The sequence below is a fragment of the Argiope bruennichi genome, chromosome 2 (genome assembly GCF_947563725.1).
Source record: "Argiope bruennichi chromosome 2, qqArgBrue1.1, whole genome shotgun sequence".
NCBI classification, from domain to species: Eukaryota; Metazoa; Arthropoda; class Arachnida; order Araneae; family Araneidae; genus Argiope; species Argiope bruennichi.
In genome coordinates this window covers 78,300,489-78,402,757 of record NC_079152.1, presented here as the reverse complement: position 1 = coordinate 78,402,757, position 102,269 = coordinate 78,300,489, and the positions used below count along the sequence as shown (strand labels likewise).

The 102,269-nt window shown below is 27.0% G+C and overlaps 6 protein-coding genes across 8 annotated transcripts; 4 read left to right on the top strand and 2 right to left on the bottom strand.

Moving 5' to 3' along the window:
- Window positions 1-2,300: 2,300 nt before the first annotated feature.
- Window positions 2,301-14,675, top strand: LOC129960230 (hypoxanthine-guanine phosphoribosyltransferase-like). Its single transcript, XM_056073489.1, has 8 exons — window positions 2,301-2,479; window positions 5,030-5,136; window positions 6,540-6,726; window positions 8,455-8,520; window positions 8,697-8,797; window positions 11,272-11,318; window positions 13,065-13,141; window positions 14,399-14,675. The coding sequence occupies exons 1-8, from the start codon at window positions 2,453-2,455 to the stop codon at window positions 14,450-14,452; spliced, it is 666 nt and encodes a 221-aa protein (XP_055929464.1). The 5' UTR covers window positions 2,301-2,452; the 3' UTR covers window positions 14,453-14,675.
- Window positions 14,676-24,548: 9,873 nt separating this feature from the next.
- Window positions 24,549-30,269, top strand: LOC129962229 (UPF0235 protein HY04AAS1_1378-like). The gene is made up of 4 exons (XM_056075969.1): window positions 24,549-24,593; window positions 27,425-27,533; window positions 27,631-27,758; window positions 30,174-30,269. Exons 1-4 carry the CDS (start codon window positions 24,549-24,551, stop codon window positions 30,267-30,269), a joined length of 378 nt encoding a protein of 125 aa, XP_055931944.1.
- On the top strand, window positions 30,269-45,150 carry LOC129961588 (internalin I-like). The gene is made up of 4 exons (XM_056075089.1): window positions 30,269-30,288; window positions 30,453-30,561; window positions 35,712-36,840; window positions 42,777-45,150. The coding sequence occupies exons 3-4, from the start codon at window positions 35,721-35,723 to the stop codon at window positions 44,816-44,818; spliced, it is 3,162 nt and encodes a 1,053-aa protein (XP_055931064.1). The 5' UTR covers window positions 30,269-30,288; window positions 30,453-30,561; window positions 35,712-35,720; the 3' UTR covers window positions 44,819-45,150.
- A 95-nt stretch (window positions 45,151-45,245) lies between these two features.
- Window positions 45,246-70,096, bottom strand: LOC129961590 (diphosphomevalonate decarboxylase-like). The gene is made up of 12 exons (XM_056075094.1): window positions 69,738-70,096; window positions 65,472-65,542; window positions 60,984-61,051; window positions 60,398-60,444; window positions 57,716-57,832; window positions 56,492-56,546; window positions 55,883-56,027; window positions 54,211-54,381; window positions 51,866-51,988; window positions 50,955-51,113; window positions 46,352-46,417; window positions 45,246-45,400 (listed from the first exon to the last, which is right to left on the bottom strand). Exons 1-12 carry the CDS (start codon window positions 69,793-69,795, stop codon window positions 45,323-45,325), a joined length of 1,158 nt encoding a protein of 385 aa, XP_055931069.1. The 5' UTR covers window positions 69,796-70,096; the 3' UTR covers window positions 45,246-45,322.
- Window positions 70,014-75,395, top strand: LOC129961589 (histone acetyltransferase KAT7-like). Of its 3 annotated transcripts, none has more exons than XM_056075092.1 (2): window positions 70,014-70,108; window positions 72,773-75,395. In XM_056075092.1, exon 2 carries the CDS (start codon window positions 72,797-72,799, stop codon window positions 74,660-74,662), a length of 1,866 nt encoding a protein of 621 aa, XP_055931067.1. In that variant the 5' UTR covers window positions 70,014-70,108; window positions 72,773-72,796; the 3' UTR covers window positions 74,663-75,395. The 3 variants fall into 3 exon arrangements, with proteins under 3 accessions (XP_055931067.1, XP_055931066.1, XP_055931068.1); XM_056075091.1 differs by lacking the exon at window positions 70,014-70,108 and adding an exon at window positions 70,345-70,540; XM_056075093.1 differs by lacking the exon at window positions 70,014-70,108 and adding an exon at window positions 70,710-70,748.
- Window positions 75,396-81,164: 5,769 nt separating this feature from the next.
- On the bottom strand, window positions 81,165-82,139 carry LOC129962228 (uncharacterized). Its single transcript, XM_056075968.1, has one exon. It carries the CDS (start codon window positions 82,137-82,139, stop codon window positions 81,165-81,167), a length of 975 nt encoding a protein of 324 aa, XP_055931943.1.
- Between the last annotated feature and the right edge of the window lie 20,130 nt (window positions 82,140-102,269).

The window sequence follows — 102,269 nt, the reverse complement described above, 5'->3', positions numbered from 1 at the left end:
TAGAAAATCTTGTAAAAACATATTAACCAAAGTGTAGGAGAATGATATTTAACTCAGTGCCATAAGAAAAGGAACTTTTTTTATTGCAGCTGGTTTTGTATAAGAAATTTCTAAGGAAATAATTCGTTTCCTTAAACCAAATCAGCTATGTTATTGGATTTTAGAGCCTTTTACCCATGCACGAAAAATTAACTGTTACTTAATATAAATAACTAAGGTAAATAGAAAAAAAAACCCACCGAATGTTGTTTTATGGTAAAGCTATCTGGTAAAGACAGAAACATTCCAAATTATCCTACAGGTCTTAAAATGTATTTATAATATTTCTAAAGAAGTTTTTATCTCCCCTAGTAAAAATGAATATTATTGTGAAACAACTTAAATAAAAGATATTAGAGATTAAAGTAATTTTGGTTTAGATTTTTGTTATGAGCGTGCATTTTTTAGCACATTGTAGGCAATTTGAAAATTACATGCATATTTACATTTTTTAAACAATATAACTTTTATGTCACCTTTAAGTAGAAAAAAAATTATATGTAATTTTGTAGTAAGAAAAAATTATATGTATAATTTGCAGTAAGAAAATGATGAAAATCTTGATATATATATTTCTGTATATCAAAATTTCCGAATGTCAAAGTATTTGTAATGTATTGTCACTGCTTATATTACATTCTGCATAGTAAGATATGAACTGTGGATAATAAAATTGGCTATCGATTTTTATTGCAAAAATTAGCCGAGAAATAAATGTTTGAAAACTTATTCATATTTATCTGTTTTAGAAATAACGATTTCCAAACATGGATTTTCTTATTTTAATATTATATATTTCATTATATAGGGTAGAAATTAGATGGCATTTTCAGAAAAATTATTCAACTAAATTTTTTAAAGTTTAGAAAAATCCATAAATTAGATTAAAAAAAATGACTGCTTAAAATCAGAAAGTGTCCGAAATTTTATGTTTTGAACATTTAAAATTTTCTGAAGAACTTTTCATTTGAATTCATTTTTGTTATTGTTGTTAACTACATTTATTTTATTTACTTTAGATGCAAAATGCTGCAGAGAAAAGAGTTTTTAAATATAAAGAACGTCACCTTTTTCTTTCCTTTTTTTTATCATCAATTTTAATATCCAGCATGACAAGAATAAAGGCTTTTGGTTTAGTATACAGTAGACTCCCAATTATCCGCGGGCGGGTTATCCGCGCCTGCCGCACTGTTTTTTTTTTTTTTTTTTTTTGCTTCCAAGCAAAGAGAATGCTTCCAAAGCAAGAAGCAAACACAAATGACTGATTTCTTCAAAAAGGTGTAGTTTTACAGTTATGCTTTTGTAATTACATAATACATTACAGTATTAAGACAGTACATATGTATTAATTTTTCTCTGTATCCTTGACGCCTCTCGTAAGTACAAAGCACTTTTCTGTTTTCATTAACAAAATGCATTTTAGGCTAGTTTTGAATGATATACTAAAATATTAAGCGTTAGTTAAACATTTCCTGCTGTTTATTTTACTTTTTATTGTATATAAAACAATTTTTCAAAGTTGGAATGACTGTTTTCTCTTTTGCTATACCCGTTTTTAGCTTTTTTCGGATTATCCGCAATTTTTGTTATCCGCGGCGGCCGCGCCACCCAATTCCGCGGATAATCGGGAGTGTACTGTAGTTATATTAACGTGCCGTTGTAAAACAACACTAGGGCTATTTTGGGACGGACCTCTTAATTTTGAACCACGGTCAGATGACGAGGACGGCATCTGAGCTGGCAGCCCCCCTCTCTCCACACCACACCAGCGGGAGGACGTTTGGTCTGACGGATTTAACGTGTAATAGACCCCTTTACACGCTGGTTCTTCGGTGGAATCGGGTCACAAACCTGAAACCTTACGGATCACAAGCCGAGACCTTACCACCAGGTCACCACGCCCATAAAGGCTTTTGGAAGGTGAGAGGAATAACATTTTTATTTTTAAAATTGAATCAGGATATCGGCAATTTTAGTGAGTAATCTGAAAAATTAAAACCTACGACTTTAAAATATTCTGTTTCCAGGTCATAAATATAAAATGTAGGATAAATAAATCCCGACAAAGGTCAAAAATGAGATTGAAAAGTATAATTTTTAAAAAAAATATTATCTCAGTGCGTTTGTTTATTTCTTAAGAATTGTACTTCGGAAATAGCAAACAGAAAATTACTGGACAAAAATCGAAAGATAAATATGTTTCAAAAATTAATGAATATTTTGAAGAAGAAGAGCACTGAAAGGTCTGAAGAAGAGAAAGTCGCCTGCCGAATTCAGAGTGGCGCAAATATAAGATTTTATAAACAAACATTTCAAGTATTGTAGTAAAACTACGCCAACCGGCCTGTCATTCTTGTAGTGTTTGTAAAAAAAGAAAACTTTTATTTATTAGAATATATTTATCGATCCCAAAATGTGCCCTTGTAAAAAATACATTGTTGTAAGTTATTTACCTAATTACTATTTTTTTAATTTACTGTAATAGTATATATTTGTTCTTTTTGAATAATTCTTTTGTAATAATGATTGGTTACTCTATAAAAATGTTTTATTGAATTTAGGGTATTAATTTGTTATAGTAAGACTGATGGCTGGAATTTTAATTTCAGAAATTTTTTCAACGATTAATTTCTGCATCTTGATTTAAATTTTTTTAAGAAATGTGTTTATATGATAAAAAAAATATTAATTTTATAATAACCAATCATTTTGTTTAAGACGTAAATAAAGTTCGATATGAGATCTGTACTGCTGGGTAGACCTGACATTTTTTGCATTTAAAAAGGAAAAGTTAAAACTGAAATTTGACATTATCTAATTAGATATTATTTACCATATTCATTTTATAATTTATATGTGACGTTTTATAATGCCCTCATTACATTTATTATTAAGTATTAGTATGACTTTTTTATTTATACTAAAAAAAAGAATTTTCTGTAAAGACTTATTTTTCATGAATATTTAAATATGATGATTCCCTTGTATTTTGTTACTCTTGCTGATCCTGATGTTTAAAAAAAAATGATGCCCTTTAATTATTGTTTTAGCTAATAATCTGAATTTTAAATTTATATAATAAGTATAAAATTCACCTTTGTCTTGAGCTTTAACAATCTATTTAGTATCATTTTAAATTACCGAGTATCATTACTTCTAATAAATTCTAAGTATTTCAGCTAGAGTTAACCATGTTCCTTGGATTTTGATTTTTATCATCTGGTTATTAATTTAGCTGATTGAGACTAAAAATATATTGTTGCATCTGACTTGAAAGTTTAAAAAAATAATCCTAATGTGCAAATAACAAAATTGCTGACATTTTCTTCTAAAATGTAAATAATTATATGTTTAAAAGGTTCAAAAGAGTAAAATTTAGAAAATTTATTCTAAAGATGGAAAACTTATGGATAATAATATCATTGTATTTATTGCAAAATCATACATGCATCTGAGTAAAGATGAATTTTTTAATACTTTTTTCTTAAGTAAGTGACTTTTGATCCCATATATAATGTTAGTGCATAATATTTTTCTTGTCTTTGTTATTATCATGGCAGTCACGAAAATATGTACAGATATACTCAGTATAGTACTTTATCGCTTTGTATTATTTGATTTTTGTTTTTATCATTTACTATGTATTTTAGCTGATGTGGAAAAACTCTTTTCTTTTCAAAGTAGACAGTCCATTAGCTTCAAACCAGAATTCACATCTGTGTCTACTCTTTACTTTCGTGTTTTTTCATTTTGATCATTAATCTCCTATTCCTTTTTCTTTGATCATAAAATTCAGCTATGTAAAAATATCATATTCTTAATATTCTGTTACTGTGTGTAGTGGAAGACCATGTTATATTTTTTGACATTTCCATCCCTAAAAATGTAAAATAATCAGTATTATTCCTATCACTTATAGAAATCAGTTAGCCAAGATCACATATCCAGTTTCCATCTTTTAGTGCTATAAGTTTCTATATATTTCATTTTAAAATGACTTGAAAGGCTGCTTGCAGTATGCATGTCAGGTGCATATTTTTAAAATTAAATTAAATGAATGAAATAAGACAGTCTATGAGACTTCTTACATAACATTTCTCACAGCAATTAAAGGTTAATATAGAAATTTTTATCTTTTTTCTTTAAAAAAAAGCATGTTAAGCTGCAAACTTACTCATAAGTAGTTGAATATCGACTGGATTAGTAATTTTGTTCCATTACAAAACCAATATAATCTGAATTAAAGGTATATGATCATGAGTATTCCAATATTGAACTGAAATATGTTTTATTGTTAAAAAACTAATAGTAACATAATTTCAACTATTATCAATTAGTTAAATTATCACTTGTTTAATTTTTGGTGGTTTTTAAGAAATTTTTATATTTTCATTGAGTTTTAAAAGTTAAAAAATACATATATGCACATCATTATATTTAAATTCAATCACTGCTAATGAGCATATCTGCCATTACTAATCAAAGTATTAATATGATTGTTGGTAAAATATCCACTAATTTATCAAAGAAAAAGTTTAAAATCTTTCAAATTTTTCAATATAATTATTTTGTATAAATATTCTTGTTAAATATGGAAACTATACAAGTTATCATAAACTGTTTTTATTGTTTCAGTTAGTGAATATTTTAAGAAGTAAGTAAAATATCATGCTTTCCATTAACGTGAAAGTCTGGATAATTTTTCTTTCATAAAATTTTTGCATGTAAAATATTTTGATTTATTTAAGAAATATTTATGAATAGAGGGAAGAGTTTTTTTATAATTAGTTTTAATCAAAATATAGAACATACTTTTTTTCTTTATACATTTTACTCATGACAAAAGATTCTGTTAGATTTTATCCTAGCTTAAGAGGGCAAAAATATCTAAAATGGAATAATTTTTTTATATGCTATTTTTAACTTCTTTTAAATGTCTTTAAATATCTTATTTTGCATTTAAATATTTTTTTAATAATGGTTTATGTAGATTTCAGATGAAGATAATGGATATCCTTTGGAAACATTTTGTATTCCTCGCCATTATACAGATGATTTGGATAGAGTTCTTGTACCATGTGGACTTATTCATGATAGGTAGATTTTTTTTTTTTTTTCATCCCTTGTATAATGCTTGAAAAATTTTGTCATATTTTGTCTCTTATTATTTATTATTCAAGATTAATTTTGTATACATATTACATGTTTATTTTCTAATAGTGTTAATATTTTGTGTAACAGACTATATTCAAGATGTATTATTTAGATTTTAAATAATAGGACAGACAAAATGTCAAAATCCATCTTTGAAATAAAAATATAACAGATAAATGGGAAAAGTATTTGACTGTTGATTTTTTTTTTTTTTCATTGGAATTTTTTCTGTCTTTTAACTGAAATTATGTCATTGTACTTCTCTTTGCATTCACTTGATAAATTCTGTAACATGCCAAAATTTATGAATTATTGCTTCTCTCTTTTCATTCAGAAACCAAGTTATTAAAATCTGATTCCTGTATTATATTTTTGACATAAGATAAATTTTATCTGAATATATATATGATTTCAAGAATCTTGACTTTTTATTGCTTTTTGTTGTTGTTCTTATCTATTATTTTCTCTTTCAACTTAACTTAAATTCTACATTCAATATTATATTAATAACTCAATACATCACCACTCAACGCCATATCATTCGTCTCCCCTTCGACTCACTGGAGGGAGAGTACTGTGGTGAATAGCATATAAGCCAGTAACAGCGCTTCTACTCGAACAGCTGTTTTGGTAAAATGGTTTAGTTACTGAACTGCTAACCAAGAGGTTGCAGGTTCTATCCTCGCGCATTCACCCACCGCTAAATTGGTGAGTTCGGACAATGAACCTACAACCTTCGTACAGCTGTTGTGGCGCCATCTACCCACAACCAAAGTCATCAGACTCACTTGACGCAACAAACTAAAGTCGTCAAACTCACTTGACATAGCAAACTAAAGTCGTTAGACTCACTTGACGTAGCAAACTAAAGTCGTCAGGCTCATGTGACGCAGCAACCCAAAGCCGTCAGACACACTTGGCGCATCAGCACCCACACATGCTTACCATATTACTTGGCACTAATCAACTGGGTAGGCCCATTAAAACTACAGCTACTAATAACTTAATACATCACCAATCAACATCCATATCGTTCGTCTCACCTCCGACTCACTGGAGAGAGAGTACTGTGTTGAATAGCATATAAGCCAGTAACAGCGCTTCTACCCGAACAGCTGTTTTGGTAAAATGGTTTAGTTACTGGACTGCTAACCAAAAGGTCCCAGGTTCTATCCTTACGCATATCTCACCGCTAAAATATAAAATAAATGCTAAATTATACTGGGGCTTATGTTTAGAAATATCTCATTATATATAGGTATTTTATTTATTATATAAAATTGAGGAATTAGTAAGAGTTATCGCAAATTTTAATCACTACTTATTTTCTATTTTATTTTTTACAGAATTGAGCGTTTAGCTAGAGATATTGCTCAGGATTATAATGATCAGCCCTTTACAGCTTTATGTGTTCTTAAAGGGGGCTACAAATTTTTTGCTGATCTCCTTGATAAAATAAAACAGTATGTCCGTAATAGCAGTGCTCCAACTGGTGTTATTTCTGTAGATTTTATTCGACTTAAAAGTTATGAGGTAAGTTCATTAATAAGTAATTAGTAAGTTTCAAATCCTTTAAATTAAAGGAAATGTATTGTTTTTTAATCATTAGCATTTTTTAATTTTTTTTTTTTGTGTGTGTGTGTGTTTCTTATTTATGCAAGATTAGTTGAATTGAAAGACATTTTGGTATTTAATAACTGCTTTGTTTCATTAAATATTCAATACTTGAAGCAGGATCCAAACTATTCTCATTTTTCTTCAAATACTTATTGCATGATTTTCTTTTATTATTGAAAGGTGAAAAATAAAGATTGTGTTTATTAGCTGTGCTGTTATATTATAGTGAAAGACAGTATGCAGTTAGAAAATAAATCACTCAGTTATGCCTTTAATGGTACTATAATGTCAGGGAACTCAATTCCATTAATATTCATATACATAATAACAGAAGTAACAGTCTATTGAAAGAACATGATTCTGGTGTTTATCATAGTTTGTTTATCAAATATATTATTATTTCAATCATAAACATACTTTGTATAAGAGATTTGACTGAAAGTAAACACAACAAGGATTCACTGTAAACCGATTAGTTTTGGCATCTAAGCATCTGGTTTGAAAACTGTTGATTAAGGTATATAGTTTTGGATAAGATATAAAGTCGTTTAGTTTTTAATGAAATTCAGCCAATTTTCAGTGCTTCTTTAGATTATCATATTCATTATATTATAGATTCACTTACTCTTTCTTAGATAAATTTGGAAACTTAGATGGTTTTTCCTTTTTAATAATTGCTTGTTTATTCCTTTGAAGTATTATGGTTATTACTGTTTGTTTGATTTAATGTCATTTTTAATTTGCAAATAAAAAGCAAACCTATTATTTAGTATATAATATATGAAAATTGGTGGAAATATTTTGCCTTGCCTGATTTTGGCTCTTAATTGATTTTGCTGTTGAAATTACTTCATACATTAAACTCAAATAGCTATTAAAATATCACTCTATTCATAGAATTAACTAATTATCAACTTAGCTATAAAATTATTATCATTATCATAATTTTGATTTTCAGTGCATCCAGTTTTCTAAAAACTACAAATTAAGAGTTTTGTTCATGCAAAATTAATAAATTGTGATCTTTTGATCTCTTAAATATGATTATTTACTTTTGTTTTATATTTGACTATTTTTTCTCTTTTGTTTTGTATATATATATATAGAGAGAGAGCAAGTAGTTTTATGAAATAAATTATTCCAGAGTTCTGGTTACTGCATCCTCCTGTTAAATTGGATATTTTTATTCAAAAGTTCATTAATTGGAAATCTTCCCGACTCTGATAAAGAATTAATAAAATTAATAACTGTGTTGTATTGAAAATAATATCTGCATTGTCCATTTAATGGGGTTTTTTTTAATATCTTAGATAAAACAATGATGCTGTTTTTGACATTTGAATGATTGCTACACTGTAAAGATTTAACACAAGTGTTAAAATGAGATAAGGTATAAATTAATTGCTGGTGCTTTCTAATTAATATAAATGTTGAATATAATATTTGTTTCATGTATGATATAGGGGATTCATGTAAAGATTTTATAAATGAAGGCAAAAATAATATATTATATGCAGTATTAATTATTTGATATTTTTTGTAATGTGACCTCCAATTCCAAGACTAGTTGTATTCTAATTTTTATACTTTCTGCAAGATTTTTTTTTATCCATATTTTAAAGTTCAACTTGCTATTAATTTTAGGGTGCAGATTCTTCTGGACAACTGAAGGTTATGGGAATTGATAATCTGATGACTTTAGAAGGAAGGGTATGTATGTTATATCTCAAACATTAAATAGTATATATATTTTAAGAATTTGAGTATTGCAATTAAAAAACATTTTACAACATAAAAATTATTGTATTATAAAGTTTTTAAAAATTTAATTGCTTAGTGACTTTATTTTTGTGAAAATAGAATTGACTTGTTCATTGCTTTAACAGAATTTATTGATCGTGGAAGATATAATTGATACTGGTTTAACAATGAACAATTTGTTAAAATTACTTCAGCAGTTCAATCCAAAGTCTGTTAAGGTTGTAAGGCAAGTATTTTATATTATTTCTGACTTATCTTGTATTTTTTAAATGCATTTGTGTTATATAGAATAGTGTTAACTGTAATTCTTATCATTTTTTTCATAATGGTATACAAGTGCTGTGCACTTCCATAATTTTTTAAAATAATCCCAAATATAATTATCTCACTAGGAAAAGGAATTAGAATACTTTAATTTTACTTTTAAAATATTAATATTTTCAGTAATGTAATTAATTATTTTTTAATATTTCATTGTTAAATTAATTCTTTAATTCATTAATTTTTTTTTTCTTAAAGGAAAATGAAATTTTGTGAATGCCTTTTGAATACATACTGCATAGAATAATAATAACATTAATATTTTCAGTAATATAACTCATTATTTTTTCATACTTCTTCATTAAATTTGCTCCATTTTTTTCCCCTTAAGGAAAATAAAATTTTGTGAATGCCTTTTGAATTCATACTACATTTATTATTTATCAACTATGTGTTTTTACATTCATTGAGGGACAAAAACCTAGAATTTTTTTAGTAAGCAATATCCTAAAAATTTAAAACAAGTTGGAATTTGCATGAAAATGCAATACAATAGAAGTAGGGAGTTTCTCTTGTATTACATTTTGATTTCATATTTTTGATTACAGCCTGTATATATTACATGTTGGGATGGAAACCAATTTATAATCATTAAGCCATTGAATGTTTGAACAGGTCAGAAGAATATAACACTACTCTTTTGGTTTTATTTTGAGCACAAAAAAATAAATAATAATTATAAACTTTTTCTTAATAGTTGTTTGATTCTCAAATTACACAAAGAGGCATATGATTGCTTTGTTGGTGAATGTTATATAATATTTGATACATGTGCACAATTTAGGTGTTGAAATTTCTTACTTAATTTTATTCCTCAGGCTTGTTCTGTTAATTTATTATCATGTGCACATAGATAAGGACAAATTCTTTTCTCTTTGGATGAAAGAATCCAGTCATTCTAAAACATAAAAGTTCCAAAAAAATGTTGATATCAAGCATCGATAATTACAATGCTATTTACATATGTGTACAGTAGTGCTTGTTGATGCGAATGCTTTTACTGATTCTCTTTAAAAGCTGGATTCTTTCAAACTTTGTGTGTTTTATTCTAAATTGGTGAAACTATATGTGGCAACACAATTTATACTCTTTAAAAATCTTCCTTAGTTTTATTTCTCTCTCTCTCTTTCTCAAATCAATATTTTCTTCTTGCCCTTATTAGACAATATAAATTTTATAAACTCGTAATTTTTGACATTTCCAAATTAAAACTATTGAAGAAAAATCATTTTAGTGCAAAATAAAATCAAATTTTTTAGACAAAATTCTTTATTTAACTAAATAATCCTTTATTACTCATTTTCAGTTTTCATCTTGTGAAAAAAAAAATTCTTCAATGAAAAAAAAAAGACACATTACCCTCTATAATCAGACTATCTTACTGTAATTATTTAAATGTGTTATTGAGGGGGAAAAAAAAGGGCCTGAATCTGAATTGTTAATGTAAATGTTCAATCAGAAAAAAACTGTGACAAAGGGAAATTTTGATATGCAAAGAGATAAAGCTTCTCAATGGCAGCAGGAAAAGAAAATTCCTTCAAGTAACCTTGGTTCTCTTCTTTACCCCCTTTGCTTGTTTCTTAGCTGAAGATGGATAGATAGAATGATTAGATTGTTGATAGATTTGAATATTGCTGAAAAAACTAAAACATGCAAAAAATCTATGCACTAAAAATATTGGGTTTGCTACAATTTTGTAATTCATGTACATAAACCATCTTTTAAGTATGTCATTTCCGCAATACCATGAGAGCAGTGCATTTAATCAAATGGCAAGTCAGTTTTATGCAACAACAGAAATTTGGATATTCCAGAAAATTGTTGCATGATATTTGCTATACATAAGACAATGCTTCCTAAGATCTGTTTGTATCCCATCTGTAGTATGCATTTTCATTGATCTTGTCTGCATCTTCATTAAAGAAACGATGGTTGAACCTATGTTTTCTGTTGAGATGAGAGTCACTATTTCTCCTAATAGAAAACAATAACTAACCTGATGTGAAGATGCTAATGTTTATCTAAAAATAAACCTGAAAATAGACTATTAGTATTTGAAGCATCTTTTGTATAGGCAGGTATCATGGTCAATGGTTATGCACCCAAAACAGGAACTGTGTTTTCTGTATGATACATTGCTACTGTTCTGATGTTTCAAGTTTGCATTGTCTGTACTGCTGTCAATTATATTTCTCTGTTCATTGATAATAATATATTCTGTTACAACTCCAGAATTGTCTAGATAGGAACATATTCACTGTAATATGTAGCCAGCACATGCATTAATCTAATTTGTTTAAAATGCTTAAACATTTTAAATATTATATCATGAATATGATTACTTTTAGAATACTTTATATCTTTATTAATTTATTGCAGTCTTTTTGTGAAAAGAACCCCGAAAAGCAGTGGTTATAGACCTGATTGTAAGTAATTTCATGTTTCAGTTACATTATACATGAGGAATTATTGATCCAGATATAAAGATATTTTTTATTACTATTCATATTTTTAGTTTAGATCACAAATATGAATAATTCTTTTAAATTCAATGATTGTTATTTGTAAACTGCATTTTAAAATTCAATATTTCCATATAGAAAATTATTGTATGTATAAGTTATTGGTAATTATTGCTTTAGAATTTTCCAAGATTAAATTGTGTTTCAATACTCATATAAAATGTCAATCTTCCATTGATGCAACTAATATCAAAATGTATTAAAGTGTTCTATGAAGCAAAATTTAATTTAACTTTTCTGTTGGTGAATGTGGTTATTTAAATTACCACTGTGCTTAGTAAAAAAAAAAAAAAAAAAAAAAAAAAAGTTGCATACATTTTGGGTAGATGCCAAACAATTTGTAGTTTGAAACTACAAATAAAATCTTCCAAAAAATATGAATTATACTTGCTCTTGGTAAAAATTGAATTAGTTATATAATATCTAAAGATTTAAATTGATTTCTGTCCAAATTGCCTTGCACATTTTGTTCTTGACATTTAACTCTTTAAAGGGCCATTTTTTTCTAGTCATATTATGTTAAAATATATTTAGGCTTGAAATTAGAATAAGAGAAGGGATTCATTTAGCTTATTAGATAAATTTAATTTGATTAATTAATTAATTTGGTTAATTAATAATTAAATAGCAAATCAAGACACATCATTTTGTCTGAGATAAAGAACTAAAGCATCTAAGTTTCTGACTTGTTATAAAAATTTGTCAGAACTTATGCCAACCTACATAATTTCATACAAAGATTGATAAATTTGGTGGGAAGCATACTTCCCACGGCCCTAGAAAGGGTTAATTTATGCACTTTTGATTCTTTTTCATTTTTATTTATTAAATTGAATTTATTGATTTTTATGTAATGGCAGTTCTAAAAAAATATGTATTTGCATTTTATCTTTGAAAAAGTTTTATTTATTTTCTGTTGGAGATTTTGGAATAAATTATAAAGTTTGCTATCTTAAAGATTTTTCTCAGTGTAACAGTTTAAAAAATGTTTAAATAGTACTAAAATAAAAAGCATTCACTACTTCATAAAACTGATTTTTTTTCTGCTCTTTTATTTGCATATTTCCTTTGAAACCTCCTTACTATGTTATCTTTCTTCTCTTTCTACTTTATCGCCAGAAACTTATTTGATGCAATAAACGCTCAATTTAATAGTCTTCAGACCAACTAACTTCAGATTTAAAATAGAATTGGACAAATTCTTTTTATCTCCATGATGACGATTTTTTTTTTTTTGTTGTTGTTGTAACTGATATGGCAATGTATATATACAAAACTATTTTACATCATACTCCATAATTTCAAATGGAATATCCTATTTTAATTATTATTCATAATGCAACACTGATGGACTTTTTACATTATAGACGCTTTTCTGTATTAAATAGCTGCTAAATCAAGAGTTTATATTTTTAGATTATAGTATAGCAAAATAGATTACATCTTAAAAAATGTTTTCTCAACTTTTTAAAAATATTTACATACATTTAAATGCATCATAAAATATTTTTTGATCTTTGAAGAATATAACTGTTATCTTTTATTTCTTCAATTTTTATATTGAAGATGAGCAGAAAACTTCTTATAGATTTTGTTTTATATGTTTATCTGCTGTTTAATGTAGCAAAAATCAATTACTTTGATTTTCAGATACTGGATTTGAAGTTCCCAACAAATTCATTGTAGGATATGCACTTGACTACAATGAATTTTTCCGTGATTTAAATGTAAGTATTAAAATTGTTTTAAAATTGCAGATAATAAGCTTAAGTTTTACTTTATAAAGATTTTAAAATTTTTAAAATTTGTTTTCTAGTAAGGAATTTATTTCTTAGTATGATTTAATTATAAATTCATATTCAGAAATTAGAATTGAACCTGTATAATTGGAATTATAATATCTACAAAGTTCTAAATAAAAATCTTATGAAAACCCTCTTTCTTTATAGATTAAATATTTAAATTATCATTAAAAAAATTCTTTAGTATTTGTAATCAAAATTTGAAGTGTTCATAGCATTAAAAAATATTAATAGTAAATATTAAAAATAGGATATATCAAATCAAATATTGAAATTTATTCTAGCATGAACATCTAATGTGAGAAAGTAAAAATATATTTAATATTAGCATATAACTAAATTCCAATACAATATTTTTTGCAAGTTTATCTTTAATTAAATGATATTACTGATTGTGTCTAAGAATTTTCTAAAAAACTGTAGATTTTTCTAAACATTTTTAAAACAATGTTGAAAGCTAGTTTCTTCATAAATTATTAATTGTTTTTCATGAATAATACAACATTTAATTTAACATTGTGAGTGACAATTTAAACAAATGATTGCAACATGAATATAAAAATAGCCATTTACATCAGTGAGTTTCAGTGTCCAACCATCATTAAAAGCAAGCAAACATGTTTTGAATCAACTTTCAAGTATTTTTCAATCAAGTATCAGGAATCCCCGAAACAGCTTTCTAAAAAAATTATTCAATAACTGTAAGAGAAAATAAACTATACTTTAATATATCTCTTTTCCATGTTTTGACTATTCTAATTTCCAATTGCTAAACAAATTTTAGGTGTTGTTAATGTAAGGTAATATAATACTGTGTATATGCAAAAAAAAAAAAAAAAAAAAAAAAAAAAAAAAAAAAATTGATTTTTAATCAATTAAAAAGTATATTTAATTGCTCTTACACATTCTTCATTTGTACTTATAAAAAAAATGTGAAGAATATTGGTTCAGTCGATTAAATTTCTATAGTGAATAGAGAAATTAATATTTGTGTTCGTTTATATAGATTTTAAAGGTGTCATTTAACTATATACTATGTTTTGTTTTTTTTATTTATTAGTATGCTCTTAATTCAGTTCTAAATGTTGATTTTTTTTAAAAAAACTTTTCTCCATTGATTTTTCTATTCTAAAGCAATTTGTGTATCTGAATTTACTGATTATTTATTATTTCTCATTTCAGCATGTCTGCATTATCAGTGAAACTGGTAGGTTAAAATATGCAAAAAAATCTTAGGAAAGATTATGCTTTGCTTAAAAGAATCTCTGACCGTGTGATAAACTATCTCTAACTATAATTCTCAAATCTGTATATTAAAGAAGTTTGTAAATTTTTTTTCATAGATTTTTTCCTTTTTATTTATTTTTTTATGATTATAATTAGAGAACTTTTACATTGTTATTCTGAAATATTTAATTCTCATCTTGTGTCTTCAAGCTTATATGGAAAAAGGTATATTATCTGCATTTATATTTTTGTTTACTTTTTCTCATTTTTGGTTTATCAGTTACATAAATGTTTTGTTCTTTTCTTTATGTCAATGAATTGCAGTAGTAATTAATACTCTGATTATTTGTTTTGTTCTAAATCAAAGTCATTTTATATTTGCACAAATCAATGTGCATTTTGGAGAATTTAACTACTTTTTAAAAATAATTTTAATGCTTTCAAAATAGAAAAAAAAAGTTCAATATAGATTAGATATGTTAATATAACATATAATAAAGCCCTGTTAAAAAATTAATTAACGAGTACTTGTCAATAATTCATGTCTTGCTCGGTTAAATATTTATAATGCAATGCTTATTTGGATTATTTTATTTTAATCTAATGAATTTAGATAAATTTTTTTGATATTTCATGTAAACTGTTCTTTCCAGATTTAAACTATCTCTCAATCCTTGTTGTTCATTTTCAGATAGAAGTATATTTTTAAACAGAAAGTTATATAATTTGTATGTATACAAATGGTATTTAATAGAAATATTTACCATTTGTATTTTAAATATATGTAATGAATTGGCTACATATTAATAAATTAAATTTTATGGTTCTTCTTATGGGGAGAAAAATATTTCTTATAATTTACTTATGCTTTAAAGATATATTTCAAACTATATTTCCATAAAGTTTGAAAATAAAATATGGAGTTTTTGTTTCACATCTGGACATACTAATTTCTTATACGTTATCGGTATATTAATAATAATCACTTTACATTAATGATATTTATATAAGTGTTTAAATTGAAATTCTTTTCTATAAAATTCTAGTGAAAACACTATTTTTAATACTCCAATTCAGTGTTTGTTCACTATTTATATTCATATTTACTGTAATTTATGCTTAATGAAAATGGGATGAGTAAAAATGATGGGAAAATGGGATTGCATAGGAATCATTAAAGAATAATATGTGCCAAAACGTTTCTCAATTTATTATTATTATTATTACTTCATATCGTTACTTGCTAACTTTTTATCTTAACAATTGTTTCTGAGAAGCCTATTTCCTACAAAAAAGAAGTTGATCTTCTTAGTAAATTTAATAATAAAGAATTTGATTGCAGTAGTTTCCTTATTTGACACCCAATTTTGTCTAGTATTAATTGCCAGTTAAGAACTCCAAATTGTAATGCTACTTTACTTTTCAGTAAGCTATATCTTTAGATGGTTAGTTTATCAGTTGTATAACTTTTCTTTTTATTACAAAATTCAGTATAAATAGAAAAATTTCAAATTTAATAAACATTTTTTTTAAATTCAGCTATATTGGCAGTAAAATTATATATATTCTGTTAATCTGGGACTTTTAAATAATTATTCAATAATAGTCTCATTTTTATGATTTCTATGTGGCTTTTTTATTCATATTCTTGCTATAATGAAGATTTGCACAAGCTTTCCTTTCAATACCATTTTCGCTTCTCTTTTAGCAAAAATCATCTTTACTGAGCTAGTTTGGATACATTCATTTATTAATTTTTTTCTCTCACAACTTTCGTAATTTTATTATTATCTTCAGAACATTAAAAAAAAAAAAAATTGTTTAAATAGGTAGTACTAAAAGTTTTATAAATATGCAAGTTTACATAATGTGTGTGTGTTTTTCTGTAATCATTAGCTTATCTGTGAGGGAAATTTATAATTTTCTTTGTTGATAATTTGTACATGTGTTTGTCTACATTTGTGTTTAAATATTTATATTAGTTGCTTCTATTCTATTGGTTTGTTCACTTTTTACAGCTATTTCAGCAGGTGGTATTTTTTACTCATTGTTCTATTTTTGATTTGTTATTTCTTTACATTTGAATGATATCACTTTATCTATGACTTATCAAAGATGGAGAACATTTTTCCAATCGTATTTATTAACTCCATGTATGGAATACTTAGTATCGTGTTCATTAGTAACATGGCACTAAAATAGAGTATGTCAAAATGTGTAGAATGCTTTTCATCAAGATTTTGTTTTGTTTAGTTCAAGTTGTATAAATGTAAATCTTGATTTAGTTCATTTCTACTCGGTAATGATCTTAGTAAAAAAAAAAAAGTTGTTGACTTGTTATTTGTTTCTGATAAGTATCTGTTTAAGTGCTGATAAAAACTTTCATTTTATGCCCATTTTTAAACATAATATACAAGGGAACTTTAATTTATATGATTTGCATTAACATTTCAAAGTTTAATTTTAAGTGTTTGCACCTGATATGCATTTCAAAATTCTTAATTTCCCTTCCTCCTGAGAAAAATTCAGTTCAGAAAAGTTTTGTTCAACATTTTGTTTAAGAATACCGCATTCGTTTTTAGTAAGTATATCAAATAAAATTATTGTAAATAAACCTCATGATTTTGAACCTCTGTTAAGATCCTGAGCTTGTACATTCTATTATTTAAACATCAGTGTCAATATGATGTTTGTTGTCAAGGAATGGATTTTATATTCATCGACTTGCATACATTATGTGTCTTCAATGGGATCAGGTATCAAAACCGTGAATGATCTCTCAACTTCAGTGACAGTTGAGGTATAGGGATCAATAAGAGTTAGTATAGTAATAAAATCATACTGTGAAATACATTGCTATTTTATTAATTATTATACTAGGAAATATATTTTTTAAAAAACTGAACTTTCATTTTTTTTGTTTTATGATTTCTGTTTGTTTAAGCATTTATTCTGAAAAATAACAATGAATCTCATTTACAGTAATATGTTAAAATGTATTTTTCAGATAAATGAATTTTTTCTGAATTTTATATAAATATATATGCTAAATGTTGCATTTATGTTAATAAAATATATTTAAATATCATTGTCTTGTTGCTTTTTTTAATTCACTATCTTTTTCTCATTCTGTTTTTTTCTGGTATCTAAAAAATTATTACTATCCCCATTTGTTAATTTCCTATCTAATAATGTAACATTTAATGGTCTAGTGCATTTTCTGGAAATATTGTACTGCAACAGTCTATGAAGTTATCTCATATTTAAAGAAGGGTGATTATATCTGAATTTGAAAATTAAAATATATACATATGTAGAGTCGTTATTTTAATAAACGAACACAGGACTACACGAACAGTAAGCAAAAGAACAAAAGTATAGGGTTGGTTGCAGTTTAGGCGAACATAGAATGGCTGTTATCCTTCAAATTGGACGCTCATACACTCTCGCTCAAAGTGTCTCTCTTCTGCCGTTTGCCTCGCTTCTCTGTCTAGTAGGAACACTACTGCCATCTGCCGGCGAGGGAGGGGGAGTAGCATAGGGGCTCATACTACACATATATATAATTTGAATGGTAAAGTGTTCCTTCGCTTTTACATTATTTCTCTTTCTCTCTTTTGGTATTCATGAAATAAACATTTTGACTCTCATGAAAAGCAAATATATTCACAAAGTGTTTTCTATAAAAAAGGTAGTATCATGAAAGTACAATTTTTTAAAATTTAAATTTCGAGATGCCAACTCTTTAATCGGCTCTTTCCATAGCTTGTGAATAAGAAACTTTTAAAAGATTTTGCTGCAGCTGCATCGAAGCAAAATTCTTCAACGTTTTGCAAATTGTTGTATGCTGTAATTTTAACATCTCACCTTTCTTAAACTAAAAGAATATTTTTTAAAAATTTCAAGATTTAAGAATTGCCTTTTTTAAATCTTAAAAGCTAAATAAATATAAAGATGCATGCACATGCAACGAGAAGATGAATGGTTAATAATTCTTCTACCAATTCAAATTGGCGCCAATAATGAAATAGTCCCGATATCCGTTGGATTCTATCTTTTTGAAAATGATCTTCTCGAATAAAACTTACTCCTAAAGTGACTATCATCAATCTTCTGACGGATGGACAACATTAAATTATTTCTTTTAAATTAATGATTGTATATTTTTCTTTGTAATATTCCTTTTATGTTTTACATACAGCTTTTAAAAAAGTTTGTGAAATCTGGTGGAATAATCATGATCAAATATCTTTATTTTCAAAGGCTAAGGAGTTAAGGAACATATTTCTTTTTATTTTCTGAATGTTACGATTTGTTTATTTTTTAATTGATTAGAAAATAATTCAGAGATTTATTTTATGTAACAACAATTATAAGCAAATGGCTTTCAATTTATTTATTTTTAATCTTTCAGATGAAGGAAGTGAATTTCGATAGAATTTTGTATATTTCAAAATTTAAAGCACGTTTTTTTTCTTCTTTTATTATTACTTTGTTTGCCACAAAAAATGATACACGAATAAATGATTTATATAAAATATGAGAAATAATTAGTAAAATTTAAATGAAAAAAAATCTTATTTTTTAAAAAGGATTTCCGTTTATATGGCAGTCAGAGGTAGCTATGAATACCGGACTTCTAAATTTCTTAAGGCCCTTAATTTTGTAAGCATTTATATGGATACAAAATTAATATTGCATTTGAACCCAATCAAATTAAAGAAGGCTGTAAAGGTACCAAAAAATTGTAAGTTAGAATTTCAAGATATGTAAAGAGAATCCTATAGAAAATTACGTAGCTTTATTAATGGCTAGACTTTATTGTCCGGTATGATACAGTAACAAAAATTGAATTTTTCTTTGGTAATAACTTGCCAAATGTGATAACCTAAATAATGATAATAGAAGGGCGCTCATAAAGTTTTTAAATTTGGGGTAATTGGTGAAAAACTAGAAAATTGATTTCTTTTTTATGCTTTCACTTTAATCAACATGGAATAAAATTTGTTAAACCTGGAAATGGCTTTTTCTTTAACTTTTTTCATACAAAAAAAAAAAAAAAAAACAGTATTAAAATCGCAAAAAGATTACGGGACTTTAATAAAAATCTGCGTTGCAAACCTATTTGTCTAAAAAATATTTTTAAAAAATTAGTTATGTGAACAAGATAACTCGAAAGTGGTATATTTCTTTCTAATTTCGAACGAAATCCGTCCAGAAGGAATTTTTCCATACAAGTAGACACAATAAATTAAAAACTTGATTAACTACATAAATAAAATTTAGTGTATAGTTTTGTCATCTGTAGTGTAGATTTGTATGAAATTTTTGATTAAATCCGTGAAAATTTGATGTTTTTTGATCTATATATTCGAATATACACTTAATAACTCAAAAGCTCCCTTTGATAAATGAAATTTATGGAAATGATTTTGTTTCTAAAATTGCACTCATTTATCAACTTTTACCTTCAGTCAGTTGAAAAAATAACAAACAAAAAGCGTCTAAAATACATACTTTTTTTTTTCTTCACTATGTTACAAAGTTTATGCAACAATCTCTGTAACTCTAAGCGTGAATCAGAATGGGGTGAGGGATACCTAGATTGTTTTTCCACTCTTCCTTTTTATGTGTGTGAGATTTTCAGGATGATAAAAACCTGAATAATCTTGACGCTCACCGCCTTGCCCAAGTCTCACAATATTCATGCGAAGTGGAGGGAGGGGAACGCTTTCATGGAATATTTGAGAAAATTTCTGAAGAACAAATAAATCTCCAAGGAAATGAAACAATGAAAATATACTCAGTAGTAAAATAAAATTTAGGTAATTATAAAAATAATGGTTGTAAATATGAAATTTTACGATAAACTTTATTGCAACTATATAATTGATACTCGCTATATATATATATATATATATATATATATGATAGGCTCAGGCAAGTTTCGATTAAGTATATTTCATAAGAATCATCGAGGAAAAGTTTGGGAAATAATGAAACATTCGGTATTAGAAAATGGGTCATTTTAATATATCTTTTTGGTTGGTAAAATTGTGGAAAGGTTGAATTTTATTAATGATTAAATAATACATTAGTAAAAAAAAAAATACTTCAATCAACTTCATTCTTTATTTGCTCATTATAAATAAGTGCAAAAAAAAAAAAAAAAAAAAAAAAAAATCAAACTCAGCATAACTGATCAAAAGGAAAAAATATCGGAGAAATTGATGGAGTAATTCAAATTTGTGGTGTACTGCTGATTCACTGAGAAATTTTGCTCTTTCACATAATAATTAGATTAATGTAGAAAAAAAATTTAAATTTTACTTATGAAAGAAGTTTTTTAAAATTCAGAAAAAAGAAGGGATCCATGCCAAAAAGAAAGCGTTTCTTTTCTTCGAGAAAAAAGTTGATGTCAAAAAGCTAATGCAAATAAATGATCGTGAACCTCACAATGCAGCTCATTTTTGGACATAATGAAAATAATTCAGAAAAAAAAAATGATCCATGCATCTCTTCCATGCAGTATCGAAGAGCAGTAATCCAGCTAACATGCAGAAGGGACAACAACAACAACAACAAAAAAAAGAAGCATAGTCAGCCATTGCATTAAAATTGTCATATGTCTATAGCATCACATCTATAAAACTTTATTATAATATTTTTTAACACAAATCTATTTTCCTCCTCTAAAATATATATATGTATATTATAAAATTTCTAAGTCATTTGCGACAAAACCATCACGCAAAAGTGCACCTGCCAAATTCTCCTAGCCGAGGTATACAGAAATGAATTGAATTGAACTACTCAATTATATTTCGAGTTAATTTTAAAAATTTTATTTATTTTTTGCACTTTAACTGGTGCAAATGTTTAGTATTGGTTTGGATATCCTGGATTGCAGAGTTATCCATAAGTTCTGAAAATTATTAATTGCTGAAGAGCAGAGTACGTGTATACTTTTGTTTCTTAAGTTATGTGGTATGTCTCATTTTGAATCGGATGAAATAATAATTTGATTTATTAAAATTTGAGAAAAATGTGTTGTTTTATTGTTGCATATTAAAAATCAATCTCATCATTAACCATCGTTCATCTGACATTGCTTCCCCCTCATCTTTTTTCTTCTGTGCGAAATTCATTATTCTTTAATAATTTTCTTGCAACAAAAAATGTTATCTAAATAAAGCACATTTTTTCTTTCTATATTCAACATTTTTTTTTGTTTCTATTGTTTTGTTTATTTTTTGCCATATTTTTTAAATTCAAATTCTTAATTATACCATTTTTATTTCAAAAAATTAGTTGATATACTTGTTCAAATTATGTGAATTGAAAATTGGTTTTCTTCTGTATCTTCTGGAAAACAATACAGATAAGCATTGTTTATGAAGTTCTATGTCTCTGTGATTCAGCTATACAAGATAGGAGCTTTCTTGAGAAAAAAAAAAAAAAAAAAATCCATATTTATAAAATTTGGTAGAAATAAAAGCATAAGACTTCTAAGTATTCTATTAAACAAATTATTAATAAAATATAATTTAAATTTTACTTAATTAGAAATTATTCACATTAAACTGAAACAGATTAAATTTGGCAGTTGTCTACAGTAATGCCAGCTTCCTGTTATGTGCATTTCTTAAAATCACAAAACTCTTCTTCTATAAATCTTCGTAAATTTTTTGGATGGATGTTTTATTTAAATAATAATTCTTAGAGGAGAAATAAAAAAAACAATCAAGATAAACTTTTTATCGAAATGTGTCCAATATTTAAATTTTTCTACTTTTCCTTTAATAATTGTTATCAGTTTCAATGCTGTCCTATTTATGTTAACATTCATAGCTAAGAATTATTCATGAAAGTTTTTTCCTAAGATTTGGCACATTTTTATCCAGGTTCTTAATAATAGAACAAATATTAGATTTTTTTTTACTGAATAAAAAAATCATGTTCATTCATGTTATATTATTTGAATTGTGATATAAATATTAATAAACTTTTATATTGAGTTGAAATGAAAATCGCAATTAATATTTTATGAAATGTACCAAATTATAAAAAAACATCATCATGTGATTTGAAATTTAATAATTATGTTACAATATTGAATATAAATGAAAACATAAATATTTATGATGATAAATAGAATTTTTAAAGAAACTTTTTGTATATCAACATGCTGTTATAAAGATATTAATGAAAGAAAGCTGTATTCAAAATTGGTTATTGCTCTAAAAGTCCTCATAAAATTTATGTTGATAACAAGATTCTTTTTAACAATTTTGTTCAAACTTTCAAGAATGGTGAAATACACTAGACAAGATACAAACTACAATATAATGCATAAGACTAACTGAACCAGTAAAATGTTTGGGACAGTAGTTTTTGTACCTTAAGATAAAGCACATTATACTTTAAATTTTAAATTGAAACAAAAAAAGTTGTAGGTAACATATTTAGACCTGAAGGAATACACCAATTAAATTTTGTAAAGATTGTACTCATCATTTTGATTTTGTGGGAATTCCATCAACTGGAATATTGTGCCATTAGAGCTCTAAGAAGTGCAACTAGGCAATTGGTGCATTGAAGTGCCAAACTGAGTAAAATCTCTTGCATATCAGTAAAAAGAATAATAATAAATAAATAAACTGCTTTAATACTACATAGCAGGTTTAACAAGACTGAATATACACCACAAGGAGGCATGCTCAGATTTGTAGTTAGAGGGCTGTACTTGAAGCAGTACTTAAATATTTTATTTCATTACAATTTAGATGCAATTAATTAACAATAAAATAACTATAATTACATTAAAATATCTATAATATATATAGATAATGATATATATTTACACAATTCTATAAAACGAATGTTTGTAAAACTCAAAGAGTGAAAACTCCATGCTAAGTAAAGATGAGCAAAGATACTGATAAAACACAAAACTTCAAAGACGCAGATTAAAAGCTAGTCACTTCCAAGAACTCTAACCATCCTAAGTAATATTTTTCAAAATTAGTTATTTTCCATGAAGAAGGGAGAATAACAGGAAACAAAGACACAGGTGTAGTTTCTCTGTCGCAGTATTCAGCTGTGTAATATAATTAGTGTAATGTCCCAGTTACCAGCTGATGAAATACGTAATTCTATCAAACAATGATCCATATGCATTCCCTTAAAAAATGTGTATACATATATATAGTTTAAAAGACAGGCAACAAAATAACATAAAATTTTTTTTCCAACAATTATTTTTTTTACTACCAAAAAAAAAAAAAAAATTCTCAACATGCATGCAAAAAATATCCTTTTACATACATGCTATAAATGAAGATTATGGATCTACTTGATTTAAACTATCATTTATATTTAAAAAAAAGTTAAAAGTGAATTCTAAACCTATTTTTTTCAATGTGTAATTGAATTTAACGATTTTAGAAGTGAACAAATTTAAGTATTCCCCACAATGGAATATTGCATAGCAAAGGGTTAATGATTGAAAAGAAATAAAGAAAACCTATGAATTTAAAGAAAATCGCAGATATTTCCCCATAATGGGCATACTAACATTGATACAAATTTCATTCCATTCCATAATCCTTGCTAACCACAAGATCCTTATGAAATTTGATGATATTATCCTATAGATAGAGTAGATCATATGGAGAACTTGGAAGAAACTGTATAACCCTGAAAAAGTTTTAAGTGTGAGAAATCTGATAATTACATTATCTGCTTAATGGGACTACCATGATTGAGAAACACCCTCTGATATTTTATTGTCTGAATTATGACTATGCATTTTTTAATGATCTATTCTTATCTTGATGACTTCAATCACCTCTTAATGTTCGAACCAGGAATTTTGAAAGGATATATATAATTTTCAAATTTTAAACTATCAGTTTTTGGAATTGCAAATTTTGAATTTAAGCATTGATTTAAGGCACAGGTTTATTTTATGCATTAATTGTTGTTATTATTATTATTATTTTACTTCTCAGAGTCTTCCGTATAGATGCTTTATATGATTCGTTCTTTCTTGTTTGAAAGAAGAGCAACAGAGATTCGAAGTTTCTCCCATTCATTTTGTAAAATGCCCAAGAAAAATAGTGCTGTAAAAGGGAAGGACTCTGATAAGGTAAGTTTTTGCTTAGGTAGATTCTTTACATTGTTAAAAAAGAGTTATATAATTTTGATGAACTATCATCAATTTTCATATCATACTTATCTTGATAAAGTATTTGCTTATCATGATTTGTCTTATAATATTTATTTGTGAGAGAAGATTTTTAATTATTGAGTTCAATTGTTGTATGCAATTGACAGTTTAATTGAAGATGGACTAATATATATGTATTCATAGTCATAATTTTCTCTTTAAATATAAAATAATTAAAGATAATATTACATATGTGATAATTTTTTTCATTTTGATTATATTAGAAAAATTTATGATCTTAAACTATTATACTGAATTACATTTATATTTTTGCTAATTGTAAATTCCATATTAAAATTTGTAATAAGGAATTATGATAGCAAATTTCAACTTGTAAACTTATTATAGCATAGAGAATGTCAAGGCTTTATTCAAGATTGTACTTCAGTTTGTCCAACATTTATTGTGTAAGTTTTAACATAGCATCTGCTATTCCAATTTTCAATGTTTCGGTATCATAAAATGGTGTGACAAACATACATAACAATATTTAAACTTCCCTTGAATTGAAATAGCTAATAAGTATTTATTTAATCATAAGAATACATTGCACTTTTTGCTTTATCAACACCATTTCATTAAAAATGAAATTTTGATTCACTGCTCACATTTTTGAACTAATTGTATCATCTGTTGATTGATTAAACAACTACAACAATTTAAAAACAGAGCATGCATTTATAAAAAATGTTACATTATTATTTCCAACTATATTTTAGTCCAATAATTTATAATGAAGGAATATTTTTACATTTATTCTGATCATAATATATCTTTTTTTTCATCTTTTAGTATTTTTATAATTTTTTAATGTTTTTTTTATTTTTTTAATTAAATTAAAACATAATTTAATAGAAATAATAACATTAGAAAAGGCAAAATTTATAAAAGACAGACATAGAAAGAGAATTTTTTTTTTATTACTTAAGCACCATATAAACAGATCCTTTTTTTTTTATATATTAATAGCATCATATGATAAATTGCATCATTATATAGACACAAATGTCTCATAGCCTTTGCCATATTTGTCTGATAGATTTGTTCCAGACCATTCCTAAAGATTTTTTGTATTTGCATTACCTTTTATTTTATTATATGTACATTTAAGTTATGTATATTATGATTGCTGTACTGGTAAAGGAAGCATTGGACATAATATTTATTGATGTTCAAAGTGCAAACTAATTCAAGGAAAATTCTATCCAAACAGTTATAGAACTATCAGATTTTTGGAATTGGATTTGCGTATAAGTATCAAGAACATTTTACAACATATATTCAAAATTTTATTCTATTGTTAACATTTAGAGCTGTCATTTTGATATTTAGAGCAATGTTGTTTTGCGAAATTATGTATATGTTACTTATTATTAAAAGTATTTTGAATTTATTAATATTATTATTTTATTGTTTACTTTTGTTATATGATCTATTTTATATTTATTTATATTTTCTTATACTTTTATTATTTTATTTCTTATATTGTGCTTGTTTATTTTGAATTTACTTTATTATTTTCATTTTTTTTATTTTTTAAAACTTGCTATTAATTTTAAGCTTCATGTGCTCTATCTTTTCAAAATTCTTTTGTAATTTAAATTTTGTAGTTTCTAAATTCTTATTTTTTTATACATAAATTTTGTATTATATTTTATCAATGCTGTTGGAAATTATAAGATATGACAGGTGTGAAAGCCTCTGCTGTGTAACTTGTTCTGTCTGTGTGGGCTTTTACCCTATACCAAATCTAAAGCAAATATGCATATAATTTACATCTACAAGTAAATAAAAATTATTAAATTTTGCATACTAATTTAATAATTACAATAAAGTTTTCCTTTTTTTTCTGATTTTTGAAAAAATGTGAAAGTTTTAATGATTTGTAAGATAATATGCATTTTTTAAAAGAAAACAATAAAATATTATTTGATAACTTTGCTAATCAAGAACTAACTTTCTAATTTGAATGAAGAATTTTATTCTGTACATTCTGTTTGATGGAATGCTTTATCTTTAAATTGAAGGTATTGGGTTCTGCAAAATAACAATGCATAATTTATCTAGAAATATTATTCATCCTTTTATGTCAGTGAAAATTTTCAAACTGTCCCTTGTATATATTTTTTAATGCTGCTGGATGTTTGTTCTTTCCTGGAGTCTTTCTGTTCTTGTTTATTCAATCCTCTTCCTATATATTGAATCAAAAAATAGTACTTCATCTTTGGTCATCTTTCCTGTAGTTTTTTAAAATTTAGATACATCCTCTGCAAAATTTTTACATACTAGATCTGTCTTTTTTTTTTTTTTTTTTTTCTTCTTAATATTGTTTTGAGGAATTTTATAATTTGTCTTTTACTTTTACCAGTAAGGAAGAGAAAACTTGGCCTGAAGCAAGAAAATGAAATAAATAAAATGTTTTCATTAATGTTCTTTGCAATATAATTTCATTTAGCAGTGTTCTTAATTTTTACACTATTCTTTAAAAAATTTAATTGGTCTGATAATTTTATTGATAAAAATACACAATCATATTTTTTAAATCAGAGAATAAAATTATTGCTGCCATATAAAATTTTGAAATATTTTAAAGGTAATGTGTCTCATTAAAAAGATAGTTATTATACTTTTTAAAAATGAATTTTATTGTTATTTTTATTTATCATTATATATTATTAATAAAATGATTAAAAAGAATTGCTTTGATTAATGCATTCAAAGTATTTTAATTTTTACTTCCCTTTTTTAAGAAGCTTGTGCCATCTGGTAACAAAAAAGGATCTGTTTACAATGGTCTGAAGAATGAAATAATTATTAAAATTCATGCAAAACCAGGTGCTAAGGAAAGTGGAATAACTGGTAAGAATTTATTATATATTTCTTTTTAATTTTCTGCCCCTGCTTTTTAATGCATTATGTATATAATGTAAGTGCTTATTAATTTCTTAAAATTTAGATGTTGGTGAAGAAAGTGTTGGTATTCAAATAGGTGCTCCGCCTGTTGATGGGGAGGCCAACAAAGAGCTTATACGCTATTTAAGTGAAATACTGCAATTGAAGAAAAGTGAATTAAGCCTTGAAAAAGTAATAATTTTTTAAAAATATTTTACAAATTTATTATGCTAATTTTAACCATGAAACAGAACAGACTTGTTTCTCTCTCCTTCCCCTTCCCTTTCCCTCTAACCCCAGAGTGTGTTGTAACAAAGCTTTTCTTTCTCAATTTTTTTCTTTCTTTTTTTTTTTTTTCAAATACTAAGATTGTGTGCTTTTTGTTGCAATTAATTATCTAGATAGATTATTTTATTAGGAACTACCTATTTATAAATTGGAATGTAGTTCTTTCTAATTTATGTGTGACAAAAATTTTATGAACTTTTAATAAGGCATGGTTGGTTATGGTTTTTTTCTCTGACCTCATGTGGAAATCTGTTTATATTCTCCCTTATTAGCAATCAAACCATCCATCAAGTAGGATTTGTGTAAGCAAGGAAATTAAATAATCAGTTAAGTGATTAAAATAAAGACAGATTAATTAAACCAGATAAATGAAATTCTTTTTATATACTAGTACATCAGTCATACTAATTTGCAAGATAAGTTAAAATAGTTCTGATATACTATCTGAAATATATAATGCATCCCATGTGTGTGTTAGTATTTTAACATTTTGATAATTCATGACTTTCATAGTATATTATTTCATATCATACATTCTTTTTATATGTATATTACTTGGATTTTTAGTATTGAACTATGAATGCCTATTAGAAGCCAAGTGAATTTTTTTAGAATATTTAGAGGGATGGCAGAATAGATAATTATTCTTGCATGTCTGGAATCAATTAAATTATTAAGATTATGAAATAAGTGTGAAGAAAGTGCAGAATCTGAGGGTTTTGATTTCAGTGAATAAGAAAATGATGTTGATTGTTTTTTATGGCTCAAGTAGCAGAGAATAATGGAAAAAATTCCAAAAATTTAGAAAAGGATTTTTCAACATTTTGTCTCATTTATTAAAAATTAAAAGTCTGTATACAATTCTTAGTAAGATATTTTTTCAGTTTTCTTACATTAAAATTATTATTGGTATAGAATTATTAAAATCATTTGAATTCATGTAACAAAGCAAATATTAAACAAATGGCAAAACTTACAGGCATCTGTTGAAAAGAAAAATGCTATACATATAATTAGTATAGTTTGTAAAACTTCTCATCAATATGCAATATATTGCATACTGATAAGATTTTTTTTTTTTTTTTTTTTTTTTTTGCTTAAGTTTCCTTTTTTTCACTATTACACTTCATATTTAGCAATGCATAAAAGTCTTGCCTAGTCAATAATAAAATAGTTATAAAGTAATAATTTCTTAAAAAAATTAATAAATAAATACAGATATAAATTTAGTTGAACTATAATTGATCTTTTCCATTGATCATAGTACATAACATCTTAAATTATGGGTTCAAACCCTGAGTGGCATTATATGTATTAATAGTTGAATTTAACAGAAAGTTACTAAAATGATAAATGCCATAATTTGATTAGTTTCATTCAAATTTTTCAAATAAATGTTTTAATACTTGTTTTATATTAATCATTGCTATATTTGCATACTTTATTATTCAGTTTATATTTGATTATCTGGTCAGAGGAACAACCTTTTCTTTCTTGTATAGGAATCTAGATATTTTTATAACCATAATAGAGTTGCAAATCATAAAAAAATTTAAAAACCTTGTCTTAAACCTTAAATAGTTTGATAGTGATTTATTATTATGCTTATATTAACCATTAAAAGCTTAAACATTTTGCTGATTAATTATTAATTTATCTTTTTATCAATAGATTTTAAACACAAAATTGAAAAATTCAATCTTCAGGCAACTTTAATATTTTTTTAAAGACAAGGTTTTTTAAATTTTTAAAAAATATTAAAGTTGCCTGAAGATTGAATTTTTCAATTTTGTGTTTAAAATCTATTGATAAAAAGATAAATTAATAATTAATCAGCAAAATGTTTAAGCTTTTAATGGTTAATATAAGTATAATAATAAATCACTATCAAACTATTTAAAAAAAGTATCTAAAGTATTTCTAATATAATTTTTTTTGTCTATGGAATTGAATAAAATGACTTTAATTAAATTATCTTGTTAAAATTATTCTTAATTGCTTTATAAAATTAAAAAAAATTGTAATTTAAGATTAAAGATCTTGTTATTTGATTTTTTTTGTAACTGATAAAAACATGACTTTATATTTCATACATAATTTTTGTTGTATTGAATAATATTGTAATTGTAAAGTTTTTTTTTTCCTTCATTTATATTTTTCTTTAGCACATTTTCTATATGTTCTTAAGTAATTTGAATTACAATATCTGAATTACAAGCCTATATAATTCGGTCTATGTGCACCTATGCATATAAAAAAATATTCTTTTACACTTTTTTAATAGTATATAATGATTCTAATATCTTACGTTTTTTTAAGGGCTCTAGATCAAAAGAAAAAACTGTGATAATTACTGGATCTTCTGTATCTGCAGATGATGTGTTATCAAAACTTAAAGCTATTAGCAAACAATAAAATTATTTTCATTGAAAAGGTATTTTCTGGTTCATATTTTTCTCTTTTTGATTGTATAAGAAATGGTTTGAGCTTAAAAAACATTTTTGTCTTACATTAAAAAAAAGATGATAATTTCATGAAGTTTGCTGCAAATGACATATTTTTACAAGAAACGTTATTCCATTTGTGTTTATCTTTCAGGAAAGCAGTGTCAGGAAGTGTGGCAGGATGTGCTGCTGTTTCCTGTTTCGTTTTTCAGTGTCCATTCTAACTTAGGAAGTCAGATTTTTTAATTAATTTTCATCTTCACGTAAGTGAATTTATTATTATTGTTTTCCCTTTCTTTGAATACTTAATGTTTTTTTTAGCAAAAATATTTTAATTCATTTTATTGATATGAATTAAGGAATTTGTTTCTTTTTGATATAACTGTTTAAAATAATTGAATACTATTCATTGTTAAATTCAGATTAATTTTTATCATATAATGTCAAAATATGCATTTCATTTGATCCTTATTGCAATCTAAATTATTATGGTTATATATTTTTCCTTTGTTGTTTAAGTAAGTGATTACAGAATTAATTAGTTATAAATTATAGCTTGTTTGTGTAGTTTTAAACATTTTTTTTTTTTTTTTTTTTTTTTTGTGAATGAACAGTCTACATTTATATGTGTATATATTTATTAAAATTTGTTTGACATTATGTAGATCTGTTTAAAATTGATATCATTTTATTTTCGACCTTATATTTAATTTTTGAATTGAAATTGTTAGAATTCAAGAAATATAATTTTTATGAAATGCATTTATGTATAGAAACATTTGGCTAATTCAAAGCTGATGTGCTTATAGTAAAATTTTGATTTAGTACAACTTACAGAAAGTGAGAATGGCAGTATTTAGATTGAATAGGCTAATAAAATTATTTCCCATTTATCAGTTTTAAGAAATCATTTATTATTAATCTAATATATAAAAATCTCATGTCGCGGTGTTTGTGTTCGTACACCTCCGAAACGGCTAGACCGATTTTTATGAAATTTTTTATGTATATTTGGTAGGTATAAGAATAGGTCGCAAAGTATATTTCATAACGCTAGATCATTAGGGTGTCCCTTTTCCGCCATTCCACGTTCAACGTACGCAGTTGAGATCAACGCTTGCTTGAAATCATCGCCACTGTGGCGTAATGTTGAAAAAGTCCAGCTAAAAATAAACATGAGCGTCGAAATGCTACAAGATCTATCTGCTGACACATTCTCGGACCAATTGTTAGATATCGGCAATGGAAAAGTTGCTGTCTATGAAAATACTGGATGCATAAAATTGCCCACTAATTTCTGCACTATCACGGTGATTCGCAAAATGCTCTCATTGACCGCATATTTCCCGATGTACGCACACAATACGTAAATCATGCTTGGCTGGCAGAAAGAGCACTTTTGGCAGCAAAAAATGTGAACGTCGACAATTTAAATTTCAAGATACGGCAGTCGTTGCCAGGCGACTTGGTATCATACAAATCGATCGATACAGTTTGCGATGCTAACGGAGCTGTAAATTATCCAGCAGAGTTTTTGAACTCACTGGATTTGTCAGACATATCACCATATTTTCTACGAACTAAAGTTGGATCTCCGGTTATTTTGTTTCGGAATTTGAACCCACCACGGCTGTGCAATGGCACATGATAGGTCATTAAAAAATTGATGAAAAATGTTACCGAAACCACCATTTTGAATGGCAAATTCCGAGCCGAAAATGTTTTGCTGCCACGAATTCCAATGCTTCTCACAGACGTGCCAACTGAATTCAAACGCGTACAATTTCCTATTAGAATGGCATTCGCAATGACAGTCAATAAGTCGCCAGGCAAAACGATGTCTGTTTGCAACTTAGATATAGGCACACCAAGTTTTTCATTTGGACAATTATACGTGGCATGTTCTCGCGTGGGCAAATTGTCGAGCTTATTTGTGTTGGCTAAAGACGGACTGACAAAAAATATCGTACACTCAATTGCTCTTCGAAATGAATATTGATTTTCTTTATTTCATTTTTATACTTTAGGATAAAAAATATATTACTTTTTTCACTTTACGTTTAACTTTTAAGAGATCAAACAATGTATATGTTCGTTACGTTAATGAAATACATTGTATTGAGAAAATGAATGGTTGGATTTAAATTTTTTTTTTTTTTTTTTTTTTTTTTATCGGCGATCATTGTCTACAGTGCTCCATTCCTCTTTATGTCATACACCCCATCCTCCCCACACTTACAATACATTCGTTATTTTTTAATTAACAACCAAAATATTCACCAGAAATAATTTATATGGCAGAACAACGTTTGCCGGATCAGCTAGTAGATGTATAAAATGTTATTTTAATAAACAAAGTCATATTATTTATCAAAAATTTTAAATATGATTTTAATGAGAAAATAATTCTAATGACAAAAATTGTGCAGAGCTTAGAATATAACATTGTGCAATAAATTTCCAATTAACATAATATATTTTGAAATTAGGATTTTTTCAGGATATATCAAGATTTTTTTTTGAAAGGATTTTTTTTTTGAAAAAATGTTCATTGTTTAGCCATAAATTAAGGGCCTTAAAAAATTATTCACTTAAGATTAGCAAAGAAAAAATTGTTAGCATGTTTAATTACTAAAAATTTAAAAATAAAACTTTTCTTTAAAATTAGTGAAGTTCAACTCTTTTCATAAAAATGTTAGTATTAATATTTTTGAAAAAATGCAGTTGCTCCAGGTAGCATCATAGGTGTTTTATGAATTATTATAATTTTTTTTACCATAAATTTTTAAGATATGGATTATTTTATTTTCACTTCAATCCATACCATGTAGCCACAAATAACTCATTGGATATCTGATAACTATAATCTTTGTTATACTGTAAATAATTTAAATTTTACTGAAATACTGAATTCATGACAATTAATTATTAACATGAATAATTGTTAATTATCTATTAATTAGCCTAATTAACTATTTTCCTATTAATCAGTCATATAAATTTTTCATTCCAAGCTACATTGAGTGTATCAGTTAGTCTGAAAGAAATTTAAGAAATAATTAATTGGATTTATTTACATTTTATATAATGAAATTAAGACTTTTCAGAGGGGATAAAAATATATATGTAATATAGAATACCTTTGTTTTGAAATCATTGTCATTTGAATTATATTTTTCCATGAAATTATAATTTGTAAAAAATTTAGATCATTTGATGTTCAAAAAAAAAAAAAAAAAAAAAAAACACCATAAGATACATCCAGAATAATTTGTGTAAATTCTTTAAATTTATGCTCTACTATGGTTTTTTTTTTTTTTTTTTTTTTTTTTTTTAACAATCCTGAAATCCAACTGTCAGCATTACAGAATTATTAATTTTAATAAGTGCAAGTTTTAAAACAAACTCTTTAATCTCAATTCCATCAGAAGAGTTTTAGATGTATCATTCATTGAAAAATCTCAAATTTAGAATTATTGGGTTTTTTTGGCAATTAAAGTACTTCCCTTTTGTTTATTTTATGTATGAAGAAATAATGTATTTCTTTATTAATAATTATCACTACCTACTAAAATATTGGCATTATTTATGTGATTCTAGAAGAATAAAAACATAATTTAATCTAAATATTGGGGAATAAAATTTAAATGTTTGAGTGACCAATGGGAGGGGCATATGCATTTTTTTTTTTTTTTTTACTGTTTTGTTCTCGTTTTTTTAAAAATAGTAATTATATAAATACACCTGATTTTATTTTGCACATCCAGATATAATATGATTCTAAAAAAATAATGGTTTGCTTCTTCAGTATATACTTGAAGTTAGACTGGTGTCTAATGCAAACAAATATATCTTGACTATCATGTTTGAAATATATATTTATTTAGGTATCATATTATACCAAATAATGATAAGTTTAATCATTTATTAAATAATAATTTTGTAGTGAAATAATAATTAAAGGATTTATATGAAATTTTATATCTGTTACAGAAATTAACTCTTTCGTCGTCCTGTTCCATCTGCAAAAATTTCTGTTTTTTGCTGTATTAGAACAAACAAACAAAGCAACAAAACAAAAACTCAAACAAGTAAACATTTACAAAGCGTTTTAAATGTTTAAAAGGTTTAAAATGTAGAATAACGCATGAACCTTACAGAAATTTCACTTGAACGCGCTAGACACATTATGGACAACAAAGAAATTAATAAGACATTTTAGATTAATAAGAAAAGAGGATGGAAGGGAAGATAGCAATAAGTTTTAAAAAATTCTAGTTCATTTTCCTTTTTACATTTCCTTTTATATTTTTAACACAATCATTATTTTTTGTGAGCATTATTTAATGATTTGGATGAAATTTAGCTCCAATATTTGAAGCTGTTTTGAAAATTGTAGAAAAATATTGGCATTTTTAACACTTGATTTCAAATAATAATATCTATTAAAATTTTATTTAAATCCCAAGTCTAAATCTATTAATCCTCATCATTGCCACTCATAAGATTTTTGATCAAATTTATTTGGTGATAAAACTTATAGCTTCTAGCTATAGTTTTCATCATAACAAACTAATTATTTGTATCCTTGTTTTGATGTATATAATTATAATATTAGCTAAAATTTCACCAGGAAAAAAAACCCAAAACATCATAACTATCAATTGTGGGTTTTATCTTTTGATAAATTGACAAACTGGAAGCAGTTTTAAAAATGGAGATTTTGACAACTTTTAACTAATGGATAATTGGCTCAAATGTCAATATTTTGAAAATACTTTAATTTGGAGATTCATAATTGTATAGGAAAGTGAGGGCTATTGTTTTATATAATTTTTATTGCATATCAATTTTAAAATGGCTGCTTATTTTAGTTGAAATCATCTGTCTTTATTGAGACATTTTTTACATTTTCATAGTAGCTTTTGATTTTACTAAGCAGTATTTAGTTTCTAAATGACAATGAATGTTTAGATACTTATTTTATCAAAAGTATTTGAATATTGTTGATGTGCGTAACATAATTATAAAATCTATAACATAATTATTTATGTTACTGTTTTCTTTTTCACATTATTTAATAGTTTAATTATTACATTTGAAAAATAAAGAGTAAAGGAAATCAAAGTATTTTCTTTTGAAAGAACTGAATATCCTAAATTAAGCAATAAATGATAATTACTGTAAATTGACTTCTAAAAATTTCTGAATTAAAAAGACTAACATAATATTTTAATTAATTTGATGAAATAAAAAAACTGTATGTCTTTTTCTATCATTATTTTAAGTGTAGTTTATATTTTTAAAGTTAAAAACAACAGAAATTTTGATTGAATTAATTTAATATTAATATTAATGTTAAAATCACTTTTGAAAATAAAATTGGAAATGAAAATTTTATTTTCTTTTTTAGATCAACAATATGGATATTTCTAAACAAAGACCTAAAGGTATTTCTAGCACTAATATATCAACAAAAATATTATTGTTGCTTATTATTACTCCTATGCTACTAAGTGCTTCAAATACTTTCTACATTGAAGAAATTGAATGCCAGTGTTCTGGGACATCAGCTGTGTGTCGTGGTACTTCTGAAGATGAAGACGAAATTCAGAGGCTTTTATCGACTTTGCTTCAGAATTGTTCATCCATTAATGATTTGTTAGATCTTACTCTAAATATAGAAAAAATCGAAACATTGCCTAATAAATCATTTATATCCTTTAAATTGCAAAACTTAACTCTTGGTTATGGTTTAGAAACACTGTTTCAAGATTCCTTTGATGGCTTACAGTCTTCACTGATAAATTTAAATTTATCTCACAATGACATAGAATTCTATGGTTCTCCTTTTTCCATGCTGCAGAATTTGAAGGAACTTAATTTAGATTTCAATAATCTTAGAGAACAGGATTTTAGCACTTTTGGAAATATAAATAAATTAGAAGTTCTTAGCATTGCTGGAAACCATTTAAGTAGTTTACGGACTAATTTTTTGGAAAATATGACTGCAATTCAAAGTTTGATCTTAGATCAGAATAAAAATATCACTTCATTTTCTAAAATAAATATTGTTTCATCTACTCTTATAAATTTATCTGCTAAGAATTGTGCTATTGAAGGATCTTTGGAAAATGATTCATTGTCTGGTATTGCTAATTTGAAACATGCAGATTTCAGCTCAAATAAGTTAATTCGAGTAAATGCATTTGCCTTGGACAAGTTACATTATTTGGAAGCTTTAAATCTGAGTTACAATAAGATTGAAACCTTAAAAGATTATAGTTTTGCTTCTTTACATAATTTAATAGCATTAGACTTAAAAGGGAATGAGATAAAGGAAATAGAAGTATTTTCTTTTGTTAATTTGACAAAGCTGAGAATCCTGAATTTAGCAGATAATAAACTAGAAGTCATAATGGAAAAATATACTTCAGATCTGTATTCTTTAGAGAAAATCAACCTTGAAAACAATGAGATTCATATTGTAATGCCTGGCAGCTTTTCTACATGCAGACAGCTGAAAGAGTTGTTATTAAGAGGTAAGAGATTTATTTTATTATATACATATATAGCAGGCATGTCAATAAAATTTTATGATATATTCATTATAAGAAAAATTAATGAATTTAAATTTACACTTATATAGTAGCTATATGCTTGCCATATCGTGAAATGTGGTTAATTCTAAGCTGATAGGTTTACAATAAAAATTACATTTATTCAAAAATGCAAATTAAGTTAAACTATTCAAAAGTGTATGCATCTGGAGGAAATGATATTTTTTAAATTAAAAATAATACTAAAAACATATTTTCAATAAATAAATTAATGAATAAACAATAAAATTTTAACTGAAAAAGTAATAACAATTAAAGTTATTTTTTGAATAATTAAACAAATAATTTTAATAATTAAGCAGAAGATACAAGCTTTATCCTTATTGTTTATTTTGAATTTTTATTATGTAGTTTAAATATAACAGTTATACAATTAACAGCTATACAATAAAACTTCAAAATCAATACTACAGTATATGTCTAATATAATCAAAGTTTTCAAAAAGTGAGACTTTTTATAACTTTTTAAATTGAGGGCATTATACATCAATTTAGTCTTTGAATACAGAAAGGACTTCAAAAAATTATTTACTAACAGTCATTTAAATCACAATAATTGGGCTATTTAATTTACAATAAATAAATAAATTCCAGAAATAATAATTTTTGTCTGAGATTATTGTAACTGAAACTTTTTAATTATGAATTCAATTTACCCAAAATGAAATAGAATTTTGAACAATATTTTAACAATTTAACAATAGGAAATTTATTATACTCAATGAAGTTGAATTACTAATGAGTTGAATTGGATAAGCTTACTGGATTGCATTCAGAAGTAAAGTTTTAAAATACTTAAATTACATCTATGCATGTTTAGGCTGTTGAGATTTAGACAATTATAGAAAGATACTTAGTTTTGAAAGACTTTCTCTCTGCAATCAAATAACTTGTAGTGCCATTCTACAAATCATTCTGAATGAATGATGAATCGGAATCTGATGAATGCTCTGAAATTTCATCTACAGCATTCAAACGTTTTAGGCCTCCTAATGAAATTTTTACAATAGTATGCAACTCCCATTATGCTTGTATTTGTGCTTGTATGTTATTGAAAGATATCATCCTCATATTGCAATGTGAAATCATGAGCTAATCCCTGAAGTTTTGATTAACTGTATATTTTACAATTATGCTTTTGATTTGGGGGAAAAAAAAACCCGACATCAACAAAGAAGTATTACATACAGATTGATAGCCGAGAAACAGGCAGGATTCTAAATGTGGTGTTAACATGTGTAACTTCGTCAAATTTTAAAAACATTGCTCGTTAAGGGAGTCATTTTGTTTTGCTGGTTATGTGAATTACTTCTTATGAGAGATGCTCATTAAGCGAAGTTTGATTGTATTTAAAATTGCATCAAGGGTTTAGATACCTGAGGGACAACACAAATTAGAAAAATAATAAAATAATAAATTTAATTTAATAATAATTTTAATAAAATTTAATTGGTCTGCATTTGTTAACAATATACATCAAGATATCTGGTATCATTGCTTCACTTCTCAGAGACATCTGCACTTTTATTTATCATTAAAGTGAAATTTGTTTATACTTAAAGTGGATGTAAATGTCACATCCTTTTACTTTATTTAACAGTTTTTTCCCATAATCAGTGAAATTTGAGTGATATACAATATATAAATTAATTTTGATTATTTAAGAAATTTTCAGCATTTCTTAAAATCCATGCTTTTTGATTAGATAATAATATATATCTCAATATATGGGATTTTTCAGATTTCTCCTGATGGAAAATGTATGCAAATATAGTATCTAATTATATAATTATTCATTCTATCAATCTTGCCAGAAAATGTATGCACTATAAAAGTTGTGAATAATTATATATCGATCTTGATTTAAGAAAAAGATCGTCCACTGTATGTAGATTTGATTAATTACATGAAGTTTTAAAGTTATCTGAAGACTTCTAGGATGAATTTAATAACTATTTGTAACTATATGTCATAAGTAAACTGTCTATCATTAATAGCAATTTTAACACTTTACTGAAGAATAAAAAAAGTTTCAGAGTGCATTTACTGCATAGTTTTTTTTTAATATTTGTTTTCAATTTCAGTTGTGACATTTTATACACTCGCAAATGGGTTTAGGATAATGTATGTGATAAAAAAAATCAAAATTGGGCATAATGATAATTTACCTCTATAGAATTTAATAATAATTTACCTCTATATGGTCAAATAACCTCTTGAATTTGCAACCTACTTTCTGAACTACCATCCCTGATTTAATTTATTAACATATGACAGATAGTCAAATTGGTTTTCGAAACCATTATTATAAACTGTTCTACCTGTTTGTTCTAGAAAATTATCAATAGTAACATATACTGTAGAGATTTTTGATACTATTAATAATTTTATCGATTTTCTTTAGTAAAATTTTGATACAATTTGATTTGATTTTTGCAGTCAATGATAACTAAAATGAGAAATACCTAAAAAGTTATGACCTACAGCTTCATCATTTATTGACGGAGTATACATTTCTATACATATCTTAAGAGTTTCAGAAAAAATTCCCTGAAATTATGTAACTTTAATTTGAAATAAAAAGTTTTAACTAGCACATTATCAATATCAAGAGTTTTAAGATATATTCTTTTAAAATGTATGATTTACATTCATAAATGTGAGGATGATATTAAAAAAAAAAAAAAAAGTGAGTGTTGCTTTCACCTTGTTGTTATTTATAAGTTATCAATGACTTCAAAAATATTGCCTCTTAATTTTACTTCTTTCTGTGGTTCATCTATTGGATCTGCAGATTTGAATACACCTGGAAATGATTTCAAAACCTTTTCCTACAATTCTGATTAGCTAACGCAAATACTGGGAGAAATATTTATCAACCACATCCTGTAACCACATTCTGAAAGTGATTGAATCTTGATTGAATTTTTTTGATAATTACCATATTTCTTCTTTCTGTGGTTCATCTATTGGATCTGTAGATTTGAATACACCTGGAAATGATTTCAAAACCTTTTCCCACAATTCTGTTTAGATAACGCAAATACTGATAGAAATATTTATCAATCACATCCTGTAACCACATTCTGAAAGTGAAAATGTTTTTGCCATTCCATGAAATTTGAGAGCAAATAGAAGGTTATCTTTGATTTCTTTTGATATAAATCAGAAAAACGTATCATTATTGATTGAAGAAAATAAGCAAATTTCAGGTTTGCATTACAAAAATATCTGTGAACATATCACAGCAAATTATGAGTCTTCAGATCATTCGTATGTATCCATTCTCACCTAAAGGTTATTTTCTTTAAATACATTTAGTATAAATTCTACTAATATGACATGTTTGAGACGAAAAGAGAGAGAAATAGAGAAGAAAAGAATTACTGATATTAAAAATAAGCATTTCGGATAATAAAAGTGAATAACTTCAAAAAAAAAAAAAATAGTAGGTGTATTTCAACTTTCAGGTATATATTTTGCAATTTCATTTCTTGCATTGAAATTACTTTTCGTCTTGTGCTCGCTTACCTGTTAATGTCGATTCATCCACATAGGATGTATGAGAAATTCGCAGAATGTCTGATGATCCTTCATTACTTTAGTCTCCATCTCAATTAATTATAAAGATGAATGTGTGGTTGTGACGCTTTATAGGTCAAACCTACAGATACCAAATTTGACCCATATATACTTACACCTGAGGCTTCAAATGCACACCTCGGAGGTTTCTTTGAAATTTGAATTAGAATTAAAAAGAATTTAAGAATTAAATTTTAAAACAAACACATTTGAATAATAGCGATTTTCTGTTGTGTAGTTGAAGTAAAAAAAATCCCGCATCTGAACCAAGTGAAGATAAATTTCAACGACCCTCTTCTCCCTTAATCCAAACATACTTCTCTCTAAGTATTTTCCCCCCTTTCGAAACACCCCAAAACCCGTAATAGAAGCACCTGGTTGTCATCTTTTATCACAAGAAACACTCCTACCCCAGATTAAACAAAAATTATCTGCAGAATATCCGCAGTATTCATGTATACAGTAAAAATAATTTAAGTAAGGCAGTTAAATGAACACGAATTTAATGTCAGAAAATTTGACGAAATCATTAAATTATATCAAACTAATTTATCTGAAATCAAATATAACCAATATTCCTAGCAAACCAGCTGGTCGGCTAATATGATTATTAGCATAAAACTGAATTTAAAACTAAGATTTCTTAAATCTTTTTTATATATGAAATATGCACTAAATGGCCAAATTATTATGACCACCTGGCAGTTTTATGCAAAATGAGCTATTACGTCACAGTATTGCTACTAGAGGGCGAGATAGCTATAAAAAGGGAATGCAAGGCAAGTGAACCATCTATTGCACTGTGTTACTCGCGGAGATAAGGGCAAGAAACGTGACTTAACTGAGTTTGAGCGCCGGATGATTGTAGGCACTCGAAGCCTCGGTATCAGAAAACCGGCTGTTCTTGTAAAGTGTTTGAGAGCAGCAGTTATTAATGAGTACAGAGAGTGGAGTAGAAAGCAGAAAAACGGGTCTCAACGTCAGACTTGTGGTCGTCACAGGCTACTGAATGCTCGAGCTGAAAGGAGACTTGCCAGAGTTGACCACTTCAACCGAAGAGCAACAGTACGTCAAATCGGGGAATTTTAACGAAGGAGCAACTCTGAACGAACTGTGCGGCGCACATTACACCGTATAGGCTATGGGAGTCGACAACCTGTTCGAAAGTCTCTGCTGCTCTTATTTTGAACAAGAGCAGACGTCTCCAGTTTGCAAAGACGCATTAGGATTTGACAGTAGATGACTGGAAAAGGGTCATGTGGTCTGATGAGTCACGTTTTCAATTACACCATGGATATGGCAGGGTTCGGATATGGCGAAAATAGCACGAAAGCATGGACCCACAACTGCATTGCCACAACACTTCAAGCTGGTGGAGGCAATATTATGGTTTGGCATTGCATAGGTCCCTTGATTACTGTAAAACAACGCCTGAATGCCCAAAGGTATTTAAGTGTTCTCACAGATTAAGTACATCCTGTTATGCTAATAGTGTACCCTGCAGGGGATGGATACTTTCAGCAAAACAATGGTCCTTGTCATACAGCTGGTATTGTTAGATGGTTCGAAGAACATGACACTGGCTTTATCTGTCTTCGTTGGCCCGCACAATCAGCAGATCTCAATCCAATTGAGAATTTGTGGGATGAGATCGAACAGGGCATCAGACAGTTGGATCCAGTGCCACAAAATCTGAAGGAACTGGAAAGTGCAGTTCATTGGATAGGGGGTCAAATTCTTCCTACCACCTATTAACATCTCACAGAATCTATGCCAGGAAGAATGTAAGCAGTATTACGGGCTAAAGGTGGTCCAACACTGTATTGAGGGGGATGGTCATAATAATTTGGCCACTCAGTGTATAAAGTATTATAATGGTAAAAAATACGAATTCAAGATATTGATGAATCTTATCTAAAAACTTGTGTTTTGTTAATTCCTAATTAAGTAAGAACAAGGTGCAGTTTCTTGATAAAATATTAAAATCATATCAACTGCCAAAAATCTCTTCATAAATTGTAATTTTGGGCGACAAATAGAAATGATAATAAATGTCTTTTAGGGTTGCAATAAAAATAATCAAGATTCATTTGGAAAAAAAAAAAAAAAATGATGACTGCATTTTATTTGTAAGTGAAGCCCTTAATTTTAAATGTTGAATAAATCATAAATTTTTATTTTCAAATATTAAAAAAATATAATTTTTTTACTCATAGTAAGCTTTAAGTGTCATTTTTAAAAGCCTGGAACTTATATTAAATAAAATTGTTTTTCAGGAAATGCTTTTCATTGTGATCTTTGCGATCTAATGTACATTGTTGGCTTTCTTACCAATGATACTTTGTTTAAAAAAGAAGATGCGGATGCCATCACCTGTGCTGCACCAGATGAAATGAAAGGTATTCCATTGACTAAAGTTCCACCTGAATCATTAGATGAGATATGTGAACCTGATGAGTCAACATCTGAAATGTCCACAACCATCATCCCTACAACAGAAAAGACAATTACCGATTATACTCAAACTACTGACAATAGTTTTGCCCACACAGACGATTTATTCAGTATTGATGTATCTACTCTATCGGGAGAGACGGATACTAGTTCAGTAACTCCAATAATTACTCCCGAGAGCACCTCTGAAGTAACTGATTCTACATATGAAACAACTAGATTATCCATTATCAGTAGTACTGCCCAAACACCTTTCCTCACTGTACCTGGATCAACTGAAATTAGTACTGAAGTAACTACATTAATTACAGAAAGTACTACTGGAATCAAAGAGATAACAGTTTCGTCAACTTCATATGATATCATAGATGTTACATCTGAATTAAGCTCAAAAATAGAAAAAAGTGAAACAAGTAGTGCTACAGATATTATATTACCATCTATGCCACAAACTACCATAGCTAAAGCATCAGAAATTACTGAAAATACTTCTACATTAACAGATATTACTTCTGAAAGTGAAATGGAAAAAAATACAACCACTGAAATAATTATGTTAGCCATATCTGAAAGCAATACAGCTGGAAATGTTGGAACATCTGCCCAAAGTACTTCTGCATCAACTATTTTGCCAACAACCGAAATAACAAAAGAAACAACCTTTCCGAACACAATTGAAATGACAACATCAATCAACAAACTCACTTCAATATTGTTGCCTGAGACAGAGGGAACAACTATTTCTGTGACTGTTACATCAACCAATATCGCTACTGAATCACCATTAGCTTCAAGTGGCAAAACTGATTTATATGAAAAAGAAACAAGCCAAATTAATACTGTAAGTACTCAAACTGATTTCACCTCAACTGATATGGTAGTTTACAACGAATCTACTAAAGTATTTACAACTGCACTTCCTACTAAAAAAACATCAGAATCTCAAATGATTCGTATAATAGATTCTTCTGTATCAGATGACAAAATTTGTGTTAAATGGGATATGAAATGGAAAATTTTAAGCAAGCAGTGGATTATAAAAGAATTGAAATGTAATGTAGAAATACAACATTCTAAAGGAAAACAGTATGTATATTTTAAAAACTGTCCAACAAGTGAAGATGAAATACAAGAATGTGCTATTATTGAAAACAAATATTTGAATAACATGTATAGATTCTGTATAAATGTATATATTAGTCACTTTAAAAATCTGAAGTCTTGTTCAAAATATCATCCTCCAACTACCACAGAAAAATCATTTAAATATTCTACAATAGATTCATCAACACTAAAATCTCAATCTCCAACGAAAGAAACATTTGTCCCTTTTAAAGTTCTAAAATTTGATGCAACTTTTAATTACCCAAAATCCTTTGTTGATGTCAATTGGATTGTTAATAAAAATGAAAGAAATTCGATTTGTAGTTTAAATTTAATTTTAATGTCGCACAATTTTAATTATACAGAAGGAGTATTTGGTTGCAAAAATAATTCTTATAGAATACAAAACATAAAACATGAAGCATTTCAAGTGTGCTTAAGAAACTTTTATCAAGGATATTATGCACCACTATTATGTAAATCCTCAGTGCCTCTTTCTTATGAATTTAAAGCATCAACTATGAAAGATGATGGATACAAAAATTCTGCTTTAATTGCAGTGATCTGTTTGCTAATTTTGATAGTATTAATAATAATCGTGTTATTATTGAAAAAACTATTGAAGAAGCGAACTGTGTCTGATTTGTATAATGTGTCTGCTGAAGAAAAAAATGTATTAAGAAGACAAGCATCTGCATCATTTCAGCAAGAGCCTTGTGTGCGTTATTCATATACTTTAAAAGAACAAATAGAGATATAGGATAAATGTGAAATTTTCAATTGATGTGTTAGGGTCCATGTTTACTTTTTTTTTTTTCATATCATTATTTTTATCAGTTTACATTATATGTTTTATTTTTAATATATATCATGAAGTATAAAAGCAGAGATTGCATTTCATGAATTATTGATTAAAAAAAAGATATCTAAGCCCGAAGATATCTAAGAATTTCCCGTTGGTCCTATTAATACATTATTTATGACTTTTGATATGAGAAACTTTTTGAATATATGCAGAATAAGGATTTTATGATTATTTTATATTGTATGCTATTTTTATTTCTAAATAATGCAATTTAATAAAATATAACAAACAACTGTTACAAAGTATTTTTTTAAGTTATTTACACTAAGTATGTATTCTGCGTTTTTTTCTGCATTAATTCAAACACTAAAAACAATTAAAATTATTTGGAATAAATATTTTATTCAAAAAATATTTTTCAGCAAAATAGAATGCCAGAAAAGATAAATATGCCATTCATCATTTTGACAGTGGGAGTCCTTTTTCATTTAGCAGATGCTCTTCCGTTTCTTGTAAAATAACAGGACCACTGCCAATCTGGAAAAAAGAATACCAATATCATTGTTTTATCCACCGTTTTCATCATTTAAAAAAATTGATATATTATGATAAAGAAAATTATTAGTATTGAATAATCAAATTTCATTAAAAGAATCAGGTTGTTACCATAATCTCACTTCCACAAAGACATGCAAATATAATATTTAAAATTGTTAACATTTAATAGGAATTATTATGATTGGCACAATCATAATACATCTGTTCTTAGAATTATGCAGAGGGGGAAGAAAGTTGTAAGCAGTGAAATTCTGTCCAGAGACTTATGTAATTTTTACTACTGGGCCAAACACTGCACAGAAAAGTTGAAAGATACAGAATACATTAGCACACCTGAATTTTTCAAACTTACTTTTTCACTGCACTGCAGAGCACATTTCACAAATTACATCTGTTAAAATTTTAGTCATGATGATGGAAAATGGATCAAATCAATAAATGAAGAGAGCTCTTTTGTAAATAAGATTCGTAACAGTACGAAAAAGTATGAATTTTTCTACTATATGCATAGTTGCATTTATGTGAAATTTATATTTGGAAACAGTTTATTCTTGATTTACATAAATTGTATATGTGTGTTTTTTTCAATATGATCTTTCAAAGACTTATGTAGTATGCTAAAAAAAGATTGAAAATTTTTAATGAATCCAAAAGAAATTTCAATTAAGGAAATACAATATTAAAAAAAGAAATACAAAGAAAGAATAATGACTGAATATTATATTTGCCATTCATATTTTCTTTAGAATACTATCTATAACAAAAATCAAACTTTTAATAACTTTGCAGTATTTACAGAAATCATTGCTAAGATGAATTCCAATTTTTTAATTTAAAAACTTGAAACTGTAAGGTATATTGGGAATAGAGAATGGACATTAGTGAAAATTATATGCATAATATGGGGGTAAAAATTATAAATGCTCTTACCTGAGTGCTAATAATATAGTGTATTGCACCTTTTTCTGGAGTCATTTGGAGCTTATCCAACAATGCCTAATAAAAAAAAAAATAAAATTGCAACAATTTTACAACTAGTATTTAGAAAATATTTACAACAGAAATAATTTATGTTGATACCAAGTCTAAGCTTATTAGTAAAATAATTTTTAAAAATTTAGTTCAAATTGATTGACTTAAGTTAGTAGGCGTGCAAGCATTCTCTCTCACACACACATAAAGACTATCACTACTCTAAGAAGAAATAGATATGATCAATGAGTACATTAATGACCAAAAACATGGAGTTTTAGAAGAAAGTTGCATTACTGAACATTTATAATACAACTTGTTTCAAAATAAAGCACAAAATTAAGTAAAATCAGAAAGATAATTTAACCAAGTATAAATTACAACAAATATAATTTTGTTATCTATAATCTGTCAAAAGTTACATTTAAATAATTGAAATAAAACAGTAAAGTGACTTTAAATGAGGTGAAATAGCCTTCTGCACTTTTGAGTATTAAGACAGCCTATAGTGAACCAAATTGTTTTTACTGGATTCCTCTAGTGATACCATGTACTGGAGCTGAGAAGAGTGTATTTTTTAGGATTCCTATGAGATTGCTGTAAACTATATTGTTTTATTTTACTCATTTAATTACTTACACAACATAAAATAGTTTAAAAAAATTATACATACACGTGTACCCACACAAGATTATTTGAGATACAAAATAAAATGAATAACATTAAGACTAAACTTATTCAGGGAATGTAGAGAAAAAACAACCACAAATTTAACAGAAGCAGACATTTCTAAACTTTGGAAAGGGCGTAAAGATATTAAATCTTTTTAAAATTAATCTTTTGAAAATGCTCATAAATAAGTAGTAATAAAATAATTAAAAGATTACAAATGATAATTATTTGGATGCACATTAAATGAAAGGGTGTTATGAAGCATGCAATTTATTTAAGACTTGTTTAAATTAGACTGTGGGAAACTAATTGAAATCTTAAATTTTTGGCAAAATTTTTATCACAATACCTTAAACAATGATAAAAAAGATAAAATAAGCTAAAACTTATGTTAATTTTACAATAAGGGGGGGGATGAACACTGATATTTGATATGATGTGCCCTGTTGAATTTTTTTGTGTTACATAGTGATGACAAAAAATACGTAAGTTGTGAATTCTGACTGCACTTTATATACCACGAAATTTTAATCAATTGTTAGGATTTAAGATTATACTGATTATGTCTAAATATTTGGATAGATTTTTTTATAGTTTATTGGAAAGGCTCACAAGTGTGCAAACAAGACCATGAAGCTTGGCAAACATAATGCTTCTCAGACATTTATATCCCAGCAGGATTTAATATATAATTTGCTGCAAATATTTGCAAAAATTAAGACCCAGACAACCATACTTAACTGGAAATAACCAAAGAACAGTTCCAACATTAATACTCAGAATAAAATGTGGTATTAACTACAAAAATTTCATATTCAGGAACAAAAAGTACAAGAATGGAAAGAAAATTATATTACAATAGGATTACCACTCAAATCTAGAAAACATTTCCCTATGTTTTCCTTGCGTGTACATTCAAGATACGAGAAAATGTGTGAATAGCACCAATGTGCAAGTTATAATGAAATATGGTTTTAAGGAGTGGAAAAAGCAAGGAAAGGAATCAGCAATTGAACATTATTGAAATAACAGCATTTTAAAAGAAAGCTTATATTTACATACAGAAAACAAATATTTATCTTTCTTTATTATCTAGAATTTAGAAAGACAAAATTTATATATTAAGGGAGGATATATTACCCCTCATGCTCTTTAATTGTAAGTTACACAAAATTAAGGACTTGGGTGAAATAAAACACAATACCTTTTTGTTATCATGATAAAAATCTTTTGATGATCACTTAACAATTCACTAGCAATTCAGGAATCTCGTAGAAAAAGAAAAATTGTCATGCAAATCGAAACTGGAATGATCTAGACTGAAAAAAAAAGGGGGGGGGAGAGAGAAGAGGCGAGTTTCTGCATTACACAATCATGAATGGTATTGTTTTGTTTTTGGAAGCTATGACTACGATCTTTTATTCTTGGAATCTTTAGAGATCAGCATTATTTTGATGGGAAAAAAAATAACTAAGAAACTCAAAATTCCCTGTTTTTATAAAAATTTTCAGATGATTTTTAAATTCCCTGTGTTTTCTTGGTGGTGTGGCAACCCTGACAAGTTTCAGAATTAAAAAAAAGAAGTATAATTAAATCCATTTGGAAGAATTATTATGTCATAATTACAATCAAATGTTAGCTATGTAAGAATTGGTAATAAACCTTTTTAAAGCTCAAATTTTCTATACATTTAATTTTTTCTTCCTTTATAACTAGTTGTTCTAAAAAGATTCTTTTCTATATTATATTACATTTTTCACAATATTATCTATCTTGCAATATATAACATCTCTGTTACTCAAAAAGTGATGCTATAAATTGCAAAATATCAAATATATTTTCTCAAGATGTTCAGGACATTCATGTGCATATATGTAATGAATCATTTTCATGTTAAATAATTTCAATTTCTACTTTTTATTTCACCTACTTTTAAATAATCTCCAAGTTTTAATAGCATCATTATTCTTTCTAAATAAATTAATAAATATGCATTTAAAAAGGCATTTTCTCTACCTATTTTATATAATTTGACAACACCAATATCTAGTTTCTGTTTTATGTCATTGCAGAGAGTGTGCTTGTATATTAATTGACATAAACAACAAAAACTGTAATAGAAATTTAAAATAAAAACACTGGATCTTTAAAGAATTAATTTCATTTATATAATAAATTAATTTTTTAACTAAGCAGATTTCTTGCTGTTTTTCAAATTGTATCTTTATCAATAACATATAATTGCATAAATCTTTAAATAACGAAACTTACAGTTTAATTTTACTTGAACAGAAAATACACAAATTCTGGTTTAAATTCAAAATATAACTTTAATATTTTGTGAGCACTGCTCCAACTTCTAATATTAATTGATTAAACAAATTAAATTTAAAATACAGAATTAAATGGATTGTTCCTAAAAACAAATTAAAACAAGTAAATTGTAAAGTAGTATTTTTCATAATGAATTTTTAACAATAAATTGATAAATATCTTTCTCTTCTTGCACTTAATCCTTTATTTACCAAATTATTTTACAATCAATATTTCAACTTTATTTTTGCATCAGTAGTTATGCTTCCTTCCAGAATAACCCAAGGGAATCCAAGAAAATGTTTTTAATTTCTACTTTTAGATTATATTAATAACTTGCTGTTTGGGTTACATTCTCATTGTGCTTTTGAATACCATCATTGAGAATAGTCAGATTATGAAGATATAAGCCAGATTTAAATGGTACTTTTAAGTACTGTCAGTAAATAAAGGGTTAATGTCATCTAACTGAAATTACATTTCTTTATTTTAACCATCTCAATTCAATTTTTTGATTAGTTCACTTCATGAAATAGCTTAAATTACAAAGCCTAATTCTATTGCATTCCAGTATTCATGATATTTTTTTCTAAATTTATAAAATCTGATGTAATTAGTTTTCATTCTCTTTCCTGTATATCACAATGCTGGAGTTAAAGTATGTGTTTATGTCTTTTATTTTAATAACAATCAAAGTGACAAGATTGATACAACCTGAATTCAGTATTTCATTTTAAACAATTAAAACAACATTTCAAAAATTAATTTTTTTAATACTTTGATTAAAATTGGGTAAAACTAAAATGCTTTACAAAAAATAGATTTAAAAAAAAATACTAATATACTTTCAGTGTGTTATCTTTAAATTAATCTTTTTAAATATGTATCAATTTAAATGCTTCTCTATTCATAAAAAACATGTTAAAACTTGCTGCATTTTAAAGAAATTCAAGCCTCTTTGAAATTAGTGACATAAATTAATCATTTTTAATAATAAATACTCATTCAAAATTCAGTTTCAATATAAAAATTTATTTTGAACAGAGCAACATATATACAGATTTTGTTAGAAACCAGGAGAAATTCTCATTAGAAGCTATATTTTTGATAATAAGCAAAAATTTAATAGCTTAAATATCACAAGGAATAAAAATTATTGTTAAAGAATGGCACACTTGTTTTTTCTTAAGGCAAGAATATATATAAAGTTTTGTATGTCTCAGCTCGAGATAAAAATGTAACATTTATCTTTCACAAATACACAAATATGTGAGTAGTATTACTCTTTTCTAAACTTTTAAATTTCATTGCACTTTAATATTAAATTAGAATTTAAATATAAGGTTTTCACTTCTCATCCATAGATGGCAGTAAAATACATCTTTGGATGGAAATGAAATGCTGGGAATTTTTAATTACATTTCTTTCTCTTGGCAGAATATTTTTAGATTAGCAGGCAATGCCATGCCTCTTGACTGCCAGTTTGTAGCATTTCCTGGAAAGACTGAATTATCACAAGCAGAATATATTTTTTACACTCAAATATGACAGCTAATGCAAATAAATCAATAAGTACCTGAGAAACAGACACATCTGGTATATCAAGTCCTTTGATAAATTCCACATCATTATTTGGAGGTGGGAATACAGTTTTTACAATACTGATTACTTCTGCAACATCTTTCTCTAATAAATATAAACATGCATTGGGCCCAGCATCAAAGGTGTAAGCCACCTGTAAATAGTAATAAATTAAGATAAAAATGTCCCATGAGCTCAATTTACACAGTTCACTTTACTAAAAGAAAACAAATATCACAATATTATTTAGTTAGCAAAAACATTATCCTTGTAAAAAGTGCTTTATAATAACAACATGTGAATACTCTAAAAACATGAATCAAAATTATCTCACATCACAGTTACCCCAAAAGTAACAATTCTGCCATTTATTACACATTCTATTGTTTTTATACAAGTTAAAAAGAAATTATACATTTTTTCTGGGCAGTTTTAAATTGCTTTTCACAAAGATTAGAGATCTATTTAGAAAAAAGTTTTAGCCTAATATATATATATATTTTAAATTAGATGGTATTTTTGTTTATATTTATAATTTCAGAACAGTTGATAAAATTATTTAAGCTGATATCTAGTTATCTGGATTTAATGTTTTAAAGGACACAGATTTGATTCCTTCTGCTCATACAAATTTGATTCTTCTTGCTTAGCCAATATTGCCTTCTTTTTTTATTTAATCCTCATACAAATTTAAAATTTCTACTAGAACTGACAAAGGTTCCCCAATGAATTCTGCACTTTTCTAATTTTCTTTCAAAAAGTGTTGGAAGTGGAAAATAAATAAATAATATTAAAATTAGGTCTTAAAATTAATCTATAAAAATACTTAGTAATTATTATGATATTGTATAACGAAATTTTATAGTAGCTAAAAATATTTCCATGGATAATATAGAAATAAGTTACCTTGTTTTCACAATAAAACTCATTATAAGCATGAATCAAATGAATGATTTTAAAAGATGTTGAATTCATGTATTGGATGGGTGGAAAGGTATCGAGACATATAGCATGAAACTGGTTGCTTTCCTGAAACATAAAATACTTAGGATTAAGAAATATTAAGAACGCAGTTTTCTTAATTATAATAAATTACATCTCAGATTTATACATTTTTTTCCATGATTATTAGAAATTTTAAATAAGAAATATAAAATGTAGAAACATAATTCCAAAGCATTCAAGGAGAAAAAATTATTCTCAAATGCCACCATTTATATTTCCAGATTCAATAACTTTACTTGTATGACTTGATTTGGACTTTATAATGGAAATAAAAATACAGTTAATTAAATTTTAAAAAAGTAACATAATGCTCTGTAAATGTTTCCTTAGGAGGAAAAATAACTGTATTATTTCAATTAAATTTTTAATACAATGACAACTATTAGTAAAAAAAAAAAAAATCGTCTTTCTTTTATACTACATAAACAAAAAACGATGACAAATGAAATAAAAGACTTAAATAATTTTTTAAACATAAAATTTAATAGAAAAACATAAACCAAAATAAAAATGGCATAAGGTGAATAAATTGGTAAAAAAAAAAAAAAAGTTTAAAAAATATAACCAAGCATATTATGGAGGCCAATTCAAACCAAATGGCAGATTTTCAGGAAATGATATATCATGCTATGCAGCATTACTTTACAGTTTTACTTATTCTCAGTTTAGAAATTTTTTTCTGCTTACTTCATGAACTAACAACATATAAAATCCCATAATTTTTATCTTCCTGCATTGATATTTATTAAATCAATTTCTGAAGAAACTAGTTTTTTTCTTGTATCAAAACATAACAGTTTCTCTGAAAAAATCTACAATTTCTCAATAGTATCAACAACAGGCCTCTGGTGATATGGCACTCCCCTCACCTCTGCAACTTTTTAACAAATTATTTATTATTTCAATATATATATATATATATATTATTTTGAGTATATTTTTGAATCATGTTTTACAATATTTAATTTATTCAGAGTATTGTTTCAATTATCAACATTTTTCTTATATAATGTTTCAGAAAATTATTTTTTCAATGATTATAAATTCAATGTTTTGAGCTAATGATTAGCATATTATAAAAAATACAACAATAAAAGGGAACTTCAACTGTACACAAATTTATGAGCTTTAGAGTATTTACAGTTTTTTTTTCAATCTCATTTTTATTTTTGTCACCCCATATTTATTAAATAATATTCTTACTGTTTAAGTTTCTGTAATACATTCATTGCAAAATCACAATTTATTACTACATTTATTTTGTGAATAAATATGTGGTTAATAAGCATTATTATGACTTGATAACAATTTCATTGAACTTTGGATAATTTCTTTCACATTTCTGCATCTTATGACTGGTTTTAATTCTGTACTTATTTTCACTCATATGTCAAGCAATCAATGTTTTACAAAAGTGTCATGTTGTCAGTCAATATTTTTTTTGGAGGGGGGAGGTCTATATCAGTCAATCTTTTGTTATGACAGAAAATACAGGTGAGTCAATATTTTTTGGTTATGTAGTTTACAAGTGTTTGTTATTTACATAAAAATATAAGAATTTAATAAAAGAATTAAAAGGGTAAAGATCAGTCATGAATCTATTTAAATTGCAGAAATGTTAGCAATTATTACAAATTTTTTTTAGATAGAATGATCTTTTTTTAGTTTCAAAAGTAAAAAGTAAACAATTAAGAAGAAATGCATATGAAATTATTTTATATGAGTTGAATTATTCACTAATTGATTTTTTTGCAATCACATTTAGAAGCTTTCAATTATTATAATGAAAACACAGAAATATTTTCTTTATCAAAATATAAGATAATTTACTTCTCTTTATAATTCAATATAATGCTTACATATTTCTATAAAATTCATGTTTTCAAAGAAATAAATATATAGCATTTTCTCTTATTTTACTTGTGGAAATATATCTTAAAATCTGTACTAATGTCAGAAAATATTTAGTATATCAATACACTGGAATCAATTAAACAATATATTCAATAACAGTATACCATTTCCTAAAATAATACAGCAATTGATTTCTAAATGTATCACAAGCTAGTGATAAACATATAAATGGCCTCAGAAGAGATTGTTTTGTTTTGAAACCCAAAAAGATAAGATTCTTTAATACTTAAAAAATTAAAATACTTTCATATATATTTTAAAAATTGAGGAAATTAATTGAATATATTAAATAACTTTTATTTCACTAAAAATATAAATTATTTTTACTATACTTTCATGGTGATTTCAGCAAACGTTTGAAAATCCTTTTGCAATATAGCCTTTTTTATTGCTTCCACTCTACTGGGTACAATATCAGATACTCTGTAATGAAGTAAACGACTTGTCAAAACACTCTGCTGCATGCCCTTTGTACTACCAATTTCTTTTTTGTCAGCATTAACCTATAAACATTATATATATATATATATATATATATATATATATATATATATATATATATATATATATATATATATATATATATATAAAAGAAATCATACTGAAATTGCTATCATTTTAAAGTAAGAAAAAGTAAATTTTTCAGAAAAAATAATATCTTTAAAGGGAAATTCTAATATAATGGAAACAAAGTAGAACAATATCATCATTTTTTTTAAATAATTAAAAGCACTTAGGCTCATTAATGCATGCATTCTAATTAACAAGGATTCATAACAATACAGACAAGTGACTATTAGATTATTTGAAACAGCATTCCATTATTAATATGAACACTCACATGAAACTGCACAATAAAATAAAAGTTTCGATTATAACAGCTAACAATAAAACAAAAAGTATTTTAGAAACAAACTGTAATTAATGTAAACAATTATAGATTATATGCAAATTCCTCATCCATTCAATTGTGCTATTTAAAAAAAGACAGAAACTTTTTGGAGGAAATTTAATGCAAAATAATTTTGAGAAAGCATAATGTCAATAAAAAATAATGAAGAAAAATGTACTAATAAAACAAAATAAATTTGGGGATATAGATTCACACAAAGGCCATATAAATATCCAGGCAATTAAAGCAAATAAATAAATAACACATGCTGAGAAACAATTATAGACTTAAAAATATTATAATCCACTGATTGAATTTTCATGATCATTTTCAATACATAGCTAATGATTTAAGACATAAGTGACAGCAAACCTTCAGATAAATCACCTTTCATCTTACAGTAATAATAATAATAAAACTTCAAGTGGGATTTCAATGAAAAATCAAAGGAGCATTGTTTTGGTCAAAATACTGCATGAGGTTAGAAAGCTCAAAACCTTTTTGCATTACTAACTTTTAAATAAAACACAGATTTTGTTGGCAGCAACATACACAGCATACTTTACTACAATCTAAAAATCTTTCTTATTAATATATCAATAGAATTCTTTTAAATACCTGATTATTCCAATTTGATTTGAATGCAATCAACTACTTATATCATAAATAAAAGATTTTACATGAAAAAAACAACGTAATTATAATAAAAAAAAAAGTTAAAGCTCAAAAAGAATAAATAAAAATAAAGTAGCCAACTTTCAACACAACATCAAGCACTACAAATTCAAGGAAAATTGGAGTTCAATAAATCATTTGAATTCTGTATGATTTGATTTTTTAACTGATAATAAAAACAAACTAGATGTAATTGTTATATAAAAAGAAAATACATAAGTATAAAGTGACATAGCTTGACATATAAAATAAAATATTAAGAAAATCAAATAAACTAAAGATAACCAGCACCAAAGAGAAGAAATTTAATTGGCCAATAAAGCTGCCATTGAAAAATGTTACGAAAAATATTGATTAGTTGAAGTTAGAAAAACAACAGTGAATAGTTTCATCAAATATTAAAAGGCATTGTTGGATGTTACAATACAATGACATACAACTAAAATTAAAGCTCTCATTTCAGGCCAGTGTTCTCTAGGTGCTATTTGCTGAGCAATAGAATCACTTCCATCAGCTTGAGTTCCAGCATGCCACTGCACAAATCCACCATACATGCTTCGAGAGGCACTGCCAGATCCTTGTCTTTACATGGAACAAATAATTTAATAAAAATGTTTGTTCTCTCAAAAGAAAACACAAAATAACAAATTAACTATGTGAAAAATTTTCTCCTTTATTGGAGAACAACATAAAAAGTATTTGGTTAAAATGGGAGCAAAATATTCTTGTTTCAACAAACTGAATATCAATTTTGCAATCATAATGTCCAAGAAGATATTTTGAAGTACTAAAAATTTAAAAAAACCTTATTTGATAATTACAATACATTGCCATTTAATACATAAGTTCAGTAATCAATGTACTTTCTGTCAAAATTCAAATGTTATAAATACAACAGATTCCCATAAATATTGTAAAATACTAAATCTAAAAATAAACAAATGAAAGAACGAAAATCAAGTGTGCAACCAAATAATAAAAATACGTATTAATTCTTTTTAGGAAATCTAACAAAATTATGGAAAGGAATAATTTAATATGCAAACCTTGCAATTTGGGATAAGTCACCCTCAACATCATACATGGCAGAAAGAGCCTTAACTGTGGAAAGAAAATATAAATAATTAGTAAAAGTCTTTTAAAATATTGTCTAAAAATCACAAATGTTTAATCTCATTAATATATTCACGAGATAAACCAATATGTTCTTAGAATGTAGAATCTTTCCTATATTATTCAGGATAGGTCTCTTTGCCAAAATTAGGGGGAAGGGACATTTCATTTTAAGATAGGAAAATAATTTTTCTTCAAATTAATAGTTTCAAAACATATTTTTTAATACATTGCTAGTCAAAATTAAATGCACAAATCTAATAACAATGAGTTATGGCATTTTATGATTATATTTTTGAAGCCGGCATATTGCAATCTAAGAAATAATCCTGGAGAAACAGAAAAAAGTTCTGAAGCATCCAATCATCTTATGGCAACTATTGTAAGTAGTTTTTTGCTTTTATTTTAAAAATTAAAAAAAGTTATCATACTAATATTTATTTTTAACTATTTTTATTTATGTATCCTTTATCAAAAATATTAAAGAAACAGGAAGAAAAATTCGCATAGAATGCCATTTTTATTCTTACAGATAGAAGCAAAGGAAAGTTAATCTTTAAATTTGAGAAAATTCTTTTCTTACTATTAATTATTCTTAAGAATTACAATTTGAAAATATCTTGTATTCATTTCTCGACAATCAGCACATGTCAGAGTATTAAATGTTTCAAATAACATTTCATCATTTAATTGATTCAGACACAAGGAACAATGCAAAATAATATACATCCTAATAATTTTTCCAGAATGATTTTTAAGTATTGTTTCATAAAATACTTTGTAAGAGACAAATTAACTTCCACTTATTTTCTATCTTTAAAACTTGAATCATAACTTCATGAATATTTACATTTAAATCATTGCATTTATTGTTCCCTTTAGTAATTATTAGAGATAGGTCAAATAAGTTTGAAAAACATGAATAGTTCAGTCCAGAGCTCTAGAACACACCACTATAAAAACATTTAAACAATTATATATTTAATCTCTACTATATTGCCCATAACAAACACTATTCCAACTAAGTATATTTTAACCAAAGTACTTGAAATTATCAAGATCTTCATAAATTATAGCAAAAATGAATAATTCACATTTTTATTATATATCTCTGGCAGGAATTTTCTTTCAAACTAACACTCATCATTGCAACTTACCAAGGCATGCAAAACCAGCAGCAGATGAAGCTAAGCCAGCAGCAGTTGGAAAATTATTCTCAGAGCAAATGTGAATATGTAAGTTTGTCACCTTTAAGTTTCTAGCCCTTTTCTTTACTATATAAAATAAACATTAATTAATGTAGCCATACAAACAGAATAATAATGAAATATTTACAAAAAAATATGACACAAATAAAGGATTACACAGGAACACTGAGAAATCATTTGCTATTGCAGAATAAAGAACAGTGAATAAATCAATATTTTGTTATTTATTAGTCACCTCTGGTAATAAACTGGTTCAATGGGAATACTGATATTATTTAATATCAATTAAATCGCTTCATGTTGATGATATAAGTTCATATTGATTACAGATTTAATGTCTTTTTTTTGATGATTCCATCAAAATGGAAGACATTAAAGCTGTACAATATTAATTTTGTCTTAAATATTTCTATTCACTGTTTACATAAATAAAAAAAAAAAATACAAAGATATTATAATTTAAATGCAGTACTGTATTTAAAAGTTTTTTGAAAGATGGGCTATATTTTTAAAAATTGTTATGTTATGTTAAATGTCCAAACTAAATTTCATGAAAATGGAAATTATTTATTTAATTCAATGATGCATCTACCCCTCCCCCCAACAGCCATCAGATGTGATACTATAAATACATATCAAATGCAGGCAAATATTTGTTGTTAAAAATCACTCAATACAACACAAATTATTAAATAAGATTTTTTTATATTAAATGTTCTAAAATTCCAACTTCGAGGAATATTAAATCACCATTATGAATAGCAATTTATTAAATTTCACAAGTGTGAGCACGCTAGGCAAATCTTGACTACACAATAATTCCCTTTCATAGGTATTGATGATTTATAAAATACCCATGTGATTTATTCTTTTCTCACAGAATTTACAGCATTGAGGGGGAGTTTTAAAAAGTAACATATGAAATTGAAAACTTGCCAAACCCGAGGCTGATTCCCAAATTCTTCCAATGTCAAATTTTTGATACACAATCAACATCATTTTATTTTAGAACCATCAACAGCAACCCATAAAAAATATTCTTGTTTAGTGATCCAGATAGCATTGGAAATGCAATTTACAGGCATCCTTATAATCTAAAAGATTCTGCCACAGACACACAAGTTTATGGTATACTGAGTAAAGAATTCTTTTATCCCTTTAAAATCTTTCACAATCACAATGTAATTGAATGTATGCATACTTATTATTTGGCAAAATCTCTATGTCAATAATATCCAAATATCTGATGCTAGAATAAATAAGGTCTGGTAGTAAGATAAATGGACAAGTGGACACACTCAAAAAAGTCCATCAAAAATTGTGTGTAACGACTGACCCACAAAAAATTGCAAATGCTATCAATCCTAGACAGATGGTGAATTAACTTTTTCACTCCCTCCAAACTCTTTAAAAAGTCAGAAATGACAAGTGATAGACAATCGCTCCTTCATAAGAATGAGAGATCGACAGCATTCCCATAGCAGATGGAATTCTCAGAGTTAAGTAAAATCCAAAATTAGTTTTCCCCATCTCTCTTAAAAAAATAATAGATGAACATTTTACCTTTTTTTTAAAGACCTAATAGAGAATCAAGCACTTCCCACAGCCTCGAGTATATTCAATAAGTTTTCAAGGATTTTCTAGGGTTAAAAGAACTCTGGTTCTGAGTAGCATCCAGTATTTTCATACTTTAACTAGTAATCATACACAATTTTCTTAAATGTTGAAATGTTGGCTTTTCCTTTCTTTCTTTCTTTCTTTCTTTTTTTTTTTTTGCAAATCCTGTTTTCATAATGAATTGAATGCACAAACATTTCATCTGCTGAAAGTAAGATTTGATAAGAAAAGTCAATGTGAATTTTAAAAAAATCTCCCAGAAATTACAAATATGGTACATAAAATAACACATTATGTTTAAAGACTTGATTGATAATTTTTCTTACAAGTCTTAAGATATGTGCATTTTCATAATTTATTATTAAAGAATAATTTATATGCAGATTTTTTTTTTCTTAAGGTTTCTGGATGATCTGAATTTTAGCTTATAGCTATCACTATTTCATTTTTTAAAAATCCAGATATCACAATCAATGGAAACAGAAGAATTATAAATACTCCTGAGAATAAACAAAGGTATAAAAGCATTTGGTGTCATAGAGTTTTAAAATTGGTGATCTAATTAGGTTTTTTTAAAATTATTATTTAAGGATTTCTGATGACAATTCAGTTAGTTTAATTTTATAATTACTATGTTTTGATATATAATATAAAAGAAAAAAAATTAAAAAAAATTCCAATGTAAATAAATCAATCTTGGTACAGAGAATAAAAACTACCAATTATTTAAAATCATAATTCTGACTTTTAAGAAATGACATACTAAAATATATTTAACTCTAGTGATCTCCAATAATTAATCAAAGTCAAGTATTTCCATTATTTACTTAGAAAATATTAAGAAAATATACAGGAAAAATAAGAATTAGCCATATTAGAACTTAACATAAAGTAAACTAATCTATTCAAAGGTGTCATAAAAAACTGAAATTTTAATCATTACTTCTACTACAAAAATAAATGTACCTGCAGATAAACAATATAAGCATTGTAAAAACAGAATTTTATAATTACATTCTTTAATGCAGTTTTGCAGTCGTGGAGCTTGAATGTCTTGTTCTCTATAAAAGAGGAAACAATATTTTTTATTCTATTAGAATTAAGGAATTAACTACTATAATTAAACATGCAAATTTTTACAAAAGCTGAATTTTAATTTATAGGTAAATACTATATTTTGATTGTTAGTAATTAATTTGTATCAAATTTTAGTATCTTATATTTCACATGTACTATAAAAACCACACTTTAAATGGTAATACAACAGCATATCATTAAAATGTTCATCAGTTTAACTTATCTCTCTAATCTTCTTACTATATGAAAATTTTGTGAAATGTCAAGCAAGCATTATTTTACATCTAATTGTAAACTGCTTCATTTTCTCAAATAAATGAACAAAAATAACTTTAATGAAAAATTAGGTACTGACAGTATATTTTAGACAACTTTTTACATATAAGTGTGCATTTTCTTTCAAAATGTTCATATCTTCCACTAAAATGAGTTTCAGTTATAATACTAACTATTTCATAAATAATTTGATTTTGAAAAAATTACTTCTATAGCAAGATTTGATGTTGGCAAATTTGTTACTCACTTGCCATTCAACCACATTCGATGACATTCAAAGTGTTCTGAACATGCCACTGTAGTTTTTGCACACATCTGAAAAAATTAATTACTAAGTTACAAAAAGCATTAAAGGAAAAATATTTATATGATAGAAATATACACTTCTTAATTATATGCATATATACTTATTTTATTAATTATGCACAAAACAGTAAAAATAATCTTTCTGAATTATTAAAATTAAAAAAATTAAGATGAAAACAACGCATCTAGAATTTAAGTAATTCATCTGAAATGAAAAAACTAAATTTTCAAAAATTTGTTTAATACTTCTTAAAACTTCAACACAAGAAATATGTAATATATTTATTGTAGCTACAGATCTGCAATTATCTGAAAAACTCTATTTCCATTCTGTGAACTTTTCGATTTCATACTCTCTTCTAAATCATTTATAGAACACAACAAAAATGTATATAGAGGAGCTGGCAACATTTTAAACATCTTTTCTATGCATAAAAAGAAATAATTTATGATTTATTTAACAGTTTTCTCTGTAAATCAATTTTACAAAATATTCCATTACTCCTTAACCCTTAACTGCGGAGGTGAAATTTTAGGACTTAACAGGAGAGGTGCAGTCTACGAGACCACATTTCATTTACACTCAAATTAAATTTTCTAATGAATGTATTAGTATGAAAAACTGCCAATATATTTTACAGATATTTTTCTTGATATATAGATATGTTTCAGAAATTTTTCAAAATATATTATCATTGCAAAAAGTAAATGCATTAGAACATACATTTTCCTCTTAAATTACATGTTACAATAAATAATATTCTTGAAAAAACATATTACTTTTTAAACCATATTTATTTTTAGAGTCTATGAAGGTATATAGAAGACCATATACTGTAAAATTCTACAATTATATGAAAAATAAAAGAATTGACAATGGGTAAAATTGGCCCTTTTTTTTATAGGCTTGTGTGACTTTCATAGCACCGTTTTCTAGGGCGTTTTAAACATACGGGTTAAGAACTAGTATAAAAATCAACCTATAAATTCTGTATATATATCTCTTGGTATATTAATATATTTTATAAATTTTTCAAAATGCATTATCACTAGAAAAATTAATTATGTTTGAACATACATATCAGAATCAGTTGAATGCAAACTTTCATCGAAAAACTCTTCTGCACAATTATCCTTATCACTGAAATAACTTTCTGCTTCATTTAAAAGTGTCTGGACACTGTTTCATAATAGGATCTGTAAATTGGATGATATTTCGGCACCCAAGCTTTAGCGCCATCTGCAAAGCCTTGTTTATCACAGGGACATTAACAGGGAGGAGCGGTCTTAGAGACCGCACCCAAAGAAATAACTGAATTATTTTAAAAAGCATCTGCTTAAATTGGTTGAAAAAGTGCACATGTATTAAAGGTCACAAAACTGGAAGCTACAGGGTCAATCCATTCAACTCAGCTAAAAGTACAATAAAGGTGACCAAAAATCCATTGCTAGCGGTCTCACGGACTGCACATCCCCAGTTAAGGGTTAAAAAAATTGCAACATTTAATATTAATAATGGCGAGCAAGACAATTGGAAAAAGAAGAATTTAATTTTAATTTCATTCTTTTTGTTAAAAATTAGTTATTTAATCATATATGAAATTCAATTATTTTTATTAACTGCTATTGATATAACAGTTTTAGAAATATAACATATAAAAAATATTTTTTAACAATATATTTCATCACTTGTTTGTATGCTTCATAGTTGTAAAACCACTAATACCTAAATATAGAATTTGGTAAAAAAAAATTTAAGCAAATTAAGTTATGATTTATCACACATTTATGAAAAATCTTATTTATTTATTTTTTAAATTCAGTCATGTAATTTAAGGGATATGCAATGATTTTATTGAATGGCACATTAGAAACATGCTTTGAGATTTATAATATATCTATAAAATTCACAAATATAAATTTTCCCAAATTAAATTTCTCGAAGTATAATATAAAATTTTTAACCTGATAATATTATACATGGATTTTTTTTTTGTTAATTAAAACTCAAAATGTTCACAGCAGTTCCTTTGGAAAAAAATTGTTATTGCTACATTACTTCCTTTTTTATTACAATAATGTGAATGACTGTTAGTAATTCAATTAATTTTTGACTGAATTAAATTCATATCATATATCTACACAATTTCTCTTTAAAAGTAATTTCATGTATTCCATTCATAGTACTACTACTAATAATAAAAGATTAAATGCTTAGAATAATAGTATTAATAATTATTATAAAATCATATTCTAAAATAATTTCATTTTGCATTTTCATTTGATCAACTAAAAATATTTATAGAAATTCAGGTTAATTTCAATTGTAATTTAAATTTCAGAGCATGGACTATAGGATTTATTTAATATTTTCAAATTTACTTGCAGATCAGTGTGATCCAATTTTTTTTTTTTTTTTTTTTTTTTGCAGCTGGGTGTTATGACTTGTAACATTTCCAATAAACTTTGCATCTGAGTATTTAGAATGTGTTAAAATGTATTGTTATTTTTTAAACATAAAATCCCTTTTAAATTATAATTAATCTATACTTATATAAAGTTCAATGTGTGTGTGTGTGTTGGCGCTCTACAGGCCAGACCATTCGACCTACAGCTACAAAATTTGGCACATGCATAACTTGGAGGTCGGGAATGTGCACCTGGGGTCCCTTTTTTTGAATTTTTAATTAGAATTTTAATTATATTTTAAAACTAACTTTTTCGCAAAAAAAATCTTTTCATTTCCCCATCGCCAAATGAGTAAAGTTTCAGTTTTTTTTCCCATGCTAAAAAGGATAGGCTTAAGAAATTTTCGGCAGATTATTTCAAAGGATTCTGTTTATTTTCTTAATGTTTGGTGCTTTAAATTAAACATTTTTAATTAATCGATCTTTCAGACTCATTCTGAAGTACTTTTGAATTAAAATAAAACAGAATAAAGGAAATTAAAAATTTCTAATCTGCATAGCGTTATCCCAACTGAAGTAGAAAATTCACGCATTTGCATTACCATAATTGGTGTTGAAAATTCACGCATGCATATTGTGTTCTGATTGTTGACACCTATTTTCAACAGATATTGAAGGTTTAATATATTTTCGACAGATTATTTCAAACGATTCTGTTTATTTTTTAGGTTAAAACTAAACATTGTTAATTAATCGATCTGTTCATGATGAATCTGAGCAAATTTTGTTGAAAACTTCTTGAGATATTATATAAATTAAGAAAAATATTCTTTAGTGCCCATAAGGTTTAAATACTCAGCGACTCTGTTTCCCCTACTCATATTTAAAAAAAATGCTTCGTTTCAGTAAAAAAAAAAACAAAAAAAAAAAAACATTATTATATTTATTGCAGTTTAATCATTTCCACTTTAATTTAAAGCATAAATTCTACGGAAGCTAACAGAAAATTAGAAAGATACATATTACGTTATGGCTGAAGGCCTTTATAATATTATGAGTGAATTATATGACTATTAAAATTTGAAGTTTTAAAATATTTTAATGAAGAAACAATTAAAATGGGAGTTCCATAAAATATTTAATTATTAAAATTTTAACATGCATTAAGATTGGCGAACCGGCTGGTTGCCAAAGGTGGATAGTAATAAATAAGGTAAGGAAACAAACCTTCTTGAAGGTGACCTATAATTAAATATTTTGTGATTTCAATTCACTATTTAAAAACTTCTTATATAGATATTAATTAAAATAATCAGAGACTTTTAGTTTTGAAAAAGGTAAGGGCAACAATTCCCCATTAAAAAAAAAAAAAACTTGCACTGCTCAAGAATGAATTGTTTGCTCCTAAAAGGTTTAATTTGGCACCTCACCCAGCATCAAATAATACTGAGAGCCAACTAAAAATAAGAAACCTTACCCCCCCCCATTTATTGGTTAGTCATAAGTAAAGACATAATCATAATTTTCTTTGAGAAATATTTGATCTTTCAAGTTAATGGTTTTATGAATTGCACCTTTAGTTTCTACTTTTTTTTTCAGAAAATTACACTTGTAGAAAATTTTTTACAATGCACAATAGGGATCTGCTTTATTTTCTCATTTTAATTTTGAAAAGCTACAAAAGTTGTAAACATTGCAATGAGCAAAGTAAATTTTGTCCAGGACCAATAATAGTTATAACTCCCAAATTATCCACGACAATTTGTTAATACATCAATATATTTTACACCAGGGATTTCTATGAAAAATAATTTGGATAAAGTTAGATTATAATTTAGATGAATTTTCATAAAGTTATATTATTATTTATTATAAATTTAGGTAATTTATTTAAATGATTGTCATAGTAAAAATTATGAAAGAAATTGTTTGTATTTACATTATTATATAAAATTACAGAAAACATAAGTTAGCATTACTTAAAAATTGCAGTAAAATTTTATAGTTTTAAAAATATTTACCTCTTTTTCTGAAAGTGTAACACTAACAGAATCGTTAATAGGCAGGATCAACTTTTCATCTTTTTTGCCCCCTATAAATAACATACAATTAGTGTATCATCTTTGTTATTATAAGACTCAAATGCTTACATAATTAGAGAAAAGCTAAACTTCAGAAAATATGTTTTAAATATAATTTTTATATAACATCTCAACTGAAAATTATGAAAAAGCCAATCATAATTTTTGTGCAGAAAGTAACGATGAATAATAGGAATTATTCCTTAAATATAATCATAATTTTTACTTTCTTGTATTCTATATATAAAATAACAAAAGGTTTTTTTTTTTTTTTTTTTTTTTTTGCAAAAATATTAGTTACACATTACAAATATTAGTTGATGAATTTTATTTTACACTAGCTGTATCTGGACAAATGTTGCTGTGGCTCAGTCTGGTTAAATGGGAAAGTAAGAAAAGAGAAAGCACATGTTTCAAATATAATTAATTTTACAATGTTTGTGAGTATACAATATTTTTTATTGTCCCATTGTCTGTGCACATATAGAGATTGTTGGGTTTGCCAACCCAAGAACACTTAGCATATTAATATCCATGTGAAAATAATCCCTGCCTGAATTTGAACTGCAAAAATTCTGAAGTTTAGGACAGAACTTTGCTTTGTTTGCAAACATCATTCAGTTTAGGAATTACAATCTCTTAAATTGAAATGGCATATTTGTTGTAATCACAGAAATGAGAAGTATGAAGACATCTTCACCACTGAAAGGTCCTATCAAGATTGGCTTTTTTTTTCTTTCTATATACATTGCTTCATATAAATAAGCAACTTTCAAAAGGAATATATGCTATTATTCTAAACATTGACAGCAAAACCTATAAATATTAAAAATGAATAAATAAATAAAAACTAGAAAGTTTACATTAACTAATCTTAGCATTCAAAACAGTATAGCTTGTCAGTTCAAGACCAAAAATTATTACAAAGGTTATTTTTCATAATTTAAAATATATGCTCATAAAATAACATCACTAGTCTGAAATTCTAGTAATCATTAACTGTTTAATTATTTGAAAACCAACTGTTCTTTGAAATCTAGTTTTTTTAAACCCTCAAATTCACCAAAACAGAGATGAAAGATGATAAATAAATCTTTCCCTCTATTTGTAAAAGATCCCTTTATAATTTGGTAGTTCTTGTATAAGGAAGTCTACTACAAATTGTTATAACACTTTATAAATTCACTAAAAGTTATTTGATTTTTTTTAATTCTATATAATTTATTCTTAAATTTGAAATGATATAACTTTATATTTTACTAAGTATGCAGTTATTTTAAAATGATTTTTGCATCATAAAAATTTAAGAGGTTCACTACTTTTATTTCATTTTATTTACTTACCAAGAAAACAGACTGCAAATTTTTAATTTGAATAATCCTTAAATTTAATGAATTTTTAAAACTTAAAAAGAATTTTTAATTTATTTGAACATTTTTATTTCTAAAGCAAATCTTCATATTTATTTATTAGTATCCAAGAGAGAAATTAGCAGAAGTGGCCTATCTGAAACTTTCTCATATACTTTCTAATAGCTGTATCAGAATATTATTAATAGCTGTAAAAGATATACAAAAGTTGCAATTTCCATCATTTTTTTGGGTTACTCATCATTGCCACAGATAGCAAAATACCAAATGTATAATTTAGATCCCTTTTTTTCCAACTAAAATTTGACGCCAGAACTAAGATTGCAGCCACAAAATCACATACCAAATGTCAAATATTAAATTGATTCATTTCTGAGTTATGTTTATATACTTGTGAAAGCACAGATTGAGAGACAGTCAATCCTCTGGTGAATTTGATTTCAAATTTAATACAAATGATTCCTTTGGAAATTAATTTTGTATATCAAATTTCATCTATCTAGTTCTCTTCATTTTGTATTTATCAGGGTAAATTTTATTTGGACAGACAGATTACTCTGAACAGATTTTATTTAAAATTTTATAGAAACATGGTGTAGAGAACATATGCCAAATTTCATTCGTCCAGTTCAAAGTACTTTTGAAGTTATCTTTGTCACAAGCATAATTCAAAAAATGCATTTTTCAAGAAAAGGGAAGCCAGAAATGTGACAATTAAAATTTCAAGTTCATATTTTTTTATGAACACAACACTTACTTTGCATACAAGAAAATAAAATTGGTAGAACTGAATATTTATTAAGATGTACATTGGTAAATAAAAGAAATAAAATTATTTATAGATTAAAACACCAAAATTTTACTAAAAAAATGTGAATTTAAAATGAAAAGCAGAAAAATAGATACAAAAGATAATATTTATTTGAACAATATATTCTTTTACTAGATGACATTAACTATTTACAAAAATTTTCAACATTCAGCAATAAGTGGCAAAATTATTGTTAAACGTTGCAAAGAAAGGAAAAAAATGTTGCATTTTAAGGAGCATAACAATCAAACCTCGGGGATTTTTAATGATTAACAATGTTCCAAGTTTTTTCAGAATTATCATTTAGACAAACTGTGATAATTCTTTTTTTTTCTGCCTGTATCACTTATTAATAACATAGATGAATTTACAGTTTGAAAAGAATTTAAAACATCAAATTCATCATCTTCAAAGCTTAAATCTAAATTGGATTTATCAATGCCATCTAACAATATTCTATTAATTTCTTCCTGAATTAAAATTTTCCAATATTTTAGCAAACAATTTTAGCAGTTAGCATCACAGAAATTGAACATCTGCCTTTAAACATTTGCTGGAGAATTCAATCAGAAGTGATAATAGGATGAGAAAGAGTCATTGTTAAAAAGGCACGTTTAAGTTCTTGCAGTTCACATGATGGACTCTTTCAGCAGTTCAGAAAATTAATCTATTAAAAGAATACTATCTTAAGGAAAGTGCTTATATTATTTTTCATCAGACAAAAGTTTTAGAGATTTCCTATCCCATGGCAAATAAACTAGATTATATTAGTTCAGAAATGCATCAAAATGACACATTTACTAAAGAATTTCAGGCATTTGTGAATATTTATCGTACCCAATTTAGTTGACAATTTTCAGATCATATTAAACTGTATTATACACAATGTAAATATCTTGATAATATTTCTTGTTAGCTTAGCAAAAAAATCCGGTTATTGTAAATATTCCACAAGCACCAAATTTTATTTAACACTGTATATTTAATACAAAATAATTTTATTTCATATAAGTTAAAGCAGTCCACTTCTATTAATATTATTTGCCCTTGGTTATTATTACTTGTATTTGAATTAGTATTTGGGAAATTAATGATACATATTAATTTTAGTTTGTATATTTTATAACAAAAGCAACTATGACAAAATTATATCAATAAAGTGAACTGGAAAAGTGTTTCCTTAGAAGCAATATTCCAACAGAATGAGTTAAAAAGTAATTTAAGGAAGAAAAAGCAATCAAGAGAAGTAGATAATTAAAGTGGAAAAAAGTGGTATCAACTGACCAAACATCAATCATGACTTATGGCAACCACAGTTCTTTGAAATCCAATTTTACAAGTTTTAAATATCCCTTCCATAACTCTAATATATATTTTTTGCGATTCTCATTAACTGATTTTTGTCTGATTCATTGCACTTTTCTTTTATATCTTAGCTCAAGTATTTCTCACTTACGGCTTCAATGTTTTTGTTTCAATTGATTACTAAGCTTTCTGTATGAAAAGAAAGAAAAATGATTTAAAAAAATCTGTAAAGACAAATATATAAAAAGTCACATGAGTTGGAAACTGCAAAACATACACTCATTCTCCAAAATTCTCTACAACACCAAGATATATCAATTGTCAGGAATTTATAATTATATGAATTTTGAGCATTCTTATGACAACATAAATAAAAAAAATCAGATAAAGTTTTACTAAAGAGAAGCATCTTATTAATAATTTAAATTTTAACATTGCTTGGAATATATGAAAGAGAATAACAAAATAAGATAAACAGATTTTAGCAACAGATTTAATTAATAAATACTCACATTTAATTGTTACAGTATTTTCCAATCAAACCAACCAAAAACATACAAAGTAGAGAGAAAAATAAGAAAGAAAGGAAAATTTAATTAATTATTGAATCTTACTTTCAATTTTTAAGTTCAATTTAACTAAACTTAAACAACTGCAGTAAATTAAGTTTAATTTAATGTAGAATAAAATCCATTAAATCTTGCGTCAAGATTTACTTACAGTATTTAATGACAGCAATATTAACAGGTGCAACAGCAGTAAAAATATGAGTTATCATTATGATGATCAGATCTAAATTCCTCAACTGCAAATATCAAATTGGAAGAAAAATTGACTGACAGCCGCAAATGTTGAACTTGATGAGTTTGGAATATATAGCAACGAAAGCTATTATCCCCGTTTCAAAATGGGACAATAAGTACATTCGTCAACACACACAAAAATATGACATTGATTAATAAGTTTCGCTTCTTTGTAGCTGCAATCATTGAAACTGAAAGTATGAGATGGTAACATATACCTCCTTCCTTTTCTATGGTACTGTTTAACAACAATGCGGTTGATCTACTTTTTTTGCTCTATTGCCATAGGTAATGAATAAATTTTCTAAATTTTCTTTATTGTGTAGCAATTACACGCGAAATATTTCTTTGCTTATTTTATGAATAAAGGAAGCAATAATTTATGCAGAGTATTCTATTATTTTAAATTATTATAATTTTGGCTTATCGTATTCTTATTTTAAATGCAATTTGAAGTTGTTGCCAGATTTAATATGAGTGAGAATTAGCGATAATTTTTCTGTAACCGTTTCCCACTTCCAAAATCCAAACATACGGTGCATCTTGGATGTCATCAAATTAACGTTTCTTAGTTTTCATTTTAAAAGTTCCAGACTTCTCTGATTTATTTTTCTTTTCATTTGGAAGACTTTTGCTTCCAATATTTATAACCAAACGTTTCGTATTCGACTAAAAGTTTATAGATTCTCATCATTTTTTGAGTTTCGATCAGCTAAATTTGTAAGCATCTTCTCTTCTATATATTGGTTAAATACACTTTGTTGTTCAATTCTAATAAAATTTGCAAAATTTATTTAAATCAGTTGCTGCATGTTAACATTAATCAAACTGAGATTATAATGTTATCTCATTTTAATTATGTTTTTTTGCTTCTTCATAGGTGCATTTTTCATTCTAAATATTATTTTGAATTTTACCCAGCCTAATGGTAATTGATTAAAGTTTATTTCATTAATCGTTTAATTTACTGATACTTTTGTGATAAATTGTATATTGAAACAAAAATTATCTTTCCTGTCATTTACTTTTGTATAAAATAGTGCTGCATTAATTTTGAAGGGTTTTTATATATTAAGGGTAAGGATAAAGGTAACTTCAGAAATTAACTATAAAGTAATTTTTAAATCTTATTAAGCATAACTTTTTTAGATCCACCCTGCTATTTTAAAATCTTTATGAGAAAACTTAAAACACATATCCTCTATATATTTAATGGCAGCTTCTTCAATATATCCGAGATACTGTATAGTGTAATTGTTATTCTGTCAATAAAAACTGTATTTGATTGAGAAATAATGAATACATATTTTTAATGGTTAATTTTCTTTAAATCATAAACATTTTAGTTGTTTCCTTATAAATGTACAAATATTAAAGATGGATGAACTGTAATTATTATGATCTGTGAAAATAGCAATATGATGATATTATTATGATCTGTGAAATCTGTAGCAATAAGACAAACAAATATTTGAATTGTTTGGTAAGCAAAAAGTAATGGAAAAAATGGAATTCCTATTTAAATGGATGCAAGATTGATTTACATTTTCTTAGCGAGTATTTCTAAACACCCATTCATTGCTTTGAGATTTGAATCAATAAGAAAGAAAAAAGTTTTAATTATTGAAACTGTAATTCAATTTAACTAACACTAATAAGCTTATAAGAAAATGATTTTTCACAAACATACATAGAACTTTCATTTAAAAAATTATATAAGTTTTTTTCTTTGGAGTGATTATTTCTGAAAAATTACACATACGTAACTAATACTGAGATAATATGAAATAATTGTAGATGTATTTTTACATTGAAAGTTATGTTCTGAATTATCTGCACTTGTATAGTTTAATTGTAATTTATAGAATAAGAATTAGTTACTACTTAGTTAACTGTAAGTTGTGTAAGAATGACGGCTTGTCCATTAAGACTGCAGAATTTCAGCTCCTCTTGAAATTACTTAAAATGGTATTTTAATTTTTAATGCCATTTCATTATATTTTCAAACTGACAACTTGATTATTAATGAAACTGGAAGATTTGGGATTAAAAATTAGAAAGAGAAAAGAAATGAATCATCAAATCAGATAAAAATTGGGGCTGAAAATTGAAAATAGTTCTGGAAAGCATTAAAATTTGTTTTCTGTTCATAGCCAAGTTATACTTTAGAAGATTAAGTAGAATGTCTTTATTCTCTTCGACAAAGATGTAAATATTGTGTTGTAGGCAGTTCTGGCTACTATTTAGAGAACTCTGAAGAATTGCTTGCCTCTTTCTGAAGATTTGCTTTTGATCTCTTTAATTTTTTTCTTTCTTATTCGGTGTTTTTTAAAATTATGTTTTCATGATATCTCAATGGGAACTATATAATGAAAATTCATTCAAAGCATAGGCTTTTTCTTTTATAGAAAGTTTTTGATTTTTAAAATTTATTTCAAAATATTCATTTGGTTTATTTAAATGTTCCTAAAATACTGTGCACATGTTTACAGTTTCAATTTTATAGTAACTAATACTAAAGTAACTTTTTAAAATGGTATTTCAGTTGTATCCTTTTGAGAAATGTTTTGTCAATATTGTTTTTGCCTGAATTGATAAAGTTGTTAGCGAGCATTCATTTGTACTAATCATTTACTTTAGATAAATTTTTATTTTAAATTTGCTGCTTAAGGAACATATTTGAAGAGCTATGTATTCATTTTGCTCTTATTCTTTGAAATATTAGTTTTGTCTTTGGTAAATTGTTATAAATATTATACATTAAGGATTTCCTTTTTATCATGTAGTAGCAGAGCTTTGATATCACTTGAATTGATAGTTATCTCAATATGTAACATTTTACTTTAGGAAAACTTCAAAAAAATTTTTTTTTTCTTTTACAAATTTTTTTTGAACTTATTTATTTAATGATCATTGTTTTTTTTTGTCTTATTTATACATTTCCATTTTTAGGTATATTAGCAAAAATCAGATGCTATGAATGACAATTTGGGGTCAGAGAGTGGATCTGATAGTGAAATCATACAGCCTTCACGTAAACGTAAACGAAGTTATCGCAGAGGCAAAAAACAAGCAAAGCAAACTCATGAGTCAGACAGCGATGGAAATGAAGAGTTATCTAAAAGTAAAAAGCATATCAAATTTCAAGAATCTGATAGTGATGGGAATGATGAAGAAATGCATAAAATATATCCTACAAGACGGGCACTTCAGAACATGCGTATGCAGAATACTGGGAAAAAAAAGGAATCAAGTCCAGACTATGCCAGTGAAGATTCAATGATATTTTCCAAATCAAACTCTAAACCAAAATCTAAAAGGAATAGTAAGAAGCTGGATGTTACCGAAGAAGGTTTAAACAATAGTAGTCCCAAAAGTGAAGGTTCTAAAAAGGAAAAAGATTTTACAAGTGACTCTGCTAGTGACACACAAAGCTCAACTCATACAAAGCGTACAAGAGGTCCTAAAAAGAGGGGCAGAGCTAGAGGTAAATCAGAATCAGCTAATAATGAAATTGAAGCAAAAGAAAACAAAGAACTGAAATGTCCTGTTCCTAGTTGCAACTCAATGGGTCATTTGAGTGGTAAGTTTGATACACATTTCACAGTTGCTACTTGTCCGATATACCACAATACAACAGCAGCAGAATGTGAGGCTAGGTATAAAGTGAGAATTCAACAGAGAATTGAAAGACAGCTAACTGCTGAATCTAGCGCTTTAAATAAATTTGGTTTGCGCAAAATAGGGCCAACTCCAGAACAGAAGGAGCAATACAGGCAGCTTTTGGATGAAAGAAGAAAGTCTTACAATCCCAAGTCTAAGCAAAATGATTCTGCTTCAGAAAATAAAGAGATTAAAATTGTTGAGGATAAAAGTAGACAGCCTATACTTGATAATTTGGCTCCTTCTTATGATGTAGAATTATTCAAAGAAGCCCAGGCTTGTGCTGCTGAAGAGCTTGAAGAAACGCTTCGACAACACAAAGATAAACATGGCAGAATTCATACACTTGAAATGGGTAGATATGAAATGGATGTATGGTATACTGCTCCATACCCTGAAGAATACCAAATGCTACCAAAGCTTTATATTTGTGAATTTTGTTTAAAATACATGAACAGCCAAACTGTTCTGCGAAGACATGTGGCTAAATGCATATGGCGTTATCCTCCAGGTGATGAAATATATCGGAAAGGTAATATATCTTTCTTTGAGGTTGATGGACAAAAGAACAAAACTTACTGTCAAAATTTATGCTTGCTTGCTAAACTGTTTTTAGATCACAAAACTCTCTACTTTGATGTGGAACCTTTTCTTTTTTATGTTATGACTGAATCTGATAATGAAGGAGCTCATATCATTGGGTATTTTTCCAAGGAGAAAAATTCTTTCTTGAATTACAATGTCTCTTGCATTTTAACATTACCTCCTTACCAAAGACAAGGATATGGTCGTATGCTGATAGATTTTAGTTATTTGTTGAGTAAAACTGAGGAAAAAGTAGGTTCACCAGAGAAACCTCTCTCTGATTTAGGTTTAATATCTTATCGTAGTTATTGGAAAAGTATTCTTTTGGAGTATTTGAGTAAATTTGAAGGCAAAGGTATATCAATAAAAGATTTGAGTCAAGAAACAGCTATCACTGCTTATGATATTGTTAGCACATTGCAGGCTTTAAGTCTTTTAAAGTATTGGAAAGGCAAACATATAGTATTAAAACGCCGAGATTTAATAAACGATTATTTAGCTAAAGCTAAAGATCGTAAATCAGAAAAAGTAATCGATAAGGACTGTCTTCGATGGTCTCCACATACTCCTAATAATAACACTAATGAACACTAAATTCGTACACTTAGCAAATTTGTGTTACATTTTCTTCATCTATTGCAAAATAATGTTTGAATTTTGATTGTTTTTCATAAATTCAAAGCATATTTCTTTTAATGAATTGCTTTACTGTTTATTAAAAATATCCCCAAATGCTGTGAAGATTTTTTAAGCTGCTGTAACTGCATTAGAATTATGCCTTTAAAAAATTATCGACATTGCATACATAATTTGTAAATTTATGTGTGTTATGAATCTCAAATAAAATGTTAAATGGGTGATTTCAAATGTTTGCCTTTACTTCCATAGTTGTGTCACAAAAGTATGTTATAGAATCTGCTTGGGATGCATTTAATAAGTTCTCAGAGTTAAAAGTTTTTAAGAATTATTGTAAAAGCTGACAACTTATTGCTTGTTTTTGTATACTGCCATATGCTACAGATGTTTTAAAGGAAACATGAAATTTAGACTGGCTCTTTTAAATACATATAAGCTATTTAAGATTATTTTATGGTAAGATATTAAAGCATTTCATTTGGGGTTTCAAGTTGTTGTAAAGGAAACGTATAAAAACATATGCATGTTTGTTTAATGTAATGAAAAAACTTTTTATGGTTAAAATTTGTTCTTTTGTCAAAATATAGCCCATTTCATTATTTTTTGTAAATATTCAAATCATATATATAAAGATGCTAGTTTTTATGAATGCATATTATTACTCTTTAATAATAACAGTGTAGATGAATTTAAATCAACGATTTTAGTTCCTTTTCATTTTACTATATAATTTATCTTTCTACAGTTCTTTTGAATCATTATTTATTTCATATCTATATTTGACTATTACTATAAATGCTAATAAATGAAATGATAATCTACTATAATCATTAATACTACTATTTGATGTGATTTTATATTTTTAAAAGACAACATTTGAAAATTGTTATTCAATACGATGTGTCATTTTAAAATATTATCTGATTTCTTTTTATGTTTTTAATTAATCAGAACATTCTTTTCAATGAGAATTTGGAAAATTCTTTTTGTATTGCATTTTATGGTTTATTTAATAAATATGTTATTGTTATTATTTCTGAATATTTATTATTAATGTGTTTAAAATATTAAAAATTTATTTGAGAAGTTATAATTTTAATAAATAAGGCATTATTGATTAAAAAAGTTTGAGTTTTATTTTTTTTTCAATACTCTTAAGTTGCAATGTAAAAAGGGAACTCATCTTAACTAAAGTTTATTCCAGTTACTGATTTTCATTATGCATTAAATTAATAATTTTATTAATGAAAAATTAATAAACCATTGAACTTTTTAATACATTTTCATAGTTCATTTAAAATAAATACATTTTATTTGCAATTTAAAGTTGTGGATTTTATAAATATATGTTAAAGGAAGAAGTAATAAAAAAGATTAAAAGTACTTCATGATCTGCTTTTTTTATATTTCAAAATTTGATTATTCTAAATTTAGCTTTAATATTCAGTGTCTTTTCTCTCTCTCTCTCTCTCTTTTTTTTTTTTTTTTTTTTTTTTTTGTAAAGATATGGAATTTCTAATTTGACACTTGATGTCTCCAAATTCTGAAATTTTGAACAGCTCTTGATGATTAAACTTTTATTCTTTATTTTAATATTTTCAAAATTTAATTGCAATCAAGTTTTCTATTAAACTTTTGATTTCAATCAAGATAAATTATCTTGATTGAAATGAGGTATGTTCCTCTTAACAATGCAAGTTTTTTTTATTTTTATTTATTTATTATTTGGAGAGGAGATAAGGGGAATGGAAAGAAGGCTCTCTTATCTTTTAACTAGAATTCAAAAGTAGGAATTGAGTCCATTTGTGGTTCTTGGGCAATTTTGAAGTCGAGAATGAATTTTGTTCATTTTCCATTTTTATGTTTCAAATATTATTTCAAAGCATTAAAATTTACTTTATCAAGTGCTGCATTCTTGTTTCTGATAGATTGTATTTTCCCCCACTCTGTGTTATATGTTATTAAACTCATTGCCATGACTTTTTCTGCTAAAATTATTATTGTTTGAGAAAAGAATATTGCTTAAATGAAATTTTTTGGGAAAAAAAAAGCATATTGTTTTTATGAAAATTTGAAAGTAAAAAGAATATTTTTTCTGTTGAATTCAGTTTTTTTTAAAAGAAACATTAATCTATACTTATAATAAAGCTCAATGTGTGTGTGTGTGTGTTGGCGCTCTACAGGCCAGACCGTTTGACATACAGCTACCAAATTTGGTACATGTATACCTTGGAGGTTGGGAATGTGCACCTGGGGTTTCTTTTCTCGAATTTTTAATTAGAATTTTAATTATTAATTAAAAACTAACTTTCCCGCCAAAAAATCTTCCATTTTCCCCACCGCCAACTTTTTCGCCAAAAAAATCTTCCATTATCCCCAGCGCCAAACGAGAAAGGCTTCAGTTTTTTTTTTTTTTCCCAACAGTAATGAGGCTAGGGTTAAAATTTTTCGGCGGATTATTTCAATTGGTTCTGTTTATTTTCTTAATGTTTGATGCATTTAAAATTAAACATTGTTAATGAATCAATCTTTCAGACTCATTCTGAAGTACTTTTGAATTAAAATAAAACAGAATAAAGGAAATTAAAAATTTCTAATCCGCATAGCGTTACCCCAACTGGCGTAGAAAAAAATCACGTATTTGCGTTACGTAACCGGCGAAGAAAATTCACGCATGCGCACTCTGTTCTGATTGTTGCCATGACAACGTTATCAATGGATGATTTAAATTATTTTTGGGTTAGTTGCATGCTTTTGTAAGTAAATTGTATTTATGTTAATTATATATTTTTTGTATATGCTTATAGTTTTAAGTACATCGTTTTTTAAGTAGTTTTTTTAAAACCTGTTTTCAACCGTTTATTTTAAACGATTCGTTTTATTTTCTTAGTGTTTGATGCATTTAAATTTAAACATTGTTAATTAATCGATCTGCTCATAATGAATCTAAGAAAATTTTGTTGACCAACTCTTGAGATATTACATAAATTTAAAAAGATATTCTTTAGTGCCCATAAAGCTTAAACACTGAGTGACTCTATTTTCAGTAATCAGATTATAAAAAAATGCTTTGTTTCAGTAAAAAATATTATTATATTAATTGAAGATAAATTCTTTCCACTTTAATTTAAAGCATAAATTCTACGGGTGCTAACAGAAAATGAGAGAGATACATATTACGTTATGACTGAAGGCCTTTATAATATTATGAATGAATTATATGATAATCAAAATTTGAAGTTTTAAAATATTTTGATGAAGAAGCTATTAAAGTAGAAATTGCATAAAATATTTAATTATTAAAATTTTAACGAACATTAAGATTGGCGAACCGGCTGGTCGCCAAAGGCGGCTAGTATTAAATAAGAACATGATAACTTGTTATAAAAAGCATAACAATAAGCAAGAATTTTGTGTATTTTCTGCAGTTTCAAGTGCAATGTGTTTTTACATTTTTTTCTCATTTCTGAATGAATTTTCTTTTGGAGAATTTTTTAGGAGCTAATCTTAAAAATGAAATTTATATATTTAAATAATAAAACTTAAAGTAACAACAACCTTTCTTTTAAAATATTTTTATTCTTTATTATACTTTAAATGAGAAAAACTAATCTTGTTAATTTTTCAGCTATATTAGATGAACAATTTATAAAATATTCAGAAATGATCTCTATAGAAAATTGAAATAATATATGAATTCCTAAAAACAATAGGAAAGATATCATTTTTTCATGTTGATATAATGCTGCAATTAAAAAAAATCATTTTAATGTTATCATTCCATTCTCACATGATGCATGCTAGATCCATCAGTGAGCTGCATTTTAAAATCTTGCTCATGTTGTAAGAGGAAGAGCTTGAAATAATATGTATGAGATAATAATTGATATATGTAGTTACATTTGTCATGTGACACTGGCATTAAAAAAATAAAGAATCTATTGAAGAAGTGATTCCACTATTGATTGCAACAACTACCAGTAATGATATCAGATAATAAATATTTCTTGCTTATGTATTTATGTCATCTGGAAAAAGAATTGCAATTGAAGAAAGGCAAAAAATTTGAAAGTTAGAAAGAACAAGTTGTATTCACAAAGTTTTATTCATTGTAATCTTGTAATTTTCTTCAAAAAATAATTTTTTAAACCTATTTTATTATTATTATTTTTTTTTTACCCTTGAAATAAAGAGGAGAATTCATCTTGAAGGAGTGATGAATTCGGAAATAAGAAATATCATAATGGTTTCTAAAATTAAATCATCAATGAATTTGGTCAGTTCAGAAAGGAAGAATTTGTATATGCATTTATTTGTATATGCAAAGAATTTGTATATCAAGAATAGTAATATATTGTATTGCCTTTATTTTTTATGATTCCTGAAAAGATTGTTGATTATAAAAATGAAGATTGAAATTTATTGATATTTTTTAAATATAGAATTTTTTTAAATACCTTTGTGACAATATCGAATTTGTGTCCCTTTATTAGTTTAAAAGATTCAAGCTCGTTTTCAGCGTTAAAAGAGTCAAAATCTTGGACAATTTGGAATTGTTCATGTTCTATTTCTGCTTCTGAAGACATTATTTAGTAGCATTAAAACTTTTAAGATTCAAATACTGCATTCTTGTATATAAGCATATATATTTCCTTTCTATTCATAAATTAAAAAAATGTATTTAATTTCACTTTTTTAGCTTGGGTTTTCCGATAAACTTTATTACTCTTTCTAAACTGCTATCTATAATTTCTAATCAGTCGCATACAATATGTATGTATTTCCTCTAAGGCAGAAAAAGGCAAACTCTTCTATATCTGGATCTAGAGGGAATAATTTCTTTTATTTCAAGAATATTTATTTTTCTTATTTTGTTTTGCTTGGAAATTACATTTTTAACCTTCATTTTCTTTGAATATTAAATTCATGCATTTTCTCTTTATATCAATTTAAATTATGGAATGTAGTTAAAAGTGAGATTTTTATTAACAATATCTCAGGTAATTGGGGAATCAAAAGCAATGTTTTCGGCCATTGATTAATCACATCATAATCAAAATTCATAAAGGGAAGACAGGATGCGAAAATCCAGATTTCAGGCCATGACACGGAGAGATATATTCTACGCATTCAGAGTCGGATTATGCCCTGTAGGGACTCTGTTCACCTTAAGTTCTGAAACCAGATTTTTTTAAAAAAATTTTATGTTAATATCTGTATAAGCAGTTTTTAAGAAACAAATATTACCATAGCTGAACTTTAATAAAATATTTAATTATTTAGCAATATGTTAAACATATAATTAAGTATTATCTTCAAGCTAAATGGATTAAAAAACTTGCTTATAAAAGAACTTAAATGTGAAAGCAATTTTACGTTTTAATTAGAATTTTCGCTTTAAGCAAAATGTTAAAAATTATAAAGCTTTCTTTTAACATAATGTAAATACACCAATAGAATATATGCCAAGGTCAACGTGAGTTAGTCAACCAACTGCAAAAAAGACCGGATCGCACTTATTTGTTGATAATTTTGAAAACATGAAAAAAATTTTTAGAATATTTTTCTGAAATTTCAACGGTGCCTGATTTTAATTTGAATAAATTCGTATAGATGACCATTTAATTCAAATTCAAGCATAAAATTAAATCACCTTAATCTCCCCTAAAAGTAATCGAAAAATCAGAACTCGTCTATGTTGCGAGACCTCTAGGCAGTTGCCTATTGATAATTCGGCCAGGTACCCATTAACTGCTATGCCAAAGGTCCAGAACTATTATTGTATGGTCGTTACTCATTGAGTCTTGTTCATTTACCATTTGTAGACATTTGTCCTTATGTGACAGTGGGTCCTACTGTTTGTCTACCTCAAGAATAGCTCCCGCCAATATGTCTACGATAGTCTGTTGCCGTGGAAACAAGACCTGCTCTATTTTCAATAGGGGATTTAAAAAGAAAGGCATCCATGTTGGCTTACTGATCGCCTTGATGACGTATTGGCGATTTTTTTAAATTGATTTATAAAGAGTGGAAAAAATTTAATATAATAATTATATTATAATATTTAAACTTTTAGACTTAAAAATGAAATATTAATGAATATGCAATAAAGATGAAAATTATTACAGTAAAAAAGTAATTATTTAACTTTTTAATAATTGTTTAATATTTTCATAACTATTAGTAATTATCAAGGACTTTAGATTATTAATACAATGGCAGAACTCCGTTGATTATTAAACTTTCAGCATGTATTTTCCAACAATTCTAAGGCAAAACAGTTTTAAAAGTAAAATAAAATAAAATGCAGTCTAAATTTCGAAAATAATGTTCATTCAAGCATTTCAAAATCCTCTAAATCACTCTCACAAGTTTCGGTTTCTTCTGAATCAGAATCATCATTGGTATCAATTTGAAATGACAGTCCGTCCACTAAATCTTCTAACAGCCCATCTTTCTTTCAATAATTATTTTCAAGCTTTTCTACGTGTTTGCAATGCGCTGCCCATTCTGCCGAAGTAACTTCAGTGATAGCTGTTTGAAGAAGATATTTCAGATTGTCCAAACTTAAATCGCCAGTAACATTTCGTTCCTTTATTATTCTTTTTACAGAGGACCACACAAATTCGATTGCGTTCAAATCGCAATGATAAGGGGGTATTCGGATAACTTCATGTCCTTCTTTCTCTATTAAATTATCAATTTTATAGACAATTTTCTTCGGACGATTACTGTCTATAAGAGAGAACAGTTTCGCTTTTCGCATTTTTTGATAGCAGGGTATTCCGTTGTTTTTCAACCAGTCTATCATAACTTTTTTTGTAGAGTACTTCGTTGGAGTGGGGTTTTCGACAGTCGTATGATACGGTGAATTTTCCATGAATACGACATTGTTTGGTTGCAAATTTGGAAGAAGTTTTTCCAACACCCATTTTTTAAAGTTTTCATAGTTCATTTGCCCGTGATAGTCGCCGCTTTTTGTTGATGCTTTATATACTAGTAAAGCACCCGTAAGGAAACCCGTTGATGAACCAGCATGAACAACTATAAGTCTATTTTTCGAATTAACTGTTGCTGTAACTCCCAAAACTGTGTCATCTTGCCAACATTTCTTAAATGTCAAATTGCTGTCTACCCACGTTTCATCAATATAGACAATAGGTCGTCCAGCTTTCCTGTGACATCTCATTTCTCTCAAATATCTGTGTCTCCAAAAAACAATATCTGGTCTTTCCATGAGTACTTTTCTATTATTCACGCACTTCTTCCATCGGAAACTCATTAAATGTAAGACTTTGCACAATGTGTCTTTTTGCCACGAAAATCCAATTTTTTCTTTCAACACGGGTAGTAATTTTCTGAGGGATGGTACTTTCCTTTCTTTTAAGTAAAAGTCTTGAATTGTTTGCCGTATAACGCACTTGGTCAAATTCATATTTCAGTTTCTCTCACTAAGTCTTTTACGTTGTTTACCGGGTGATTTTAAAACTGTCGATGAGCCCGATGATGAAACTTCCTTTCTTATTTTTTTTATTGTAGCTTCAGAAATTCCAGTTGCTTGAGAAGCCCTTTTCAGAGCTTGTGGGAGTGGAATTAACGCAGATTTCGATGAAGCTTCATTGGAACAAAATTCCGCAACATTATATACAATTTTACGTGCCTGCGATTTCAAAATTTCACCCTTCCTTAACTTAAAGGCCATCTTGCAAGTTTAGCAAATTAGGAAAATCAATTAAACCAGTAAGGAACAAATAATTTTAAAAGCAAAAGCAAAATAAACACAAGGATAAGATAATGCGTGCAACTCTTTTAAATCCGAGTAGACGAATGACGTGATGTAACCTTTAATTCCGCCAATTCCCTACACGCTTAATCCCCATTAGAAATGAGCTAGTCTTGTTACTACAGCGATCGCCGCTAGATAGACTTCTTGGCGGGAGCTATTCTTGTGATCGACAGACAGTACTTAGTTTCGAGTAGGGCCTACATGCCAATACTTTGCCTTAGGGCTGACTGGGTCTAGGATACCCTGATTCCTCATTTCAAAACTTTAACCCTTTGTAGTCCATTGCCCAATGTCACTGCACATCATATTGGGTTGAACAAGTCTACTGTTTAGTATTATTGGATACTTATAAGGGTTCTTTTTAAATCTAATATATAAAAATAATTTTTTGTTTGTTCGTATTTTATGCTCTGCCGTATGGTTCAATAAAACATTTCCAACTTATTTTCTGCATCTGCGTACAAGTTTATAGGCATAGTAAAATAATTATATCTAATATATAAAAATGAATTTTGTTTTTTTCGTATTTTATACATGCACATATTTTATGCATCATTTAACATGCGGCAATAATCAAAGTAACTATTCTCGAATGTAGAAAATGTACTCATTCAATGCATTCCCATTATTTCCATCGACATACTTTTTGATTCAAATGACTGCAGTTCCTCATTCGACTCGCATTTTCGATGACCATTAACAAGTCAATCGCTTCAAGTGTGAGGAGTGAAACCTAGAAAATCCACGTTTTTCACATGGCAGTTGTATGTTGTATGCTCACGAGGCGGACAGTCAAGAAAATTATTTGTTTTTGCTGAAGACGGAAAATAAAAATATTGTCTACCCTAAAACACTTGAATAATAAAGTAAAAAAAAAATAGGAACATATTATTTATACCTCCTTTGTATATGTAATTCAATTTCAATGAATGTATTAATTGTCGACAAGTTTCACAAGTTTGTTCATTATTTTTTTTCTTTTTCTTGTGGCACTTGCCACTGACAAGCCCGCTGTTACGAAGACAGCGATTTAAGCCTGAGGGGGAACGTCTCTTATTTTTTTTTATAGCAGCGCCAACTAGGGCCAAGAGTACGACTTTGCCACTCACGCATTACTCATTCGCTTGCACAACCCCTTTTTACAGGAGGGCACATTCACACATAGAACAACAGAAGAACAACCATGCCCAAACCGGGACTCGAACCCGGGACGCCTAGATCACGGGGAAGACGCGCTACCCCTATGCCAGGACGCCGGCTTGTTCATTACTAATTAAATGAATGTTTAATTAGTAATGAAGAAAATATCATTCTTTCTATCATTTCTAATTAAACAAGATAGCTATTTCAAATTTCAAAAGATATTTACAAAATAATTTCTTCTGCGGTAGCAACGCACCGGGTACCAGCTAGTTTCTTATAAATTCTAATCCAGTCTACTACCTTATTTATAATTTCAGGTCAATTTTCAAACTCAAAACTTTGTGGTCCATTAGATTCTCATAGAAATCTAATGGACCGCAAAGGATTTAGAAAGTTTAGCTCTAATCAAGCAATTTACCCCCTTTATAAAATTGACCTATAATTGTGAACCACACCGTGTAATACTTCCAAATTGATTGTGAAAATTAATCATATAAAATATTTTTTAAAAACGTCATCAATTATCTCTTCGTCGCTTTTAAGGGATTTTTTCTAGAATACAATTTAAAAAAATATGATCTTCTGCCAGTTAAAAAAGAAAGAAAGAAAAAAAAAAGCCCTCTTTTAATTTTTTTTTTGTAGTAAATAGCTTCAAATTAAATATAGAACAAAAAATCTATTAGAAGAAATGGCACTGTTCTCTTTAGACTGACGGTTATTCTTAAGTATTATAGAATATTGCTTATAGAATATTCTATAAACAATTCTTATTATAATTATAATTCTTATTGTTTATTGGAAATATTGGAATATTAGAAACTTTTTATGAGTAAATAAGACATGTTGGGGAATGTGACTGACTACAGATTTCTGTTGAAACTTCGTTAAATACTCATTCAACATAACTGCAAATTTTTTTCAAAGAATGAACATGTTTCATTATTTTAGTATATGTGAAAATGGCATAGAAAAAAAAAAAAAAAAAAAAAAAAAAACACGTAAATTTCGAACTTCTAATCTGTAACAACAAAGCATGGAAAAGTTTCAGAATTGATTGTCTGATTTGATTGCGTCAGCAGTTGCGTTTGTGTGTAACGATTTTAATATGATATAATTTACACAAGCAAGGCAAGGTTAATAAGTTAATGAAAGCAAATGAAAATTCTGCCTTGAAGTTTTGTTCAGAGAGAAATATACTTTTTATTCTTAACTTTAATATTGGCAAAAATATACGGATGAAAAATTTGTTGAAACTATAAAACTGGCATGAATTTTATTACAACAATAAAGAATGTTACAAATTTTGCATAAAATTAATTAAAGAATATTAAAATTAGTGAAAAACCGTACAGAAATAAAACTAGTATTATTTTATTAAAACTAATATTATTAATAATTTTTCGAATTTTAAATGGTGTAAAAATGGGTTTTGTCGATCATATGCTCCGAATATATTAAATATTTTTGTATTAAGTAAGCATTTCTATTAGTGTATATTTATTATTCAACCAGTACCGGATTTAAGTATTAGATACACAACTTATTTTAATTCACATTGGATCCAGCGATCTTCCCTGTAGAGCGTTGCATTCTGTGTACAGACATAATGCACCATAATGTGATACACCACTCGATTTGCAAAAAGTTAAGCAAGTAACAAAGCAAGTTAGGCGTTAGTAAAAAAAGAAATGTTTTAAAACTTTTCAGTTGTAGGAGTTTTGCCAAAAAAGGAAAAATGACGTATTTCGTTTCAATTATAAAATTTTACTTAAAAAATTTTTTGAGCGAAATAATGGAAAAAAAAACAAAACAAAAAAAACCCCCAATGTTTTGCCTTAATTTTATGAATTTTTTTATTGCATAGTTTTATTTTCTGTTCTAAACAAACAAAATCTATACATATAAAAAGTTAAACTACATGATATGGAAATTTTTTATTACTTTTTGTCGAATGGTAATCGTTAAATGGATTCAAATACCATATGAACATTTCAGACTGTTTTATTGGATATTCTTACAGTTGCACGCTCCACTTAGCTGATTTAAGGAGCTGCAAATTATTATTAAAAATGTTCGCATAATCTTCCTTTCGGTCTGAGGAAATAAGATATAAAAGAAATCAAAATGACAGAAATAGGCATCAAATAGAAGGTTAAGAATGCGAAAGTAGGCTTAACACGTTGATTGCCATTTGACTCGTCTGTAGTTCATATCTGCTAGCTATCATCGTGTCTAATTATATGATCCTTTTTCTATTTTAATTAATTTATAACAAAGATAAATGTCATCTAATTAGTTAAATGGTCCAAATAACAGACGTGAGTTGTGTTTGTGGATGAGTTAACCGTCGCTATGTAAGTGATCGTTAATTTGTCTACGGGAATTGATATTCATATGTTCTAAAACTATTTTCTCACAAAAATAATTTTCGGATTTTCTTAAAATTGAAAAAATTACCTTTTCAATAATTTTAGTTTTATTTCCGTACAGTTTTGCTTTTTTTTACAATGAATATTTGTAATTTCATAATAATAATCAATCTGTAACAATGTTTCTAATGTCATGAGGAAGTGTAAGCACATCCATCGGAACATTCAGTTGCTTGTTTTTACCAGTGTTAAAATTAAGATGAAAAAAAAATATTATTTTTTACGGACATTAATTCAACGTAAATGTGATTTTTCATTTCCATTTTTATTTGCAATATGAACACCTTTTAACTTGCATGCACAAAAATATATTATATTCTGATACAATTAAATTCACATTTTTTTTTTGTTTTATGAAATAAGGCGAAATTTAAAAAAAAATCCATATCAATAATTTAACAACCTAAAGAGTCAATAAAATGGATGAAGAAACTGGTCATTAAAGGCGTCTAATAACATATCTTTATGTCTATTGGGAAATTTTAAGAATTCTAAATTTTAATTTAGAATAACAGATTAACTTTCCTATCATTACATTTTTGTAGAAAAATCACGAACATTTTTTAAGTGATATACTTCTTAAAAAATTCCAAAAAATTTATCGTTTTAAGTGAATTTCTAAAAATACACTGAATTCAAGAGATATTATGGAAGAAGTTTAAAGAATAGCGTTTGGTAATCGGGAATCAATTGTGTGAATGATTTTGATAAATTACCGCCAGAAGAAAGTGTATTGGCCGATAAAGAAGATAGATGGCAGCAGGGACACAGTGAAGAAGACAATGCTTGTGTAATAATTTATTGAAAGTTTCAGTTTATGGCACCCACCTTTTTCTCATATGCGATCAAAGAGAAGAGGATAAAAAAAATACCTAAAAGCAAAAGAATACCAACGGCTATTTAGGATGAAAAAATGAAGGAAAACAAAGTGGTTGTCGCGAACAGAGTCTCTTGTATACCCTGGAGGTTTAATTGATGACAATCGTTTTTTTTATGTTGCTATTAAATTAAATTATCAAAGCAAAATTTCTTTAAAAGCATGAAAATTCCAGGAATAATTATTTAAAGTTTTGAAATCCGAGTAATTTTATTCGAAGAAGTTTATTATTGTTATACTTATTTTTAGTTTGGAGAAAAATTTGTGCATAATGAAATATTAATCGTTAGAATAAATAAAAACTGAAATTAGAATTAATATTAGAGATCTTATACTATTTGTACAAAACTTTTAAGTCGAATTTTAGCGTCTCTTGTGTCAAGTAACGCCATCTAGGGCCAAGAGTGCGTCGTAGTTACTCATGCGTCACAGCCCTTTTCACGGGGCGGACTTCATTCATACATTTCTTTAACTCATCCACAGATCGTAATTTAGACCTGAATCTGAGAACGATCATCTTTGATCCAGTGTCCGCATTGGTACTGTCTCGAGTTGGAGGACATTGTAGCTACGACAGCTTTATATGTACACCAGCCACCATGCATATGGAGAGTCTTCGGCCGGCTGGGTTCAAACTCACAACCCAAGGGATGCGAATCCAACGCCCTACCAACCAGATTATACCTGCCTTGAAATACGATTTGAATATTATATAGGATTGTATCATTCAAAAGTAGATCTATTTTTGCATTAAGTATTTCATGAAGACAAGCTACAGTTCACAAATCTGTCTACGAATTCATTTCCTGAATTTTATATTTTAATTAATAGTATATGTGTGGATAATAAGTAATCGCCACTATAATGATATTATTCTAGATAGCTTTGAATGAAATTATGAAAAATCAAGCTCCTCCTCTTGCTAAAGATGATCAAAATGTGTTACTGAGCTTAATATTTGAATACAAGGATAAAAAACTATTAATAGTTTATCGTGTTTTTCATTAAATGCATGAATAGTTGTTGTGAGACTGCAAGTTTGCGTTGGTGTCAAAGTATAAATTATATCAAATATTTCGAAACTTATCACTTGTTTTTTCTACATGTTACATATTCTAGCTCATTCGGAAGTTGGTCGCAAGCTTTTTACTTCTGTTGATAGCTTATAAGTGGAATTTCATCATCCTCATTATTAAATCATAGAATGCAATTAAAAGGACTTCCTTATGCACATTTAATTAAATTACAAATAATTGGAAACGGCACTAATTAAGATGTACAATGTACATCCAACTGGATAGAAACTTTTCAAGTATTTAAAAGAAGTCAAATTTCTCTCATAATTTACACAATCGCAAAGAGAAAAATAAAGTTTTATTTAAAATTATTGTGAATTGAAGTTATCAGAGCTTTTTGATAAAATGAAGTTCCTCATTAAATGCAATTGTAATGCTCAAGAGACAATCCTAAGGAATAAACAATGAACTGAGGAATTAAAAAAAAAGAGAGATCTTTCTTCTTTTTTCCATTAGTTATTACCATTTTCGCAATTATAAATTATGCATTATCTCTCGAGGATCAATTAAAAATTGAGAATTATTATTAAAAAATGATTTATGAAGTTTAAACTTAATTTTTACATATCAGTCATTTATTTATTTGGTATTTTCGTATTACAATTTGTTGAAAATAATTAGTATATTCTGATTGAAATAAACTTTTTGATATGAAATTTTATAAATTGTGTTGTTATTTTTAAAACATGATGGAATTATTTAATTTTATTTTACTAACGAACAGGATTTATGCATTCTAAGTTAACAGGATTTCAGAACTTGTAGACCAGTAGATAATAAAATTTTACCAGTTATTCCTATTTATAGAGAATTTATTTAATTAGAATTAAAAAAAACTCAAATAAAAAAATGAAAAATATTTTTCCAAATTGGCACTCTTTTAATTATTTAATTCTAAATTAAATTATAATAATATTCCAAAACTTCAGATCTTTATAATACCTACAACCTTTTGATTTAAATTTTACCTCTTAGATTATTAGCTTTTTATTTTAAATGCGAAAGCTCGGTTTATCAACTGACCTATTCTGTCATCTGGTAGAATATTCGAGCTCAAACTTAGAGGCTTGTTTTGAATACCCAATTCAACAGCTTATACAATAAAATTGTTCTTATTTACCTTTTCCAGAATTTGATGCTTTTCATACCAAATCGACTATTAAAACCTGTTTAGAAAATATTTTCATAATACATCTTCGAAACACAAATAGTAATTGGAATGACAATTATTTATTATTTCATTTCAATGCTTAACTCTTTCAAGTTTAAAAAGTTAGTTTAAAACCAAACGTAATCTGAAAACACGTGGCATTTTCAATAAGCACTATTCCTGAATTCATATCCTTTTCATTCGGCACCCGTTTTTGCATTTTAACAACTTTCTGTTTAAGATATATTATTTATAGGAATGCCTATCCTTTGCAGTAATTATCTCTCTTTCTTACTAAATACGTATTGCCCTTTCTCTATCTATCAGTATGTAAGCATATATAACATAATAAAAGCATATAAGCATAATAAAAATAATTGGTATATTTGAATTGGAAGTGAAGTTATAAGGAAATTGAAAGTTTTTCGGCCGAGTTCCTTGATGGGCCAACTATCTTAAAATAAATGAAAATTATGAGATTTGAAATATTTTCCTTTAACTTATTCACGATTGAAGATACTAAATTACTTAACCAGACAAATTATTATTTTTTCTTAATGAATCACTTTTTTTTTCTAAAAAGTTCTTCAGCAGTAGCAATTTTTGAAGTTATGACCAAGAAAATGATTTTTAACCTGTAACTTTAAATGCCTTTAAATGCACGCTCATAAAGCCTTTTTGAAAAACTTTTATCTGTTCTATTCTCTACCATTTTTCATATCTCCAATCCACATGAAATTTCAGATGCAAATGGTGAAGGGAATGAAATTTCCTTTTCCTTATATTCCTAGACAAAGCGCAGTCCGGCCAAACCAACTGAAATTATTTATGCAAAATTTTAAATTTAAGAAGCAAAATAATAAAAATATCCATAGTATAATAATGAATTAAAATGAATGTGTTTTTTTTTTCTTTCGAAAATATAAATAATTGAACTGTATCGATGTGATGTCGAGTCGATGAGAAGCAATTTATTTCTCTTCAACGAAACTCTTAAATACTACTATGTCCTCCTACTTGTGCAGTGTGGAAGTTTGGTGAGGGTATGCCAGCTCAAGTGTCGTCCTCGTCATCTGCTCACAGTTCAAAATTACGCCCCAAAATAGACCTAATGTGGCTTTAAAAGGGGATTTTAATATAAGTGAACTAAACTTAAATACTACACCAGAAATCATACGAACCCTTTGCAATGATTTACTCTTTTGGTATCTTACCATATCCAGCTCTAAAAAAGAAATGATATTTACAACATATGCCAACCAAATGGAACTAGAATACCCATTTAAGATAAGTATCACCAGACTTGGAAAAAGAAAATTTTTAAAATATACCAGCTTTAAAAAATTGCAAACTATGTAAACACTGAATTCTGAATTTTCGAACTCTTGAAAAGTATTTACAAATATCCATAAAAGTGTAGGGAATCAGGAAATAGTTTTATGGAAAGCAATATTTCATGGTTTTATTAGTAGAACCGGATCAACACGCAATACCACTTACAAGAGACTTCTCCAACATCAATCATTTTGCTTGACATGTCGAAAAAAGAAATGGCCCATTGATGGATACAAGAATTCACATCTTTCTGCTCCTAAAAAGACGAAGTTTTGTAAAGGAGCAAAATATTTCCCAAGTTGTGAATATTTTTAAGCAAATTAATAACTTTGTTGAGCGATGCTTGTGGAAGTGACATTGCAATTTCAATTTTCGGAACGCTTATTCCAATTTTTTGCTTTTGCTCGCATAGTTGTGCCGCATTTAAAGACGGGAGAGGAAATATGTTAATTAAACTTAAGATAGTTTAATTAAAATATTATATATGGCAATGTTTACCTTATTTTCTTTTTGCATTTGAATTAATACTATAATAAAAAAAACTCAAAGTCATTGAAAGTATACATAAGCATAAAGCAATAGAATTTCTGATCATTCTCTTGTTATGTGCAAAAGTTCTAAACGTTTGAATTAACTCTTTAACGCAATCGATGATTTTATGAAAATATTAAACATTTACATATGCTGTTGATAACTTATTAACGAGTAATTTAGACAGCAAACAAATTGGAAAACGGACATTTTTGTAAAGTTTTTTTAAATATTTTTTTTTCATTATTATTTAACTAAGATTGTTCTTTTTATTGTAGATAAATATATCTGTTTTTTTTTTTTTTTTTTTTTTTTTTTTTTTTTTTTTTATAAAAGACAGATATATATTTATCTATAGCTTTCTTTGAGTATGTGTATTATTGTCTTCATTGAAAATCGTTCATGTCTTTAGATTTTAAATCTTTATAAGTATGTTTGAAGAAAGATAGTTAAAAGCTTCAAATCCTATTATGAGGTCGTATCTGATTGCATAAATAATATATAAGGCTTTTTAATGGACACTTTTTTATCATTTTCAATTCTTTCTTCTTTAATTAGTAATCTTTAATCGGTTTATTCATAGCAAACTGTTTAAAAATATGTAAAGATTCTGCATCTGTAAACAATGCTTCTCTTTTTTCTACTTGTGCTTACCATTATTTTTCTTATTTTTAATTTTTCTGTTAAAAAGAATTAAAAAGAGTGTAAGTAAAGTAAGAGAAGTTTTCTTGTTAAAACAGTAAAATACAGTTGTATGAGGCGTGGCTTCTATTGGGTACTTTCTGGCGATCCTTTAAGACAGCGATTTTCAACCTATGGGGCGCGCCCCCCCTAGGGGGGCATGAGCACACTAGAAGGGGGGGCGCACATACACAAAATACATTTGCAAATACATTTCGGCATATTTAAGAAATTATTAAAGTAAAACAACTTACTAAATCAAAACTTACTTAATTACAACATACTAAATCAAAAACAAATTTAATAATTATTAGTGACTTTCTTGGGCCCGTCTTGGAGAGCAAAGTTTTTCGAAGGAAGGCTTAATATTAGAAATAGCCACTCTCAATTCTGTTTCTATATTTTGTCTTCAAAGACGCCACAGCAGAAAATCCAGTTTCACAAAGGTAGGATGTTGAATGGCAATAGAATGTGAAATGTCCTTGTTTTTAGTGCAGAAAAATCTTCCTTACTCCTGCCCAAAATTCAAATAGTGATTTATTACTAAATTGTCTTTTAGTTTCGCCTCTTGTCGTGAAGTCTATGAATTTTTCTTTCTCCTCAGTTGACAGTCCTTCGGGTCTTATGAAATGGATCCATAATCCACTCGTAACTTGCTATCAGTTTGTCGGCAGCATGAAAATACTTTTTTAAAATTCTTTGCCAGCATGGCTAAATGATTTTCAATGGGTACAAAAACAACTTTTACATGTTCTTCTTTAGCCTAATAAGTTTTAGTACAATCATTCACATTTGCAAACATTATTAGGTTTTTTGCCTTAAATTTCTGTTCCACAATTCCAATTTTCTACAAAAAGCATCAACTTTATAACTCGTATCCAACATATGTGTATTTGCTTCTTGGAGTTGAAGATTAAAGTTATTTAATTTCTCGAATATGTCGACCAAGTACCTCAATTTCACCAGAAATAAACTATCGCAAAAAATGTGTGCACTGAGGCGATTTTTCTTTTACAAGTGCTTGTATACCTTGGAATCTTCTGGACATTTAACGAGTACCATTGGTGCATATTCCGACGCAATTTTTCCCTTCTATGTGTGCCTCGTTCATAAAATCATTTAAAATAGCAAATAATGCGAGCTCGGATGTTTTGAGTTCTATTGGCTTGCAGAAAAGTAGTTCTTCTACTAATGACATATCACAAATTCGAACATAGGCAATTAAATGAGCATCTTTATTACTATCTGTTGCTTCGTCAAGCTGTATGGAAAACAATTTGTCACGCAACTTCGAGAAAAGCTGACACTGTACATCTTCAGCTATATCGCCAATTCGACAAGCAACAGTATCATTTGAAAGAGGTATGGACTACAATTATTTTGAAAAATTATCTCCAAACATAGTTTCTACAATCTCAATTGCTGCTGGCAAAATAAGCTCTACACCAATGGTGTGAGGCTTTTTACATCTGGCTATTTTATATGAATTTTGTAAGATGCAATTAAAGCTTTTTTATTCACAGACAAAGTTTCTTGAAAAAATGATTTTTGCTTTCTATATGAATTTTAATTCGAAGAATTCTCTGGGTTTGTTGACGTACTCACTATGAAGCGTTTAAGTTTATTAGGTCTTAGGCCAACTGTGCTGTCTTAGGCCAACATTTTTAAGCAAATGATACTCAGGGGCCTTTCTTCTTCATTTACTTCAGTACTGGTAAACCCAAAATTTAAGTATTCTTGAGAATATCTCCTTGATTTTATTTTCGGAATCACGCTCGTCTGCGGACTTGTTGATGCTTGACTATCGTCTAATGCTTGCTTACTTCCGCTTAAAAATGTATTCATGAGTCTGCATAAATCTGCTGCTGCGAATATTTTATATGGTGAATTGCAATTAACACGAAACCATATATAACATACACATTCACGATAGATTCAATAGCGATAGAAGGATCGACTCGAATGAGACTGGCTGGAATTGAAACTTGCATTATCGAACATTTTCCTTCTTCCTATGAGAAAACATGTGCTCCGCGCATGCTCGAGACGGCATCGGTAGCGTGAATTCCCTTCAACAAACATTACTTATTTTTTTCTCTTTTGTTTAGTCATTTAGTAAATTTTATTTCTTTAATTATTCGAAAAAATGTATTCCTAGCTCACCCCGTCTAGGTTAACTTTCAAAAACGAATTTTTCTACTTTCATATTTTTTTAACGTTATCTCCCTGTTTGGCGTTCATTTTAAATATAATATTTTTAATATTTAAATTTTCTCCGCATTCATTCGCTTCATCTGTTAACCGCCCGCTTGTCCAAATTGCAAGATGTGGTTTCTCGCCAACGTTGGCGGCTCACTTTTACTCTTGTTTTGGCAGTTAGTTAAAAATAATTTAAAAACAGAATCCAAAATACTCAATTTACATTATTGTTGTATACATTTTATAGTAAGCGGGGGGCGCGATGAAAATTATGATTGAAAACTGGGCCACGAATACTGAAAGGTTGAGAAACGCTGCTTTAAGAAGTTTGGCGTCTTTTCAATTTTGTAGCAATCCAACTGGATAGATAATTTTAATATTATAGACAAGCGGGGCAAAGGATGGCGTTATGCTATATATTTGGATAAAAAGCCATTCATCACTTATGCCCATTGGTACTAATTTTTCTTAGACTTTTTGTATAACATTTTTGGTGAGTTTTGCACATTTTTGTATGTTTTCACTTCCTTCATTTTTGGAAAGATGAAATTTTGTAATCAGTTCTCTACCCTTTTTCTTTTGTGCTTGAAAGATTAAAAATCTAATACATTTGCATACTTTTTCATGGTAAAACACTACTTTTAATATTTTTAGAACTCAAATGATGTTAATCAATTAATTTGATTAAATTTTGATTTTATACCAGTGACGCCACCTGGTAGTGAAATTGAGAAACAATTGACTTCAAAACTACATTATATATATATATATATATATATATATATATATATATATATATATATATATATATATATATATATATACAGGGTGTTTCATAAATGATGGGAGTACCTTTAAGGGGTGATAGTACACATCAAGACGAGTAATAGCAAATAGGAAACCAAGTGTCCCAAACGTATTCCGAAGGAGATAGACGCCATCAAAGTTTAGGGCCCTAAATTTCAAATGATGTTAAAAAACGGAAAAATGGATCGATTCATTTGCGGTTTTCTCTAAAATCATTCTTCAAATTTGTATTTTTTTAAAAAATTGTTTTAAAGACAAAGTTTAAAAAATGCCGATAGAGGGCACTCTAGACTTTGGAGTACCGAACAACTACTTTTTACCAGTATTTTTTTTATTTTGTTAAATGTTTACTAAAGTTTAGACTTTAACTTAAATATTGAGCGCAAAATTGAAACCATCGGGGGCGGTTAAGTGGCGCAAATTTAACCGCGTTCAATGGGTTAAATTTTAAACGCTTGTATCTAATGAGCAAAATAATAAATGATGAAGCAAACTTTAATAGGTGATAGTAAAACACCAAAACAATCAACTTTCATTAGAAAATGCATGATTTGAATTCAGCTTAGCTATAGGTAGCTACTCTTAGATACAGTTCGTTTCAGGATTCCAAGATTAGCAATTTTTGATGAATGCAATCCAGTAAGAAGAAAGATACAGCTATTACACCTCCTAATACCATGAATAATAACTTTATTGCTAAATGCAAACATATTCTCCTTTTGCCTTTCCTCTCATCCTTTTTTTGACGTTATAAATATCCTCTGACACATGCACAAAAGCTCAAAGGGTCTTCAAATCCAACGAAAAAAAGTAGGTGGTTAATAGTTGTTCCAATGTTTCCCCTCCCATTATTTGATAATTTTTTAGTTCTATTCTAGAGACGTATTCTTTTTGGTTCATATTTATATTGACTTTATATTCCATATTTATATTATTATCATCAGCTATTTCAATATTAGTTTAAAATAAATCGGAAAAAAAGTATAGTCCTTTATACCAAGGAGAAAGGTCCTAAAATTTTCCAATTTTTTACTGTCATAAATTATTTATCATTACTTCAGTTCATTCCCAATGCTTGGAGGTCGTACTGGCTTGGTGATAAGATGTTGATTTCGAAAACGGATATTTCCAGGCTCTTGATCCACTCACCGTGTAAGTAGGTTTGGTGCAAGCTAAATACATAGGGGTGTAAATGCCCCACCTCTGATGTGCATGCAGAATTTTGGTGAGGGAGTATCAGCTCAGGTGCTGTCCTCGTCATCTGACAGCGGATCAACGTTATGAGGTTCATTCCAACAGTATTGTTTTAAAATGCGTAGTATTGTTTTAAAATGATACACAAATGTAACTAAACTGAATCCAATAGTTGAAGCCAGAACCCTTCTGCAATTTCTCAATCTCGTGTTTGAAATACCCGTTAGACGGATTTTCACTACAGAAGCATGAATATTTCTATCGGTGACCGATTAATATTAGTTTAGTTTAAAATAGTTTATTAATTTCAAAAAATTCAGTGCTCATAATAATTTAACTTTCAAAATAACTTATTTTTAACTTTGCTTTCATTACATTAATTAAAAAAATGATTTCATTATATAAGAAAAAAGACTGCAATATAATTACATTCAAATGAAATTTGATATTTGTTAAGAATTAAGATGGTCTATCCAGCCCTTCTGGGGATGAAAATATTTTCATATCTTGTATCATTATTTTCATGTCCTTAAAAAAATTAATTATCCATTAATCTTTCACTAATGCGTACATTAATATTTATGAACGAACTTTCAAGTTCTTGAACAAAATTGAAGAATCACACATTGGTGGTTGCGTATTGGTAAATGTCATATGAGAGAAAGTAAAAATCCATTTAATATGATATCGATGAAATTGTAAGCTCACGTCAATAAATTAATTCTTAGCATTTTTAAAGTAAAGATGCTTTTATATAAAATACTGCATAAAATCCACTTATCACCGGAAAATGATAAGTGGATTTTAAATGAGAATGTGATATAAAGAACACGAATTTTAAATCTCCAAAAGGTTACATAATTCATAAAATGATACTTGAAAATGACTAAAAGCTAATTTTTCCTATTTGTTATTAAAAATTTTTTTAAATCGATATAAAATTTATTTGAATATTTTGAGTGTCAACTCGATTCATAATTATGTATAATATAATATAAAATAATATATTTTATATTTTTTAAAAATTATATAAAATATCTATAATATTTTCATACAATAGGATTATTTTATCAGCAGGAATTCTAATGATAAAACATCTTCCTTATGCATAGAAAATATGAATTTTTATTAAAGAAAAAGTAAATTTTTAATAATTTATCGTGAAAACTTCAATTGGACTTTCTTATTTATAGTATTTGTAAGCAAGATTAGAAAAATATTATGTCAGTAGTTTAAATTTGTTTCACGGCAAACTGTTAAATAATTTAATTTTATTTAGAATAAATTTTACTTTTATTTATATGAATAAAAATGTGTATTAAGGAAATTTTCATAAAATTAATGATTTGGATTATAAATTCATATTATTTTAAAAGTTCAAGGAATTGATCCCTAAGCGAAATTATCTAACAAATAAAAGTCGATCATGTATTACCTGGGTAAAATGAAATCGGATACGAAAAAATGTTTTCTAATGTAAAAACTAGATATATCAAAACGCAATCAAAAACGCAAAATTTTTATATTCAAACATCATATTATATGACATGATTCCTAATGCTGTTTGATGTACTTTCCATAAACAAAGTCTATCATCAAAATAGCACGAAATTTTTTTCTCAACAAACTGAAAAGTGAAAACAACACTGTTTTATTCCTTTGGACACTCTTTTTTGGAATAAATGTGAATTTCCTTATAAAATGAAGTGCATTTTCTTATAAACTGAAGAGAATATTTTATTTTAATAGTATAGAGAATTTTTCTAAAATGTATAGTATAAGATGAAAACATAATAATATAATTGAAGCGTTTATTTCAAAAAGGATATGAGTGACATTAATTTAACATATAATTTTTACCTTTTCTGAAATAATCATTCAAACGGTGATCTTCTCAGAAATATATGAATATATTGTTACGTATTTGTAATATTGCTTCTCTGTACACTTAAATTTATGGCAGAAAAAAGAGTTTTACTTATAGTTTTAAGGTTAATGATTGCTGGCCTTACAATGAACTTGGCGATTTTGCCGACAAAAATGTGAATTCATAAAAATACTAGAATTTTGAAGATATATCCATTAGGAATTGAGTTCCGAAGTTTGTTTCAGAACATTCAATGCCCTATCACGGGAGCTATGAATAGCGAAGGCACATAGATAAGAGTGAGTCATATATAGAGTAATTAAGTAAATTTTCTCTTTGGAGTGTTGACCATCAGCGAATTTTCTCCGCGCATTTCGTGTTGTGATATTTGAATAAAAATTTGTTGCTTGTGTGCTGCTTTCTGCAAGTACTGTTTTATGTGCTCCTTGTTTGTGTTTTGTATCTGTTTTCTGATTTCGATTCGAATTAAGCATTGTCATCCATTATTGAGTCTGTTATATTTGTCACCCTTAGGATTGACTTTTTCCATAATAATATCATGAGGATAAAATCCTAAGCATTCCGTGGAGACCCTAAACATTCCGTTTTCTTTTTCATGTGAATGAAAAACACTACCATACATTATAAGAATAATAAGTTTGATATAATAATTACTAGATTAATATTAATAATTATTAAAACATTACTAATAAAAGGGAAACTAAATAATTATTAATAGAAGGGGAACTATCATAATTTTCCTTTTCTAGAAAAGCGACGATATTCGTTGCCTTACGATTTGAATTTTTCTCGTCTACCAGGAAGACTACTGTATCCAGCTTCATAATTTATTTAGGATATCTCAAATGTGTAGGCGTGCTTCAGTATATACTTTTCTCAAACAAATTCCGGCAGAAAATCACAACTTTTTTTTTTTTTTGGAACTCAATACTTTCATTTACTAGATAGTTTTCATCTTAAGAACCAATACAGTTAAATTAATTTGAAATCTTAATGTATTCCAGGTACGTTCTGTTTTAATTTCTAAAACTATTAAAATGTGAAATATTGTCTTGGGGGTATGGGGGGATGTTTTAAATATGTAAACAGTAATATGTTTAATTTAAAATTCAGATCCTGTTTGGGATTATTGATGGAATAAAATAAGAACATTGCCTTCAGATCGCCATATTAATTTTTGTAACTTTCAGTAATGGCTTAATTGAATCCAGAAGAAAGTACATTTAGGGCAGAGGCCGGAAAAAAATTGAAAATATAATCGAGAAAAGGAATGCCATTGAAAAAAAATCCAGAGGATCACTCATTTTAAAATACAGTTGGTAAAGGATAGGATAAATTGAAGAAAAGGATCCTCTTCATTAGGATACATGGAATACTAAAATAGATTTGTATATCAATAGAAGGAAGTTTACGGCAGAGTCAAAAGTTGTTTTTAAGCTGTGATGTTATTCTATGTTTTTTGATATTTGGAAGAGAGTAATCAAAACTTCAAATGCTAGTAAATAAAATTAGCTTATCTATTTGTTATTTATATTGTTGATAAATAGCAAAATAGCATAGAGTTGCTCCTCAAATGATAAATATAAGTGAAAATCACAGCACAAAGTAATTTCTACTAATAATCAAGAAGAATGAGTGTGTGTGTTTTGGCGCTCTTTAGAATAGACAATTTAACCTAGAGTTGCCAAATTTGGCTTATATATATATCTTGGAGGTTGTGAATGCTCAAATTGTAGCTAGTGGTTTTGAATTTTATTTAATTTAAAACAAGATCTTGGAGTCTTTAATATATAATTCCCGAAAATATTATTTTATAAAATGGATTTTTATACTATTTTAATATTTAAAAAAATGTCTTTTTAATAACATTTTTAAATGTCATGTAACTATTTTTGAAAATTAAAAAAGTATTTTTTCATAACTTACTAAATTGCTGAATTGAAATTCAAACTATTTTCATTGTTCAATAAAATATTTAGTTCCATTCCAAATAATTAGTTTCATTTTCTTCCATTATTGAAAATTCAGGATAAAAGATCCCACTTAATATCTCTGTAGTTTACAGGAGAGATAAGAAAATGAAGTTACAATACCGTGAACGTTAGTTTATTATAAATGTTACGTTTTCGTTAGCATATCATGGAACTTGACTTTAAGTATAAAATAAACCAAAAATACAAAGACCTATTAAAATGATAAGACTTTGACATTTATCGCAATTCGATACTTAAAATATTTTCCTGGAGCAATCATGAACATTAGATTACTCGACCAAGAAACTTAACCAATATTCCCGGCAACCAGCTGCTTCCTAAAGGCAACTAAAATAAAATAAAATCCAAATAATTCAAAAAATAATAATGATTTCATCATGCTTATTTTTCTTCGTGATGAGGATATCGTGAAAGAACTAGAATCGAAAAAAATAATTGAAAAATGAAAAGATACTTAAAGTAGTCAATTTTTAAGAATCAATTATTTTTACCATAATTGTTACTTTGAATCAACGCCATGCAATTATTTCAAATAAAAATTACTATTACTATAAATCTTCAAAAAAAAAAAATTAAATAGAAGTCGTTATTATAAGTGTTAAGATGTTAAGAAAGAGAAGATGCATTATATATATATATATATATATATATATATATATATATATATATGTATGTATATATCTCTATCTCTATCTATCTATATATATATATTGCTGTGCCCAACAAAATACAAAATTACGTTTATGAGAGTTAAACTGAAACGCTTAATTTCTCCATGGAGTAAGCTTTTGATTAGGTTCAATCTTCTGCTCTACGAAGCTATTTTAAGAACAGTGGTGGTGTATGGCTCCCAAATTTGAAGGGGGGAGGGAGGCACTTCCTCCCAAAACATTAAGAAGTTACAAGTCTTTAAAAATAAATATCTGAAGATTGTAAATGTACCCTGCTACATCAGAAGGAAAATACTTCATGATGACCTCCAAATTGAGCCTGTTTCGGATTTTATTAAAAAAAAATCAAAAAATTTCTTTGAAAAATTATTCCAGATTCCAAACGAGTTACTTTAACTGCTAGCATATGATCCTGCTGTGCCCAGCTCCAAGAAAAGATCTAGGACTGCATTTGATAATATTTGCATTAATTTTCCATCCGTAAAAAGACGATTTCTAACTCCGTTGCCTATCTGGTGGATTAAATTTTTTAAAAAGATTATTTCTATTTCAACCTTAGATAGCTACAATAAGCTACACACGTGAAAATTTCTGGATTAAAAAAATAACTAATCAAAATAGTTAATTGAATCATTCCCCATAGTAAAAGGCACATGCAACGTAATTCCATTAAAATTCTCTATTTCTCCATAAATAATCAAAACACTATTTTTATAAACAATTATATCATAAAAATATGAATTTACTAACTATACCGAATTTCATGATGTTAGAGCTTTTTGGGCTACATTCTTGCGTATTTAATTTGTCATGAAATAATTTTTATTATTTGTCTGTATATAACATATATTCTGTAACTAAAAGTATTCGCACTTTTTCCGTTATGCTAGGCAATATTCAACTACGATCTATAGAGGTAATCTTTCTTTTCTAACTCTCTGTAGTGCAATTCAATCCATAATTGACTCTATGTACTTACACTTCTTCATTTCATTTTCTTTCCCCGTCTTTCTCCACGTTTATCATCCAAAAGGACATAGTATTTCTGGATTTTATTAGTGGAGAAAGAAACACACGGAGCTATGGGGAACATCTTTCAATTTATCAGAAAAACAATTAATTAAAAATAAACAAGAAATGTATTTGAACTGATTTGCATGTAAAACAGGAAGACATATTTGAATAATAGACTCAAGGATATATAAGATAATAAAATTAGAATCTGTGAATTTTAGTTTTATTTCATCAAATCTTTCGAAAAATGTATTATAAAATTTTTTTTGAAAATTCAATCAATCGCATTAGAGTTGTAAACATCATTTTTAAACAATATTTTTTAGATAAAAAACTGTTTCTTCTGTTCGTCGATGAACTTGTTCCATCCATCTGTTCGCACAATTTGAATTATTAATTTTATTTCCTTTACTTTGAATTTCAAAACATTTTTTTTTGAAATTTATTAATTTTTAGATTTTACATTAAAAACAGTTATTTCCGAAAGCCTTTGTTTTTTGAAATTTTTCTAATGTTGACAGAATTCTATTAATAAATATTATTTATTTTTTTAAAATAATTTTTTTTTTATTTTTTTAAAACAGGAATGAATTGTGTTTTTCTTTAAATGTCGTAGTTGCTTTAGGTTTTACAAAATGATGTCCGATGAAAGTTGTACAACCTGATAAGTGTTTCTTTCTTCACGCTTTTAAGGAACATTAAAGAAAAATTGAATTTTCAGTGCTTTCTACTTTTTCAGAAAGTTCCTTTTTCGATTGATAATTGAACTCTGCAGATTCACTTGCACACA

Bases quoted from the DNA above. Each gene is read 5' to 3' on its own strand.
- LOC129960230 (XM_056073489.1), top strand. From the start codon at position 2,453: ATGTGCCCTTGTAAAAAATACATTGTT. The intron at 5,137-6,539 runs GTAGATTTTTTT...TATTTTTTACAG, and splicing joins TGTGGACTTATTCATGATAG to AATTGAGCGTTTAGCTAGAG. The intron at 8,521-8,696 runs GTATGTATGTTA...TTGCTTTAACAG, and splicing joins TGATGACTTTAGAAGGAAGG to AATTTATTGATCGTGGAAGA.
- LOC129962229 (XM_056075969.1), top strand. From the start codon at position 24,549: ATGCCCAAGAAAAATAGTGCTGTAAAAGGGAAGGACTCTGATAAG. The intron at 24,594-27,424 runs GTAAGTTTTTGC...CCCTTTTTTAAG, and splicing joins AAGGGAAGGACTCTGATAAG to AAGCTTGTGCCATCTGGTAA. The intron at 27,759-30,173 runs GTAATAATTTTT...CGTTTTTTTAAG, and splicing joins GTGAATTAAGCCTTGAAAAA to GGCTCTAGATCAAAAGAAAA.
- LOC129961588 (XM_056075089.1), top strand. From the start codon at position 35,721: ATGGATATTTCTAAACAAAGACCTAAAGGTATTTCTAGCACTAATATA. The intron at 36,841-42,776 runs GTAAGAGATTTA...ATTGTTTTTCAG, and splicing joins GAAAGAGTTGTTATTAAGAG to GAAATGCTTTTCATTGTGAT.
- LOC129961590 (XM_056075094.1), bottom strand. From the start codon at position 69,795: ATGATAACTCATATTTTTACTGCTGTTGCACCTGTTAATATTGCTGTC. The intron at 65,543-69,737 runs GTAAGTAAATCT...TGTTATTTATAG, and splicing joins TATTGCTGTCATTAAATACT to GGGGCAAAAAAGATGAAAAG. The intron at 56,547-57,715 runs GTAAGTTGCAAT...TTCTTTCCACAG, and splicing joins TGCTGGTTTTGCATGCCTTG to TTAAGGCTCTTTCTGCCATG.
- LOC129961589 (XM_056075092.1), top strand. From the start codon at position 72,797: ATGAATGACAATTTGGGGTCAGAGAGTGGATCTGATAGTGAAATCATA.
- LOC129962228 (XM_056075968.1), bottom strand. From the start codon at position 82,139: ATGAATTTGACCAAGTGCGTTATACGGCAAACAATTCAAGACTTTTAC.